The 144,179-nt window shown below is 45.6% G+C and overlaps 1 protein-coding gene and 1 long non-coding RNA gene across 5 annotated transcripts; both read left to right on the top strand.

The window, feature by feature from the left end:
• Window positions 1–38,225: 38,225 nt before the first annotated feature.
• Window positions 38,226–140,168, top strand: LOC147116998 (protein canopy homolog 1-like). 4 transcript variants are annotated; one of them, XM_085987524.1, is made up of 6 exons: window positions 38,226–38,443; window positions 108,319–108,434; window positions 119,092–119,217; window positions 136,128–136,334; window positions 136,699–136,795; window positions 139,150–140,168. In XM_085987524.1, exons 1-6 carry the CDS (start codon window positions 38,347–38,349, stop codon window positions 139,191–139,193), a joined length of 687 nt encoding a protein of 228 aa, XP_085843650.1. In that variant the 5' UTR covers window positions 38,226–38,346; the 3' UTR covers window positions 139,194–140,168. The 4 variants fall into 4 exon arrangements, with proteins under 4 accessions (XP_085843650.1, XP_085843652.1, XP_085843649.1 ...); XM_085987526.1 differs by lacking the exon at window positions 119,092–119,217; XM_085987523.1 differs by lacking the exon at window positions 136,699–136,795.
• LOC147116999 (uncharacterized) lies at window positions 136,802–139,131 on the top strand. Its single transcript, XR_015078343.1, has 2 exons — window positions 136,802–138,475; window positions 138,514–139,131. It is a non-coding gene; the product is annotated as an uncharacterized LOC147116999 (long non-coding RNA).
• Window positions 140,169–144,179: the final 4,011 nt, after the last annotated feature.

The raw sequence follows: 144,179 nt of genomic DNA, 5'->3' as shown, positions 1-144,179 counted from the left end.
CGCTACAGAAACTGAGGGATTACGGACTCAGAGTTCGCAGGGATAAATGCGATTTTTTTCAGGCATCAGTTGAGTACCTCGGTCATGTGATCGATGCCACAGGCCTTCACAAGGCACCGTCCAAGACCAAGGCAATCGTGGATGCCCCAGCACCTGAAACTGTCAGCCAGCTGCATTCTTTTCTAGGGTTACTGAACTACTATGGACGGTTCATACCGAACCTAGCCTCGATGCTGAGGCCGCTGCATTGGTTGCTATGTAAAGACAAGAAGTGGGAATGGACTAACAAGTGCCAGGAGGCGTTCATGACAGCAAAGGACACGCTCCTGAAGTCAGAGGCTTTGACGCATTTTAACCCTTCATTACCAATACAGTTAGCTTGTGATGCATCGTCATATGGTGTGGGGGCGGTCGTTTCTCATATCATGCCAAACGGAGAAGAGAAGCCGATAGCATTCGCATCTAGGACTTTGAACAGAGCTGAAACTAACTACGCCCAAATAGAACGAGAAGCACTGAGCATCGTTTTTGGCGTTCGCAAGTTTCTCCAATATTTGTACGGGAGACAGTTCACCCTACTAACAGATCACCGCCCTCTCACGACCATCTTCGGGCCACATACAGTGATTCCGTCACTTGCTGCGAGCAGAATGCAAAGGTGGGCACTGCTGTTGTCTGCACACACATTTGACATTAGATATCGCAAGTCTGACCTGCACGGCAACGCCGATGGTCTTTCCAGGTTGCCGCTGCCTGTCACCAAGCCTATAACGCGTAGCATGGGCATCTGCTATTTTAGGCAGGTGGAGAATGCACCTGTTACTTCGACACAGGTCCAACGAAATGCCAGAAACGACCCAGTGTTGTCTGCAGTGCTGGACATTATCGTCAGGGGCAAGCTTGACAGCGATGACCCAAACCTGAAACCATGGCCTAGAAATTCAGTATAGCCACTTTTGGGGCGCTAAAGTCGGGCGGCCGCTAAAGTTTGCGACTGGCGCAAAGTCGCGCCCCCTTCGCCGATATTCAGTCGCATCGCCCCAAGAGGTTGCTGCTGCGCTAAAACAGGCGATGCACGACTATCTTTAGGCGCTAAGCCGGCGGTGCTGAGCGATACCCCCGAGGCCGGGCGCAGCGCAGGTGCGGCGAGTTCTTGATTGACGGCAGACACTCTGGCGCCGGTCAGCTCTTAAAGGGGGAGGGTCGATTTGTTTGCCTGCCACGCCCTGCACACTGCAGCCCTCAACCTAGGCCTGACCACTTCAGCTTCACCTGCACAACACCCAGGGCAATGGAGAAGGCCAGGGAGAGAGCGCAGCGCTTCAGCGACGGTGACCTGAGGCTGCTGGTTGGCGGAGTGGAGCGCAGGCGCCATGTTCTGTTCCCAGAAGGTGGCAAGAGGCCGCTGCCCAGTGCCTACCGGAAAGCCTGGAGGGAGGTCTCCAACAGGGTGTCTTCCAACAGCGTGGTTGCCAGGACTCCTGTGCAATGCCGGAAGAAGTTCAACGACCTCACTCGGGTTGTCAGGGTGAGTACCCTTTCCAGTGTCCTCCTCATCCCTGCATGTGCACCTCACTTTATGGGCAAAGGGACCTGAAAGCCCTAATGGCCAGCCCTCATCCAGCAGCTATGGGACTGGCATGCAAATCACTTGCACATTCAGCACTTTACACACTGTACAAGCTATTCGACCATGGGAGGCATTGCAGACAAGATCAGGGCTACACACTGTCAGGGCCAGTCCACCATGGGAGGCATTGCAGACAAGATCAGGGCTACACACTACAAGCTATTCGACCATGGGAGGCAGTGCAGACAAGATCAGGGCTTCACACTGTACTTAGAGGCCGTCCTTTCTCTTGCAGGCCAAGGTGGCGCACAATCGGCGCAACCGAACTGAGACCGGGGGAGGCCGTCCTGACCTCAAAGAGCTCTCCGACCTCGACCAGCATGTGGAGCGCATTATGGCAGGCCGGCTGATTGGCCCCGTCGCCAGTGGAGATGCCGACCCTGTTCTGGGCACCAATGGTAAGGGCATCACCTTTTTGACCTCTCTCGTTCCACTTGCGCCTCAGATCAGCATCCTTTGCCACCGTCCGACCAATGCAGTGAATGGCAGCACTCATGCCTCCCTCGCTGCTGCCCTGTCCTCACTCTAAAGCTACTCTTGTGCCTTCCTGCTTTCAGATGGTGAATCGCCAGGTGAGGAGGCGGGCCCTCAAGCTGCCACTGTCAGCCCTTCGGAAGACGAGGAGGAGGAAGAGGAAGCCGGCCCATCAGTGCCAGCCTCAGCCGCGCCAGCCCATGGCGATGTAGGGGACACGTCTTCCCTGGAGGGGAGCCGGGGGGAAAGGGTCGGAGGAGAGTGAAGCTCCGGGGCCCAGCGGCCTGCAGCAACGCGGGAGGGGTGGGGAAGCTCGGCGGACTTCTCCCCAGAGGGTGAGTGCTGCCTCCAGTCCTGCGACGGTCAGCGCAGAGGAGGTGCGCCTCCTAGAGGAAATGGCCGTCCAGGCTGAACGCAGGCACACTGAGCTCATGGCTGCAGTGGCAAGGATGCCTGACTCCATAGAGTGTCTGTCAAGGAGTGTGCAGCAATTCGGAGCAGCACAGGCCAGGAGTCTGCAACAATTCAGTGCAGCACAGGCCAGGAGTCTGGAACTATTCAGTGCAGCACAGGCCAGGAGTCTGGAACTATTCAGTGCAGCACAGGCCAGGAGTCTGCAGGACTTCGCGGCAGCACAGTTGGCTTCTAGCCAAGTGCTCAGTCGTGCCGTCCATTCACTGGCTGGTGTCATGCGGACACAGACCAGGGCCACACGGGCACTAACTGCTGCCACCCTCGCTGGATCAGCCAGGCATCGCCAGGGCACTCGCCGCGCAGCAGCAACTCAGCAGTCTGTTCTTCAGCTGTTTGCTGCGCATGCTGCAGTGCTGGCCCGTGCGAGTGCCAATGTCTCAGGCGACCAGCGAGCACCTGCGATCTGCAAGGTTGCCACCATTCCTGCAGCCGACACTGCCACTCCGCCATTGCAGCTGCCACGAGCTGCTGGACAGACTGCTGCCGCCCAGCCAGAGTTGGAGCAGTCAGCAGCCGGCCACTCCAAGGCCAGAGCTGGTGCAGGCCGACCCCCAAGGGCATCTGCCGTCTCGCCATCTGCCCCTCAGCAGCCTTCCCCCAGCCTTGCTGCAGCCACTGGGCTCCCATTGAGGAGGAGCAGCAGGGCGGGCAGGGGCCAGGCAAGGATACGCAAGGCATCGCCCTCGCAGGGCAAAAAGTAGAGGTATGCACAAATGCCTGGTGCTTGTTGTAAGGCCGAGACTGGTGCAGTTGTTTTTGTGTAAGGCCGAGACTGGTGTCTTTCTTTCTTTTTGTAAGGCTGAGACTGGTGTCTTTCTTTCTTTTTGTAAGGCCGAGACTGGTAGTTTTGTGTTTTTGGAGGGGGCTTCTCCACATGAGCATGTAATGTGGGAAGGGCAGAGGTTTACAATAAATTATTGTTGTTAAATTGCAGTGTGCATGGTTTTTTGGTTAAGTCCTGGTTGCCCTGCTCGGCTGAGGGCTTGTGGAGCGGCTACATTCATCTGCTGACATTGGCACAAGCCATTCCCTGAGAGGGGACCTAGAACCGACGTTCAATAAGCCGGCGACGGGCGGCCCTTGCACTTTGTGCCTCCCTCCTGTGCTGGTCCTCCTCCTCCTCCTCCTGCTCCTCTTCCTGAGGTGGTCCTCCAATCTCTGGTGGCAGTGCCTGAGTCCTGCGGATAGCCAGGTTGTGCAGCATGCAGCAAACGACCACGAAATGGGAGACTCGCTCCGGCGAATACTGTAGGGCTCCACCGGAATGATCCAGACAGCGGAACCGTTGCTTCAGGACACCGATTGTTTGTTCGATGATGTTCCTGGTCGCTTGATGGCTCTCGTTGTATCCCTCTTCAGCAGGGGTGCTGGGCGCACGGAGCGGGGTCATCAGCCAGGTACACAAAGGATAGCCTTTGTCCCCGATAAGCCATCCTCGTGGCTGAGGCTGTGCCTGGAACGAGGCTGTGCCTGGAACATGTCTGCCACAGAAGTCTGTCGCAGGATGAAGGCATCGTGGCTGCTGCCTGGAAAGCGGGCATTGACAGCTAGGATGAGCTGCCTGTGGTCACACACCAGCTGGACGTTGAGCGAATGGTAGCCCTTCCGGTTGCGGTAATCCTCGGCATTCTCCAGAGGTGCCCGCAAAGCCACATGCGTGCAGTCAATGGCGCCCTGCACCATGGGGAAGCCTGCGAATGCTGCAAAGCCCATTGCACGCTGTTGCTGCTTGGCAAGGGCCATGGAGAAGGAGATGAACTGACGTCTCCTTTTGAAAAGGGCATTGGTCACCTGGCGGATGCAGCAATGCACGGCGAACTGGGAGATGTTGGCAATGTCCCCAGTAGCGGATTGGAAGGAGCCGGTGGCATAGAAGTTGAGAGCCACCGTCACCTTCACTTCCACCGACAGAGACGTCCTGCTCCTCAGCTGTGGCTGCAGATCACCGCCAAGCAGCTGGCAGATCTCTGTGACCACGTCCCTTCTGAATTGCAGCCTCCGAACACACTGCTCATCAGACATGTTGAGATAGGAGAACTGCTGGCGGTATACCCTGGGTGGGTAAGGCCTCCTTTCCCGACGCCTGTTGCCCCCTCTCCGTCTAGCCAGGGCTGCCACTCTCTCACGGCGTCTGTGAGCCCTTTGGATGTAATTGAGAAAGCCAGCGTTGACACCCATTGCAGCCCCCATAATATGCTGGCAAACAATGAGATGTCAATGAAGGCAAAGACTAGTGGAAAGCTGTGGCCTGAAGCCACAAGTACCTGTCCGAGTGTTGGGCCAAAGCAGAAAGCTCTCTACCTTGGTCTCTCTCCAAAGATCCGTTTCACAAGAAGGAGTGCTGCGAAATGGCAGCCTTTTATAGTGCAGGAGGAGTGCCCTTTAATTTGCGCCCCTCGCGCCCCGCATCGGCTGAGCACCGTTCCACTCTAACAGTCGCTAGGGGCGCCAGGCGCACAATGGGGCGGCGCGACTGAAGTTCCGGTTGGGGGCGCACAAAGGGCGTTGCATGAGGAAATGACGTCATGATCTGTGCGCGCAGCTGAGCGCGCACAAAGACTTTGCGCCGCCGCTAAATCTCTAGTGAAGTTGGGGCGAGGCGCAGATCGCGCTGCGCCCGGGCGCTAGCCGCCTAGCGCCCGACATCTACTCCTCCTAAGGCGCTAACGGCTGGCGCAACCAACTGAATTTCTAGGCCCATATCTCTTAAGGAGAAACAAACTGTCGGTGCAGTCTGGATGTTTGCTGTGGGGGAGGAGAGTGGTTATTCCACCATCGCTACGGAAACCAGTGTTACAGCAACTACACTCCAGACACTGCGGAATGGTTCGTAAGAAAGAAATAGCGAGGAGCTACTTCTGGTGGCCGGGTGTGGATGGACAGATTGAGGACAAAGCTAAAACCTGTTCCTCATGTCAGAGAGTTCGTAATGTGCCACAGCTTGCACCTCTTCACCCCTGGGACTTTCCGGAGGGAGCATGGCACCGCATTCATGTAGACTTTGCAGGTCCATTCGAGGAGAGAATGTTCCTGGTGGCTGTTGACGCGCACAGTAAGTGGCCAGAGGTTGTTATAATGAGGCCCACCACCGCTGAGAAGACCATCGAGAAGTTAGGTGAGGTGTTCAGCTGATTTGGATCTCCGATGCAACTTGTCTCAGACAACGGTCCACAGTGGGTGTCACAAGAAATGGCTATATTCCTGCAGGTGAATGGCGTACAACATATCAGGGCTGCAGCATACCACCCTGCGACCAATGGTCTAGCTGAGAGGTTTGTTCAGACCATGAAACACTCTCTAAAGGCATCGCAAGGCCAGGGAACGCTTCATCAGCGCCTGAATGGTTTCCTGTTGAGTTACAGGAACACACCACATGCGACCACAAAAGCATCACCTGCCACTCTACTGTTCAAAAGAGAGCTACGAACCAACTTCGACCTGCTGAAACTGCCAAAGGTGAAAGACGTGGTACAGTATCAGCAAGACAAGCAGATCAAGCGACGTGAACAACGCTCCAAAGACAGAGTCTTCAGTCCAGGTGAACATGTGTTGGCACAGAACTACAGTGGTGGACCTAAGTGGGTTCCTGCTACTGTCATTGCACAGACTGGTCCAGTATCCTACACTGTACAGAAACCCGAGGACATTGTCTGGAAGAGACACACCGATCAGCTTCTACGAAGTGCAGCAACACCCACTGAATCACCAACAGCAGTTTATCTGCCATTGGGTGACGCTGTGGGTCATCCGCCTTCTACACCGAGAGGCTCACCTTCTGAGGAAGCAGCCGCTTCAGCCCCTATCTCATCAGCAAGGGAGACCTGTATACAGGCACCTCAGCCGCCTACACCTGTGTTGACGTCACCTGTGAGAGACAATGAACTGGAGAGCCAGGTTGACCGGCGGTATCCTACCAGAGAGCGGCGGGCCCCTATACGTTTGAACTTATAGTTCAGAGGCTTACCCTTTATCTGGGGCAGAATAATCCCCATGGGTATAGCCATGGTTGGAGGAAGTCTACCCTCACTTCCAGGTTATTGTGTTTTAAAAATTTTGTGGTTTTATTGGGACATCTAATGTAAGAGGGGAGGAGATGTTGTGTATTTTGAATGTTGTATTTGAATTGTCCCACATAGCTTACCGTAGTTGTGATGTGCAATGCACTATGGGAAATAGAGTGCATTTAGTTGAGAAGATTCTGGAAAGTGATGGCTGTGAACTGAACTCTGTCTCCTGCGTACTCTTTTAATTGTTATACAAGCAAGGTTATTAAACTCTTGAGATTTAACAGTTCTGCTGCTGCCGTGGCTGGTCTTCATCTGAATCTGATGTCCAGGAGGAAAGGAATTAAATGGTTGCCATGCTTCTGGTATATGCCTCAGTTGAGGAAGTGCTTAGTCAAGGTCGGGAGAGGGGTTTCCAAGGAGGTCACACTGGAGATGGGTGTCAGGCTCCAAACTTCCACAACAATGAGTATGCCTGCTAAAAGTTCCCCCAGACCTGAAACAACAAAGTTCTGCCACCTGCAAATGATCATCGGTGAAAACTCCTTTGTAATGGTGGAGCTGCAGCTGTTCGTAAGCAATCCACTAGTGAGGCCACCAGGATTACCTGGCGTGTTCCAGAGGAGGCGTGTAGGATGGGGGAAATGTGTTAAAATCGGAAAGGCCTCTCAAAATGGGATTATAGAGGCAATTAAGTGGCTGTTAAGGGCCTTAAGGGCCTATCCCGCCTCTTGGAGGCAGGATGGAAAGCGGGTCAGAAAACACGCACTTGGGAAAATTGCTCGGAGGCGGGATGGAGGCGGAAATGGGCTCGCCCGCCAGTTTTGACGATTTTAACAACTCGCACGCCTCCAAACCCGCCTCCTCAGGCCTGCCAAATCGAGCCCTATGCATGCATGCTAAAGTGAGTACACTTACCTTGGCATCTCTGAAGCCACAGAACTATTTTCCGATGAACCTAGGAGATAGAATTCATTCACATGTTAATCAGTGGGCATCATTGTACCTGTCCATTCATGGTGAGGGGGGCGTTCTAATTGGCATCATGAGCCAGAGCTGCAGAGGGTAGTCCTGTTCTTCCAAAAGCCAACCATTCATCCTGTGATGCCCCTACTGCTGCAGAATAAAATAGTCTTGGCTTCTCCCTAGGGAGAATATGCAGAATTATATTTATGTGGACGTGAATCACCATATCATTTATAGAACTCTTCCTGTTCATGTAAACAATGGGGTTCTCATGCAGAGCCCTGATAGCTATGAGGTTTCCACATGATGCACTTGTGAAAACCGTAGCAGTGTGGCGGAACCACCAGAGGATTACGGACAATTGTATATAATTCCTTTTACAGCAACGTAGTACAGCTGGGGGCTGCACCTTTAATGTATCTGTTAACTGTACTAGGGCTTCTTTCCTGTACTCCGCGTGATGACGTCATGCCGTCCGTCACGTGATCTCTCAACGGCGGGAAGAATGTGATGATGTCATGACGTCAGAGCTCGGAACCTTCTAGCTGTAGAGCTCGGAACCTTCTAGCAGTTGAGCTCGGAACCTGCTAGCAGTTGAGCTCGGAACCTGCTAGCAGTTGAGCTCGGAACCTTCTAGCAGTTTCCAGAGAGGCTTTCAAGCAGACCAGACCTATTTGCATTGTATCCTACAGTTTCCTGTACAGCTTCGTTTGTTCATTAAATTTTATTGTTTTTGATTTTCTGATTCGATCTCAATTCTTCAGCTAGGAACCCCAGTTCCTACATTGGTGACCCCAATTTCTTCGAACAATTTTCGTTGAAGTTACATCATGGACATGAGCACCGTCACCCTCAAACTACCGCAATTTTGGGAGCAACAACTGGCCGCGTGGTTTTTCCAGGCGGAAGCCCAATTTGTAATCCGGGGAGTAGCAGCGGATTTGACCCGTTATTATTACGTGGTCTCCGCCCTCGACAGTGCCACGGCCTCGCGGGTCATCAGCCTCCTCGAGAGTCCACCGAACGATGGCAAGTACGGAGCTTTAAAAGCACGTTTACTGCAGATTTTCGGTCTGTCCAAGTCGGAGCGCGCTCGTAGACTTATCTCCATGCCCGGCCTCGGGGACTCAAAACCCTCAGAGCTCATGAGCCAAATGCTCACGCTTTTGGGCTCGGAATCGCAATGTTTTCTGTTCCACGAGCTGTTTCTCTGTCAACTACCAGAGCCAGTACAGACGGCCTTGGCCAATTTCGCGATCACGGATTGTGCTGAACTCGCCGCGGAAGCGGATAAAATATTCACCGTCTCACAACAATCTTGTGCAGCCACGAGGCACCCATCCCCCACAAGAGTGAATCCGACGACTCCTCCTGCAGGCTGGTGTGCATACCACGCTCGTTTCAGTGCGAAGGCCAGAAATTGCCGTTCGTCCTGCAATTTCTCACCAAAAAAAAAACCTACCTCAAACCAGCGGTTTATGAGAAGATCAATAAGGCCTAAGGGACGCGCCGGAGTTGCGATGACCGTTGGGTCCACAGGGAAACTCCTATACATTACAGACGCCCTGTCAGGGCAATGTTTTCTCTGTGATACTGGCTCCCAGTGCAGTATCCTACCAGCGTCGAAGCTAGGTCTTCAATCCGGCGGTCAAGGTACGTCCCTCGAGGTAGCCAATGATGTGGCCATTCGCACGTTCGGAAAGCGTAGGGTCCAGTTGAATTTTGGCGGCCAACGTTTTGTTTGGGAGTTCATCACGGCGAAAGTCTCACAGGCCATCCTGGGGGCAGATTTCTTCTGCGCAAACGGGTTTCTCGTCGACGTCCGACACTGCCGGCTAATCAGTGCCTCCACTTTTCACTCGGTCCCCTGCTACCGAAGCACCACGAGATCTTGGTCAGTTGCCTGTGCAGTCCCATCTCCAAATGAGTTATCTCGTCTTCTCAGTGAGTTCCCTGAGCTCACCAGGCCCACATTTTCTTCTTCAGTCGCGAGGCGTGGTGTGGCGCACCACATTACCACGACAGGATCCCCCGTTTGTGCGAGAGCTCGAAGGCTGGAACCCGGTAAACTCGCGGCCGCCAAGGCGGAGTTCCATACAATGGAACGCCTGGGTATTATTCGACGTTCAAATAGTCCTTGGTCCTCGCCATTACACATTGTTCCTAAGCCGGGCGGCGGATGGCGACCATGCAGCGACTACAGACGCCTGAATGAGGCTACCACACCGGATCGGTACCCAATTCCTCACATTCAGGATTTTTTGGCCCATCTTGCAGGGAATTCCTTCTTTTCCAAAGTAGACCTCGTCCGAGGTTATCATCAAGTGCCCGTGCATCCTCAGGACGTCCCCAAAACTGCCGTCATCACACCTTTCGGGCTCTTTGAGTTCCTTCGTATGCCATTTGGGCTGAAGAATGCAGCACAAGCCTTCCAACGTCGCATGGATTCCGTGTTGCGCAATCTGCCGTTCATCTTCGTCTACCTAGACGACATCCTTATTGCCAGTAACAGCACGAAAGAACACATTACGCACTTGCATACCCTTTTTTCTCGTCTCAGCCAACATGGCCTTATTATCAACCCGGCCAAGTGCCAGTTTGGGTTGCACAGCATTGATTTTCTGGGACACAGAATCACCTCAGAAGGCGCCGTCCCGCTGGCCACGAAGGTGGAAGCAGTCACCTCGTTCCCTCTTCCTCAGGCCGTCAGGGCCCTCCAGGAATTTCTGGGAATGGTCAATTTTTATCATCGGTTCGTCCCCAAGGCGGCATTGTTGATGCAACCTTTGTACGAGGCCCTCAGAGGTAAATCGGGCAAAGACCCGATCGATTGGACATCCCAGATGGACCAGGCTTTCCTCGACACTAAGAACGCTTTGGCTGCTGCGACTATGTTGGCACATCCCCTTCCGGGCACAACCATTGCCCTTACCACCGATGCATCTGATTATGCCATCGGGGCAGTACAGGAGCAGTGGGTCGACGGCACATGGCAACCGCTGGCTTTCTTCAGCCGCCAATTGCGGAAGAACGAACGCAAGTATAGTACTTTTGATAGGGAGTAGTTGGCATTGTTTCTGGCCATCCGCCATTTTTGCTTCCTACTGGAAGGACGCCCATTCACGGCTTTTGTAGACCACAAGCCACTTACTTTTGCAATTGCCAAGACAGCGGAACCATGGTCAGCACGGCATCTTACGTACATATCTGAATTTACAACCGACATACAACATGTCTCGGGCAAAGACAACCTGGTGGCGGATTGCCTCTCCCGCGCCCAGTTCCATGCAGTACACCTGGGAGTCGACCATGTTGGTTTGGCAAAAGAACAGAAGGCAGACCCTGAAGTGCAGGCATACCGGACCACACCTTCCAGCTTACAAGTGGCTGATGTCAGTTTCCAGGCCGCAGGGACCACACTCCTGTGTGACATCTCGATGGGCGTCCCACGTCCAATCGTTCCAGTCGAATGGCGCAGGAGAATTTTCGACACTATCCACGGGTTATCACACCCTGGCATGAGAGCGTCACAACGACTCATGGCAAAGAAATTTGTCTGGAAGGGCATGCATCTCGACGTCCATGACTGGACCAATACCTGCGTGAGTTGCCAGAAGTCCAAGATACAACGCCATGTTAAGGCCCCAGTCGCCACTTTTCCGGTTCCGGAGCGTCGATTCGACCATGTGCACATGGACCTGGTTGGTCCTCTCCCTTCCTCTCGCGGGTACACTCACCTCCTCACCGTGGTAGACCGCACCACCAGGTGGCCAGAGGCAATTCCTTTGGTTGCCACCACAGCGACAGACGTCTCCAGAGCCTTCATCTCGTCGTGGGTAGCTTGGTTCGGGGTACCGGCTGACATCTCCTCCGACCAGGGGCCTCAATTTACCTCTGAGCTTTGGAACGCCGTAGCTCAAGGTTTGGGCACCAAGCTTCATCGTACCACCGCCTACCATCCACAGGCGAACGGTCTGTGTGAAAGATTCCACAGGTCCCTTAAAGCCGCACTGCGTGCTAGTCTCTGTGGGCCTAGTTGGGTGGACAGGCTCCCTTGGGTGCTGCTAGGTCTTCGCACGGCGCCTAAGGACGACCTGCATTCTTCTTCAGCAGAGCTGGTTTACGGCCAACCACTCAGAGTGCCTGGCGATTTTCTTCCTCCTCACACGGAACCCTGGTCCCCAGCTCAGCAGCTCGTCAGCCACCAGGAAGCGGCTAGGAATTTCATCCCAGTGCCTATGTCGCATCATGACCTGCAGCGCTCCCATGTCCTGGTGGATCTTAAGAGCGCAGAATACGTGTTCATTCGGCAGGATGCTCGGAAAAACCCGCTCAAACCGCCTTACACAGGTCCGTTACGTGTCATCTCGTCAGGTGACAAGTCCTTCACAGTCAATGTCGGCGGTAAGCCTGACCACATCTCCATCGACCGGTTGAAACCGGCGCATCTGGATCTGAGCGAACCAGTCATCACCGCTCAGCCGCCTCGTCGTGGTCGTCCACCGTCGACTGCCGGTCCAGTACAGCCACAGTCATCCGCCGAGTCGCCAGTGCCCGCCTCACCGGGTCGACCACAGCCGGCCTCTTCTTCTCCTCCGCCTGCGGCGTCATCCCAACCACAGCCAACGGCCAGTTCATCTTCTAGCACTCCGTTCCAGCTGCCAGGGTATCGCAGTCGGTCGGACAGACTTGTCAGACCCTTCTCGCCTTACCTGCTCTGTTAAAAGCAATTCTGGGGGGGGCGCATGTGGCAGAACCACCAGAGGATTACGGACAATTGTATATAATTCCTTTTACAGCAATGTAGTACAGCTGGGGGCTGCACCTTTAATGTATCTGTTAACTGTACTAGGGCTTCTTTCCTGTACTCCGCGTGATGACGTCATGCCATCTATCACATGATCTCTCAACGGCGGGAAGAACGTAATGACGTCATGACGTCAGAGCTTGGAACCTTCTAGCAGTAGAGCTTGGAACCTTCTAGCAGTTGAGCTCGGAACCTTCTAGCAGTTTCCAGAGAGGCTTTCAAGCAGACCAGAACTATTTGCATTGTATCCTACAGTTTCCTGTACAGCTTCGTTTGTTCATTAAATTTTATTGTTTTTGATTTTCTGAGTCGATCTCAATTCTTCGGCTAGGAACCCCAGTTCCTACAGCAATATGAAACAATTCTGTGTCCTGTTAAACTGCTGGATGCTTTACACTTGGGAAGTGATGAAAGTGCTGTCCCTGGCAAACATGGTGCCTGTCACGTGTTTTATGCATCTTTAGCCAACTGGCTAATTTGGCTGATGTCTGCTGCAGTGACCCAGAAGAATGCTGTGGCATAAAAAAGTATGGCCTATGTCACCCCCTCACTCCCATTGTATCTCCTACCCCTTCAACCTCAGCTTCCGACTCAGTCCTCTCCTTCCTTCCAACCCTTAACACACATCACTATATTTACCTCTTCCCCTCTGAACTAGCCTCTCATCTGTCATAATCTTCCCCCTGCCACTGTCATTCACCTCAGCATCCACTGCCAGCCCATTCGTGTTACCCCCCCCGCCCAACCCAGCCCTCCCTGAAGCCCAAGGCTCCAGGCCCCCTCACCCTTAACCTGCTTCCCTCCTCTCTGATTCTATTTCGCTCAAAATGGCTTTGTTTATTTTCAAAATTCAACTTATTTGTGTTATTTAAAAAAAATCAAATTAGAATGTGAAATGGCACTATGTCTGAATCTTTATCTGTATCTTGCTTTCAATCTCTGTGTCTGCCTATCTCCCTATGTCTCATAGGTGATAGCATTGGATTCGCTGTAAGTAATTAGAGAGCAAAACAAAGATGAGACAATTAGCTGGCTTCAAAATTCAACTGGTATTCTTTTTGAAAACTGAAATTGGTTTCTTTTAATGTTTTTAAATTTTGTTTAAACTTTTATTTTGGACATGAGAAATTTCACTTCCGTAGAAACAAAATTCTGAAAGCATTTTGAAGAGGTTGGAGGGAAAAATATAATACAGTGCCACCCGGTGGGGGAGGGTGTATTTACTGCACCATGAGTTTACATAGGCAGTTCCCATTATAAATATGGACATAAGATTTTCTAATGGCAAAAATTGACATACAAGTGTGCTGAAATGAGTAACAAAAGTAACTAACATTTGTAGATAGGAAATGTGTGCAGATGTAACATTTCTAGTAAGAGATACAGGTAGATAGATAGATAGATAGATACATACATACTGCGAGCAATACCATGGTAAATATGCTTATGTAAGTCACATGATACACTTGTGTTATAAGTACAGGAGTTTTATACCCTGTAATGCACAATGCATTATTCTGCTGAGGTATAGTTCTATCCCCTTAAGGCAATAAAGTCTAATTGCTGTTAAGTAAAACACACTTAAGTCACACAAAGTTTAATTAGTGTTCGATCGGGAGTTTAAATTGGAAAATACTTGTCAGCTTTGTTTCCAGTTCAGAAGCATCCAGCATTAAATAACTGTCTTTTCCCCCTTTTTTTAAAGATTGCCTCTGTAACAAAGGGCATTGAGATGAACTACTGGGCCCTCACTGCCAGCACAGTTGAGATCTAACTCTATATATAACAGGAATGGAATGTGGGACATTCTGGTTTGCATGACTCAGTTACAAACTGCTTTTACCAGCTGAAGTGTTGGGGGAGCTGCACCCTGTACCCTTAAGGTGTTCATACTTAATATACACATTGAAGTGTTTGGGTTTTTGAGACATTGATACATGTTTAATTTGAAGATTATAGGCGATGAATGTTGGGAAATCTGGGAAGGAGGCTTTGCGCCTAGTCTCTGCTGGGATTGAGCTGCCTGTTCTTTTCTGGACAGGGTAGACTGGTTTCTCAGGAGCCTCGTACTACTGGCATTAATGGGCCTCCTTAAGAGTATAAATACCATGAAATTTCTCCTGTTTTAAACAAGTACATTTGCAAACTAAACCTTTCCGCCTCTCGACCTCTCCTCCTTTAAGATGCTCCTTAAAGCCTACCTCTTTGACCAAACTTTTGGTCATCTGTCCTAATATCTCCTGATGTGGCTCGGTGTCAAATTTTGTTTGATAACGCTCCTGTGAAGCACCTTTGGACAATTTACTACATTAAAGCTGCTATATAAATGCAAGTTGTTGTTGTTGACTCTTTTCCACAGTTTTCCAGTAGGCACAACTTAAAACAAACTGCAGTGAGTTTAGGATTACAGCACAGTGAATCCAAGACTCAGAGGCATTGGAACCCAGATTTCTATCAGTTGGTACATTCTTGAGAAAACCCACAGCTGCACTTAGGATCTTCATTAAAGTGGCTCTGTTACGTGTGGCTCTGGAGGTGCCACATGGGCAGTGTGGACGGCAGTTATGTGAAGCAGTCAAAAAACCCTGTACAGGTACAGCTACTGAACGCCTATACACTAGTTAAGGCACTTTGCAGGGTACTTTGCACACTTTCAATAGACTCCGTTAATTTTTTTATATACAAAGCCACTGGATGGCACCAATCCTGAAACTCTACAGCACAGGATGGCCTTGAGTTAGGCCTCAAGCCAACTCCTTTCTGCTCCTATTTGTACCTGACCTTCCGCACCTTTGTGCAGTGCTCCTTGCTCTAAGTCTAAATCAGAATTCACCCCAGAGCTGGCACTTGCTACAGGTGGAGTGAATGCCACTGTGAGGTGACAGGTTCAGCATCCTCTGAGCCTGCAGTTTTCTATTTATCTGTGAAATTGATGGAAACACAAGATATCAATATCAACACACTCCTGGTGACAGATGTGATGTGGTGTTATGATGTTGTCCATGACATGCTAAATCCGTGATTAACAGAATATGTGAAAAGGTAGGGGAAGGAATAATATGCAGCATTGATGGGTACTAGAATTATAGAATGATACAGCACAGAAGGAGGCTATTTGGCTCATTGTGCCTGTGCCAGCACTTTGGTAAAGCTATCCAATGAATCCCACTCCCATGCTCTTTCCCCATAGCCCCATGAATTTTTTTTCCCTTCAAGTATTTATCCAATTCTCTTTTGAATGTTATTATTGAATCTGCTTCCACCACCCGTTCAGGCAGTGCATTCCAGATCACAGCAACTCGCTGTATAAAAAATGTTTCCTCACGTCACCTTTGGTTCTTTTGCCATTCACCTTAAATCTGTGTCCTCTGGTTACCAACCCTTCTGCCACTGGAAACAGTTTCTCTTTATTTAATCTGTCAAAACCATTCATAATTTTGGACACCTGAATCAAATCTCCTCTTAACCTTCTCTGCTCTAAGGACAAGAATGCCAGCTTCTCCAGTCGATCCATACAACTGAAGTCTCTCATCCCTGGTTCCATTCTAGTAAATCTCTTCAAATCAAATCAAATCAAATCAACTTTTATTGTCATTGTTAGTGCACAAGTGCAGTACAACAAAATGTAGGCTTGCGGCTCCCGAGAGTGTACATTTAGATTAAGACATTTAAACATTCAACATACATTTGGCTTGTAATACATTAACATAAACATAACCATAATAAAGTGCATTGGCAGATGTGCAGGCTTTAGAGTTTATTTGTGGAGTTCAGTAGGATGACAGCCCTGGGAAAGAAGCTGTTCCTAAATCTGGTCGTACGGGTGCAAATGCATCTGTAGCGTCTCCCAGATGGCAGGAGGGTGAACAGACTGTGGCTGGGGTGGGTAGGGTCTTTGATGATGGACCGTGACCTCCGTAAACAGCGTTTCTGGTATATGTGCTCTATGGTCGGTAGCCGGGTGCCGGTAATGCGTTGGACAGTTTTGACTACCCGCTGCAGGGTTTTCCGGTCATAGTAGCTACAGCTGCCATACCGTTCTGCACCCTCTCCAAGGCCTTCACCTTCTTCCTAAAGTGTGGTGCCCAGAATTGAACACAACACTCTAGCTGATACAAAAGCAAAATACTGCGGATGCTGGAAATCTGAAATACAAACAGAAAATGCTGGAAATACCCAGCAGGTCAGGCAGCATCTGTGGAGAGAGAAACAGAGTTAATGGCCCAGAAATTCGGGTCCCCACGCGTGAGTACGCACTGGGTACTCATACGTAGGCCCAACGAAAGTGCCAGTTTCGTGCATGCACTGCCCATGCACGGGAAACCGGAACTTCCGTTCCCTTGAAAGAAGGGGTTGACAGGAGGAACGCGTGCGCATCGAACTTACGTTTTTTGCAGGTTTCTCCGGGAGGGTAAGTCTCCAGCAGTTACACTTTTAAAAAGCAGGCGCAAGGCCTGCTTTTAACAAGGTAAGTGGTGAATTAATTAAAATTAAAACATTTTTTCCACAGGTTTATTATTTTTAAATACTTTAAAGAAAGGTAAGTTTATTTTTAGCCCCGTTAGAAAATGTAATTAATTTTTTCAAAAATTTAAATTATTGTTTAAAATAGTTATTTCATGTAATTTATAGTTATTTTAAAAATGTGATTTAGAAAAAAAATGTATTTGAAGTTTTAGTTATGTTTTGGGTCTTATAGTATTTATAGCTTTGACAGCTCTTCCTGTCAAATTTATGAATGAAGCATTCCCTGCTACCATTGGCTCTCCATGGCTCACGTGATCCCAGGGGATGCTTTGAACTAACTGCGCCCCTGGGATACGCAAGCACTGCGCGCCGGCAGTTGGCGGAGGCCCAGGATCGGAATACCACGCGGGCCCACAGCACAACGGCTGGCGCGCAAGGTAAGTGCAGGTCGGAGGCTTGCACCCGCGGGAAGTCTCTGACCCAAATTTCTGAGCCAACGTTTCAGGTCGATGACCTTTTGTCAGAACTGGAAAAAGTTAGAGATGTAACAGATTTTTAAGCAAGTGAAGTGGCAGGGAAAGGGGGGAGGAGAGGAAAGAACAAAGGGGAAGGTTTGTGATAGGATGGAAGGCAGGAGAGATTAAAAGACAAAAGGGATGATGGTGCAAGGCAAAAGGAGATGGTAATGGGACAAGTAGCTACGGGAGTCAGTAGGCTTATAGTGAATGTTTGTCAATAGCCTATCCCCAGAAATGGAGACAGAGAAGTCGAGGAAGGGAAGGGAAGAGTCAGAGATGGACCATGTGAAGGTGAGGGAAGGCTGGAAATTGGAAGCAAAGTGAATGAAATTTTCTAGTTCAGGGCAAGAGCAGGAAACGGCACCGATATAGTAATCAATGTACTGGTGAGGAGGGGACCTGAGTAGGACTGGAACAAAGAATGTTCCGCATATCCCGTGAAAAGGCAGGCATAGCTAGGACCCATGCAGGTTCCCAGAGCAACACCTTTCATTTGGAGGAAGTGAGTGGAGTCAAAGGAGGAGTTGTTCAATGTGAGAACAAGTTCAGCCAGGCGGAGGAGGGTGGTGGTGGATGGGGACTGGTTGGGCCTCTGTTCAAGGAAGAAGCGGAGCACCCTCAGGCCATCCTGGTGGGGGATGGAGGTGTAGAGGGATTGGCCTAACCAGTGCTTTATAAAGGTTTAGCATAACTTCCTTGCTTTTGGATTCTATTCCTCTATTAATAAACCCAAGAATCCCATATGCTTTTTAACAGCCTTCTCAACTTGTCCTGCCACCTTCAAAGTTTTGTATACATACACCCCCAGGTCTCTGTTCCTGCACCCCCTTTAAAATGGTACCATTTAGTTCATATTGCCTCTCCTCATTCTTCCTTCCAAAATGTATCACTTCACACTTCTCTGCGTTAAACTTTATCTGCCATGTGTCTGCCCATTTTACCAGTCTATGTCCTCCTGAAGTCTGTAACTATCCTCATCATGAGGTTGGAGTACAAGAGTAAGGAAGTATTACTACAATTGTACACGGCTTTGGTGAGAGCACACCGGGAGTGCTGTACACAGTTTTGGTCTCCTTATCTGAGGAGGCATATACTTGCCTTGGAGGCGGTGCAACGAAGGTTCACTAGTTTGATCCCTGGGATGAGAGGGTTGTCCTATGAGGAGAGATTGAGTATATTGGGCCTGTACTCTCTGAAGTTTAGAAGGATGAGAGGTGATCTCATTGAAACATATAAGATTCTGAGGGGGATTGACAGGGTAGATGCTGAGAGGTTGTTTCCCCTGGCTGAAGTGTCTAGAACTCCTCCGGGTGCTCCGGTTTCCTCCCACAGTCCAAAGATGTGCGGGTTAGGTTGATTTGGTTATGATAAATTGACCCTTAGTGTTAGGGGATTAAATACGTGGGGTTACGGGGATAGGGTGAGATATGTGTCGGTGCAGGCTCGATGGGCCGAAATGGCCTCTATCTGCACTGTGGGGATTCTGTGATTCTATGATTCTGTGAACTCGGGGGCATAGTCTCAGGATAAGGGGTTGGCCATTTAAGACCAAGATGAGGAGGAATTTCTTCACTCAGAGGGTTGTGAATCTTTGGAATTCTCTACCCCAAAGGGCTGCGGATGCTGAATCGTTGAGTGTATTCAAGGCTGAGATAGATAGATTTCTGGACTCTAGGGGAATCGAGGGATATGGGGAATCGGGCGGGAAAGTGGAGTTGAGGTCGAAGATCAGCCATGATCTTATTAAATGTCGGAGCAGGCTCGAGGGGTCTTGAGTATGACCTACTCCTGCTCCTAATTCTTATGTTCTTATATTATTATGTTCCAATGTTTATTGTTTACATTTCTGATTTTCATCTCATCTACAAACTTTGAAATTATGCCCTGTATACCCAAGTCGAGGTCATTTATATACATCAAAAAGAGCAGTGGTCCTAATACCGACCCCAGCGGAACACCACTGTATACATCCCTGCAGTCTGAAAAACAACCATTCACCACGACTCTCTGATTTCTGTCCCTTATCCAATTTTGTATCAATGCTGCCACAGTCCCATTAATCCCATGGGCTTTAATTATGCTAACGATGTGGTACTTTCTCAAACGCCTTGTCTGGAAAAGTGGGCTGCCCTCCTGCATGACCCACTCCACTGGATCCCACTGATTCTGGGCCAATAATGTACAGGGTCATTTCCTCAAGGCACATTAAGGGATTCAGATTAGGGCACCCTAACAGTTGCTCAGCTCTCTCTTCTGTTACGGGGTTATTTTTCCTGCAAGCATAAACAGACTGGTGGAGTGCTGCAAGTTTGAAGAGCCCTGACATAACAATGCAAATGGCTACCTTAGCTGCCAGAACAAGTCAATGAGTGTACAGCATGTAAATGGTAGTCTGGCTAAATTTTCTGATAAGTGAGCCACGCCAGTGGAAGGTTTCCTTGAAGCTGGAAGGTATGCCATGTATGATGCATTTTTAAATAGAGTACAAAAGTAAAGAAGTCATGATAGATTTCTACATCAGTCAGGCCACAGTATTTTGTTTCTGGTGCCTCATTATAGAAAGGATATAAAGCCATAAAGCATACGCAGCGTAGGTTCACCAGGATGATGCAGCTGATAGGAAACTATAGTTAATAGAAGAGACTTTAAATACTAGGACAAATTTCACTGGAGCACAGAGGCTGAGGAAATGTAATAGAGGTGTATAAAATTATAATGGGTTTGATAGAGTGAATGGGGAGAACTAATTGATCTGGTTGGGGAGTCAATAACGAGGGGTCATCAATTTAACATTTTTACCAAGAGAGTGAGGTTAGGAGAAATTTCTTTCCTCAGAGGATTGTTGGAGTATGGAATACTTTGTCACAGAGAGTTTGAGACAGGGAACACTGCATCTTTTAAAGGAAAATTGAATAAATATTTATAACAGTGGAAGATGCAGGGCTATGAGGAGAGAGTGAAGCATTGGGATTAATTTTGGATTGCTGCAGAAAAAACCCAGGACAGACACAATATTGGGCTGAATCTTCTTCTGTGCTGTAAAAAAAAAATAACAAGAAAGACTTGCATTTATATAGCGCTTTTCATGACCTCAGGATGTCCCAAAGCACTTCACAGCCAACACTTTGAAGTACTTTTGAAGTGTTGTCACTGGTGAAATGTAGGAAACAGCAAATTGGGCAGCCAATTTGTGCACAGTAAAGTTCCACACACAGCAATGTGATAATGACCAGATAATCTGTGTTGGTTGAGGGAAATATTGGCCAGGACAGGGGAGAACTCCCCTGCTCTTCTTCGAAATAGTGCCATGGGATCTTTTACGTCCACCTGAGAGAGTAGACGGGGCCTTGGTTTAATCTCTCATCTGAAAGACGGCACCTCCCTCAGAACTGCACTGGAGTGTCAGCCTAGATTTTGTGTTCAAGTCTCTGCAGTGGGTCTTGAACCCACAACCTTCTGAGAGGCGAGAATGCTACCCACTGAGCCACAGCTACCACATCTATGGTTCTATTTATGTGAGCCCAGAGAGGGTGGGTAGCTTCCAGGGGACTCACACCTACGAGGGCAGTAGCAGGTTTGATTGGCAGCTTAACATTTCCCACATTACAACAGTGACTACATTTCAAAAGTACTGCATTGGCTATAAAGCGCATTGGGATGTCTGAGGTCATGAAAGGCGCTATAGAAATATAAGTCTTTTTAACTGGTTAAGCCCCTACAGAGAGAACTCTGGAAGAGTCAGAAGTCAATTCTTTGGCTTCCTGGCAAGCTGAAATCAACTAAGATTGCAAAAGATTAATGTGGTAAACAGTTAGAGAGGGAGAAAGCTCTCTTCCTTAGGTTAAAGTCAGATAGTTTAAGTGATTTACTAGTCTGTAAAGTGAATTTAGCCTGTTAATAGGGGTAAAGTGTGTTTTGTTATTTTCTAGGTTATGAAGAACATTATGAAATAGATTGAAATTCATTGGAAATTGTATTCTGTTCATTCATATATTACTTGTAAAATAAACTAGCTTGTTGGTTTGTAATCTGCCTTGTCACTAGTGTTTATCAGTCCATCTTCTAATCTAGAAGATAGGAGAAACACATGGGAGATTACAGTATCCAGTACACCCAACAAAAGGTTTCAAGTTACGGCTCGCAGGTCAAACTATCATATAATCACATAATATTGGGCAATACAGGTAAACACCCATTCATGGGAGACATGGGATTGGCTTACAGGAGAGACCATTGTCACTGAACCCAAGAGAATATCCACTACAGACCCAAAATGTGTATCACCTCCTGCTCGGTTGCCTCTTCACAGACAACATACTTCCGCCTCTCAGACCCAGAAATACCAATCCTCTTTTGCTGCACCTGCATCAAGATCACCTCGAAGTTTCTTTCTGTAAAGGGGAAAGTCCTGCCCAGACCCTGCTACTACCCTCAGCCACCTCTTTCAATTCAGTGAATTTAAATTCTGGTTGCTGTTAACTTGCTGTTACAAATTTCGCGTCCACTTTAGATATTCTCTCGGCTACATCAGTGCTGATCACTCCCAGTTCAGATACGAAAAACTGCTTCTTTTAAAAATATGAGGTCGCAAGTCAAGAATCAAATATAGGAATTTAATTTTAATAAAATTTTACTGTGATACTGGGCACTGACGGGAAAGTTACAAATTTCCAATAGCCTAATATGTGCTTCACCGCTAACTTGCAATGTTCCAGTTACACATTGCTGAACTAATATTCATGATTTAATTAACTTTGATGTTTGCTCAGAAAAGTTCATGAACGGCCCTTAATAGTTCATCAACTATCCATGTTGTGTGTTTGCACAGCTGAACTGTTTATGGATGATGTCTACAGAAATGTCATGAATTTTCATGGGTGACTGGACACAAGCAGGAATAATAATCCACTTAGCAGTTTATGGTTCTTTATAAATATTTATGAGTGTCAAATGGTATTTTTTTCAGTTCACGCACATTCATAATCTAGCGTGCAACTTATTAAATTTCACATCACCAGAGCCAAAAACAAATGAACTTCCATGTATTTTTCGATGAAATACTGAAAACAGCAATGAACTATTGTGATTTGGAGTGTGTTAATAAATCTATTTAGAAGGCTCCCTTGATGGGGATAAATGCACCGTGAACTGCGGTACTGAGTCATATAGATCAATAGGACCCAGGATATTTGCTGATTTAGCTCATCTCAGATGGGGCAACTGTTGGAGATGAGGATTGGTCTAAGTGTCTAAGGTTGAAGAGAGCTAAATCAGTGACGCTGCAAAAATGTATGAACATGGACTCCTGTTATGAGGGCCTGGCTGCAGCGTCCCTGGAGGTGGCCATGGTAGACTGCAGAGTGGTGATGCCATGTGAGATGACACTACACAGCTTAAAGTGGACTCCTCCACACGCTCAGGCATAGTGCTGAAACTCCATGGCAAGGCTTCCAATACCTCATATAACTGGTTGTGTGAGGTCAGCGGTCATTGCTGGTCCCATGACGTCCTCATCAACAGATCTAGGACGGGGGGGTGCGCTCTCTCCTGGGCTATCCCTGCCACCAGTAACTGTTGCTGGCACTGATGCTGGGTGTTTCACCACATGCAGACCCCTCTAGCCCACTATCTACCCCATGCAAAGCTTCAATGTCTGAGTTGGTGCCTAGGATGGATGGAGCGTGTGAAGCTTCATCCTCAGGGAGGATTGTTCTCCTCTGAGGTGCCTTCTGCTGCAGAAGCTTTTTGCTGTTGAGAATGACCTATATGAAAGAGAAAAGTGAGAAGAGTTAGGATGTGAGATACAAGCTGGATATTAGCAGGTGACAGTCTTGAGAATGCATCTTGAGGTTGCTGAGCTTGCTGCATATCTGCTGAGATGAATGAAGGGATACAAGTAACATGCAGACACCCTGCTTAGGTACACTGCCAACCTCTCCTTCCCCGATACTCATGACTTTGCCTGGCCAGTGATCTCCAGGGCTTCTTGTTCTGCTGTGTGAAGGTGATAATGCTGGGGACTTCTCCACCTGTCTTGGTGTTTTCCCTGGCATTATGCATGGGCTCTGTCCTGCAGAAAGAGAGAGTGAGAGTTAGTGACTGGCTGTTGAGAAGATAAGTGGAGATTTGTAGGGGTTGTGCATATAGTGGATATGCTCAGAGGTAGAGAAGAAGCAAGTTGCAATGAGGATGGGGAGATGAAGATAAAGGGAACTGTGTGTAATGTGAGGTGAGGAAGGAGTGATGGAGATAGTTGATGGTTGTAAAAATGGTAGTACGTGAGAAGAGAATGGTGCTAGTGTGTGGTGTAGAGAGAGGAAAGGAAGAGGTGAGTGCGTCTAGAATGAGAAAGCGAAGTGTTTTATTTTGCTTTTGTGATTGTATGGTGAAGGATATGGTGGAGGACAGGGAATTGTTGAGAGTGATGGAGACAGGAGGGTTGTGTTGTGAGGTGCGGTTGATAAGAGGCGTGGGGAGCTGAAGAGCTGTACTCACCCTTACTGCTCTTGTGAGGTTACTGAACCTCTTCCTGCATTGAATCCACGTTCTGGCAGTGATGTTGGTGACACCAGCCTTGTCAGCCTGTGTCCAGGCCTGCTTCATCTTCGCTTTGGGGACTCCCTTGCATATTTTTGAGAAAGAGCTGCTCCCTCCTGGTCCTTAGTTCCTTGACTCGGACCTCCAGGGAGGTATCAGAAAAGCAGGAGGTAGCTCTGTGACTTATTAGTCTTGCTATAAACTCCTGACAAATTGTTGAATGAAAAACCTCACTCTACGAGCTGCATCACAACTTTAAGTATAACTAAAGAAAGAGTAGGCCTATTAGAGACCAAAAAGGTTACCTGTGTGTTGAAGCGGAAGATGTGGGTATGGTTTTTAATGAATACTTTGCGTCTGTCTTCACAAAAGAGAGGGACATGCAGACATTGTAGTTAAGGAGGAGGAGTGTGAAATATTAGATGAGATAAACATAGTGAAAGAGAAAATATTAAGGGGTTTAACATCTTTAAAAGTAGATAAATCGCCAGGCCCAGATTAAATGTATCCCAGGCTGTTAAGAGAAGCAAGAGAGGAAATTGTGGAGGCTCTGACCATCATTTTCCAATCCTCTCTGGCTACAAGTGTGGTGCCAGAGGACTGCTAACATTGTACCGTTGTTTAAAAAGGGAGAAATGGTTTGAAAGGGATAGGCCAGTCAGCCAAACGTTGGTGGTGGGCAAATTATTGGAAAAAATTCTGAGGGACAGTATTAATCATCATTTAGAAAGGCACAGATTAATCAAGGACAGTCAGCATAGATTTGTTAAGGGAAGGTCATGCCTGAGCATCTTGATTGAGGAGGTAATAAGGAGGATTGATGAGGGTAGCTCGTTTAATATGGTCTACATGGATTTTAGCAAGGCTTTTGACAAGATCCCATAAGGCAGACTGGTCAGAAAAGTAAAAGCCCATGGATCCAATGGAAAATGGCAGGTTGGATCCAAAATTGGCTCAGTGGCAGGAAGCAAAGGGTAATGGTCGACGGGTGCTTTTGTGACCGGAAGGCTGTTTCCAGTGGGGTTCCACAGGGCTCAGTACTAGGTCCCTTGCTTTTTGTGGTATATATCGATGATTTGGACTTCAATTTAGGGGGCATGATTAAGAAGTTTGCAGATGATAGAAAAATTGGCTGTGTGGTTGATAGTGAGGAAGAAAGCTGTAGACTGCAGGAAGATATTAATGGACTGGTCCGGTGGGCAGAAATCCAGAGAAGTGTGAGGTAATGCATTTGGGGAGGGCTAACAAGGTAAAGAAATATACAATAAATGGTCGGATACTGAGAAGTGTAGAGGAACAGCATGTCCACAGATCTTGAAGGTAGCAGGACAGGTAGGTAGGATGGTTAAGAAGGCATTCTGGGATACTTTCCTTTATTAGCCAAGGCATAGCATACAAGAGCAGGGAGGTTATGCTTGAACTGTATAAAACACTAGTTAGGCCACAGCTAAAGTACTGCGTGCAGTTCTGATCACCATATTACAGGAAGGATGTGATTGCACTAGAGAAGGTACAAAGGAAATTTACGAGGATGTTGCCAGGACTGGAGAATTTTAGCTATGAGGGAAGATTGGATAGGCTGGGGTTGTTTTCTTTGGAACAGAGGAGGCTGAGGGGAGATTTAATTGACGTGTATAAAATCATGAGGGGCCTAGATAGAGTAGATTGGAAGGACATATTTCCCTTAACAAAGAGGTCAATAACCAAGGGGCATAGATTTAAAGTAATTGGTAGAAGGATTAGAGGGGATTTGAGGAGAACTTTTTTCACCCAGAGGGTGGTGGGGGTCTGGAACTTACTGTCTGAAAGGGTGGTAGAGAAAGAAACCCTCATCGCATTTAAAAAGTACTTGGATATGCACTTGAAGTGCTGTAACCTACAAGGCTACGGACAAAGAGATGGAAAGCGGGATTAGAAAGAAAGAAAGACTTGCATTTATATAGTGCCTTTCACAACCACCGGATGTCTCAAAGCGCTTTACAGCCAATGAAGTACTTTTGAAGTGGAGCCACTGTTGTAATGTGGGAAACGCGGCAGCCAATTTGCGCACAGCAAGGTCCCACAAACAGCAATGTGATAATGACCAGATAATCTGTTTTAGTGATGTTGATTGAGGGATGAATATTGGCCAGGACACCGGGGATAACTCCCGGTGTCCTGGCCAATGGTGGGTGGATGGCTCTTTTTCGGCCGGCACAGACACAATGGGCCAAATGGCCTCCTTCTCTGTTGTAAGTTTCTATGATTCTCTGAAGTAGGCCTCAGGAGTCATGCCAGAAATCGTGTGCGTCATGTGGGTAGGCTGCCGGATTCTGCGTGTCATCAAGAGGGCAAGACGGCCATCAAATTTAAATAAGGCCCGGATGTTAAAATTGCATGTGTCACTTACCAGAAATGTCACAGACGCTTGCTGCCGCCCTACCACCACCAACCATCACCCACCACCCACCTCCTGCATGTCCCCTTCCGTTCTGGGTTAAAATCGGGACGTTTACCTCTTTCCTGTCCTGATCTGCATTAGCCAGACTGGATCATTACTTTAATTGAACCTGGTTCTCCACCCGACTCCCACAAAAGAAAAGCTGTTGAAGGTAGGCCAATTGAAAATACCAAAACAGATTGCGATATTTTTGTTCGGCAAGGGTATTAAGGGTTTCAAATCTGGTTTTAAAGCTAAATGTACTGTACCAAAAAAGAAGGGAAATACAATATACCATAGAGAAAACTGCTTCATTGTCATGGGAACATAGGAACAGGAGTAGGGCATTCAGCCTCTCGAATCTGTTCCACCATTCAGTTAGATCATGGCTGATCTGTATATTTACTCCATCTATGCCTTTGGCTCCGTTGGGGGGGGAGGGGGGTGGGCGGTGCGGGAAAAGAGTTCCAGATTTCCACTACCCTGTGTGTGAAGAAGTGCTTCCTGACATCACCCCTGAACGGCCTAGCTCTAATTTTAAGGTTATGGACCTTGTTCTGGACTCCCCCCACCAGAGGAAATAGTTTCTCTCTATCGACCCTATTGTTGTGTATGTAATATGTGTGCTACTTTGAACCTATGGACAGGACTGCACTACTTGTTGGGCGTAGTGATACGCAGTACCACTCCTGGCCATAGGGGTATAAATAGTACTGTGGGTACTGATCTCCCCTCAGTTCCCGCCTGTGGGCATGAAGTAAAGACCTATGTATAGTCCCTACCTCTAACCAGTAAAGACCTGTTTTATTGTTACTGATTAAGTCTGAGTATTAATTACTTGAACAACTCACAGATTTAACACTGGCGACGAGTCTGATTCGGACCCTGCGGCAGTCACTCCACGGCAGCTTCGTCCACAGCCAGGACGTTGCAGAGAGGTTTCCACCCTCTCCACCCCACTGGAAGACACGCTGACCTCGGAGCCTCCATCGGCGACCGTCAGCTTCTTCTCCAGCTTGGTGGTGGGTAAGCCGTTGTCTGAGCCGGGCAGCGACGCGACAGGCAGTCGACCGCGTTGGCCGCACGAACGGGGCTGGGGGAGCTGGAGGAATAGGGCGCGAGAGCCGCTTCGAGCGGGAGGCGTTTCAACAGAGCGATCGCATTTCCTGATAAGAGCCGAGAGCCGCTTCGCGATCCAGCGATCGCATCCGCTGATAAGGGCCGCACTCGGGCGATCGCGGCGAAGATAAGGGCCGCACTCGGGGGCTGAAGGGAGACGGCGTTGGGGGACGGGTGAAGACCGCCAAGCGCGGGAAAACCGCCATTTTGTGGGCGGAGGACGACGGCAAGAGCGGGAAGCCGCCATCTTGGATAGCAGTAAAAAAAAAAAAAATCTGAGAAATTGCAAATCTGATAAAGTACTACAATGCCTAAACACGGGAATATTAGCAACTTTGATAGTGACATCGAAGATTGGGCCATATATGTTGAACGAGTTAAAAATTATTGTAAGGCCAATAAAATTCATGAGGCTGATAAAGCACTAACATTATTAAATTTAATGGGTGCGAAGACATACGGGCAATTGAAACACCTGTTATCACCAGATGAACCGGCGGATAAGACGTTCGATGAGATTGTTACTGTCCTGAAAGATCATCTAAACCCCACGCCGCTGATGCTAGCGGAACGATTTAAATTTTACGACAGAAGGCAGCTACAGCATGAAAGCAATGCTGATTATTTGCTGGAATTGCGTAAATTAGCGAAATATTGCCAGTTTGGAACGGGACTGACAGAGGCACTTCGAGACAAATTTGTGTGTGGTTTATTTAAACAGGATACACAAAAGCGACTGCTCGAGGAGAATGAGCTGACGCTTGAGAAGGCGGTCACTATGGCAGCAGCACACGAAGCCGCAGCGAGAGGCACGGCAGTAATGCAGCTACGGTCACCGGAGCTCAGTGCACACAAATTGGGTGCGAGTTCTGGCAAATGTTATCGTTGTGGAAAGACAACGCATGATGAGAACCAGTGTTGGTTTAAAAACCAAGAATGTAGAACTTGTGGTAGGCTTGGACATATAGCTAGAGTATGCAGGTCAGCGAAGAAGACCAGCAACAAGAAGTCACCGCAAGGAAAATACGCAAAGGTACACAAGGTGACCGAACAGGAGTCCGATTCAGACGCTAGCAGTAATGAACTGGCTAGCTTAAGAGTACTCAACGCTGGTAAGGGTGCAGACCTCCAGACAATTTGGGTCACTCTTCAGATAGAAGGAGTCCAAGTAAAACTGGAATTGGACACTGGATCGGCATTGACGGTCATAAATAAGAAAGATTACGGAAAGTTATTCCAACATATTCCCCTACAGGATACGGGGATTATATTGGAAACATACACGGGGCAAAGAGTGTACCCCATTGGGAAAATAGAGGTTGCAGTGGTCCACAAGGGCGAAGACAGTCAAATAATGGACTTATATGTGATATCTGAAGGAGGTCCTCCACTACTAGGACGGGAGTGGATTAGGAAAATGAATATGGACTGGCATTTCCTACAAACAATAACGAGTGAGAACTCGGTGAAGATAGTCGGCCCAGACTCTGGAACGGATGATGGTAAGCCCAACTCAGGTGCAAAAGACAAAGTTTCAGCACAGAATTCCACTGAGCAACAACAACATAGTTTAACTGTGGATTCTGAGTCTGGCAAGTCGACTGATGTGCCCATTTCTGAGGGACACCGGGCTCGAACTCAACTCCATTTCAAACTACAACAGCAATTAGAACAAATGCTTCGCCGTTGTGAGCAAGAGTTGAATGCAACGAAAGAGTTCTTTGATATAGAGTTGGAGAATCTGGAAAGACAACAGAAGCAGCTGATGGAGAAAATGGAGCAGGAGCACACAAAACGTCTGACGTCAGAGGAGTTAACGGTCAGCCAACTCCTGCATATGCTGAAGGACAGGACTCTGAAATGGGAAAAACTTGAACACGAACTTCAATATTCAAACGAAAGGGGTTCGGAGCTCTCAAAGGTTATTGGAAGAGCTGAGGTGGCAACACAGACTGAGATGACTGCAACAGAGCAGCCCTTGGATGCCAAAAGTACGCTGACTCACGTCAACGTAGAACAACAGACCGCTGAAACAGCTGCTCCAGTAGAGGGATTGAATAGTCCGATCAATCAATCTCCAAAAGAAGTTGAAGCAGTAAAATCTCAAATGAGGTCATTAGTAAACGACTTGCTGAAAGCCCAGAAAAAGCTGGATGAAGAGGTACGCATGAAGAAGTCTCTTCAGGAAAGATGTCTGGACTTGGAACAAAAGCTGGCTAACGCCCAGCTGGGTATGGAGGAAATGGAAGACCCTCTCGCTGGCCTAGATCAGGACGACACCGAATATTACGATGTCCTGTCCTGCCCAACTTGTAACTTCGACTCCCACCATACAGAAATCATGGAGGAGCACCGAAAGTCTACGGAACATCGGGAGAAGGTGGCTCTACTACGGAAAAAGGAGGGAGAGAAGGAGGAACTGCGCATGCAGCTGGCAGCTGACAGTGGAGCCCAGAGAGTCTCCAAGAAGCAGAAAAGGAAAAGTCGAAACAGAAGATGACCCATCTGAACCATTATTACCTCTACCAGATCACACACGTGGTCCCTCCGAACGGAGCCAATTCAGTTCGGAAGTTCAAACTGTTAAATCCATGGAAGGACTATTGAATGAGTCACTCCAGCAACGTGAACCGACTCCACCACAGAGATTGAATCTGTGAACTGTTTTCCGCAGAGACTGAATCTGTGATCTGTTTTGACATGAAGTTATCTATGTATCTATGTTATTCTGTTATGTAAACCTGAAGTTATATATGTATATATGTTATTACGTTATGTTAAATGGGGAGATGACTGTAAAGCTAGGAAGGGAGGAATGTTGTGTATGTAATATGTGTGCTACTTTGAACCTATGGACAGGACTGCACTACTTGTTGGGCGTAGTGATACGCAGTACCACTCCTGGCCATAGGGGTATAAATAGTACTGTGGGTACTGATCTCCCCTCAGTTCCCGCCTGTGGGCATGAAGTAAACACCTATGTATAGTCCCTACCTCTAACCAGTAAAGACCTGTTTTATTGTTACTGATTAAGTCTGAGTATTAATTACTTGAACAACTCACAGATTTAACACCTATGAAATCCTTTAATCATCTTAAACGCCTCAATTATATCACTCCTTAATCTTCTATACTCAAGAGAATACAAGCCTAGTCTATGCTACCTGTCCTCATAATTTAAGCCTTTTAGCCCTGGTCTCATTCTTCTGAATCTGTGCTGTACCTGCTCCAAGGCCAAATCACAGCCTCACTGACAAAAAAAAAGTGAATCACAAATTCACAAATCACAATTGGTTAAACAAACCATGCTGACTGACTTAAATTTCCACTTGACTGACCAGATGCCACTATCTATTAAAACAATTTTACTGCATTATCTGATAAACATGTTATTGACTACAGAGCTATCAATGAACAACTCGCAGCCGCCACAAAATCAACCAACCACATCATTAGTTTCAAACTCCTTTGACCAGTGGCTCTTGGTTCCCCAGCCATTCCATTACGTAGACAACAATTAAAATTTTAACGTGTGAAACAATTACAAAATTTACCAATAAATTCACCCATTCCATCTCCAATATCTCTGCCAATTTTCCCCACAAGGAATCCGGTCCCATTCTCAGGTGCCTCAGGCTTTCCTTCTGATCCATTCCTGAAACTTGCTTTCTTCATCTCGGGCTTGGATCCTAATTTTAGGACATCTGCAATGGATTATGTCAGCTTTAAACTAATCTGGTTTAATGAACACAAAAAACACAATAGCACTTCAGAGAAAAGAAAATGAAGTTGCAAATTATATTAAGAATAAAATGAATCACAAGTTACCAGTGCATGAAATGCAGTAGTAGCACCTGGTGATCCTCCACTAACTGAAGCCCTGATCTCAGACACAGGCTGCTGATATGTCCTAGTGGCTGGCTTCAGAGCAATATTGGAAGATCCGTGTCCACCGTCTCAGCTGAAGATGGTGTGTATGGCTGGGGAAACCCAACTGGGAATTAAGAGGAGAAAGGTAAATTAAAGAAGAAGGAATTCTTACTCTATCCTTTAAAAACAGGAATTTATGTGGGGGTGCTCCCGCTCGTCCGCTGTAACTTTGCCAGAAGATCCATGCAAACACCAGAAAAATGGTGCAAACACTGTGAATCCTGAATTGCACCATTTTTCTGGGGCTGCCGTGACTCTTCTGCTAAAGTTATGGCAGATAAGTGGGACAACACCCCACGGAGATTCACACCCAATATGTAGAGAGAGATTCAGACCAGGAATGTCAAATTCTAACAGGCATTCTCTTCAAAGATTCCTTTGTTCAATTTTACTTCTGTTTCACTGCAATGTTCCTCTGTGCTGTAAGAGGACACTGCAACTGCAGATTCATAATAACTTAAGAAATAGGAGCAGGAGTCGGCCATTCGGCCCTTTGAGTCTGCTCCACCATTCAATAAGATCATGGCTGATCTTCTACCTCATCTCCACTTTCCTGCACTATCTCCATATCCCTTGATTCCCTTAATATCCAAAAATCTATCGATCTCTGTCTTGAATATATTCAAAGATGGAGCCTCTACAGCCCTCTGGGGTAGAGAATTCCAAAGATTCACCACCCTCTGAGTGAAGAAATTTCTCCTCATCTCAGTCCTAAATGGCCGACCTCTTATTCTGAGACTGCGATCCCTTGTTCTAGACTCCCCAGCCAGGGGAAACATCCTCCCTGCATCTACCCTGTCAAGCAATGTAAGAATTTTGTATGTTTCAATGAAATCACCTCTCGTTCTTCTAAACTCTAGAGAATATAGGCCTAGTCTACTCAATCTCTCTTCATAGGACAATCCCCCCCATCCCAGGAATCAGTCTGGTGAACCTTCATTGCATTCCCTCTATGGCAAGTATATCCTTCCTTAGGTAAGGAGACCAAAACTGTACACAAAACTCCAGGTGTGGTCTCACCAGGGCCCTATATAATTGCATTAAGACGTCTTTACTCTTATACTCAAATCCTCTTGTAATAAAGGCCAACATACCATTTGCTTTCCTAATTGCTTATTGTACCTGCATGTTAATTTTCAGTGATTTTTGTACAAGGACAACCAGGTCCCTCTGAGCACCAATATTTCCCAATCTCTCACAATTTAAAAAATACTCTGCTTTTCTATTTTTCCTACCAAAGTGGATAACTTCACATTTCTCCACATTATATTCCATTTGCCATATTCTTGCCCACTCACTTAGCCTGTCTATATCCCCTTGAAGCCTCCTTGCATCCTCCTCACAACTTACATTCCCACCCATCTTTGTATCATCAGCAAACTTGGATATATTACAAAATAACAACAGAAAACGCTGGAAAAACTCAGGAGGCCAGGCAACATCCGTGGAGAGAGAAACAGAGTCAATGTTTCGGGTCGAAACCCTTCTACAGAACTGAGAAAAAAAGGCAGGAAATGAAACAGATTAAAAGGCAGTTTGGGGGCTGGGAAATGGGGGAGGGGATGAAAGAGGAGACATTAAAAGATATTCAAGGTGAGACGAGATGGTAATAGGTCAGGTAAAGACACAAACAATGGCTCTAGATGAAGTGTAAAATGCGCTGGCAGAGTGAGAGACAGCTGCCGTGTGGGAGAGAGAGAAAAACAAGGAAAAGGCACAAACCAAAAGTGTGGATAAAAATATAAAAATATAATAGGGGCCGGGGTGATGATCTGAAGTTGTTGAACTCGATATTGAGTCCAGAAGGCTGTAAAGTGCCTAATCGGAAGATGAGGTGCTGTTCCTCGAGTTTACGCTAAGCTTCCGTGAAACAATGCAAGAGGCCGCAGACGGTGAGGTCTGAGTGGGAATGGAACGGTGAATTGAAATGACAGGCGACTGGAAGCTCGGGGTCACCCTTACGGACTGAACGGTGGTTTTCTGCAAAGCGGTCACCCAATCGGCGTTTGGTCTCCCCAGTGTAGAGGAGACCACATCGTGAGCAGCGAATACAGTATACTAGATTGCAAGAAGTACAAGTAAATTGCTGTTTCACCTGGAAGGGGTGTTTGGGGCCCTGGACAGTGGGAAGGGGGGAGGTATAGGGGCAGGTGTTGCATCTCCTGCGCTTGCACGGGAAGGGGTGCTGGGGGTGATAGAGGAGTGGACTAGGGTGTCTCGGAGGGAGCGGTCCCTACGGAATGCTGAAAGGGGAGGGGAAGATGCGTTTGGTGGGATCACATTGGAGGTGGCGGAAATGGCGGAGGATGATCCGTTGAATGTGGAGGCTGGTGGGGTGAAAGGCGAGGACAAGGGGAACCCTATCGTGGTTCCGTGAGGGAGGGGCAGGGGTGAGGGCAGAAGTGCGGGAGATAGAACGGATGCAGTCGAGGGCCGTGTCAACCACGGTAGAGGGGGATCCTCTGTTGAGGAAAAAGGAAGACATGTCGGAAGCACTGGTGTGGAAGGTGGCATTGTCGGAGCAGATGCGGCGGAGACGGACAAACTAGGAGAATGGAATAGAGTCCTTACAGGAGGCGGGGTGGGAGGAAGTGTAGTCCAGGTAGCTGTGGGAGTCAGTGGGCTTGTAGTGAATGTTGGTCAATAACCTAGCCCCAGAGATGGAGACGGAGAAGTCGAGGAAGGGAAGGGAAGAGTCGGAGATGGACCATGAATGTAGATTATGAATAGCTGAGGCCCAAGCACTGATCATTGCGGTACCCCACTAGTTACAGCCCGCCAACGTGCAAATGACCCGTTTATTCCTACTCTCTGTTTTCTGTCCGTTAACCAATCCTCAATCCATGCTAGTATATTACCCCCAATCCCATGAGCCCTAATTTTGTTTAATAACCTCTTGTGTGGCACCTTATCGAATGCTTTGTAAAAATCCAAATACACCCCATCCACTGGTTCCTCCTTATCTATTCTGCTAGTTACAACCTCAAAAAACTCTATCAGATTCATCAAACATGATGTCCCTTTCATAAATCTGTGTTGACTCTGCCCAATCCTATTATTATTTTCTAAGTGTCCTGTTACCACATCCTTAAAAATAGATTTTAGCATTCTCCCTACTACTGATGTCAGGCTAACTGGTCAGTAGTTCCCCGATTCTTCTCTTCTTAGGCAGTCCCTCAGAACCGAGGATGACTTGCTTCCACGCTAAAAATTAGTTCTCAGGTGACTGATGAGTCCAATGAGGGACCTACAGTCTCTGTCGCAGGTGGGGCAGATGGTGGTAGCAGTATGGTGTTCCGGTCTGTCGCTGTTGGGGTTGTCCATGAGGGTCCTGCCGTTCCAGGTCCTGAACTTCATTTTTAAGGGTGGAAGATGCCTGTGCGTGAATTCTTTTAACATGGAGTGGCCATTGCACACCAGCTACCACACGGGCTTGACAAAGCAAGGTCTTGGTCCAATGGCAAGGGGATCGAAGGCGATTGGAGACCAGGCTCTGCTACCTTGGCCTAGCACACTCACACAAACATACTCCTCCTGTCTTCCTCCCTCCTTCCCACAGGTCCTCTCTGCCTGGGTTTCATAGGCTGCACTGTGGTCCTCCCGACCCCGCTGCTGGTCCATGCTGCGCCACTCCTGGGCCTCGACCTCGCTCTTGGGCCCCGTCCGACTCCTCGCTCCTGGATCCTGAAATCGCTCCTGGGCCTTGTCCTCGCTCCTGGGCCTTGTCCTCGCTCCTGGGCCTTGACCTCGTTCCTGGATCCTGACCTTGCTCCTGGGTCCCGACCTCGCTCCTGGGCCTCAACCTCGCTCCTGGGTCCTGTCCTCGCTCCTGGGCCTCGTCCTCGCAGTGTCTCCTTCTAGTGAGTATGTCCTGCAGTGTCGCGGTTCCCCAATGACAATGCATCCACTATCTCTATAGCCACCTCTTTTAAAACCCTAGGATCTAGGCTATTAGATCCCGGGGATTTATCAGCTTTCAGTCCCATTAATTTCTCCAGTACTTTTTTTTACTAATACTAATTTTATTCAGTTCCTCATTCTCGTTAGACCCTTGGTTCTCCACTATTTCCGGGAGGTTTTTTGTGTCTTCTTCTGTGAAGAGAGTCACAAAGTATCTGTTTAATTTCTCTGCCATTTCCTTATTCCCAATTATAATTTCTATTGTCTCAGCCTGTAAGGGACCCATGTTTACTTTCGCTAATCTTTTCCTTTTTACATACCTATGGAAGCTTTTACAGTCTGTTTTTATGTTTCATGAAATATTGGGCCAAATTTTGCTGTAGCATGGCATCTACCAGCATCTGTCGTTAGGTTGCAAGTTTAGGTTTATAACTGTTTTGTGTGGCAAGCTGCTGGAAGTGCGAGCTGAAAATGTCACAATGAGGGAAATCGGGCATCTGTGACCTGAGCGAACAGGGCAAGCAAATGTATATCTCCTTAACCAATAAGATTGAAGGATTGTGAAATTAACAGCGCAAGGACTGAGAAGGAAGTGTAGAGTGGGTGAATTCAATACCAAATCAAGCACAGAAAGAAAAATAGAGAGGGAAAGAAAGATTGGATTGAGAGAGGAGACAGAGCGTAAAAGTAAAGAAAATTTAAATGTTTTCACATTTTAAAAATCTCCAACAACTAATTCCTGAAACAATGAGACTCCACACTTTTAATAGTTAATTTTCAGTGCCAGAGAGGGTGATTGGCAGTAATTCACACTTGTCACATCATTAAATGGGTACTTAGACTGGAATGGAAAAGACTTAACTTTCTGTAACGAGTTTAGTTCATATCTACTGCACCAAGAGCCGCGCAACTTGGACAGCAACCTCTGGATATTTAAGTTTAACTGTGCATCTGCTCCTCACCTGAAGTTGCTGTACCATTTGTGCATAAATAACAGCAACGTCATTAGCCTCACCGTTACTTTGTCTGCAAAACATAGAATGATACAGCACAGGAGGTGGCCATTCAGCCCACCGTGCCTGTGCCAACTCTTAGGTAGAGCTATCTAATTAGTCCCACTCCCCTGCTCTTCCCCGTACCACTGTAAAAAAAACTCCTAAAATTATTTATTTAATTCTCTTTTGAATACTGCTATTGAACCTGCTTCCACCACCCAATGCAGTGTATTCCAGATCACAACAACTCGTTGTGTAAAAAAATGTTTTCCTCAAGTCGTCTCTGGTTCTTTTGCCAATAACCTTAAATCTTACTTGTGCTTCTTGCAATTTAGTATACTGTATTCGCTGCTCACGATGCGGTCTCCTCTACATTGGGGAGACCAAACGCAGATTGGGCGACCGCTTTACGGAACACCTCCGTTCAGTCCGTAAGGGTGACCCTGAGCTTCCGGTCACCTGTCACTTTAATTCACCGCTCCACTCCCACTCTGATGTCTGTCCTCGGCCTCTTACATTGTTCCAATGAAGTTCAACGTAAGCTTGAGGAACAGCACCTCATCTTTCGATTAGGCACTTTACAGCCTTCTGGACTCAACATTGAGTTCAACAATTTCAAACTATAACCCTTGCCCCCATTTTTCATGCTGTATGATTTTGCCATTCCCATTTGCAACATTTTATCTTTCCTGCCTCTTACATAAGCACAGTATGTTCCTTCAATTCCTTCCTCCCCTCCCACCACCCTGTCTCTGCACCTGCTTAACATCTGTTACATCTCCAGCTTTTTCCAGTTCTGATGAAGGGTCCCAGACCTGAAATGTTAACTCTGTTTCTCTCTCCACGGATGCTGCCTGGCCTGCTGAGTGTTTCCAGCGTTTTCTGTTGTTATTTCATAATAACCTTAAATCTGTGTCCTCTGGTTACTGACCCTTCTACCACTGGAAACAGTTTCTCCTTATTTACTCTTTCAAAACCCTTCATGATCAATTCGCCTCTTAACCTTCCCTGCTCTAAAGGAGAACAACCCCTTGCTGAGCCAATTATTTGCAATAAGCAAGACTGTGAAAACAACCTAAACATAATCCACAGAGTAAAATGAGTCCCCCAAAATCAAATGCAACAAATTTCAATGTTTAAAAATTTTTTGAATCCAAATACAGTGGAGTGAAAAAAAGTACTGCAACGAAAACAATGTGACAGTTCCCTCATTTGCAGAGAGAGCATTACTCCACAACAACATGTCGACACCCGGTGCAGGGGGTTGGGGGAGCGGGCAAGTCGGAGGACCTCCTCGTAGGACTGCTCCTGGGCCTGGCCAAAATTAATAGGTCCAGACAGCGAGCGGTCGAGGGGTTCGTTCTGCCCGATTGCCTGCCTCTCTTCCACTGCTATGTTCGCGCCCAGGTGGCCCTGAAGATGGAGCACGCGGTGTCCGCCGACGCGCTTGAGGCCTTCCGCGACAGGTGGGCGCCGCGGGGACTGGAGTGTCTCATCACCCCGGCCAATACAATTTAAATTTAAATTTGTGAAGTTTTATTTAAAGTTTTATTAATTTACAGTCGATTGGTTTAATCAAAAGAGCAACATGTGGCAACTTTACTCCCATGCTCTGGGCTGTCGCCCTGCCCCACCTCATTCCTGCTTCTCATTGGTTACCTGTCAGTCAGCCGTCTGCTGCGCGGGTATGTGGCGATTGGCCACTGGCTGAGAGAGCGAATGTCGTGACGTGTGTGTGTATGTCTGACGTGTGGCTTCCCTGTGTTCGACGTGGCAACGCTCGCAAGCGGCACGTGAAGGATAAAGGGGGCGTGCCGGGGATAAGGGGGCGGGGCGCTCGGTCAAGAGCCGGCCTCTCGGTACTTTACCCTCCTCGGACCTGTGTGCGTGTTAGTGGATGTAAAGTACATCGATACGGCCATTTAAATATTAATATCGGATTCCAAATCAGATTAGTTCAAGCGGCCTGGACTTCGCTTTACGCAACTTTTAACTGGCGAGAAACTTTCCCCTCCCGCACTCTACTGGTGTCGGCGAGCCGGTCGGCGGTTACTCAGGGCTCCGGACACGTCAATCCCCCGCCTTCTCGTGTGAAGACGGTCGGCCATGGGCTCGCGGCGGTGTTGGGGCGTGGCGCTGGCGGCGCTGCTGGCGCTGGGTGCCCAGGTGCGAGGGAAGAAGGAGCCGCACTTGTACTGTGGAGGTGAGTGAGGGGGCTGCAGGTGTCGCTGCACCGGGACTGGCCGCAACCACTTGCTTTTCGAGAGAGAGCGCTATTGCTGTGGTAAAGAAACGTCCCCAGGCGCTTCACGGCATCAGTACAAAACATAGGAGCGGGGGAGTAGGCCATTCAGCCCCTCCAGCCTGTTCTGCCATTCAATGCGATCATGGCTGACTCCATATACCCGCCTTTAGCCCATATCCCTTAATACCTTTGGTTAACAAAAAGCTATCAATCTCCGATTTAAAATTAACCATTGATCTAGCATCAGTTGTCGCTTGCAGAAGAGAGTTCCAAACTTACATAGAAGATAGGAGCAGGGGTCAGCCATTTGGCCCCTCAAGCCTGCTCCGCCATTCAATGAGATCATGGCTGATCATCCAAATTCAGTACCCTGTCCCTGCCTTCTCGCCATATCCCTTGATCCCTTTAGGCTTAAGAAATATATCCAACTCCTTGAATATATTTAATGAATTGGCCTCCACTGCCTTCTGTGGTAGAGAATTCCACAGGTTCACCACTCTCTGGGTGAAGAAATTCCTCCTCGTCTCTGTCTTAAATGGCTTACCCCTTATCATTAGACTGTGACCCCTGGTTCCGGACTCCCCGGCCATCGGGAACATCCTTCCTGCATCCAGTCTGTCCAGTCCTGTTAGAATTTTATAAGTTTCAAATGAGATCCCCTCTCATTCTTCTAAACTCCAGTGAGTATAAGCCCAGTCTCTCCTCATATGTCATTTCTGCCATGCCAGGTATCAGTGTGGTGAATCTTCGCTGCACTCCCTCCATGGCAAGAACATCCTTCCTCAGATAAGGCGACCAAAACTGCACACAATATTCAAGGTGTGGTCTCACCAAGGCCCTGTACAACTGCAGCAAGACATCCTTGTTTCTGTACGCGAACCCTCTCGCTACGAAGGCCAACATACCATTTGCCTTCTTAACCACCTGCTGCACCTGCATGCTTACCTTCAGCGACTGGTGCACAAAGACACCCAGGTTTCGTTGCACTTCCCCTTCTCCCAATCTATTGCCATTCAGATAATAATCTGCCTTCCTGTTTTTGCCACCAAAGTGGATAACCTCACTTTGTGTGTAGAAGTGTTTCCTAATTTCACTCCTGAACGGTCTGGCTCTAATTTTTAGACTATGTCCCCTAGTCCTAGAATCCCCAACCAGTGGAAACAGTTTCTCACTATCTACTCTCCCTGTTCCCCTTTTAATATCCTGAAAACTTTGATCAGATCACCCTATAACCTTCTAAACTCTAGGGAATACAACCCTAGTTTGTGTAATCTTTCCTTGTAATTTAACCCTTGGAGTCCAGATATCATTCTGGTATACCAATGTTGCACTCCCTCCAAGGCCAATATATCCTTCCTGAGGTGTTGGTGCCCAGTAAAAATCAGCCCAAAAAATTGACCTTGAGCCAAAAGATTAGGACAGGCGACCAAAGAGATAGAAATTGCATTTATATAGTGCCCTTCCCCACCTCCAAAAGCGCTTTGCAGCCAATTAAGTACCTAAAAAAAAAAAAGTAATTGCTGTTGCGATGTACGAGACGCGGCAAGCTTCCAAAAACAGCAGTGTGATGAACATTTTAGTGTTGTTGATTTGAGGGATAAATATTGGCCAGGACGCCGGGGAGAAGTCCCCTGCTCTTCTTCGAAATAGTGTTGTGGGATCTTTTACGTCCACTTGAGAAGGCAGAGGGGAGCTCTGTTTAACGTCTCATCCAAAAGGCGGCACCTCTGACAGTGCAACACTCCCTCAGTAGGCACTGGAGTGCCAGCCTAGATTTTTGTGCGCAAGTCTGGGGTGGGACTTGAACCTGCAACACTATGACTCTGAGGTGAGAGTGCTACCACTGAGCCATGGCTGGCACTAGAGGTAGGTTTTAACTAATGATCTTCATTGGAATCCAGTGATACTAGTACTCTAGCTGAGGCCTAACTAGTGTTTTATACAGTTGAAGCATGCCGCCCGCCCTTTCTCCTGCCGCCGCCCGCTCACTTGCTCTGCTGTTTGCTCTCTCTCTCTGGCTCGCTCTCTTTTTTCTCTCTCTCTCTTTCTCTCCACCCCCCCCCCCCCCCCCCCTCCAATATGTTTGGTAAAAGGTACCCGCCAACATCTCAGCACAACCCCAGCCCGGCATGAGGTTGAAAAAGCCATCCGACAACTGAAGAACAACAAGGCCTCAGGAGCAGATGGAATCCCTGCCGAGGCACTAAAGCATGGAGGAGAAGCACTACTGGTGCGAATTCATGAACTCATTTCTCTTATCTGGAAGGAGGAGAGCATGCCAGGGGATCTCAGAGATGCAGTAATTGTGACCATCTTCAAGAAAGGTGACAAGTCCGATTGCGGTAATTACAGAGCAGTTTCCCTGCTGTCTGCCACGGAATGTCATCGCAAGAATCCTCCTCAGTTGCCTTCTCCCAGTGGCCAAAGAGCTCCTCCCAGAGTTGCAATGCGGATTCCGCCCACTAAGGGGCACAATGGACATGATCTTCACCGCAGGTCAATTACAAGAGAAATGCAGGGAACAGCACCAACCGCTGTACATGGCCTTCTTTGATCTCACAAAGGCCTTTGACACTGTCAACCGTGAGGGATTATGGAGTGTCCTCCTCAAATTCGGCTGCCCTCAAAAGTTTGTCACCATCCTCCGCCTGCTTCACGATGACATGCAAGCCGTGATCCTGACCAACGGTTCCACCACAGACCCAATTCACGTACGAGCCGGGGTCAAGCAAGGCTGTGTCATCGCACCAACGCTCTTCTCGATCTTGCTATAATGCTCCATCTCGCCCTCAGCAAGCTCCCCACTGGAATGGAGCTAATTTACAGAACAAACAGGAAACTGTTCAACCTCCGTTGCCTCCAGTCCAGGTCCAAGGTCATTCCATCCTCTGTCGTCGAATTACATTATGCAGATGACGCTTGAGTCTGCGCTCACTCGGAGGTCGAACTCCAAACCATCGTCAACACCTTCACCGAAGCGTACGAGAGCATAGGCCTTACACTAAACATCCGTAAGACAAAGGTCCTCTACCAACCTGCCCCCGCCATATAGTACTGCCCCCCGATTATCAAAATCTACGACAAGGCCTTGGACAACGTGGACCACTTTCCATACCTCGGGAGCCTACTGTCAACAAGGGCAGGCGTCGATGACTAAGTCCAACACCGCCTTCAGTGTGCCAGTGCAGCCTTCGGTTGCCTGAGGAAGAGAGTGTTTGAAGACCAGGACCTCAAACCCGGCACTAAGCTCATGGTCTACAGAGCAGCAGTGATACCCGCCCTGCTGTATGCCTCAGAGATATGGACCATGTACAGCAGGCACCTCAAAGCACTGGAGAGGTACCACCAACGCTGCCTCCGCAAGATCCTGCAAATCCATTGGCAGGATAGGCGCACCGACGTCAGTGTTCTCGCTCAGGCCAACATCCCCAGCATCGAAGCTTTGACCACGCTCAGTCGGCTCCGATGGACAGGTCACATTGTCCACATGCCCGATACGAGACTCCCAAAACAAGTGCTCTACTTGGAGCTCCGGCACGGCAAGAGAGCCCCAGGTGGGCAGAGGAAATGCTTCAAGGACACCCTCAAAGCCTCCTTGAAAAAGTGGAACATCCCCACCGACACCTGGGAATCCCTGACCCAAGACCGCACAAAGTGGAGGAGAAGCATCCGGGAAGGCGCCGAACACCTCGAGTCTCTTCGCCGGGAGCAAGCGGAAGCCAAGCACAAGGAGCGCACGTCAACCCAAGCACCCCACCCACCCGCCCCTTCAACCACCATCTGCCCCACCTGTGATAGAGACTGTAGGTCCCGCATTGGACTCATCAGTCACCTGCAGACTCATATATATTTTAATGTGGAAGCAAGTCATCCTCGGTTCCGAGGGACTGCCTAAGAAGAGAAGAAGAAAAGGTACAGGGATCTTGGGCTTCATAAATAGAGGTATTGAGTACAAAAGTAGAGAAGTTATGCTGTACCTTTACAAAACGCTGGTTAGGCCACAACTGGAGTATTGTGTCCAGTTCTGGTCACCACACTTTAGGAAGGATGTGAAGGTCCTTGAGAGGGTGCAGAGGAGATTTACCAGAATGGTTCCGGGAATGGGGGATCTTAGCTACAAGGACAGGTTGGAGAAGCTGGATTTGTTTTCGTTAGAGCAAAGGAGGTTGAGGGGTGATTTGATAGAGTTGTACAAGATTATGACGGGTTTGGATAGGCTAGACAAAGAAAGGCTGTTCCCACTAGTTGATGGTACAAGGACTAGGGGGACACAGATTTAAGGTTTTGGGCAAGAGATAAGGGGGGATGTGAGGAAAAACTTTTTTACACAGCGAGTGGTGAGGACCTGGAACTCGTTGCCGATGGAAGCGGAGACACTCAATGTTTTCAAGGGGAGACTGGATAGGCACTTGAGGGAAATAAACTTGCAGGGCTACGGGGATAGAGCGGGGGAATGGGACTGACTGGATTGCTCTACAGAGAGCCGGCACGGACTCGATGGGCTGAATGACCTCCTTTTGTGCTGTATTACTCATGAGTTCACATCCCACCGAGACAAGTTGTGAAATTGAATTCAACAAATCTGGTAATTTAAGGACTGGCACTGGAAGAAATGGCCATGAAGGTTGCTCGGTTGTAAAAACCCAAATGATTCACTAATGTTTTTCAGGGACGTGAACTTCCTACTGTTCTGGCCTACATGCAACTCCATTTGGTGGCCTAGCAAAATCAATCATTACGCAAGAAGGCGGGTCACCACCACCTTGGGCCAACTAGGGATGTGCAATAAATGTTGACTTGCCAGAATTGCCCACACCCTGAAAAAAAACCTTTAAAAAATGTTGTGAAAGATGCGCTGATCCAATATTAAATCATCGCCGATTGCAATGCACCGAAGTAGGTTAATGGATCATGAGCATTTCAACAAAGAGACCTATGTCAATAACTGTCACAAAACTAAGTAGACATTGTACTTATTATAGGAAAGGGAATCTCGCTGAATTTAAAGAAGTGAATTTAAAGAGCTAATTAAATAACTCATGAAACTATTTGATAAAATATATCTATGGCTAGCCTACTTATGGGGTGGGTGACAAAGATAGAAAATGTTTGTAATTTGTGACAGTTGAAGTAACTCATCTGTGAATGTAAATGAGCTGTGGAACAACTCTTTGTTTTCTGATGCCTCCTTTCTAATTGTTTGTGCTGCGAAAGTACTGATATTTTGGCAACAAATTTTAGAAAAGTTACTACTTCTCTACATTTTTTTCTCTGCAACTTGATAACTCTGCCTCTTCCCCTCCCCCATTTGTCATTTTATAGTGCCCCCTTTTCCTCCAGCATGCTGGAAGAGGGAAATTGCTGTGCGTTCTATGTCCATCTATCTTTCTACGGATACTAACGTGCAATGACAACTTTGCTAGAATTTTGGTGTAAAATTTTCATACTGTGTCCATTTATACTATGAAAAATATTCAGCACTACAGTAATTGATATGCCCTTACGTACTTGAATTTTCTGGAAAGACCAGTTTAAACTGTAACTGTTGTGTATGTACCTTTTTAAGAGAAGAACTGATTTTATACTGCAGTACTGGCAGTGACCACACCTGTATATAAAGCCATAGCAGGCTTCTGTACTTCAGTCTTAAGTTACCCTCTGTTCAGTAAATACCTGTTATTATTGTTCTCCTGCAGTCCGTGTATTATTGATACTCGGACACTACACTGGCGACGAACAGGTTCGAACTCTCCTGCAGTACTGCATCACCTCACGGGGATCTTTCCCTGAGAAGAAGCTTCTTGGAGGTCGAAGTCAGAGCAACGGACGTTGACCGCGGGCAACCGCCCAAGGATCCATCGGAGTTCGGAGAATTGCAGGGGAGGCTGTGGAGAGCTGGGCTTGGCTCCCCAGTCAAGGTGTTCCAGCAAATCGTGCTGGTAGCAGGTAGTGTGCTGACCCTTCCGGACTGCGGCGGGCTCGAGCTCGATCGAGCGGCTCTGCAAAGGGGCCGTGCAGCGTCGTCTGGAGGAAAAGAGAGAGAGAGGGTGGAGCGCATGGCGCGGTTGGTGCTCAAGAACCGGGCAGCGTAGAGAAAATAAAACGAGGGGAAGGAAAAGTGAGACGCGCCGAAGCCGCGGGTCGCCGCCATTACCCTGTAGAACGCTAGGAGCAGTGTGGCACAAGTGGAAGAAGGAAAAGTGCGGGAGGCGCCATTTTATTCCATTGGGGAAGAAGGAAAAGCGCGGGAGGTGCCATTTTAATCCATTGGGGAAGAAGAAAAAGCGCGGGAGGTGCCATTTTAAATCACCCAAAATGCCGAAGAGTGGCAGTATCACTGCTTTCGACAACGAGGTAGAAGACTGGACCACGTATGTGGAAAGAATTGAAGTGTACTGCAAGGCAAATGAGGTGGCCGATGGAAAGAAGGCGTCGGTATTATTAAATTTGATGGGCGCGAGAACGTACGGCCTATTGCGGAATTTAATTACTCCAGCTAAACCAATGGAGAAAAGTTTTGAAGAGATTGTTAATATCTTACAGGAACACCTAAACCCTACACCGCTGCTGATAGCAGAAAGATTCAAGTTCCATTAAAGAAACCAGCACAAAGATGAGAGCAATGCTGACTATCTTGCGGAACTACGCAAGTTATCGAAGCACTGCCAGTTCAGAGCAGGATTGGCAGACACCTTACGGGATAAGTTTGTCTGCGGGCTCCAGAGTGAAGGAACCCAGAAACGACTACTTTCGGAAAAGGACCTGACGCTAGAACAGGCTTTCAGCGTGGCAGTATCCTACGAAGCAGCAGCACGGGGAGCTGCGGAAATACAACAGAAACCACAAGAATACAGCGCTAACGAAATGGCGTATGGAGCAGAAAATTGCTATCGCTGCGGCAGAACAACCAATGATCAGAAGGACTGCTGGTTTAAGGACAAATTATGCAGGCAATGTGGGAAAATGGGACACATAGCAAGAGTCTGCAGGTCGGGAAAGAAAACCAACACTACAAGAACTACTAAGGAAAAGTACAAGAAAGTAAAGAAATTGACAGACAGTAGTTCGGAAGATCAGGAGAGTGATAACGACTCCGGGAGCAGGAGACTAAGTTGTCTAAAGTTACACAAAGTGATCGCAAAGGAGGATCACCGAACCATTTGGGTCACCCTCATGATAGCAGGGTCCCCAGTAAAGATGGAATTGGACACAGGATCAGCCCAAGCTGTCATGAATCGACGAGACTATGAGCGGCTATTCTCTCACATACCCTTGAAGGACACATCCATTGTATTGAAGACATACACGGGGCAAAAAGTCTACCCCAGAGGAAAATAAGGGTGCCAGTTAAATACAACGGCAAGGAAACACAGAAACTGTATCTATATATACTACCAGATGGAGGACCACCATTATTGGGACGTGAATGGATCCGAAAAGTACAATTGGATTGGCATTCCATTCAGGCGCTAACTGTGACTGACAAAAAGGATGATGATGTCACAGCTGGACGACTGTCAAAAATTCTAACTGACGCGAAAGAGGTGTTCCAACAAGGACTTGGGACTCTGAAAGGAGTAACAGGAACGATAAAAATCGAAGATAACGCAAACCCAAAATTTTTTAAAGCCAGACCGGTACCGTACGCGATCCGCCCAGCCGTTGAAGCAGAGCTGGAGAGTCTGGAGCGTTCGGGTGTGCTGTCCAAGGTGGACTGGAGCGAGTGGGCCACACCCATCGTTCCTGTAATGAAGAAATCATTGAGCAACACGCCTGGGGAGCCGAAGAAGGTTCGCATCTGTGGGGACTTCAAGGTAACTGTGAACCCAGTCCTGCACACAGTACAATATCCACTTCCACGGATAGAAGATATTTTCACCTCACTATCTGGAGGGAAATGCTTTACGAAGATTGATCTGGCCCAAGCGTATCTACAGATGGAGGTGGAAGAAGCATCTAGGAAATACCTCGCGATAAACACTCACAAAGGCCTTTACCAGTACAATCGACTGGTATTCGGGGTAGCATCAGTCCCGGCTATTTGGCAGAGGGCGCTGGAACAAGTCCTGCAAGGGATCCCGGGGACCCAGTGTTATTTGGACGACATCCTGGTTACGGGCAAAAATGACAGTGAACACTTTGCCAACCTGGAGCAGGTGCTCACTAGATTGCAGGAATGTGGGCTACGAGCCAACCGCCCTAAATGCGAGTTCTTCAGGAGACAAATCTCGTATTGTGGTCACATGATTGATGAGGAAGGGTTGCATAAGTTGCCAGACAAGATTGAGGCTGTAGTCAAGGCTCCAGCACCGGAAAATGTGTCGCAACTGAGGTCGTTTCTCGGGTTGGTGAACTACTACCACAAGTTCTTGCCGAATTTATCTACAATTCTGCACCCACTGAACGCCCTGCTGCAAACTGGAGTAACATGGAAATGGAGTGTAAGCGTGCCTTTCAGAAACGTAAATGCCTAATCACTTCAGAAGAAGTATTGGCCCACTACAATCCAACACTACCGATTTGGTTGGCATGTGATGCGTCTCCCTACGGCATCGGAGCGGTGCTGTCACACAAATTCCTTGATGGTTCAGCGAGGCCAATAGCCTTTGCGTCGCGCTCGTTAACCTCAGCCGAGCGTAACTATGCCCAGATTGACGGAGGCCCTCAGCCTGGTGTTGGGGGTGAAGAAGTTCAATCACTATCTGCACGGGCAGAAATTCACCCTACTGACTGATCATCAGCCTCTGGTCTCCATTTTTAACCCAAAGAAGGGCGTTCCGGTGATGACGGCACAACGGCTGCAAAGATGGTCACACTTTCTAGGGGCACATCAGTACGAAATAGAGTACAAGGGTACGAAACAGTATGGAAACGCTGATGGGCTGTCGCGCCTACCATTGCCTACGGTAGAGGAAGCACCTGCAGTGGACCCTGTTGAGAGATTCCATGCGACCACAGTCGAATGTCTACCTGTTACAAACCAAGTATAGAGAAGGAAACCCGAAATGACCTGACACACACTCGGGTCTATGATTTGACGGTGAAGGGATGGCCAGCACATGGTGACTCACTGTTGCCAGCATTCTCGCCAAGGAGAGAACAGCTGTCAGTGTGCCGGGGGACCTTGATGTGTGGATCCCGAGTGGTAATTCCACCCAAGTTGAGAGATAGAGTGCTCAATGAGCTTCATGAGGGTCATCTGGGAGGGGTAAAAATGAAGAGCCTAGCCAGGGCGTTTGTGTGGTGGCCGGGAATCGATCAAGAAATCAAGGATATGACCAAGAGATGCACAGGATGCCAGAAGGTCCAAAACGCTCCACCACAGGCTCCGCTACATCCATGGGAGTGGCCCTCATCTCCATGGCAACGGGTACACATTGATTTTGCTGGTCCATTTATGGACTCAATGTTCCTAATCGCCGTGGACGCCCATTCGAAATGGTCAGAGTTCATCAAAATGTCCTCCACCACCACGGAGAAAACTATTGCAGTCCTACGGACCATCTTCGCCAGGAATGGCTTGCCAGAACAGATTTGCTCCGACAATGGGCCACAGTTTGTGTCCGAGGATTTCCGGAGGTTTCTGAGGAATAATGGAGTGAAACATTACACATCTGCCCCATATCATCCAGCCACAAATGGATTGGCTGAGAGGTTTGTTCAGACCTTTTAAAAAGGCAATAAAGGCGATGTATAACGACGACATACCACTACAACACAAGGTGGATAATTTCTTGTTTGCTTACCGGAATGCGACACATGCAGTCACCAACCAAGCTCCAGCCATAATGTTCTTCAACCGAACGCTAAGATGTCGCCTGGATTTGCTCAAACCAAACATAAGACGAGATGTTGAGGATAAGCAATTCCAGCACATCAATGAGAAGCCAACCAGGAGCTTCAAGATAGGGCAACCAGTCTTGGCCCGCGACTACCAAACAGAAAAATGGCAGCCAGGAACGATATGCACACAGCAGGGACCACTAATGTACACAGTGGACGTTGGAGAGAGCATCGTGAGACGCCATGCTGACCAGATTCTAGAGTCACAGGAACAAGCCAAAACCATACCACGAGCATGTGCACCTGGTAATAAACCCGAAGTACAGATTGCGTCTACCTCCGAAGCAGTGGTATTGGAAGCTGACGAACCAACCAATGACAATGAGCCAGAATCGACTCCGCCGCAAGAACAGGATACTCGAGAAAGGCGCTATCCAGTCAGGATCAGGAAGCCTCCTCAAAGACTGAATTTATAAAGGATTATTTCAGTTGATGTATATAGTACAGAGAAAATTGTAATTGTAATTAGTTATTTTTAGTTGTTAAATGAATGTTATGTACTGTTTATCTAAAAGGGGGGGAATTGTTGTGTATGTGCCTTTTAAGAGAAGAACTGATTTTATACTGCAGTACCGGCAGTGACCACACCTGTATATAAAGCCATAGCAGGCTTCTGTACTTCAGTCTTAAGTTACCCTCTGTTCAGTAAATACCTCTTACTATTGTTCTCCTGCAGTCCGTGTATTATTGATACTTGGACACTACAGTAACTATGGTCAATGTGTGGTTGCAGGCCAGTCATTTGTTGTGATGCTACTGATGGGAACCACTTGAGATGATAAACTCTGGCTTAATTAAGCTTTGTAAAAGACTCTTCTCTGGTAGGGTTTCTAGATATAAACAATGCACCATAGAAAAACATAGAAACATAGAAAAACATAGAAACATAGAAGATAGGAGCAGGAGTAGGCCATTCGGCCCCTCGAGCCTGCTCTGCCATTCAATGAGATCATGGCTGATCATCCAAATTCAGTACCCTTTCCCTGCCTTCTCCCTTGATCCCTTTAGCCTTAAGAAATATATCCAACTCCTTCTTGAATATATTTAATGAATTGGCCTCAACTGCCTTCTGTGGTAGAGAATTCCACAGGTTCACCACTCTCTGGGTGAAGAAATTCCTCCTCATCTCTGTCCTAAATGGCTTACCGCTTATCATTAGACTATGACCCCTGGTTCTGGACTCCCTGGCCATCGGGAACATCCTTCCTGCATCAAGTCTGTCTAGTCCTGTTAGAATTTTATAAGTTTCAATGAGATCCCCTCTGATTCTTCTAAACTCCAGCGAGTATAAGCCCAATCGACCCAATCTCTCCTCATACTTCATTCCTGCCATCCCAGGTATCAGTCTGGTGAATCTTCGCTGCACTCCCTCCATGGCAAGAACATCCTTCCTCAGATAAGGCGACCAAAACTGCACACAATACTCAAGGTGTGGTCTCACCAAGGCCCTGTACAATTGCAGCAAGACATCCTTGTTCCTGTACTTGAACCCTCTCGCTACGAAGGCCAACATACCATTTGCTGCCTTAACCGCCTGCTGCACCTGCATGCTTACCTTCAGCGACTGGTGCACAAAGACACCCAGGTCTTGTTGCACTTCCCCTTCTCCCAATCTATTGCCGTTCAGATAATAATCTGCCTTCCTGTTTTTGACACCAAAGTGGATAACCGCGCATTTATCCACGTTGGGCAGATGCAGTATAATCACCCAACCTGTCCCAATCATACTGGAGTTTCTCGGCATCCTCCTCACAGCACAGGCACCCACCCAGCTTTGTGTCGTCTGCAAACTTGGAGATATTACATCTAGTTCCCTCGTCTAGATCATTAATATATATTGTGAATAGCTGGGGTCCTAGGACCGATCCGTGCGGTACCCCACTAGTCACTGCCCGCCACTCGGAAAAAGACCTGTTTATTCCAACTCTTTGCTTCCTGTCTGCTAACCAGTTCTCTATCCAAGTCAGTACCTTACCCCCAATCCCATGTGCCTTAACTTTACACGCTAATCTCTTATGCGGGACCTTATCGAAAGCCTTCTGAAAGTTCAAATACACCACATTCACTGGTTCTCCCTTATCCTACCAGTTACATCCTCAAAAAATTCCAGTAGATTAGTTAAGCACGATTTACCCTTTTTAAATCCATGTTGCCTTTGTCCGATCCTGTCACTGTTTTCCAAGTGCTCTGCTATACATCTTTTATAATGGACTCTGGCATTTTCCTGCTTACCGGTCTATAATTCCCCATTTTCTCTCTACCACCTCTTTTGAATAGTGGAGTAACATTAGCTATCCTCCAATCCATGGGAACTGTCCGAGTGTACAGATCTGTTTTTAAACACTAATCTCAGCAAATTTGAACGATGAATATTTTAACTGAAAGTAGCTCCTCTCCTCGTGCTTTCCTCCCTTGGTTAATTTGAAACACTCCTGGTGGGACATATTTTGTCTGGGGTTGGAAAGGCTTGGCTTGCATAGATTTTTACAACACAAAAACAGGCCATTCGGCCCAACAGAGCTTCTTCCCACCTTACTTCATCTCACCCTATCAACATATCCTTCTATTCCTTTCTCCTTCATGTACTTGTCTAGCTTCCCTTTGAATGCATCTATGGTATTCGCCTCAACCTCCATGTGATGATGAGTTCCACGTTCTCACCGCTCTCGCAGTAGAGTAGTTTCTTCTGAATTCCTTATTGGCTTTATTAGTGACTGCCCCTAATTTTGGACTCCCCACAAGGGGAAACATCTGCTCTATAATGCCTATCCTATCGAACTTTTTCATAATTGTAAAGACCTTTATTGGCCTTGGCCTTCCCTCTTCTAGAGAAAAGAGCCCCAGCCTGTTCATCTACACAGTACATTATTATTGAAAGCTGAAAATGCTTGAGATTTGATTAAAATGGACCAATTGAAAATAGCATTGTGTATTGTGCCAAATTACAATAAATATCTTTTTTCCAACTTTTCCACCTCTTTGCTGAGATGGATCCAGTTTCCATCTGACTTTCACATACCACTGTTTTATAAAACATCACTAAATTGGGGGTAATATTCTGGCATGGGTGGAGGATTGGTTATCTAACAGAAAGCAGGGAGTTGGGGTAAATGGTTCATTCTCAGACTGGCAATCAGTAACTAGTGGTGTTCCGCAGGGGTCAGTGCTGGGTCCCCAACTCTTTACAATCTATATTAACGATTTGGAGGAGGGGACCGAGTGTAACATATCAAAGTTTGCAGATGATACAAAGATGGGAGGGAAAGTAGTGAGTGAGGAGGACATAAAAAGCCTGCAAAGGGACATAGACAGGCTAAGTAAGTGGGCAGAGATTTGGCAGATGGAATACAATACTGGAAAGTGTGAGGTTATGCACTTTGGCAGGAAAAATCATAGAGCAAGTTATTATCTTAATGGCAAGAAACTGGAAAGTACGGCAGTACAAAGGGATTTGGGGGTCCTGGTGCACGAAACTCAAAAAGTTAGTATGCAGGTGCAGCAAGTGATTAAGAAGGCCAATGGAATGTTGGCTTTTATTGCTAGGAGGATGGAATATAAAAACAGGGAGGTATTGCTGCAGTTGTACAAGGTATTGGTGAGACCGCACCTGGAATACTGCATACAGTTTTGGTGTCCATACTTTAGAAAAGACATACTTGCTCTCGAGGCAGTACAAAGAAGGTTCACTCGGTTAATCCCGGGGATGAGGGGGTGGTCATATGAGGAGAGGTTGAGTAGATTGGGACTCTACTCATTGGAGTTCAGAAGAATGAGAGGCGATCTTATTGAAACATATAAGATTGTGAAGGGGCTTGATCGGGTGGATGCGGTGAGGATGTTCCCAATGATGGGTGAAACTAGAACTAGGGGGCATAATCTTAGAATAAGGGGCTGCTCTTTCAAAACTGAGATGAGGAGAAACTTCTTCACTCAAAGGGTAGTAGGTTTGTGGAATTTGTTGCCCCAGAAAGCTGTGGAAGCTACATCATTAAATACATTTAAAACAGAAATAGTTTTACAAGTAAAGGGAATTGGGGGTTACGGGGAGCGGCCAGGAAATTGGACGAGTCTAGGTTCGGATCGGTCATGGCCCTGTGGGTGGTGGAGCGGGCCCAGGGGCCGTGTAGCCTGGTCCTGCTCCTACTTCTTGTGTTCTAATTCTGTTAGATTTCAGGAGATGGTTCTATTCACAGGGATTAGTGGAGACCTCTGGAACAGGCTGCCAGCTAGGAGTCCTTCAAGAGTAAATTGGGCCTGTTCCTGGCTGGGGTAGAGATCACCTTTTACAGAAGGTAAGTACTGCAGGAAATACAGGGCAGAGTGATTTCCTGGACGAGTTTCGATCGCCTAGATGGGTCGGAGAGGAATTTCCCAGATTTTTTCTCCCAAATTGGCCATTGGGTTTTTTATCTGGTTTTTCGCCTCTCCCGGGAGATCACATGGGTTCGGGTGGGATGGAGAGTGGAAGTAGATTTGAGATTAGGATCAGATCAGCCATGATCTTATTGAATGGCGGAGCAGGCTCGAGGGGCCGATTGGCCTACTCCTGCTCCTATTTCTTATGTTCTTAAATAGCACCCAGCAACAGGAAACCTGACTGACTCTCTCTGGACTGGGGTGTGTGAAACAATGGCCAGGGAGAGGGATGGAATTGGTGGCCGAGGGTATGGAGTGTGTGACGGGGGCTGAAGATGATTGATTCAGCCTTTCCAATGCTGAACTGGAGGAAATTGCAAACTTCATCAAAAACTGGATATCTGACAAGTAGCCTAACAACATAGAGGCAGTGAAGGGGTGTAATGGGCAGCTGGGACAACACTCGGTGATATGTGTGAGTGCAGACCGGACACTTATACATTGTAGTCTTACCTACTGTACGACACTGGCTTTATTGCTAAAACCAGTGAGACATAGATCTGTTAATACATTAAAAATATTGAGTCTGCACTCCCTGTCGACATTTTCTATTATAAATTCCTATGTCCATATTAATAATGGAAACTGCCTACTGCCTGTGTAAACTTGTCGAGATGTAACAACACCTTCCCTCCAGTGGCAATACTGCAGTGCCACACTAATGGTGTATAATTACAATGCGACAAGTTTGCAAAGGCAATTTGCATTATAAATGTGGATAAAACACAATATATGACTTTAAAATGAAGACTAAATTATGTCTATGTGCCCTGGTCCAATTATCTCCTGACCCTCTAACCCCACTTCACATGCGGAGTACAATTGTCTTGACTCGCTATGTGCAATGCCATGGGAGATCAAGTGGTATCTTGTTAAAAAATCTTTAGTTTGTGCATGCTTAGCTTTAAGCCTTACTACTTATTGTCATGCTTTTGTCGCACACATTTCAACTTTTTCCTTTGTAAGTTCCTTTGTCCATTATTTCCAATTCAATTTTTCTGTATTAATTGTCACTAATTACAGGCTCTGGCTACTGGGTGGAGCTGTATCCTCTCGCCCCTCCCCGCGCGCCCCCAGCCCACATAAATCACCCTAGAATCTTACAGCACAGAAGGAGGCCGTTTAGCCCATCGCACCTATGCTGGCTTTCCAGTTAGTCCTACTCTCCCGCTCTTTCCCCATAGTCCTCCCAATTTTTCCTTTTCAAGTTTATATCCAATATTCTTTTGAAAGTTACTATTGAATCTGCTTCCACCACCCTTTCAGGCAGTACATTCCAGATCATCATAACTTGTTTTGTGAAAACATTATTTTCATAACCACCCCCCCCCCCCCCCCCTTGTGTTTTTTTTGCCAATTATCTTAAATCTTTGTCCTCTGGTTACTTGCTCACCTGCCAGTAGAAACAGTTTTGCCTTGATGCTTTCTGACAAAAATTCCATCTGCCATTACTTAATTGGAAAAAAAACTTAGTTCTCAATAACATCGACCCGGATTTTGTGATCAGTGGCGAAGGAACGGCGCTGGCTGTTCATTACACTTATAGGTGCCCACAGACTTTCTATGGGCTTTTGCACTGGAAGTTGCGGTGATTAGAGAGCCAAAACAGCCATTAGAGCACCCTCTACTGGGGATCTGTGACCGATGAACAAACAATTGTGTATCTCATTAACCAATCAGATTGAGGAATCCTTACTGAGGTGTGCAGAACCAGGAAGTGCAAGTTAGAATAGTTAATGCCAAATCATGTACAGAAACTGAAAGAAAGGGTGTATGGGAGTACCCCTGTGCTCGCTGACCTACATCAGCTCCTGCTCTGGCAATGCCTAGATTTTAAAATTCTTATCCTTGTTTTCAAATCCCTCTGGCCTCGCCCTATCTTTGTAATCTCCTCCAACCCCGTAACGCTCGCCGATTTCTCCGCTCCTCCAATTCTGGCATCTTGCGTATCCCCAATTTTTAATGTTGCACCATTGGCAGCCGTGCCTTCAGCTGCTTAGGCCCTAAGCTCTGGAATTCCCTCCCTAAACCTCTCCACTTCTCTACCCATCCCCGTTAAAGATACTACTTAAAACCTACCCTTTTGATCACCTGTCCCAATATCTCCTTTTGTGGCCTGACGTCAAATATTGCTCGATAACCCTCCTGTGAAGCGCCTTGGGATGTTTTACTACATTAAAGGTGTTCTATAAATACAAGTGGTTCTGTAGTTTGGAAATAGAAAAAAAATCTGTGTTTAATATTTTTATGGGGAACATCTAGGCAATAGTGACCATGATATAATACGGTTTAGGATAATAATTGAGAAGGACACATGCATGACAAAGACCACAGTAACAGATTGGAGAAAAGCTGATTTTTGAAGGGCTGAGAATAGAACTTAAGAAAAGAAAATGGACAACAATATTGGAAAACAATGATGTAGAATAGCAGTGGGGAACATTAAAAATGGTGTTCAACAGAGCCCAGGAAAAATATTTTCCGGCAAAAACGAACAAACTAAACACTAAAGACATAAGGGAAAAATTGAGGGTGGAAAGCGGCATACGTTAAGTACATGGACAGTCGAGGAGAGCAAGACAAGGGAGAATATGGAGAGATTAGGAGAGAAGTCAAAAGAACAATTAAGAAGGCAAAGGGGAGTTATGAAATTAAATTATCAAGGAACAAAAAACAAAACCAGTAAAATATTCTACAGGCACATAAATTTTTTTAAAAAAAAGGAAAGTCGGGATGGGAATAGGGCCATTAAGGGACAGTCAGAATAAAATCACAGGCAGCGATAATGAAATGGCGCAAATACTAAATTATTTTGCCTCGGTATTTACCAGGGAGACGGATCAAGTGGACATGACATCGGAAGATGAGATTGAAAATGATATAACCGCATTTAAAATAAAAAAAGAAATATTAAATAAACGAATCAAATTCAAAGAGGTTGAAATTGCATCTACACATTCTAAAGGAATCTAGGGAAGAGATAGCAGTGGCACTATTACACATTTAATAATTCATTAGAAAAAGGTGTAGTGCCAGAGGACTGGCAGATAACTAACATTATACTTGTATTTAAGAAAGGAGATAGAACATGTCCAGGGAACTATAGACCAGTCCACTTAACAGCGGTAGGAAAAATAATGGAATCTCTAGAATCATAGAATGGTTACAGCACAGAAGGAGGCCTGTCGAGCCTGTGCTGGCGAAAAGGAGAAAACAGAAAAACATCTGGAAACCAAAAGTAATGAATAGGCAGCATGGTTTTCAAAAAGGAAACTCTTGCTTGACCGACCTCATTGAATTCTTTGAAGAGGTAACAGGGAGAGTAGACAATGGTAATGCAGTAGATGTAATTTATCTAGATTTCCAAAAGGCCTTCACTAAGTTACCACATAATAGATTAATGAATAAGGTCAGAGCATATGGAGTCAGGAGACAACTAGAAGAATGGATAAATGGTTGGCTGAAAGATACAAAGCAGAGAGGAGAAGAGTAGGGTAGTTATTCAGAGTGGCAGAAGGTGGGATGTGAGGTCCTACAAGAATCAGTGCTGGGACCACTGTTGTCGGGAAATTGCTAAAGTCTATAATTAAGGATAGGGTGACTGAACACGCAAATTTTCAGTTGATCAGAGAGAGCCAGCCTGGATTTGAGTGAGGTAGGTCATGCCTGACAAACCTGATTGAATTTTTTGAGGAGGTGACTAAAGTAGTGGACAAGGGAATGTCTATGGATGGTATTGATATGGACTTCCAGAAGGTATTTGATAAAGTCCCACATAAGAGAATGTTAACTAAGGTGGGAGCCCATGGAATTGAGGGCAAATTATTGACCTAGTTAGGAAATTAGCTGAGCGGCAGGCGACAGCGGGTAGGGATAATGGGTAGGTACTCAAATTGGCAGGATATGACTAGTGGTGTCCTGCAGGAATCTGTGTTGGGGCCTCAACTATTTACAGTATTTATTAACGACTTAAATGATGACATAGAAAGTCATGTATCCAAATTTGCCGTGGACACAAAGATAGGTGGCATTGTAGGTAGTGTAGATGGAAGCATAAAATTACAAAGGGATATCGACAGATTAAGTGAATGGGTAAAACTGTGGCAAATGGATTTCAGTGTAGGCAAGTGTGAGGTCATCCACTTTGGACCTAAAAAGGATAGAACAGGGTAATTCGTGAATGGTTTAAAAGTGGAGGTCCAAAGAGACTTTGGGGGGTGGGGGTTGGTCCAAGTACGTAGATCATTAAAATGTCATGAGCAGGTACAGAAAATAATCACAAAGGCTAATGGGATGCTGGCCTTTATATCTAGAGGACTAGAATGCAAGGGGTTAGAAGTTATGCTGCAGCTATACAAAACCCTGGTTAGACCACACCTGGAGTACTGTGAGCAGTTCTGGGCACCACACCTTAGGAAGGATATATTGGCCTTGGAGGGAGTGCAGTGTAGATTTACCAGAATGATACCTGGACTTCAAGGATTAAGTTATGAGGAGAGATTACACAAATTAGGGTTGTATTCCCTAGGATTTAGAAGGTTGGGGGGGATGGCTTATCAGAGGAAGGCAGCAGCAGCCAACTTCCTGGCACCAGGGGTGGCTCTGCTGCACAGAATGGGAGGAAAAAGAGGGGTAGAGCTATAGTAATAGGGGATTCTATTGTAAGGGGAATAGATAGGCGTTTCTGCGGCCGCAAATGAGACTCCAGGATGGTGTGTTGCCTCCCTGGTGCAAGGGTCAAGGATGTCTCCGAGCGGCTGCAGAACATCTTGGAAGGAGAGGGTGAACAGCCAGTTGTCGTGGTGCATATAGGAACCAACGATATAGGTAAAAAGCGGGATGAGGTCCTAAAAGCGGAATATAGGGAGTTAGGAGATAAATTTAAAAACAGGACCTCAAAGGTAGTAATCTCAGGATTGCTACCAGTGCCATGTGCTAGTCAGAGTAGAAATAGAAGGATACTTCAGATGAATACGTGGCTAGAGGAATGGTGCCAGGGGGAGGGATTCAAGTTCCTGGGACATTGGAACCGGTTCTGGGGGAGGTGGGACTAGTTCAAATCGGACGGTCTGCATCTGGGCAGGGCTGGAACCGATGTCCTAGGGGGAGTGTTTGCTAGTGCTGTGGGGGAGGGTTTAAACTAAAATGGCAGGGGGTTGGGAACCTGATCAGGGAGACAGAGGAAAGGGAAACGAGGATAAAAGCAAAAGATAGGAAGGAGAAAAACAAAAGTGGCAGTCAGAGAAATCAACGGTTTAAATCAAACGTGGCCACAGTAAATAATAATTCTAATAGGTTTAAGAGCATTAAAAAAACAAGCCTGAAGGCTTTGTGTCTTAATGCGAGGAGCATTTGCAATAAGGTGGATGAATTGGCTGCGCAAATAGAGGTAAACGAATATGATTTGGTTGGGATTACAGAAACGTGGCTCAAGGATGGCCAAGACTGGGAACTCAACATCCAGGGGTATTCGATATTCAGGAAAGATGGGCAAAAAGGAAAAGGAGGTGGGGTAGCATTACTGGTTAAAGAAGGGATTAACACAATTGTAATGAAGGATATTCGCTCTGATGATGTGGAATCTGTATGGGTAGAATTGAGAAATATTAAGGGGAAAAAAACGTTAAGTGGGAGTGGTATATAGACCTCCAAACAGTAAGGCGGAGGTTGGGGATGGCATGAAAAGGGAAATTAAAGAAGCGTGCACTGATGCGCTATCAATTACTCATAAAAGACTGAGAGTTAAGAGAGTAACTAAAGGCTTTTATTAACAAAAGAATGAAGGTCTGCCTCGAGTGGTCGACCGGTCCAGAATACAAAGGGCTGGGGAGCAGTCACCTTTTATACTAGGACTTGTGGGAGGAGTCAGCCGAGGCATGTCCAGGTATGTACACAGTGGAATACAAACAGTGGTTTACCACATTCACCCCTTGTTTAAAATTGAGTCCGGCGGGATGAAGTGTATTAAAAGTTAGTGTATTGGAGTCTCTCCGGAGGTCTTGTCTGCCGCTGTGATCGGCGTGGCGACGGCAGGGGTAGTGGAGCTTCCGGCGTCGAGTCCTGCGTAGGCTGTGGCACAGGCGTGTCGTCCTCGTAGATGTCGAGCGGGTCGCGGGGCCCAGGCCTGCCGTCTGCTGGGGCTGGATAACGGATCGTGGGGGGGTGGCGGTAGTGAGTAGTGGGTTACTGCGGCCCCCGAGGGTGCAAGGTCTCTTATGGAGACTGTGTGCTCCCGCCCGTCCGGGTATGCAATGTAAGCATACTGGGGGTTGGCGTGGAGGAGGTCGACCCTCTCGACCAGGGGGTCCGTTTTATGGGTCCTCACGTGTCTTCTCAGTAGGACCGGCCCTGGGGACGTCAGCCATGGCGGTAGCGATGTCCCCGATGTGGACTTCCTTGGGAAGACAAACATTTTCTCATGAGGGGTGGCGTCAGTGGCAGTGCAGAGCAGTGACCGAATAGAGTGGAGCGCATCGGGGAGCACATCCTGCCAGCGGGAGGTTGGAAGGCCCCTAGACTTTAAGGCTAGCAGGGCGGCCTTCCAAACTGTCGCATTTTCTCTTTCCACCTGTCCGTTCCCCCGGGATTGTAACTGGTGGTCCTGCTTGTGGCAATACCCCTAGTTAGCAGGTACTGACGGAGTTCGTCGCTCATAAACGATGAGCCCCGGTCGCTATGGATGTAGCTGGGGAAACTGAACAGGGTGAAGAGGTCGTTCAGACATTTAATGACCGTGGCACTGGTCATGTCCGGGCAGGGGATGGCGAACGGGAAACGGGAGTACTCATCAATAATATTGAGGAAGTACACATTGCGGTCGGAGGAGGGGAGAGGCCCTTTAAAATCAACGCGAAGGGGCGAGTGGCTTTTATCAGGTGGGCCCTGTCTGGTCTATAAAAGTGCGGTTTGCACTCAGCGCAGACTTGGCAGTTCCTGGTCATGGTCCTGACCTCAATAGAGTAAGGCAGGTTGCGGGCCTTGATGAAGTGGAAGAACCTGGTGACCCCCGGGTGGCAGAGGTCATTGTGGAGGGCCCGCAGTCTATCGATCTGCGCGCTGGCGCAGGTGCCACGCGATAGCGCATCCGGGGGTTCATTGAGCTTCCCAGGCCGGTACAAGATCTCGTAATTGTAGGTGGAAAGTTCGATTCTCCACCTCAAGATCTTGTCATTTTTGATTTTGCCCCTCTGCTTGTTGTTAAACATGAAAGCAACTGAACGCTGGTCAGTGAGCAGGGTAAATCGTTTTCCGGCCAGGTAGTGCCTCCAATGACGCACAGCCTCCACAATCGCCTGGGCCTCCTTCTCAACAGCGGAGTGTCTGGTTTCCGGGCCTTGGAGGGTTCGTGAAAAGAAGGCCACGGGTCTCCCCGCCTGATTGAGGGTAGCGGCCAGGGCAAAGTCGGACGCGTCGCTTTCCACCTGGAAGGGGATGGATTCGTCCACTGCGTGCATGGTGGCTTTGGCAATGTCCTCCTTGATACGGTGGAAGGCTAAGCGGGCCTCTGCCGTCAAGGGAAAAGAGGTGGACTTGATCAGCGGACGGGCCTTGTCCGCATAGTAGGGGACCCACTGGGCGTAATAGGAGAAAAACCCTAGGCACCTCTTCAGGGCCTTGAGGCAGTGGGGCAGTGGGAGTTCCATAAGGGGACGCATCCGGTCGGGGTCGGGGCCGATGACTCCGTGTTCCACAACACAGCCAAGGATGGCGAGGCGGTTTGTGCGGAATATGCACTTCTTGTTATATGTCAGGTTCAGGAGTTGGGCGGTGCGGAGGAATTTTTCGAGGTTTGCGTCATGGTCCTGCAAGTCACGGCCGCAGATGGTCACATTGTCCAGATATGGGAAAGTGGCCTGCAAAGCATTTTGATCTACCATCCGGTCCATCTCCCTTTGGAAGACGGAGACCCCGTTGGTGACGCCAAAGGGAACCCTAAGGAAGTGATAGAGGCGGCCGTTTGCCTCAAAGGCAGTATACTGGCGGTCCTCGGGGCGGATAGGGAGCTGGTGGTACGCTGATTTCAGGTCAATGGTCGAGAAGACGCGGTACTGCGCGATCTGGTTGACCATATCAGCTATGCGGGGGAGTGGGTAGGCGTCCAGCAGGGTGTAGCGATTTATTGTCTGGCTGTAGTCGATGACCAGGCGCTGCTTCTCGCCGGTCTTAACGACCACAACCTGGGCTCGCCAGGGGCTGGTGCTGCCCTCAATAATCCCTTCCTTCAGGAGCCGCTCCACTTCGGTTTTAATGAAAACCCTGTCCCCGGCACTGTATCGCCTGCTCTTTGTGGCGATGGGCTTACAGTCGGGGGTGAGGTTAGCAAACAGTGGGGGGGGGGGGGGTGACTGAGTGTGGAGAGGTTGCACCTGGTGCGCGGCGGGCAATTTGGAAGCTGCTGGCTGCGGACTGTGAGTGGGGGTAGGGGTCCACCGTACGCCATCGTAACACTTTTAAGGTGGCACTGAAAATCTAACCCCAGCAGGACGGCAGCGCAGAGGTCGGGCAGGACCAGAAGTTTAAAATGATCGTACACGGTCCCGTCTACTACGAGTGTCACCACGCAGTAGCCACCGATGTCCGCCGACTGGGACTCGGAGGCCATAGAAATCCGCTGGTGCGCAGGCAGGACTGGGAGAGAGCAACGCCGCACCGTGTCTGGGTGGATGAAGCTCTCCGTGCTCCCAGAGTCAAAAAGGCAGATTGTATCGTGACCATTTACCTTAATGTCCATTGTGGAACTGGCCAGCTGGTGCGGTCTCGCTTGGTCCAGTGTAACGGATGCCAGCGTAGGGGTCGGTGTGTCGCTGCGGGTATCAGATGAGGCGGTGTTGGGGGCCTGCTGCGTTCCGGCTGTCGTCCAAGATGGCGGCGTCCATGATCCCCATGTGGCTGGAGGCGTCCAAAATGGCTGCTGTACCGGTGGTTCGCACATGGCCGGGGAGGCCCAAGATGGCGGCCCGCATGGCCCACACGCGGCGCTGCTGGGGTTCGGTGTGGCTTTGGCCCTGCAGACGCTAGCGTAGTGTCCCTTCTTCCCGCAGCCCGAGCAGATTGCGTTTTTCGCCGGGCAGCGCGCTCTGGGGTGTTTTGCCTGGCCACAGAAGTAGCATTTCTGGCCTTGGGGCACTGCTGTCTGGCCTTGGGACACTGCTGCGGTAGTTGGGCCGTGGCTGGGGTGGCACGGCGCTATGAGGCGGTCCTACCGTGTCCCAGGCTGTCATTCCCCGCGGCGTCCACGTTGCAGAGGAGTAGGCATCCATGCCCCGGTAGGCTGCATCCAATGATAGTGCGAGTTCAGAGGCCTTGTTGAGGTCGAGGTCACTCTGCTCCAACAGTCGCTGTCGGGTGTAATTGGATCTGTGGCCCGCTACAAAAGCGTCCCGGATAAGTTCCTCTGTGTACACGGCGGCCTTTACATCCTTACAACCACAGGCCCGGCCAAGCACAGACAGTGCCTGAAGGTATTCCACGGTCGATTCCCCAGGTTGTTGTTTACGACTCCCCAGAAGGTGCCTGGCGTACACTTCGTTCACTGGGCGCGTGTACTGGTCCTTGAGGAGCTTGATAGCGTCCGCGTACGAGGTCGCGTCTTGGATGACCGAGTACACTCGGTGGTTCACTTTGGAGGTCAGGACATCCAGTTTGTCCTCGTCCGATTTGATTGCTGCGGAGGCGGTCAGGAATTTCTCGAAACACTTAAGCCAGTGAGTAAACTTGGTGGATGAGTCCGCCTCCCGATGATCTAAGTCCAGGCATGCTGGTGTGAGGATCTTCTCCATTATAAAAATTTTGTTAATAAAACTGATGCGCTATCAATTACTCATAAAAGACTGAGAGTTAAGAGAGTAACTAAAGGCTTTTATTAACAAAAGAATGAAGGTCTGCCTCGAGTGGTCGACCGGTCCAGAATACAAAGGGCTGGGGAGCAGTCACCTTTTATACTAGGACTTGTGGGAGGAGTCAGCCGAGGCATGTCCAGGCATGTACACAGTGGAATACAAACAGTGGTTTACCACATGCACTAAGGGCACAGCAGTCATCATGGGTGACTTTAATCTACATATAGATTGGGCCAACCAAATTAGTAACAATACTGTGGAGGAGGAATTCCTGGAGTGTTTACGAGATGGTTTCCTGGACCAATATGTCGAGGAACCAACCAGAGATCAGGTCATCTTAGACTGGGTATTATGTAACGAGAAAGGATTAATTAGCAATCCTGTTGTACGAGGCCCCTTGGGTCGGAGCGATCATAATACAATCGAATTCTTCATTAAGATGGAGAATGAAGTAGTTGACTCGGAGACTAGGGTCCTCAATTTAAATAAAGGAAACTACGATGGTCTGAGGAGTGAGTTGGGTAGGATTGATTGGGGAATGTCACTCAAAGGGTTGACGGTGGATGGGCAATGGCAAACATTCAAAGACCGAATGGATGAGCTACAGAATTTGTTCATCCCAGTTTGGCATAAAAATAAAACAAAAAAGGTGACTCAACCATGGCTAACAAAGGAAATTAGGGATAGCATAAGATCCAAGGAGAGGACATATAAATTGGCCAGAAAAAGCAATAATCCTGAGGATTGGGAGCAGTTTAGGATTCAACAAAGGAGGTGTGGTAAACCACTTTTATCGTTCACTATCGTTACACTATAGTTATCACTGTTATATCGTTACTCTATGGTTATCACTGTTCACACTGTTGTATCACTATACAAGGTCGCCTCTTGTCACGCTGTTATACCTGGGCTGACCACTGCTGACTCCGCCCATGGCTCCACCTACCTGCCCAGGTATAAAGGTGGTCGACTGGCTGGCATTCCTCCTTGTTGGATCCGATCACCCACGAGGGTGGGCTCTGTTATTTAGCCAATAAAAACCTATAGTTACTTTCTTAACTCGTCGCTTTTCATTGGATGAATTGATAGGTATATCAGGAGGACAAAGGGATTAATTAAGAAAGGGAAAATAGAATATGAGAGTAAGCTTTCAGGGAACATAAAAACTGACTGTTAAAGCTTTTATAGATATGTGAAGAGAAAAAGATTGGTGAAGTCAAGCGTAGGTCCCTTGCAGTCAGAATCAGGGGAATTTATAATGGGGAACAAAGAAATGGCAGACCAATTAAATACATACTTTGGTTCTGTCTTCACAAAGGAGGACACAAATAACCTCCCAGAGATGCCGGGGAACATAGGGTCTGATGAAAGGGTGGAACTGAAAGAAATCAGTATTTGTAGGGAAATGGTGTTAGGAAAATTGATGGGACTGAAGGCCGATAAATCCCCAGGGCCTGATGGTCTACATCCCAGGGTACTTAAGGAAGTGGTTCTAGAGATAGTAGATGCATTGCTGGTCATCTTCCAGAACTCGATAGACTCTGGAACAGTACCCATGGATTGGAGGGTAGCTAATGTTACCCCACTATTCAAAAAGGGTGGTAGAAAAAAAGCGGGGAATTATAGACCGCGTTGTAAGCCTGACATCAGTAGTGGGGAAAATGCTAGAGTCCATTTTATAAAAGATGTAATAGCAGAGCACTTGGAAAGCGGTGACAGGATCGGACAAAGTCAAGATGGATTTACAAAAGGTAAATCATGCTTGACTAATCTACTGGAATTTTTTGAGGATGTAACTGGTAAAATAGATAAGGAGAACCAGTGGATGTGGTGTATTTGGACTTTCAGAAGGCTTTTGATAAGGTCCCGCATAAGAGATTAACGTGCAAAATTAAGGCACATGGGATTGGGGGCAAGGTATTGACTTGGATAGAGAACTGGTTGGCGGACAGAAAGCAAAGAGTTGGAATAAACGGGTCGTTTTCCGGGTGGCAGGCGGTGACTAGTGGGGTACCGCAGGGATCGGTCCTAGGACCCCAGCTGGTAACAATATATATTAATGATCTGGACGAGGGAATTGGATGTAATATCTCCAAATTTGCAGACGACACAAAGCTGGGTGGGTGGGTATGCTGTGAGGAGGATGTCGTGAAACTCCTGTACGATTTGGATAGGTTGGGTGATTGGGCAGAAACATGGCAAATGCACTATAATGTGGATAAATGTGAGGTTATCCACTTTGGTGGCAAAAACAGGAAGGCAGATTATTATTTGAATGGCAATAGATTGGGAGAAAGGGAAGTGCAAAGAGACCTGGGTGTTCTTGTGCACCAGTCGCTGAAGGTAAGCATGCAGATGCAGCAGGCGGTTAAGAAGGCAAATGGGGTACGTTGGCCTTCGTAGCAAGAGGGTTCGAGTACAGGAACAAGGATGTCTTGCTACAGTTGTACAGGGCCTTGGTGAGACCGCACCTTGAATATTGTGTGCAGTTTTGGTCGCCTTACCTGAGGAAGGACGTTCTTGCCATGGAAGGAGTGCAGCGAAGATTCACCAGGCTGATACCTGGGATGGCAGGAATGACATATGAGGAGAGATTGTGTCGATTGGGCTTATACTCCCTGGAGTTTAGAAGATTGAGAGGGGATCTCATCGAAACCTATAAAATTCTGTCAGGCCTGGACAGACTAGATGCAGGAAGGATGTTTCTGATGGCCGGGGAGTCCAGACCCAGGGGTCATAGTCTAAGGATAAGGGGTAAGCCATTTAGGACTGAAATGAGGAGGAATTTCTTCATCCAGAGAGTGGTGAAGCTGTGGAATTCTCTGCCACAGAGGGCGGTGGAGGCCAGTTCATTAAATATGTTCAAGAAAGAGTTGGTTATATTTCTTAAGGCTCAAGGGATATGGGGAGAAGGCAGGGACAGGGTACTGAATTTGGATGATCAGCCATGATCTCATTAAATGGTGCAGCAGGCACGAAGGGCCGAATGGCCTACTCCTGCTCCTATCTTCTATGTTTCTATGTTAAGGTGTGATCTGATTGAAGTTTTCAAGATATTAAGGGGAACAGATAGGATAGATAGAGAAACTATTTACACTGGTTGGGGATTCTAGGACCAGGGGGGCACAGTCTAAAAATTAGAGCCAGACCTTTGAGGACTGAAATTAGGAAACACTTCTACACACAAAGGGTGGTAGAAATTTGAAACACTCATCCGCAAAAGGCAATTGATGCTAGATCAATTGCTTAATTTTAAATCTGAGATTGATCGTTTTCTGTTAACCAAAGCTGTTAAGGGAGATGGACCAAAAGCAGGTATATGGAGTTAGGTTGCAGATCAGCCATGATCTCATTGAATGGCGGAACAGCTTCGAGGGGCTAAATGGTCTACTCATGTTCCTATGTTCGTAAGTTTTATTAACGATTTAGACATTGGAATCAAACACGGGCCTGATTTTCCAACCCCCCACGGATGTGTACGAGGTGTGTACGCAACCATACGGGCCTCGCAAGTGCCAGTTTCAGGCATGTGCTAAAACCCGGCACTTGCGATCTGTCAAGAATCCTCTTGACCGAGCATCCACCTGCCCGGGCAAAGTGCCCCCGCGGGCAGGGAGTTGCACTTTCTGCACAACTTCCGCCCGCTGAAAACCTTTAAATATCTTATGCCTGGTAAAAGCAGGTGTAAGGTCTGCTTTTACCAGCATAAGAGTTTAAAAAAATAAAAAATAAAAAATTTATAATTAAAAATTAAAATACTTTTAAAAAAGGTAAGTTTATTTTTAGCCCTGTAATAAAAAAAAACTTTAATTTTTTCAAAAAATTACATTTTTGTTTAATATTTAATTAAATGTAATTTTAACTAATTTTAAATGTGATATTTTAATTTACTTCATGTTTAACTCTTTTAAGTGAGCCTCGTTCATACTTTTGACAGATCTGTGTATGGAGACCTGTCACAAATGTAAAGGGGGATTCCCTTCTTTGCTTGCGCCCCTGGAATAGCTGGTCCCCTGCGCATTTCGTAGAGCAGAGGCCTAGGATCGGAAGTCTCGGGACCTACGGAGCCAGCAGGTAAGTGCGTAGATTTTTTCCAATCGGAGGTATCCGTATGCAGGAAGCCTCCGATCGGAAATTCAGGGCCATTATTTCTAAATTTGCAGACGATACCAAATTGGGAGAGATAGTTAACACTGAGGAAATACTGAAGTACCCTCCTTGGATATTTTGCTTTTAATATGTGCTAGCAGATACTTCCTGATGTTGCTTATGCTGAGTCAAGAGTATGGGAACATGTCACACTTGCAGGAAGTATATCCTGTACACAAGACTTTTTAGTTGACTAATGGAGTTCCCATGGTGTTGCACATGGGGGTCAAGACCAAGTGCATTATTCAGGTCAACCAGGGTTAGAAGGTTGGGATGTGGAATGATCGAACTGGATGGAAGGCAGATATGATGGGGCAATGGAAGAAGATGGGATGTAGAAGGAAAGAGGAGGGAAGGAGCAAACAGAGGGAAAGAGGAGAGTAGAAAATAGGGCGAGAAGGAGAGAGGATGGAGAACAAAGGCAGGGAAATTTCCTCAGCAGGGAGGGGCAGCCCAAATTTTGATCCGGGGTGTGGGGACTACCCTCTCTCCAGGACTAGAAATTCTACTTGGGTGGCACTTGAGGTGGCGGGTTTATGGATTGATGTCCGAGCCTACACTCCATTTAGGACCAGAGGGTTGTCTGCATGGTTTTGGGTGGGCAGGAGCGAGCGGGTGGTTGTTAGGGGAGAAGAGATGGTCTTGCCAGCATGACCCACATTTCTGGTTGCAGGGAACTTCCACTTTCCTCATGACAATAGGTACTTGTGATGTAGGGAGGGTCTGTCAGTGGGAAAGGAAATGGCTGACTTTGGTTTGGAGACCTTCATTAGAACACTGCGCTTGTGGAGGCCTGAACCCATGGTTGAACATGTTTTTCCCCCCCCCCCCCCCCCCGCCCCACACACACACACACACACAATTGATGGATTTACCATGCTTCCCTTGAATTTTCTGTTTTAGTTACATTTTTGCAGTATCTGCAGCTTTTTTCTCTTTAATGTTCCTTTTATATCTATGTCTTTTCTCTCTCCTTGCTATTTGTACATTCTTTCTATATGTATGCTTTTAGCTCACTGATCTTTAATATCAGCTGTTTTCTAATTAGCAGTTTGGAGGCAATTTAACACATTAATTTAAGGTCTCTGATTTGTATCTAAAGAAAAAACCTTAGTTATATAGTGCCTTTCACAACCTCAGGACATCCTAAAGCACTTTACAATGAAGTACCTTTTGAAGTGGTGTCACTATTGTAATGCAGGTAACGTGGTATCAATTTGCACACAGCAAGGTGCCACAAACAGCAATGAGATAATGACCAGATAATTTTTTTTAAAGAAGTGAGTGAGGGATAAATATTGACCAGGACACTTTGAGAACTCCCCCCGCCCTTCTTTGAACTAGTGCCATGAGATCTTTATGCCGACCTGAGAGGGAAGGTGGGGCCTTGGTATAACATCTGAAAGATGGCACCTCCGAAAGGGTAGCAGTCTCTTGAGTGGTACTTGAACCCAGAGCCCCATGACTCAGGCGAGAGTGTTACCACTGAGCGAGCAATCTGTTGGTTCTCTTTCACCCCCACCCCGCGCCTCCAACTTTACTAAAATGTTTGCTTATCTCTTGGCTTTCAACCTGATGCTGACTGACCTGCTGTGTATTTCCCAGGCTTTGTTTTTCTTTCCAGTTTCCAGTATTTGCAATTTTTCCTTTTACATTTTGCTGATAACCTTTGTGGCCTTCTCACATAAATCTAGTCTCCATTCCATTTATAATAGTTATAAATAGGGCAAGTGATTGATTACTCAGATATGCTGAGAAAATAGCATCCTCATTACCTCCATTATTGGAGAAATATGATAGTACTTGGACTTGAAAATCATACTAAAAGGTGCAAGTAAATTGCCAAAGGACATACACAGACTAAGTGAGTGGGCCAAACTGTAAAAGATGAATTTTAATGTGGGTAAGAGTGAAGTCATTCTCTTTAGATCCGTGAAAGACAAATCTGAATGTTTTTTAATGCGCGAGACTAGGAGCTGTGGAGATGCAAAGGGATTGAGGTGCCCATGTGCACAAATCATTAAAAGCTAGTGCACAGGTACAAAATGTAATTGGAGCCTAATGGAATATTGACCTTTATCTCAAGGCGATTGGAATTCAAAAGTGATGCAGTGATACTTCAGTTCTACAGAGCCTTGGTCAGATCCCATCTGGAACACTAGATTGAGTTTTGGGCATTGCACCTCAAGAAAGATATATTGACCTTGGTGTGCAGGTTTACTGGAATTATACCAGAGCTTAAAGGGTTAAAATGAGGACAGGTTCAATAAACTTGGTTCGTATTCCCTTAGAGGGTTGAGGGGTGACATAATTGAGGTGTTTTAAATGATAGCTTCAATAGGGGAGATACAAAGAAACTATTTCCTCTGGTGGGGGAATCCAAAACAAGGTTAGAGTTAGGCTCTTTAAGAGTGAAATCAGGAAGCATTCTTTCTCACAAAGGGTAATGGAAATCTAGAACTTGCTCCCCAAGCGGCTGTGGATGTTTGGTCAATAGAAATTTTCAAGACTGAGATCCATAGATTTTTGTTACGTAAGGGTATCGAGGAATATTGAGCAAAGGCAGGTAAATTGAATTGATGTACAGATCTAATAGAATGGTGGAACAAACTCAAGTCGCTGAAGGGCCTACTCCTGTTCCTATGTTCACAAGAATCCCTGCAGGTCTGGACTTGTCCAACAGGTATACAGTTCTTGATTCCTATAATGAGGACATTGACAGAGGTACAGACAAATATAAAAAAGCGCAACACCATGGTACTGTGGAGCAAGGTGTTACTCATTGGATGGAGAATAGAGATGCATCTAAGGAGAATAGGAGATTGGTAGTTGTGGGAGATTCTATAATTAGGGAAAAAGATAGCCTATTTTGTAGCCATGACTGGGAGTTGTGAATGGTGTTGCCTCCCATTTGCTAGGCTGTGGCATATAATGCATTGGTTGTGAAGAACTTCTTAAAAGGGAGAGTGTGACCAGCCTGTAGTTGGTGTTCACATAGGAACCAATGACCTACAAAAGAGCAGAATGGAGGTCTTGTATATAGTGTGAGTAGCTATGTCCTGGACTAAAGTGCAAAGCCTCAAGAGTAGTAATCTCCGGATTGCTTCCAGTATCACACATTGGGTAAATGAGGGAGGAAAGCAGAGGTATCTGCATGTGGCTGGAAAGATAGTGCACCCTGAAGAGTTTCAGATTCCAATTCACTTGAGTTGTGGGGGGGATCTCCAAAAATCACCTAAATTAAACCAATACCATTTTCCTTGTAGAAAGGATAATGCAGTTGGGGAGTATTTAAACTACAAAGGTGGAGGGAGAGGCAAATGGAGCAGATGGGGAAAGATGAAAAAGAAAGGGCTGGTAGAAAAGATTAAAAGCTACTCTGAGAATAGTAGAGGAGTGATTGGACGAAGAATTAAATAATGGGAATATGTAGTTGGAGTTGTTTAGAATGGCTTCCATTTACCAGAGGTAGATGGGGAAATCTATAGAGGATGTAAGAGGGTTGAAAATGTGATCCTGAGCACAATCCTGAAATGCTATGGGAAACTATTGGTCATGGAGCTCGCACAAGTAAGGGCAATGTTAGGCCTGATCTAATGTAAAAGTCAGGAAATGATAGAGCAGGCGGGAATTGAAGGGGACTTTGGTGACCACGCTGTGTTTGAGTTTTACGATTCGGCTTATGATGTTTGAGTGAATGAGTATCATAGACAGCATTTATGGAGACCATTTGGCCTATTGTGCCTGTGCTGATTCTCTCCGAGCTATCCACTTAATTCCATTCCTTTACACTTTCCACAGACAAAAGAATATGCACTCTCAGACCATTGTGAAGGCTATAAACCAAATAGCTAATGGTGCGATTTTGAACATTGTAGATGAGCAGAAACACCTTGGGTGTCCATATATACAAATCCTTAAAGGTGGCCGGGCAAGTTGATGAGGTGGTTAAAAAGCATATGGGTTACTTGGGTTTACAAATAGAGATTATGCAAGAACTTTTATGAATCACTGATTAGGCTTCAGCTGGAGTATTGTGGACAATTCTGAGGACCACACTTCAGGAAAGATGTAAAGACCTCAGAAATAGTAAAGGAGGTTTATCAGGATGTTGCCAGGAATGAGGGACTTCAGTTATGAGGAGAGGTTGGAAAAGTTGGGACTATTCTCCTTGGGACAGAGCAGGTTAGGAGGTGCCCTAATGGAGGTTGTCAAGATGATGAGAGGTTTTGATAGAGTAAATAGAGAAAAACTCTTCCCCCTAGCGAGTGGGTCAGTAACCAGAGGTCATAGATTTAAAATCATTGGAACAAGATCTAGAGGGGAGAATTTTTTTGAGTTGGGTTCTGGAAAGCTCTACCTGAAAAGCTGGTGGGAGCTGATTCCATAAACAATTTTAAAAGGGAGTTGGACGGATGCTTGAGGATGAGGAACTCACAGGGTTACGGATCAAAAGCAGGGGTGTGGGACTAAGCACCACTGCTCTTTCAAAGAGCCGGCACAGGCACGATTGGCCAAATGACTACCTCCTGTGCTGTAAGTTTCTGTGATTTAACGTGAAATAGATAAATAGACAGTACTTGGTACAAGCGGTATATTTACAGTAATTGCCCAGCTTTACTATTCCAGTATAAACAGAAAATGCTGGAAATACTCGGCAGGTCAGGCAGCATCTGTAGAGAGAGGAACAGAGTTTATCCAGCCCATTCCTACTCTTGCATGGTTTAAACGACCTGGTTCAGCCTCGGACAGTGGCCAGAGTTGGAGTTGATGGCTAGGGAACAGAGTTTGTGGTGGGGACCGAAGGCAATGGCATTGGTTTCCCAATATTGAGAACGTTCTACACCTCCAATTCTGGATGTCTGACAAGCAGCATGACAAATCGGAGGCAGCGGAGGGGTCGAGAGAGGTGCTAATATATAGAATTATATTTCATCACTTCCAAAAAAAAAAAAATTCAACATTTTTTCATTTCTTTCATACTTCATTTAATTGTTTCTGACATTTCCATCTGTCAAATGGAGCAAAATATTGTTTTACACCATTAAAGAATTGTATGGCTGTTCAACACGAGTTTAATGGAGAATAATTCTCCAATTTCTACAGTTCTTGTTTTGCTGTTTTATTTTATACATTAAAGCTTCAAAATTTGAGGAGACTTCTCAGTTGGCAGTGATAAAATCTAGGACATTCCTGATCTGCATGCCTGAGTGCCACACTACGTGGTGTGTTTACCCCTTGAGCTATCGGATAGTTCTTAACTGGCTTTCAGTTACCAGATGGTGTTAGGAGGCTACCTGCTGTAAGCCATAAATGCACAAAAGCTCCACTCATTTATGTATTTAACTTTTCAAATTTGTTTTTTCGCCCTCTCTATACAATGTAATACTAAAAACTATTTAAGCACTGGCAAAATCAAATTAATTTAAAAAAAAAGTTTTAGCCAATAGTAGATTTCCTCTATTTTAGCTAACTGATGACATGACCTTATCTGATGACATTCGGTTCTTGTAGTGGCCATTAGCGGTTTTGAAGGGAATCTGTTGAGTAGGAAAATTAGTTTTTAAAATGTGCAGTATAAGAACTAGATATTGAGGAATGCTCCTTTTATAGATAACATTCCAGCCTGAAATGTTTCTTTCATGCAGATAGCTATATTTCATTAAATTCTCCACAACTCCCTTGGAAGTTTTAGCTAACCACAGATGGTAGCCAAGTAAAAGGTACCAAATAGTGCTCAAGGCAGGATTTGGATTTTTTTTTGGTGAATTTTCTGACTTCCTCCATTCTGTTGTATCTGTTATTCTGAGCTGGCTGTTGAGATACTGCAACCCAAGGGCGGTTTCATGGACAGTGGATTGCCACTCCTTGGTTAACTTGCCAGGAATCTGTGTGAAAAAGGAGCCTGTGCCCAATCAAAGCCTTGTTTCTATTTCCTGTCTTTTTTTTATAATTTCAGTATTTCTTTTGTCAGTTGTGTCTTTTTTCCTCTGAGGACCCAACCACCTGCATAGATTTAATTCTCTGAAATCCTTTCTCATTTTAGGGAGTGGCAGAATGGTGCAGTCTGTTTATGTTGGTGCTGATCTTGGTTAGCTCAGCATAAGTTGTGCTTGAGTAGTGTAGGGAAGGACTCCACCCCAACCCATTTTTCTTCATTCCATTCTTTAGGGCATTCTGGTTTTGTTCTGGGAATCAATTTAATGACGGTTGAAACTAACTTCCATCTATAAGAAGATCCATAATTGTGGTTGAGTGGCTCTTATTGCCCTGGCGGGATCATATTGCACGGGCCCATCTCGGCCTCTGTCCTACTCATTAGCCACCTTCTCTGTTGAGCTGCTTGTGCTCTTCTAGCAAACAAACTTACTAAATATTATGCATGCCAAGAATGCCCGCTTGGCTCTGGGGATTCATTAAATGTTTCAGTTAGAGATATTACTTTTGAATACTTTTACATTAATTTTGTACTTCATCTTTCTAAAAAATCTTATGAATAAAAACATTTATTGTGATATCAGCATTTACATTCAATGGATTACCTTCGAAATGTGGTCATTGCTTTGTAGGCAACAGTGACAGGCAATTTACACACTGCAAAATCCCAAAGTTTTTATAGTTAAAAACCTGTTGCACTTCCTGTGGGACCTGTTTCTATGGTGGATCTTCAAGAAAGGAGGGTAGAAGCTAAGAATGGGTGAGCATTACACCCTTGGGATTAGGACATGAAACCTTTCGCGGCACTGTTCTGCAGTCCTAGGGGTTGAGGCAGTTGGCAGTCAATGCCAGTACCACCTCCCTTCGGTTGGCACTCATAATTCTGGGTGACTTGGTGGCATCCATAGCCAGGAGTCTGTTCTTCCTGCCTTCAATGTGCCCTAGGCAGGCTAAATAAGTGAAGCTGTGCACTGTTCTCCTCTAGCTTGGTGCCTCGCCATGCTGCCCTCTCGTCACAAATGGTTCTACAGTGTTTAATTCTGTCCAAGTCTAATATAAAAAAATATTGCTGAGACATGTTGTGAAGTATTTTCTGACAAATGAAAGAGTCGAGCAGTGTTCCTCTCTTACCTGCTTGTCACTTATATGCTGCTAAACACTGCATTGAAAAGTCTGAGCCGAAGTTTCCTGCTGGTTCAGCTGCTTTGACTGGTTTACACCAACAGCTGCAACAATGGGTATGCAAATGAGATGACCCAGGAAACTTGGGCGTATCTCCATCTTGAGGCCATTGGCAGATGCAACACCATTGTAGGTGCAAAAGTTGTGTAAATCATGTAGAGGAAATTCTAGTTCTATGATTTTATTTGTAATCTGCAACAGACATATTCTAGTAAGTCAACAAATACAGATCAGATGACTTTGTGTACCTCCTGGAGTCTAGAGCCCATATTGGCCCATAATTTACGGTCAGCAGCACAGCAAAGGCATTCACCGCTGGCCCCGAAGTAAGCTTCCTACAAAGATCTCGTGATCTCTGTGGCGAAGTTCAGCTTTTCCGATGTTCATTGAGATCAGTGTAAGATAATGGCGAATTTCTAGTGTGAGCTGCTGTGACATCAATAAGTTGTCTAAGCAGCCAATCGCAATGCAGAATTCTCACAGACCGGGAACCAGGAAGTGAATAAGTTCTTTAAAAATGTTAGAGAGCAAAACAAAGATTGGCTTTCGCATGGGGAAAAGTTAAATCTGAAACAAAGATAAACAAACTTTAAAACTCTTTTTTAAGTTTCTTAAAAATTGTAATTTTTATTAATGGGTAAATTTGACACTCCACAAATTTAAAATGAGTTTTTCAGGGCCATAACGTTTGTTTTGCTGTCATTACGGTGATAAAACCACAGTTACACCTAATCCAAAAGGGTCTAACCTTGAACGGGGTACTTAACCGCGATATTACTGCGGAAAAGTCCAGGTTTTCGTCAGTTTCACTGTTTTCACAGATTACACTGATTGCTGGCTATGGCGGGGTGGCAGAGGGCACAGCGCAGCCAGTGTCCGAGCAGTGAATGACTGACCGCAACTTCAGGATTTCCGCGTTAGGATGCGCATACGCTAAATCCTGAAGTTGCGGTCAGTTTCAAAGGGTATTACCCACCACAAGTTCTGGGCCATAATATAGGCCATATTTCACCTCCGTTTAATTGCATGAAAGAATCTTTAAGAATGTAAGTTTGCTTTAATCTTTATGTAGTTCCTGATTCAGAGATAAAATGAGTTTGCATCAGGAAAAACAGGCACAGACTTGTCTGTATAAAAACAGAGACTTGGAACAGGAAACATTATTATTTAAATATTTATTTAATATAAGGTGTAGCAAAACCAGTTCTGATGAATGTAAGAAGTCACACAACACCAGGTTATAGTCCAACAGCTTTATTTGAAATCACAAGCTTTCGGAGCGCTGCTCCTTCGTCGCCTGATGAAGGAGCAGCGCTCCGAAAGCTTGTGATTTCAAATAAAGCTGTTGGACTATAACCTGGTGTTGTGTGACTTCCTACATTTGTCCACCCCAGTCCAACACCGGCATCTCCACATCAGTTCTGATGAAGACATTAGAAGTGGACAACAGTACAGGGAGCAATGAGAAAAATCAAACATTTTCTCTTAATAGTAATCCATAGAGTTAACTTGTTGCCTCCCATCTAGAAACCAATACCTGAGTGATGACTCCTTTTTTAAGCTCTCTGTGGCAAATAATAGGCCAGAATAGGTTTCAAATGATTAATGGAAGCAAATAAGGTTATACTGCACCACCACTAGATGATTAAATAAATGAATGTAAATGTGCAGTTTCTTGATGTTCCTTCAGAAAATTTTCAAGTAAAGTATGTCAATTGTTCTGCAAACATGCATTTTATAATGAACATTTTGTTTGTATTTCTAATATTGGATCTGAAGTACACATCTCAGAAAAAAATCCAAGATTTGGCCATGTATTCCCATAGCTTCCCACTTCATGATGGTTGCATGAGATACTAGGTCAAAAGCTTCACAAAAATCACTGAAACAAATTTAAATTGGTTTCCCTTGAGCCTTGTGACATTCCGCAATCTCTTTTAAAGCCACAAACTGCCTTACACATTCCTCTGGAGAGTATAATCCAGCCATTTTTCTTTTCATTAACCTGTCTGCCTCCAAATTGTGCGACTTGTACGTGCTGTGAAGAGCTAAAGAATCGCTTGCATCAGCAAGAGTCTCTCTGGTAGTTTTATTTCTTTTTCTCTGCCCTTATTTTAAAAACGTATTTTTGCACTTTATCTGCCTGCACACTCTCTTTCCATGTTCTATAGTGCATCAACTGTGGCATTCTTAAAAAAAAAGTGTAAGTAGGACGAAAGAGTGGAAAAAGGAGGATTAACATGACAAAATCCACCCAGCCCAAGGAAAATAGAACTTCTGTTAACCATTTTTTCCTCCATTGTCAATCTCTTGGTTAAATTTTAATTTGGCCATTTCCCTCCTGGCTTCCAGTGTCCATTTGAAATTGGAGCAATTTAAGACTGGTCATAGAATAGAATTGTAGAATAGTACCGCACAGAAGGAGGCCATTTGGCCCATCGAGTCTGTGTGGCTCTTTTGAAGATCTTTGACTGAAAAGCAGTTTTTAAACCATCATGGTTATGCTGTCACAAAAGCAAAGTACTGCGGATGCTGGAAATCTGAAATAAAAACAGAGAATGCTGGAAATACTCAGCAGGTCAGGCAGCATCTGTGGAGAGAGGAACAGAGTTAACGTTTCAGGTCGATGACTTTCCGTTATGTTGTTGATGTGACCAAATCAATGTGTTTATAAAAAAAAAAAAAAACACCACAGCAAGAGCTGCCTAAAGGATGAGTAAACATGTCAGGCGTCAAAACAGCCCACTAGCGCCTACAGGAACAAATGACACCACGTTACAACCGATGGACCAGCAACCATTGCCTCAGCAGTAGACTTTGGGCCCATTTTTCAATGTTCTTCAATGTTTTTAATAACATTCACACACACCACAAAGATGTGTTGCCAGTTGACTACATAACTGACTTCATAAAACCTATATCCCTACATGATCTGCTGCATAACTACAAAATGCATCAATTTGGTTTCTAAAGAAAATATTAAATTGAAGCCCATGGGATTAAAGGGGCAGTGGCAACGTGGATATGAAATTGGTGGAGAGTGGTGGTGAACGGTTGTTTTTCAGACTGGATGGAAGTGTAGGTGGAGTCCCCCAGAGGTCTGTATAAGGACCACTGCTCTTTTTGATCTATATATATATTAATGACCTGTGGACTTGGGTGGGGCATAATTTCAAAGTTTGCAGGTGATACAAAGTTTGGAAATGTAGTAATCAGTGAGGAGGATAGTAGTAGACGTCAGGAGGGCATAGACTGGTGAAATGGGCAAAGACATGGCAGATGCAGAGATGTGTAAAGTGCTGCATTTTGGAAGGAAAATATAAATGGAGAGGCAATATAAACTAAATTATTTGCAATATAAAGGTGGTGCAAGAACAGGGAGACCTGGGGGTGTACGTACCCACATCTTTGAAGGTGGCAGGACAAGTTGAGAAGGCTGATAAAAAAGCATCCAGGATCCTTCGTTTTATAAACAGGCAAGTACGAAAGTAAGGAAGTTATTGTAAACCTTTATAAATCATTGCTAGAGTATTGTCAAATTCTGGGTACCACACCTTGTGAAAGGGTGCAGAGGAGATTTACCAGAATGGTACCAGGGATGAAGGACTTCAGTTATGTGGAGACTAGAGAAGCTGGGATTGTTCTCCTAAGAGGAGTTTTAATAGAGGTGCTCAAAATTGAGGGGTTTTGATATGAAGAAACTGTTTCCACTGGCAGGAGGGTTGGTAACCAGAAGACATAGATTTAAGATAATCGGCAAAAAACACAGGGGTGGGGAGATGAGGGGGGAAAAATACGCAGCGAGTTATGATTTGGAATGCATTGCCTAAAAGGTTGGTGGAAGCAGATTCAGTAGTAACTTTGAAAAGAGAATTGGATATATATTTAAAAAGGAAAAATCTGCAAGGCAATGGGGATAGAGCAGGGGAGTGGGGCTATTTGGATAGTTTTTTCAAAGAGCAGGCATGATGGGCTGAATGGCCTCCTGTGTTGTACGATTCTATGAACTCATCCCATAGCCATTTTACAAACAAAACGCCACACAAGTACTGATATATATTTACATAGCTTGCGGACCCAACTGTGTAGGGTTTGACATGCAAATTTGATTTACAGTTTGACCCATCATTAAAATCATGATCTTCCACCATGGACTGTGCCTGCTTATGCCCCTAGCACACTTTCTCTGCTAATAAAACCTCATCTACACCACCTTCACCTTGACTATTGATTTTTTTTTCCAAAATGCTCTTCTCACCAGCCTCCACTTCGTAAAATTTAGCTAATCCAGAACACAGCAGCCATTTAGTCCTGTCCAGCATCACTAGCTTCCTGTGCCCAAGCAAATCTCCTATTCAAAAAAAAGAAAATCCTCGCTGTTTTCAAATTTGCCTACAGCCTTTCCCCAGTATTGTTTAGGTAATCCTTTTTGGAATTGTTCTCTACTCATTAAGCCCTTACCCTTTAGAACTCTTTAATTTGCCAAACGTATTTTGCTTTTGTATCCCAGCCTGCTGTCAAAAACCTACCTCTTCGGTCATTTTCTCCTCCCTCCCCACCTCCAATTTTATCTTGTTCCACCTTCACCCGCCCCCCCTGGCCTTCCCCAACCCCCGCCCTCCCTTGCCTGTAAGGTAAGACACTATTACAGCATTAGTAAGGAGTATATAGGTAAGGGAAAGTAATCAGCAGAGACTCTATGGTTAGAATTGAGGAATAAGAGTGGACCTAAAACTGTAATGGGAGTTGTCTATAGGCCTCCTGGTAGCAGCAATGAAGTGGTAGAATGTATTAATTCAGAGCTTAGAAAGCAAAGCAAAGTTGTTTTAATCATGGAATTGTACAACACTGAGGAAGGCCATTCAGCCCATCAGGTCTGCGCCAGCTCTCTTGAAGAGCAATCCAGTTAGTCCCACTCGCCTGCTCTGTTCTCCTATCCCTGCTGTTTTTCTTCCTTCAAGTATTTATCCAATTCTCTTTTGAAGGCTACTGTTGAATCTGTATCCACCACCCTATCAGGCAGTGCGTTCCAAATCCTAACCACTCGTTGCATAAGAGTTTTTTCCTCATGTCGCTTCTGGTTCTTTTGCCAATGACCTTAAATCTGTGCTCTCTGGTTATTGACCTTTCAGCCATTGGAAACCATTTTGTTTTATTTACTCTATCTAAATCCTTCATGATTTTAAACACCTCTACCAAATCTCCCCTCGTCTTCTCTGCTCCAAGGAGAACAACCCCAGCTTCTCCCTCTATCCACATAACTGTATTCCCTCATCCTTGGAACCATTCTCGTAAATCTCTTCTGTACCCTCTCCAAAGCCTTCACGTCCTTCCTAAAGTGTGGTGCCCAGAATTGGACACAATGGGCTGGATTTTGCCAGCCCGTGGTGCCCAGAATTGGACACAATGGGCTGGATTTTGCCAGCCCTGGGGAGGTGGGATTGCCAGGAAAATGGCAGAATCGGGGGCGGGTACCCATCCCGCCCCCAACCCGCCGCCCTGCCGTCTTCCCAGGAGGCGGGTAGCCGACCCGCGTCGGGTCCCGTCTCTTGGAGGCGGGAAGGGAATTACAGCCACTTAACTGCCTGTTAACAGGTAGTTAACAGGCAGTTAAGAGGATTATCCCCATTTTTCCACCAGAGGCGTGGGCTTCCCAACGTCGGGGAAACCCCGCTAGGGTCACTGAGGCGAGCAGTGGGTCTGTGGGGGTCGGAGGGGTGCAAAAATGTACTGTGGCGGTAAGTGATTGGTGCAAGTGTGGAAAGGTAAGTATGTGAGGTGAGTGGAAAGTGATAAATGTTTACTTACCTTTGTTTCTTCCTGCAGGCTTCAATGGTTGGGGATACGGAGACTCGCATCTCACTGGCAGAGATGACTGATGGCTGCTGCATTTTTCCGATGCAACAACCATCTAATTTCTGCTCACAAGAGGTTTGATGAGTCTTGAATACAAGAATTCATCAAGCAACAGAGAATGTCAGTGTTTGACAGCTTCACAGAGCCGTCAAACGATGACCATTCATCTGTCATTGACAGATGAAACGTCATACGCTGACGTTCTCTGTAACCGGCTTCCACTTAATTGGCCTGCTAAGCCCGCCCAAGGTCAATCAAGGGAAAATAGCATGGGTTGGCCACAAGTTGATGGAGGCGGGACTAAAACCCGACAAGCAGCAGTCCCGCCTCCAACGCGCCCCCATTGGCAAAATCATCCCCAAAGGTCCAGCTGGGGCCAAACTAGTGTGTTGTTTTGGTTTAGCATAACTTCCTGGATTTTGTACTCTACGCCTCTATTTATAAAGCCCAGGATCCCATATGCTTTATTAACTGCTTTGTTAACCTGTCCTGCCATCTTCAAAGATTTGTGCTCAAACATCCCTGGGTTTCTCTGTTCTTGCACCCCCTTTAAAATTTTAATCGTTTAGCTTGTATTGTCTCATTTATTATTCTGACCAAAATGTATCACCTCATTCTTCTGTGTTGAATTTCATCTGCCATGTGACTGCCCATTCCACCAGTCTATGTCCTCTTGAAGTCTATTACTATCTTCCTCACTGTTTACTACACTTCCAAGTTTGATGTCATCTGCAAATTTCAAAACTGTGCCCTTTAGTTCCAAGTCATTAATGTATATCAAACAGCAGTGGCCCTAGTACTGAACGCTGAGGAACACCACCCTCTAGTCTGAAAAACAGCCATTCACAGCAACACTCTGTTTCCTATCCCTTAGCCAATTTTGTATCCATGCTGCTACTGCCCCTTTTATCCCATGGGCTTCAATTTCACTAATGAGCCTAATATGTGGTACTTTATCAAATGCCTTTTGACAGTCCATATACACATCAACTGCACTGCCCTCATCCACTCTGTTACCTCATCAAAAAGCTCAAGCAAGTTAGTGAAACACAATTTGCCCATAACAATTTTGAAGCTGACCAGGGTAATAGATTGGAGAAAAGCTGATTTTTGAGGGGCCAAGATTAGAACTTGGGAAAACAAAATGGACAACAATATTGGCAAACAGTGACGTAGAACAGCAACGGGAAACATTTAAAACAGAGTCCAGGAAAATATATTCTGCTAAAAAAAACAAGTTAACACCATGGAAGCCGTAAGGGAAAAATTGAGGGTAAGGAAAGAGGCATACATTAAGTACATGGACATCTTGGGAGAGCATGATAAGGGAAATATGAAGGCAGAGAGGAACTATGAAGTTAAATTATCAAGGAACATAAAACAAAATAGTAAAACATTTTACAGGCACATCAATTAAAAAAAAAAGGAACGTTGGGATGGGAATAGGGCCACTGAGGGATGGAAAGGATAATAACACAGGCAGTGATAGAGAAATGGCAGAAATATTAAATAATTATTTTGCTTCAGTATTTACCAGAACAGGTTCGATACAAGCTTAGCATAACTTCATTACTTTTCAATTCTATCCCTCTAGAAATAAACCCCAATGCCTGGTTTGCTTTTTTTATGGCCTTGTTAACCTGTGTCGCTACTTTTAGTGATTTGTGTATTTGTACTCTGAGATCCCTTTGCTCCTCCTAACCCACCAAGACTCGCACCCTCCAGTAATAAGTGACCTCCCTATTCTTCCTACCAAAATGTAATATCTCACATTTATCTGTGTTGAATCCAGCTGGGTGGGACTGCACTCGCCTCTATCTCATCGTTGCCAGAGAATCACCTACAACGGCTTCTCTTCCCGCGCCCGCATCGTTACCTCTGGTGACCCCCAAGGATCTATCCTTGGTCCCCTCCTAGTTCTCATCTGCATGCTGCCCCTTGGCGACATCATCCGAAAATACAGCGTCAGTTTCCACATGTACGCTGACGACACCCAGCTCTACCTCACCACCACTTCTCTCGACCCCTCCACGGTCTCTAAACTGTCAGACTGCTTGTCCGACATTCAGTTCTGGATGAGCAGAAATTTTCTCCAATTAAATATTGGGAAGACCGAAGCCATTGTTTTCGGTCCCCCCCACAAACTCTGTTCCCTAGTCACTGACTCCATCCCTCTCCCAAACATCTGTCTGAGGCTGAACCACAGTGTTCGCAACTTTGGTGTCATATTTGACCCTGAAATGAGCTACCGACTGCATATCCACAGCATAACTAAGACCGCCTATTTCCACCTCTAACATCGTCCGTCTCCACCCATGCCTCAACTCATCTGACCATCATTTTTCAATCCTCTCCGGCTTCAGGTGTGGTACTGGAGGACTGCTAATGTGGTACGATAGCAAAATACTGCAGATGCTGGAAATCCGAAATAACAACAGAAAATGCTGGAAAAACTCAGCAGGCCAGGCAACATCTGTGGAGAGAAAATAGAGTCAAAGTTTCGGGTGAAAACCCTTTGTGCTAATGTGGTACCCTTGTTTAAAAAGGGAGAAAAGGATAGACCGAGTTATTACAGGCCAGTCAGCCTTATTATTGGAAAGAATTCTGAAGGACAGGATAAATCTTCATTTAGAAAGACACGGATTAATCAAGGCTAGTCAGCACGGATTTGTTAAGGGAAGGTCGTGTCTGACAAACTTGATTGAATTTTTTGAGGAGGTATCAAGGAGGGTAGATGAGGGTAATGGTTGATGGGTGTTTTTGTGACTGGAAGTCTGTTTCCACTGGGTCCCTTGCTTTTTGTGGTATATATCAACAATCTTGACTTGAATATAGGGGGTATGATTAAGAAGTTTGCAGATGATACTAAAATTGGCTGTGTGGTTGATACTGAAAAAGGAAGCTGTAGACTGCAGGAAGATATCAATAAATTAGTCAGGTGGGCAGAACAGTGGCAAATGGAATTCAATCCAGAGAAGTGTGAGGTAATGCATTTGGGAAGGGCTAACAAGGAAAGGGAATACACATTAAATGGTAGGACACTGAGTAGTGTAGAGGAACAAAGGGACCTTGGACTGCATGTCCACAGATCCCTGAAGGTGGCAGGCCAAGTAGATAAGGTGGTTAAGAAGGCATACGGAATGCTTGCCTTTATTAGCTGTGGCATAGAATACAAGAGCAGGGGGGTTATGATTCAATTGTATAAAACACTAGTTGGGCCTCAGCTGGAGTACTGCGTGCAGTTCTGGTCATCACATTACAGGAAAGATGTGATTGCACTAGAGAGGGTACAGAGGAGTTTTACAAGGATGTTGCCGGGAGTAGAGAATCTTAGCTATGAGGAAAGACTGGATAGGCTGGGTCTGTTTTCCTTTGAACAGAGGAGGTTGAGGGGAGACCTTATTGAGGTGTATAAAATTATGAGGGGCCTAGATAAAGTGGATAGAAATGACCTATTTTCCTTAGCAGAGGGGTCAAAAGCCAGGGGGCACAGATTTAAAGTAATTGGTGGAAGGTTTAGAGAGGACTTGAGGGGAAATTTCTTCACCCAGAGGGTTGTGGGGGTCTGAAACTCACTGCCTGAAAAGGTGGTAGAGGCAGGAACCCTAACCACATTTAATAGTACTTGGATGTGCATTTTGGATGCTGTAACCTGCAGGGCTACGGACCAAGAGCTGGGAAGTGGGATTAGGCTGGATAGCTCTTTGTTGGCCGGTGCAGACACGATGGGCCAAAATGGCGTCCTTCCGTGCTGTAACTTTCTAAGATCTGCTGCTGAAACTCTCATCCATGCCTTTGTTACCTCTAGACTTGACTATTACAATGCACTCCTGGCTGGCCTCCCACATTCTAACTTACGTAAACTTGAGGTTATCCAAAACTCGGCTGCCCGTGTCCTAATTCACACCAAATCCCGTTCACCCAACGCCCCTGTACTTGCTGGCCTACATTGGCTCCTGGTTAAGCAAGGCCTCGATTTCAAAATTCTCATCCTTGTTTGCAAATCCCTCCATGGCCTCACCCCTCCCTATCTCTGTGATCTTCTCCAGCCCCACAACCCCCTGAGATATCTGCGCTCCTCTGATTCTGCCCTCGAGCATCCCTGATATAATTGCTCAGCCATTGGTGGCTATGCCTTCTGTCGCCTAGGCCCAAAGCTCTGGAATACCCTGCCTAAACCTCTCCGCCTCATTACCTCTCTTTCCTCCTTAAAACCTACCTCTGACCAAGTTTTTGGTCACCTGCCCTAATTTCTCCTTCTGTGGCTTGGTGTCAAATTTTGGGATGTTTTACTACGTTAAAGGCGCCATTTAAATACAATTTATTGTTGAATTTAATTTGCCAATTATATGCCCATTCTGCAAGTTTATTAATGTCTTCCTGTAATTTGTTGCAGTCCTCCTCCGTATTAACTAATCAACCTCACCGCTCCTCTGGCAACCCTTTTTACTATTAATAGGCCTATAGATGACCTTTAGATTCCCCTTTGTCAGCTGACAATCTATTCTTGTACTGTCTCTTTGCCTCTCATTTCCTTTTTCACTACTCCTGTGTATGTTTTATTTTCAGCCTGATTCTCCCTTGTACAGTATTATCAATCTGTCATGCACCCCCTTTTTCTGCTTCGTTCTACTCTCTAACTCCTTCGTCATCCAGAGAACTCTGGCTTTGGTAGCCCTCCCTTTCCCCCTTGTGGGAATGTACCAAGACTGTACCTGAACCATCTCTTTAAAGGTCGCCCATTGCTCCATTACATTTCTGGCTGTCGGTCTTTGACTCCAATTTACCTGGGCCAGATCCCTCCTCAATTTGCTGAAATTAGCCCTCCTCCAGTTAATTATTTTTATTCTAGATTGCTCCTTGTCCTTCTCCATAACTAATCTAAACCTTATGATACTATGTTCACTATTCCTGAGATGCTACCCCACTGTGACATCCTCCACTTGACCCACTTCATTCCCTAGGACTAGATCCCACAATGGGAGACTTTAATTTTCATTTAGATTGGGAAGAGCAGAATAGCTCAAGTCCGAAAGGTAGTGAATTTCCTGAGTGCATTCAAGTTGGTTTTCTGGAGCAATATGTTCTCGAACCAACACGAGGGAAGGCCATACTAGATTTGGTAATGAGTAATAAGCCAGACTTGGATAAATGTTCTCCTACTGTTAGTTAATCTAACAGTGATCATAATATGATTGAATTCAAAGTTAGGTTTGAAAAGGTGAAACTTAACCCAGTTAGGCCACAAATTAATGTAAAAATAGTGGTGAGGCTAACCGTGCTCAACGTTATTTATGTACAAATTGGAGAGCAACTTCAGGTGAGCGCAGATATGCAGTTAAATGCAAAAATTTGGAAGTTGCTGTCTGAGATGCCACGCTCCTCCGTGAGATGCACAAAAATGGCGCCTCGCTGTCTGGATCCCCATTCAAATGTATTGAACGGTGTGAAGTTCCTGTACTTGCATAGTAGATGCGGACTAAACTCGCCACAAAGTTGAGGCTTGTCCATTTCAGTCTAAGTACCCGTTTTAACAGTGTGGTAAGTCTTAATTACTGCCAAACAACCTCTCTGGCACTGAAAATTAACTTTTACAAGTGTGGAGCCTATACCTGATTTGACACTGAATTCACTATTCTAACTTCTAGTTCAGACTTTGCGCTGTTAATTAACAATACTTCAATCTGATTGGTTCAGGGGACACAGTTGCTTGCCCTATTCACACAGGTCCCAGATGCCCTGTAGAGGGCGCCACGCTGTTTGGATCTCTAACTTTACAGCAACATCCAGTGCAAAATGGGCAAGGTCATGTCTTGAGTTCGTTCACCAGCTACAGTAGATTCTGGCCCATAGTCTTTTAAAAATGCATTTTTGAAAAGAAGAAAAGCTATCAATGTTTACAATTTTTGAAATGTTGTAAGTTAATGATTCAAATACAACAGCAAAGAAATACTTACAGCCCTGTTTGCAGAAAGATGTTTGACTTTTAAACACATTGCAAGTCTTGTCACAAGTTGATGTGGTGCATAGTTCAGTTCCATTTAAAACCCGTTATAGATTGTGCTATGGCTTCTTGCATTTTAAAGTTCTACAAATGTTTGCTCCTTCATTGGCTGAAAATACTCTACTCTGTTGCTCTTGACCATTCATCTGTTATGTTGAAAAATAACTCCTAATATTTTGCCTACTGTCCATTAGTGACCTTTCATGATGCATTGCTGCAAACTAATAGAAAAGCAAAGCTGTAGTTTATTAAGTTAAATTCATACTTTTATTGTATTCCATAAACTAAGATTGTCCTTTTTTAAAAAGTTATATTTTCCTGAAGGGAATACGGTGTTTCAAGGATGTAGTCATTGTTGATGTTTTGATTACTGTCCAAGTTTAGCATGCCAGCTCGTCTTGCCCAGCAGTCGCAGCAGACTCTTGAATGACATGAAAAATAACTAACACTGTAGTCACATAAATCCCAATATTACAAAGGTACGAATCCTTTTTTAACCTTCAAGATAGGCGAATATAGAAAAATTAGATTGGGTTGGGGATTTGTTGGCTGCATGCTTCAATGAGGCAGTCCAGGATGAATGTGACATGGAACTAGAGATAACATAAGCGAGCTGTCATAGCCTCAACCAATACAATATTTTAAGATTAGATGTTATTTCTGGTACAAAAAGGAACATTTTCTTGGATTTTTCAAATTCAGTGAATTACACATTTATTTTAGTACCCTTTTTCTCATTCCAAAATCTGTAAGGACTGCTAGGGAAGAGTAGATGAAATTGTTTTGCATATAAATCAAAACCTCATCAAACTTTGAAACACAATTCTTTTTTCAGGATAATATTTAGTTCAGAAGAAATTGAGATGCAAATGAAGCTAGGAGAGGAATGAGGTGCTGTGGCTTTAAACATTCTCATATACCCATTGGGTTTTCATTTCACTATCCGCACACTGGTCAGATCTGTTCAGAAGTGTTAAACTTTCCAAATAACCATAATTAACAAGTTGTAGCATGATTGATCAACCTTACATGAACTCAATAACATTGATCTCTTTGCCTTAAGTACTCAAGCAACACTGAACCAGTTTATTAAATTAGCTGTGTTATGTTTAATAAAACGTCTGCACAGAGCAGGAATAAACGGAGTGGACTTGAACTTGGAAATGGAAAGAGTGCGAATTTCTGGTGAGTATAGGGTAAGTCGAAGCTGTAAAAAGTGAAATTTCGTTTAAGATTTTGATTTTTACCTAGAACTCTAAAAACTGTAGTTAACAGAAGCTGACTGCCAGTGGCAGTTAACTGTCCGTCAGCTGTAAGTGTTTGTCTTGAATAGGCGCTAATCACCAGGAGCAGGGGGGGGGGTGAGTCTTCACTTGTAAATTGGGTGAGGCTCCAAGTGTATAAAAGTAAACATTTCGGCAGAGCACAGAGCGGAATTAAATGGATTGGACTTGAACAGAGTGTTTTATTTGGGAAGGAGGGTGGGAGGAGTAGCTGCTTTTTGCCTACACTACTTGTAGTGCTTTGTGTTATAGTTAGATATTTAATTTCAGTACCCTTAACTTAGTCTACATCAAGTAATATATTCAAGAAGGAGTTGGATATATTTCTTAAGGCTAAAGGGATCAAGGGGTATGGGGAGAAAGCAGGGACCAGGTACTGAATTTGGACGATCAGCCGTAATCGCATTGAATAGTGGAGCAGGCTCAAGGGGCCAAATGGCCTACTCCTGCTCCTATCTTCTATGTTTCTATGTAAGTAGTCAAGAAACTACACTGTAGACTAAGTTACCTAATTACAAATTTAATTTAACTTAATTAAATAAAACAAGGTCATATAGGCAGTGCAGGTGGTGTGCCGCAACTGGAATTTGTGGAGAGCATTGTGATCCCGGACAACCACGTTTGCAGTAAGTGCCTGCATCTTGAGGAACTTCAGCTCATTTTGAGCAAGAGTCTGAGGTGCAGACATTTGCGGGTCATCAGGGATGCGGAGAGTTACCTCGACACTTTGATCCAGGAGGCAGTCACACCCCTTAGGTTAGGTAGTGGTACAGGTCTGGTTAGTGGTCAGGGACAGGAGGGTGTGACTGCAACTCGGGCAAGTAATGGGAGCCCAGGTGCAGTGCTGGAGGAGCCTCGGCCTTTACCCATGTCCAACAGGTATGAGGTTCTTGCTGCCTGTGTGGATGAGGGAAAAGCCTGCAGGATGGATGAGCAAGCTGACCATGGCACCATGGTGCAGGAGGCCAATCAAGTGCGGGAAGTGAAAGGGAATGTAGTTGTGGTAGGGGACAGTATAGTCCAGGGGATAGATACTGCTCCCTGCAGCCGTGAGTTCCGAAGATTGTGTTGCCTGCCCAGTGCCAGGGTTAAAGACATCTCCTCGCGGCTGGAGAAGAACTTGGAGGGGGAGGATCCAGTTGTTGTTGTCCACGTAGGAGCCAACGACATAGGTAGAACTCGGAATGAGGTTGAGGAGCTAGGATCCAAATTAAAAAGCAGAACCTCAAAGGTGGTAATCTCTGGATTGTTACATGAGCCACGCACAAATTGGCATAGGGACAAACAGATTAGCGATTTAAATGTATGGCTCAAAGAGTTGTGTGGGAGGAAGGGGTTTCAGTTCATGGGGCACTGGCACCAGTACTGGGGAAAGAGGGAGCAAGTCCGTTCCGTTGGGACGGGCTCCACTTAAACTGGGCTGGGCCCAGTGTCCTGGTGAACTGAATAACTAGGGCGGTAGACAGGGCTTTAAACTAATGAAAGGGGATGGGAGGATTCAGGAAAGAGTAAATTTAAAAGCAGCAAGAAAATGTCAAGGCTCTAGAGCAGAGTAGCGTGTTGGGTAAAAATAAGCAGAGTGAGTCAGGAAGGGACAGAGAGTAACAAAGGTAATAAGGCATCAGTGACTGAGGTGACATTGGGGGAAAAAAAGAAATGTTAAAGCTAAAGGCACTACCTCTGCGCGAAGCATTTGCAACATAATAGATGAATTAATAGCGCAGATAGAAATTAACAGGTTTGATCTAATAGCCATAATATGGAATTGGGGGTAATATACTAGCATGAATTGAGAATTGGTGAACAGACAGAAAACAGAGTAGGGATAAATGGGTCTTTTTCAGGATGGCAGGCTGTGACTAGTGGGGTACCGCAAGGATTGGTGCTTGGGCCCCAGCTATTCACAATCTATATCAATGATTTGGATGAGGGGACTAAATGTAACATTTCCAAATTTGCTGATGATACAAAGCTAGATGGCAGTGTCAGTTGTGAAGAGGCTTCAAGGGGATCTCGACAGGCTCGGTGAGTGGGCGAGAACATGGCAAATGGAATATAATGTGGATAAATGTGAAGTTATCCACTTTGGTAGAAAAAACAGAAAGGCAGAGTATTTCCTAAATGGTGAAAGATTGGGGAATGCAGATGCTCAAAGGGACCTGGGTGTCCTTGTACATGAGTCACAAAGTGAATGTGCAGGTGCAGCAAGCCATTAGGAAGGCTAATGGTATGCTGGCCTTCATTACAAGAGGATTTGAGTACAGGGGTAAAGTAGTCTTACTCCAATTATACAGGGCCTTGGTGAGAGCACACTTGGGGTACTGTGTACAATTTTGGTCTCGCCTAAGGAAGGATAAACTTGCCATAGAGGGAGTGCAACGAAGGTTCACGAGATTGATTCCTGGGATGGCGGGACTGTCGTATGAGAAGAGATTGAGTAAACTAGGCCTGTATTCTCTTGAATTCAGAAGAATGAGAGGGGATCTCATTGAAGCATACAAAATTATTACAGGGCTTGATAGGATGGATGCTGGGAGAATGTTTTCCTTGGCTGGGCAGTCTAGAACGAGGGGCCACAGCCTCAGGATAAAGGGTAGGCCATTCAGGACTGAGATGAGAAGAAATTTCTTCACACAGAGAGTGGTGAATCTTTGAAATTCTGTACCCCAGAGGGCTGTGGAGGCTGAGTTATTGGGTATATTCAAAACGGAAGTTGATAGATTTCTGATGAGTAAAGGCATCAAGGGATATGGCGATGGGGCCGGTGAATGGAGTTGAAGCAGAAGATCTGCCATGATCTCATTGAATGGTGCAGCAGGCTCGAAGGGCCTACTCCTGCTCCTATTTCTTATGTTCTTATAACGGAGACATGGTTGCAAACTAAATATTCCAGGATATTTAACTTTTAGAAGGGATAGGCAAAATGGAAAAGGAGAGGGGGTAGTCCTGATAATAAAGGATGGGATAAAGACAGTAGAGAAAAAGGATCTTGGCTCCGAAAATCAAGAAGTAGAATCAGTTTGGGTGGAGCTAAGAAACAGCAAGGGGCAGAAAACATTGGTGGGAGTTGTTTATAGGCCCCAAACAGTAGTTGTAATGTAGGGCAGAGTATAAATCAGGAAATTAGAGGCGCATGTAACAAGGGTAATACAGTAATCATGGGGGACTTTAATCTACCTATAGACTGAGCAAACCAAATTTGCAATAAGTGTGGAGGATAAATTCGTGGAATATATGCAAGATAGTTTTCTAGATCAGCATGTTGAGGAACCAACTAGGGAACAGGCTATTTAGATCTAGTATTGTGCAATGAGAAAGGGTTAATTAATAACCTTGTAGTAAAGAGGTCTTTAGGGAAGAGTAACCATAATATGATAGAATTTTAAATTGAGTTTAAAGTGATTTGGTTAAATCCAAAACTAGGGTCTTCAATCTAAACAAAGCAAACTCCGTAGGTATGAGGGGTGAGTTGGCCAAGGTAGATTGGGAAACTACATTAAAAAGTATGATGGTAGACGAACAATGGCTAGCATTTAAAGAATTAATACATAATTTACAATAAAAACATTCCTTTAAGACACAAAGACCCCACAGGAAAAGTGGTTCAATCGTGGCTAACAAGAGAAGTTAAAGATAGTATTAGATCAAAGGAAGAGGCTTATAATGTTGCCAAAAAGAGTAGTAAGCCTGAGGATTGGGAGGATTTTAGAATTAAGCAAAGGAGGACCAAGAAATTGATAAAGGGAAAATAGAATGAGGAAACTAGTGAGAGACATAAAAACAGACTGTAAAAGCCTCTATACGTATGTAAAAAGGAAAAGATTAGCGAGTAAATGTGGGTCCCTTACAGGCTGAGACAGGAGAAATTATAATGGGGAATAAGGAAATGGCAGAGAAATTAAACAAATACTTTGGGCTCGATTTTAATAGCCCTGAGGAGGCAGGTTTGGAGGTGGGTCTGTAGCGAAAATTGGAAAAAATGGCTTCAGACACCCAATCCGCCTCCATCCTGCCCCCACCCGATTTTCATGAGTGTCTGTTTCGCCGCTCCCAAACTGACCTGACTGGAACCGGTGGGACAGGTAGTTAAGGCAGTTAACAGCCTGTTAACTGCCTTGCTAATCCTATTTTTATAGTTTCCCATTTTCATGCTTCTGGCTCCTGTTTTCCGACTTGTCAAACAGGCCAGGTTCAAGGAGCAGAGTTGCTGGAGGACATAGCAAAATACTGCAGATGTTGGAAATCCGAAATAACAACAGAAAATGCTGGAAAAACTCAGCAGGTCAGGCATCATCCGTGGAGAGAAATTTGAGTTGACGTTTCGGGTCGAACCCTTCTTCAAAACTGGAAAGAAAAGAAAATAGATCGAAGGCAGGGCTGCGATCGGACAAAAGAATAAAAGAAACAAAAGAAGTAAAAGGGACAATAAAAGGTATTAGAAGCTAGACGAGATGGTAATAGGCTGAGATTAGGTGTAAAGTGTACTGGCAGGGCAAGAGATAGCTGCCAGGTGTGAGAGAGAAACAAAAGGAAAGGGGGGGGGGGGGGGGGAAAGGAGTGGAAAAATTACAAGAAAAAATGAAATAGGAGCCGAGGTTATGATCTGAAATTGTTGAACTCGATATTGAGTCCGGAAGGCTGCAGAGTGCCTTAGGCACTCAATATCGAGTTCAACAATTTCAGATCATAACCTCGGCTCCTATTTCATTTTTTCTTGTAATTTTTCCACTCCTTTCCCCCCCCCCCCTTTCCTTTTGTTTCTTTCACACCTGGCAGCTATCTCTTGCCCTGCCAGTACACTTTACACCTAATCTCAGCCTATTACCATCTCGTCTAGCTTCTAATACCTTTTATTGTCTCTTTTACTTCTTTTGTTTCTTTTATTCTTTTGTCCGATCGCAGCCCTGCCTTCGATCTATTTTCTTTTCTTTCCAGTTTTGAAGAAGGGTTTGACCCGAAACGTCAACTCAAATTTCTCTCCACGGATGTTGCCTGACCACCTGAGTTTTTCCAGCATTTTCTGTTGTTGTTGCTGGAGGACATGGTTTGTATGCATTGGTGGAGCGCTTTAAAAGCGCCCCTGAAACATGGCTGACATTCAAATGCAACAACTTTGCTGTTGTAGGTATGGGATAAGATTTTGCACATCTACTGACCTTGTGACTTCAAGCTGACACCCATCTGCAGTGCAACCTGAATGGAATAATTTCAGGCCACGTCGACTGTGCGCTTGCAAGCTTATTGCCTCAAATGAAATCTATAGCAAGGGGATGGGAAAAATTTATGCCCTCTCATCCTGGTCCTCATAATCGGATGAGCAGCAGCCGCGTGGCTCAGCGCAGATCTTACTGGGAAGAGGAGGAGGACGAGGGGCGCCTTGCATGCCCTGTTGTGACCAATACAGCATCTCTCCAGTTTGCTGCTGCCTGTCAAGCAAGGTATGCACATTGCCATGCCACATTAGCATAAGCTTACTCTTCAACCATAGGTGGCTACCATATGGCTCTGTAATTGCAGGTGACATTTGTCCAACATCATACATCATCTTTGCTATACCCTGTTATTTCCCATCACTTTCACCATAAGCATTACAAAAGCAATTCGCCCTGAGCCCTCAATGTGCTTTTGCCATTTCCCAGAACACACAGGCCACACAATCAACTGTGTGCCATAATTTTTCTTTTACACATGACAAAAGGATAATAAAGCAACAAGTCAGGGGGAAAAATAGACAATGCACCCAAGTGAGTCCCCTTGTGACTATAGGTGCTTAATCTTTCTCTTGCGCGTGCTTCTACATGGTGCTTCCCCTGTGGCTTCAGCAGATGTAGAGGCACCTTGCTGACTAGGATGCTGTACCTGCTTAGATGTTTTTGGCAGGCGACCGCCGGGTTTGGGAGCCTGGGAGAGCTCCTCAACAGTCTGCTCTTCCTGTGGCTGTGCAGGGGCTGAACTAGCCATCTCAGTTGTCTCCACAAAGTGGGTCTCTGACCGAGGACTCCGCAGTGGCATGGTTGTGTGAGTGCTTTGAGAGGAGCCCACACTTGTGTCCTGCCAACAACATCCCTCTCATGGGTCAGCTGCACCTCAGTGCTGGCAAGTGGCTGGAGAGCACCTTGCTGCACATCAGGGTGACCATGAGGACCAGTATCTGCACTGACAGTCCTTATTACAAGGACGTCCATGAAGCTCTGGTCTCTGCTCAATAGCTGCCCATCGCTCGTTCAGAGATGACATTGTATTTTGAACAGTCACCATGTTTTCCTCACTCTGGCGACTTATTTCCTCCATGACGGTAGCCATCCTATCCATGGAGGTTGCCATCCTATCTATGGTGGTGTGCTCATGTGCCATTGCCTCCACCACGGCAGTGCTGATGTTAGAGATGGACTCCTCCATTCTATCCACACTCGCACTAACCCTGGAAGCGAACCCTTCCAGAGACACCCGCACTTGTTCCTGTATTTCCCAAAACGCTCTTTCTGGATGGTCCCAGAGGCACAGCGTCTGTATGCAGCTCAGCAGAGCTAAGAGAGTCCTGCGACCTCTGCCGAGGACTCTCCACTGCTGTTGCTGTCTCCACCATCTGCTGATGCTCACTTGTGCGCTGTGATAGACCAGGTTGCAACACTATAATTCGTGAGGGCCCCACCGAGGTGTATTGCTGCGCTGGTGCTGGGTGTGCTGAGTCCTGGTGACGCTGCTCCCTCAGGCTTCAGGTTCCTTAGGAGTTGTCCGGCTCTTCATCCTGGATCGTGGGGAGGGGGGGGGGGCGCTCGATGGTCCTGTGGGAGAGTAAAGGCATGATTTAGACATGAGATTGATGTCGCAAACACATCCTTTTGAGCAGATGGTACAATGTGATTCCCTATGAACATCATATGCCATTGCAATCTGAGAGGGATGAAACTCTATTATGTCACCAGCTTCCTCTAGTGTGCTCGTCTCTCCATCGCCCACTTCCAGGCCCTCGCCACCTCCAACAATCTCGTATGCAGCCTCCTCAGCACTGGTCAATGTTACTAGGGTAGGTGTTCCTCCTCCAGTCAGTGCTCTCTCCTTATTGTGGGCTATCTTTTCCTGCAAGGAGGGACACAAGTGGTGTTTCAGCCACAGTGATGAAGGGAGTGTGAATAATCCCTACCATAGAAGCTTTGAGGGAAACTAAGATGGGGTACGGTGCCAAGAGGAAGCTAGCTCCCTATGCATTGTTAGTTGTCACTGCATGACTGAGAGCGAGTTTAAGGGGTGCATAGGCAGGATGCTGAAGTGATTCAGTGCAGAGACAGAGATGAATAGGTAAGGGTGCAAGGAAAGTAAGGGTAAGTTGGTATGTGGAGGAGCAGGCTTACAATGCAGAGTGCTGGTGATGAGAAGGGAAGCAGATTGAAGGCAAGTGTGATGGGATACTCACTTTTGATGTTCGCACAAGATCATTAAACCTTTTTTGGCACTGGATCCATGAGCGTGAACATATGGACCTTGCACTGACCTCCTCAGTAATGTGCAATAACAACAGAAAATGCTGGAAATACTCAGCAGGCCAGGCAGCATCCGTGGAGAGAGAAACAGAGTTAACGTTTCAGGTCTGGGACCCTTCATCAGTAATGTGCAGCCAGGCTGCCTTGGTCTCCTGAGGAGGCTTCCTCCGGCCATCAGGAGGGAAGAGAATCTCCCTGCGCCCTCTGACAAGAGCATGGAGGGAGTCATCATTTAAATCGAGGCGCTGCCTTCCCTCTGGAAGAAGTCATTGTGTATAGATCAATAAGTCCAGGAAACCACAAGAGAGAGGCTTAGGTTGAATGGCAGCTGCTATGATGTCATCAGAGGCAGCCAGCCAACCCGATCGCACTCATTAGACTGGCCAGCGCGCCTCATTGACATCAACAAGCTCATTGAATCAAAATCGGACATCAGCAGCTGATCCCACCAGAAGCGGCTCCGGAACCCGCCCACCACTAGGGTTGCAAAATTCTGGGAATTTTTAAGAGGAAACGTTCCATGGGAATTTTTGGGAATTTATGGAAATTTTGAGTTTTTTTGCACACTGATGGTTTTTGTCTCTGACCCTTATATTATCTTTGTCATCAAAATAGACATACTGTTCCATACAAATAAAAACAGGCTTTCAAAACTTTATTTAGGTTATAATTTTGAACTTTATTGAAACCCCACAAAAAGGACCCATCTAAAATAAAATAAAAAGAGCGTCAGCTTATTTAGCCTGTAATTTGTCCTTATTTTGTCCCTTTGAGTCTTCTACTCATGAGTCTTCTGAGTTTTCTACTCATCATTGCTCCTCCTGATACTCTGGCTCTGACGTGTCCATTTCCTCCTCTGTGTCACTGTCTAGCTGTGTGGTGGACACTTCTGTATCTGGCTCAATAAGTTGTAGGTTCGCCCGGATAGCCACCAGTTTCTCCACTCTCTTGTTAGTCAGCCTGTTGCGCACCTTTTGTATGTGTATTCCCAAAAACTGACCAGTTTCGTTCAGAGGCCGCTGATGAAGGTGGGATCTGGAGCATCACCGATGCAATGGGTGACAGGGCCTCAGATGCACAAAGTCCCTTCCACCAGGTATGTGCACTGATATGCTTGCATGATTCCCATATCCCGTCCCCATTCCAAAGACCTTGCTTGATAGAAAACTTTGCCAGACTTCCCAGAACTTTGCCCATGTCCAGATTGAGGTGGCGTGAGAGGGTAGAAATCACACTAAGCGCTGTTGATCTGTTCTCCAGAAAGTATTGGTCTCCCAACATGCTTTGGGTCCAGCATGTATGCTGCAGCATGAATCGGCTCAACACAAAATTCTTGACGCGTCTGTATGAATTGAACAATTGCCTTCTCCTCTGCTTTGAGCAGCAGGGATGTGGGTAGGGTGATGCTGATTTGTTCTTTTAAATTAGCAAAAAGCCTGAGAACATCTGACAAGACAGCATCATCTTCAATCTGAGCAATTGCAGGTGCTACTGGGGAGAGTAGTTTAAGGCTGCTAACCACTCTCTCCTAAAACACATCATCCAGCAGTATTTTCTTGATGGTGGTTTCCATATCCCCAGACTGGGATATTGCCATTTCTTGAGGCGACTCCTTACCCTCCAGAAGGCTGCTGTACATTATGACAACGCCACCCCATCTAGTGTTGCTGGGCAGCTTCAGTGTGGTGTTCTTGTTCTTTGTCGTTTGCTTGGAGTTGTAGGTTGCTGCAACTACCTGTTTTCCCCTGACATACTTAACAACTTGCTTGGCTCTCTTGTACAGTGTTTCCATGGTTCTCAAACCCATGATGTCCTTGAGGAGCAGGTTGAGCCCATGAGCTGCGCACCCAATAGACGTAATATGAGGGTAGGCCTCCTCCACTTGAGCCCAAGCAGCCTTCATATTCGCAGCATTGTCAGTAACTACTGCAAAGACCTTTTGTGATCCAAAATCATTGATGACTGCTTTCAGCTCATCAGCAATGTATGTGCCTGTGTGTCTGTTGTCCTTCGTGTCTGTGCTCTTGAACACTGGGAGAGGAGTGGAGTCGATGTTGTTTGATACCCTCCCCTCGTACATTTGACCACCCATCTGAGATATCTGCAACACAGTCTGCCATCTCTATCGTTTCTTTGAGCTTTCCTTGGACTCTGTTATACTCAGTCTCCAGCAAATAAGTAGATAAAGCGGCCTAGAAATTCAGTTGCGTTCGCCAGCCGTTAACGCCATAAGAGGGGTATATTTCCAGCGCTAGGCACTTAGCGCCCGGGCGCAGGCCGATCTGCGCCTGCGCCCAAATTCAGTAGACATTTAGCGCCGGCGCAAAGTGTTTGCGCCCGCTCAGCTGCGCGCGCAGCTTATGACGTCATTTCGTCGTGCAACGCTGTTTGTGCGCCCCAAACCGGAAATTCAGTGGTGCCCGCCCAATGTGGGCGTGGCGCTGTTAAGAACTGTGAAGTGGAACGCAACAGAGGCCCTGTGGGCCTCGGGGAGCGCTAATTAAAGGGCACTTACACTGACCTATAAAGCCCAGCCATTTTGCTGCAATGACTTTACTGCTTTGGATTTCTGGACAGAGACCAAGGAACAGAGCTTACTGATTTGGGACAACATAGAGGTATTTTTGGCTTCTGGCCAGAGCTTTGACATTTGAATCATTGTGATTTCACTGTTTGCAAGTTTATTATGGGGGCTGTATGGGGTTCCAACCCTCAGTTGCAGCATTATGTGCGAAGGGCTCGCAGACGCTGTGTGAGAGGGCCAGCCATGCCTAGACGCAGAGGGGCCATCAGGCGTCGGCAACGTAGGCCTTACCCACTCAGGCAATACCGGCAGCAGGTGTCCTATCTCACCATGACTGCGGCGCATTGTGTTAAGAGGCTGCGCTTCAGAAGGGAGGTGGTTGCAGAGATCTGCCAGCTGCTTCACAGAGATCTGCGTCCACAGCTGATGTGCAGGACGTCTCTCTCGGTGGAGGTGAAGGTCACGGTGGCTCTGAACTTTTATGCAAGCGGTTCCTTCCAAGCCGCTGCTGGGGACATAGCGAACATCTCCCAGTTCGCCGCGCATCGCTGCATCCGGCAGGTCACCGATGCACTTTTCGCGAGGAGACACCAATTCATCTCCTTCCCCATGACCCTAGAGAGGCAGGAGCAGCATGCAGTCGGATTTGCCAGGATCGCGGACTTCCCCATGGTGCAGGGCGCCATTGACTGCACGCATGTGGCTATGCGGGCACCTATCGACAATGCCGAGGATTACCGCAACCGGAAGGGCTACCATTCCCTCAATGTACAGCTGGTGTGTGACCACAGGCAGCGCATCCTAGCTGTCAATGCCCGCTTTCCAGGAAGCAGCCACGATGCATTTATCCTGCGCCAGACTACTGTGGCTGACATGTTCGAGGCACAGCCTCCACCAAGGGGATGGCTTATTGGGGACAAGGGCTACCCTTTGTGTACATGGCTCATGACCCCGCTCCGCGCGCCCAGGACCCCAGCGGAGGAGGCATACAACGAAAGCCATCAAGCCACAAGGAACATCATAGAGCAAACGATTGGCGTCCTCAAGCAACGGTTCCGCTGCCTGGATCGTTCAGGCGGATCTCTGCAGTATTCGCCGGATCGAGGCTCCCAGTTCGTCGTCGTGTGCTGCATGCTGCACAACCTGGCTATCCGCAGGACTCAGGCACTGCCACCTGACGTTGCACCACCACCTCAGGAGGACGAGCAGGAGGACCATGAGGAGGAGGAGGAGGAGGAGGAGGAGTACCAGCCCAGGAGGGAGCCACAAGGTCCAAGGGCCGTCCGCCGGCGGCTTATTGAACGACACTTCTAGGCCCCCTGTCAGGGAATGGCCTGTGGCAATGAACGCACCTGAATGCAGCCGCTCCGCAAGCCCTCAGCCGGTTAACGCAACAACCACTTGAAACATGACACCTGGACATGCTGAATAAATAAAAAGCTTTATTTTACAAACTCAGGGCCCTTCCCACATGAAACAGAAAAACAGACGAGACCCCCAAAAAACAGTCAAAAACATCTGTCACTCCCACAACCTGGGGAGGAATAACAAAACTTGCCCATCCAATTGGCCTTCATCATCGGCCTTACAAAAATAAGCCCCCCCCTCCACAACACAAACACCCCCATAAAAACAAAAAATGCCTTCATCTTTGGCCTTACCAAAATAAGCCCCCCCCCCCCCCAGAACACAAACACCCCCATATCAAAAAAACCACTATCACCACACTCTACTGGGTGTGCCGAGAGGGCGAGTCCTTATGCAGGCTTCTCCGGCCCCTGCCCGACCTGCTGCTCCGCCTCAACCTGGGCCCTGTGGGTGTGGCAAGGCTGGGGGAAGGCTCATGAGGGCCACAATGCGTGACGGCAGATGCCCTTGGGGGTCGGCCTAGACGAGGCCCGGCCCGGGAGGGGCCGGCTGCTGACTGCTGCAGCTGTGGCTGGCCAGCATCAGTCTCAGCAGCAGCTCGTCACACCTTGGCTGGGGGAGTGGCAGTGTCGGCTGCACCAATGGGGGCAAGCTGGCTGATGCCAGGCGCGCGCTGTTTGCCAGAGACACTGGCACTCGGCCGGGCTGGCAGTGCAGCAAGCGCAGCAATCTGCTGGAGGCCAGACCGCTGTGCTGCAGCAGGGCGGCGGGTGCCCTGGCGATGCCTCCGCGCCACAGCGAGTGTGGCAGAAGTGAGTGCCTGAACTGCCCTGGTATGTGCCCGCATCAGATCTGCCAGTGTCTGGACGGCACCACTCATGGACTCGCGTCCTGCGCTGCCGCGAGTTGCTGGACACCCCTGTCCTGCGGTGCCGCGAGTTGCTGGACACCCCTGTCCTGCGCTGCCGCGAGTTGCTGGACACCCCTGTCGTGTGCTGCCACGAGTTGCTCGACCCCCCTGGCCTGTGATTCCCCGAAAGCGACCACACTATGAGCCAGAGACTCAATGGCCTGAGGCAACTGTCCCACAACCCCCATGAACTCCTTGTGGCGCCGCTCCGACGCAGCGGACATCTCATCAAGGAGGCGCACCTCCTGGGCGAGGACCGTCTCCGGACTGGAGGGCGGACTCTCCCTCTGGGGAGAAGGCCGTCGAGGTGCCCGACCCTTCCCGCGTGCCTCGACCCCACTGGGCCCAGGAACTGCCCTCCCCTGCAACACTTCCCCCCTCTGGGGAGAAGGCCGCCGAGCTGCCCGACCCTTCCCGCGTGCCTCGACCCCACTGGGCCCAGGAACTGCCCTCCCCTGCAACACTTCCCCCCTCTGGGGAGAAGGCCGCCGTGCTGCCCGACCCTTCCCGCGTGCCTCGACCCCACTGGGCCCAGGAGCTACACCCCCCTGCAACACTTCCCCCTGCCTCTCCTCCAGGCCAGACGTCTCCCCTCCATTGCCATCCCCTGGCGCGGATGAGGGTGCCCCCGATGTGCCGCCTTCCTCCTGGTCCTCGTCGTCCTCCTCCTCCAAGGGCCTGGCACTCTGAGCTTCAGGGACCACCTCCTCCTCACCAGCTGAAAGCAGGAAGGCACAAGAGTAGCTTTAGAGTGAGGACAGGGCGTCAGCGAGGGAGGCATGAGTGGTGGCATTATGCGCATTGGTCGGACAGTGGGAAAGGATGTAGATCTGAAGCGCAAGGGCAACGAGAGAGGTCCAACCGGTCATGTCCTTACCAGTGGGTCCCAGTACAGGGTCCGCATCTCCAATGGCAACAGGGCCAGTCACCCGGCCACGCATGAGTCGAGCCACGCTCTCCTCCAGCTCACTGAGCGCCTGGTACTGGGGACGGCCTCCCCCGGTGGCATTCTGGAGGGGGAGGGTGAACAGCCAGAGGTCGTGGTCCACATTGGTACCAACGACATAGGTAAAAAGAGGGATGAGGTCCTGCAGCAAGAATTTAGGGAGCTAGGTGAAGGATTAAAGAGCAGGACCTCAAAGGTTGTAATCTCTGGATTACTCCCGGTGCCACGTGCTAGTGAGTATAGAAATAGGAAGATAGAACAGATGAATGCGTGGCTAAAGGGATGGTGCAGGAGGGAGGGCTTTAGTTTCCTGGATCACTGGGTCTGCTTCTGGGAAAGGTGGGACTTGTACAAGTCGGACGGTTTACACCTGAACCAGAGGGGAACCAATATCCTTGCGGGGAGGTTTGCTAGCACTGCTGGGGGGGGTTTAAACTAACTTGGCAGGGGGATGGGGTACAGAGTGGAGCTATAGTAGGGGGTGATTTACAGCCAAATACAGAGGAAAAAACAAGTCAGCTGGGAAGGCAGAGCAAATATGTGAAGGCAAAAGGGAATATGGCAGGGCTGGAAGGCATTTATTTTAATGCAAGGAGTCTTGCAAATAAGGTGGATGAACTGAAGTTGTTGTTGAACACATGGGAGTACGATATTGTTGCCATCACGGAGACATGGTTGAGGGAGGGTCAGGACTGGCAGCTCAATATTCCGGGGTATAGAATCTTCAGGCGAGACAGAGGGGGGTGTAAAAGGGGAGGGGGTGTTGCAATATTAATTAAGGAGTCAATTACTGCTGTAAGGAGGGATGATATATTAGCGGGTTCCTCAAATGAGGCCATATGGGTAGAACTTAAAAACAAAAAGGGGGCAAGCACTTTGCTGGGAGTGTACTATAGGCCCCCAAACAGTCAGGGGGAGATAGAGGAACAGATATGTAGGCAAATCTCAGAGAAGTGTGAAAATAATAGGGTAATAATAGTGGGGGATTTCAACTTCCCCAATATAAATTGGGATAGTCAGAGTGTGAAAGGCTTAGAGGGTGCAGAATTCTTAAAGTGCATCCAGGAGAGCTTTTTGAGCCAACATGTAGAAAGTCCTACAAGAGAGGGGGCGGTACTGGACCTAATTCTGGGGAATGTAGCCGGGCAAGTGGTGGAAGTATCAGTAGGAGAGCATTTTGGCGACAGTGACCATAATTCGGTGAAATTTAAGGTGGTCATGGAAAAAGACAAAGACGGCCCGGAAATAAGGGTTCTAAATTGGGGGAAGGCCGATTTTAATATGATAAGGCAGGATCTGGCCAAAGTGGACTGGGAGCAGCTACTTATAGGAAAATCCACATCAAAACAGTGGGAGACTTTCAGAAGGGAAATAGAGAGAGTACAGCGCCAACATGTTCCTGTAAAGGTCAAGGGTGGGACCAACAAGCAAAGGGAACCTTGGATGACAAGGGAGATACAAAAATGCATTAGAAATAAAAGGGGGGCTTTTGGCAGTTACAAAAGACTAAAGACGGAAGAAGCCCTAGAGGAGTATAAAAAGTGCAGGGGCATACTTAAAAAAGAAATTAGGAGGGCGAGGAGGGGCCATGAAATAACACTGGCGAGCAAAATAAAGGAAAATCCTAAGATGTTTTATAAGTATATTAAGGGCAAGAGGATAACCAGGGAAAGGGTAGGGCCCATTAGGGACCAAAGTGGCAATCTGTGTGTAGAACCAGATGATGTAGGCGGGGTTTTAAATGAATTTTTTGCATCTGTGTTCACTATGGAGAAAGACGATGCAGACATAGAAATCGGGCAAGGGGATTGTGACATACTTGAACATATTAGCATCGAGAGGGAGGAGGTGCTAGCGGTTTTAGCAGGCCAAAAAGTCGATAAATCCCCAGGCCCGGACGAGATGTATCCCAGGTTGCTGTGGGAGACAAAGGAGGAGATTGCAGGGGCTCTGACACAAATTTTCAGAACCTCTCTGGCCACAGGGGATGTACCAGAGGACTGGAGAACAGCTAATGTAGTACCATTATACAAGAAGGGTAGCAGGGATAAACCAGGGAATTACAGGCCAGTGAGCCTAACATCTGTGGTAGGGAAATTATTGGAAAAAATTCTGAGGGACAAAATTAGTCTCCACTTGGAGAGGCAAGGATTAATCGGGGATAGTCAGCATGGCTTTGTCAAGGGTAAATCATGTCTGACAAATCTGATTGAATTTTTCGAGGGGGTGACTAGGGAGGTGGATGAGGGAAATGCTGTGGATGTGGTTTACATGGACTTCAGTAAAGCTTTTGACAAAGTCCCGCATAGGAGACTGGTCAAGAAGGTAAGAGCCCATGGGATCCAGGGTGCCTTGGCGCGTTGGATCCTAAACTGGCTGAGTGGCAGGAGGCAGAGGGTGATGGTCGAAGGTTGCTTTTGTGACTGGAAGCCTGTGTCCAGTGGGGTACCTCAGGGATCGGTGCTGGGTCCCTTGTTGTTTGTGATCTACATAAATGATTTGGATGAGAATGTAAAAGGGATGATCAGTAAGTTTGCAGATGACACGAAAATTGGTGGAGTGGTAAATTGCAAGGGGGAAAGCCTCAGGCTACAGGACGATATAGACGGGTTGGTCAGATGGGCGGAAAAGTGGCAAATGGAATTTAACCCTGAAAAGTGCGAGGTGATGCATTTTGGACGGACAAATAAGGCAAGGGAATACACAATGAGTGGTAGGACCCTAGGAAGTACAGAGGGTCAGAGGGACCTCGGTGTACATGTACATAGATCTCTGAAGGCAGCGGAACAAGTAGATAAGGTGGTTAAAAAGGCATATGGGATACTTGCCTTCATTAGCCGAGGCATAGAATATAAGAGCAGGGCGGTTATGATGGAGCTGTACAAAACGCTGGTGAGGCCACAGCTGGAGTACTGTGTGCAGTTCTGGTCGCCTCACTATAGGAAGGATGTGATTGCTTTGGAGAGGGTGCAGAGAAGATTCACCAGGATGTTACCTGGGATGGAGCGCCTCAGCTATGAAGAAAGACTAAACAGGCTGGGGTTGTTTTCCTTGGAGCAAAGAAGGCTGAGGGGGGACCTGATTGAGGTGTACAAAATGATGAGGGGCATAGATAGGGTAGACAAAGAGGAACTTTTCCCCTTAGTAGGGGGGTCAATAACAAGGGGGCATAGATTCAGGGTAAGGGGCAGGAGATTTAGAGGGGATTTGAGGAGGAACTTTTTCACCCAGAGGGTGGTTGGAATGTGGAACTCAATGCCTAAAAGGGTGGTAGAGGCAGGAACCCTCACAACATTCAAGAAGCATTTGGATGAGCACTTGAAATGCCATTGCATACAAGGCTATGGACCAAATGCTGGAAAATGGGATTAGACTGGACAGGGATGGATGGGCGGCGCAGACACAATGGGCCGAAGGGCCTCTTTCTGTGCTGTAAAACTCTATGACTCTATGACTGGCTCCTCAAATTCCGCGCCAGCTTGGCCTGCAAGAGAAAGGACGGCCTCTAAGTACAGTGTGGTGCCCTGTTGCTGTGTGCACTGCCTCCCATGGTCGAGTAGCTTGGCCAGTGTGGTGCCCTGTTGCTGTGTGCACTGCCTCCCATGGTCGAATAGCTTGGCCAGTGTGGTGCCCTGTTGCTGTGTGCACTGCCTCCCATGGTCGAATAGCTTGGCCAGTGTGGTGCCCTGTTGCTGTGTGCACTGCCTCCCATGGTCGAATAGCTTGGCCTATGTGGTGCCCTGTTGCTGTGTGCACTGCCTCCCATGGTCGAATAGCTTGGCCAGTGTGTTAAGTGCAGAAAGTGCTATTGATGATCATGCCAGTGCCATAGCTGCGGGAGGAGGGCTGGCCATTAGGCCTTTGAGGTCCCTTTGCCCATAATGTGAGGTGCACATGCAAGGATGAGGAGGACACTGGAAAGGGTACTCACCTTCACCATCCGAGTGAGGTCGTTGTACTTCTTGCGGCATTGGTCCGCACTCCTGGGGACATCGCTGGTGGATGACACCCTGTGGGCGATTTTCTTCCAGGCTCTCCTGTACTGCCTCCTGGGAGCCTTCTTGCCACTGTCCGGGCACAAGATCTCTCTTTTCCACACCATTAACCAGCACCCTCAAAGCATGCTGGGAGAAGTGCTGCGCTCGTTCACGGGCCTTCTCCATGGCTTCAGGCGCTATTTGGGTCCACCAGCAGTGTTGAGGCCTAGCTGCAGGGCTCCACTATGCAGGGCGTGGCAGCAGTCAAAGTCGACCCTTCCCCCTTTAAGAGCTGGCCGGCGTCAGGGTGTCTGCTGTCAATCAAAACATGACCGCACCTGCGCTGCGCCCGGCCTCGGCGTTATCAGTCCGCATCGCTGGCTTAGCGCCTGAAGATAGCAGTGCAACGCCAGTTTCAGCGCTCGCCCAAACTCTTGGCCAAATCTACTGAATTTCGGTGAAGTGGCCTACACTTTCCGGCGGGCGCTAACTTTAGCGACCGCCCGACTTTACCGCCCCAAAAGTGGCCAGACTGAATTTCTAGGCCAGCATGTCTGGTGGGAGGACAGTATGGAGGGCGAATAACATTGAAAAATCTCTTCCGGTACACACTGGCTGTGAGCATGAGGGGTGAGCCTGTCGCATATACAGCTCGAGCAAGGCACTCATCTGCATTCTTCTGGCTATGGTTATCCATTGTATCAAAGAACCTTCCCAGTGGGCCAGGAGTTGCTGATGATCAGGAGCCTGATGCTGAATGTGAACCATCATCTTCTTGAATGGAAGCAGAGGAACTCTGGGCTGAATGCTGTGAGCTTTGAGTGAAGTTGTTGCATTTGGATAAATGCTGCTGCATCTTTGTGGCATTCTTTACATATGGCTTTGTATAGTATTTGCACATGTACACGGTCTTTCCATCTTTAATGCCTGGGGTAAAATGCTTCCACACATCCGACGGTAAACGTGGCATTGTTCTATGCAGAGAAATAAAGGGCATTCGTCTGTGTTAAACTGCAGTCGATCAGCACAATTGCAACAGGGTGAGTAAATTTTTCCTGATGCTCCATGTGATGGAAGCATGACCTGTGCACGCATGACGCTACATCACCAATAGAGGGAGCTAGTCACTCATCCACTCATCCAACCAATCAGGACACAGTCAGACACAAATTGTAATCATTAAAACAAGCCAAGTAAGATGATAAATATGTATTGATTAAGAAATTCCTTAATAATTAAGATTCCATCTCTGTTCTAATTTTATAAGAGGACCTGTGGGGAAAAAAAAATGAAAAATACAAAAAACAATATTATGCTAGCATGTGCTTTTTTGGGCAAAATTCCCAAGCTAAACTTCCTGTGGAGAATTTCTGGAAATTTACCGGAAACTTTCCACCCCTTCGCAACCCTACCCACCGCGCAACCTGACTCCAACCCGCCTCGGGAATTAAAATCAAGCCCTTTGTGTCTGTCTTCGAAAGACAATGCAAAAAACTTCCCAGAAATAGTAGAGAGTCAAGGCTCTAGCGAGAATGAGGAACTGAAAGAAATTAGTATTTAGTAAAAAAAAATAGTACTGGAGAAATTAATGGGATTGAAAGCCAATAAATCCCCTGGACCTGATGTCCTACATCCTAGGATTTTGAAACGGGTGCCTATAGAGATAGTGGATGCATTGGTTGTCAGTTTCCAAAATTCCATAGATTCTAGAACGGTTCCTGTGGATTGGAAGGTAGCAAATGTAACCCCATTATTTAAGAAAGGAGGGAGAGAGAAAACGGGGAACTATAGACCAGTTAGCCTGACATCAGTAGTAGGGAAAATGCTAGAATCTTATTATTAAGGACGTGGTAACAGGGAACTTAGAAAATAATAGGATTGGGCAGAGTCAACACGGATTTATGAAAGGGAAATAGTGTTTGACAAATCTGTTTGAGTTTTTTGAGGTTGGAACTAGCAGAATAGATAAGGGGGAACCAGTGGATGTGGTGTATTTGCATTTTAAGAAGGCATTTGATAAGGTGCCACACAAGATGTTATTAAACAAAATTAGGGCTCATGGAATTGGGGGTAATATACTAGCATGGATTGAGGATTGGTTAACGGACAGAAAACAGAGTAGGAATAAACAGGTCATTTTTGGGTTGGCAGGCTGTAACTAGTGGGGTACCGCAAGGATCAGTGCTTGGGCCTCAGCTATTCATAATCTATATCAATGATTTTGATGAGGGGACTTAACGTAATATATCCATGTTTGTTGATGATACAAAGATAGGTGGGAATGTAAGTTGTGAGGAGGATGCAAAGAGGCTTCAAGGGGATATAGACAGGCTAAGTGAGTGGCCAAGAACATGACACATGGAATATAATGTGGAGAAATGTGAAGTTTCTACTTTGGTAGGAAAAATAGAAAAGCAGAGTATTTTTTAAATGGTGAGAGATTGGGAAATATTGGTGTTCAGAGGGACCTGGGTGTCCTTATACATGAATCACAAAGTTAACATACAGCACAGCAAGCAATGAGGAAAGCAAATAGTATGTTGACTTTATTACAAGAGGATTTGAGTATAAGAGTAAAGATGTCTGTCTTCAATTATATAGGGCCCTGGTGTGGTCTCACCAGGAGTATTGTGTACAGTTTTGGGCTCCTTACCCAAGGAAGGATAAAGTTGCCATAGAGGGAGTGCAACAAACGTTCACCAGACTGATTCCTGGGATGGGGGGATTGTCCTATGAGGATCAATTGAGTAGACGAGGCCTATATTCTAGACAGGGCTTAACAGGATAGATGCAGGGAGGATGTTTCCCCTGGCTGGCGAGCCTAGAACCAGGGGGGTCACAGTCTTCGAATAAGGGGTAGGCCATTTAGGACTGAAATGAGAAGTTTCTTCACTCAGAGGGTGATGAATGTTTAGAATTCTCTACCCCAGAGGGCTGTGGAGGCTCAGTTGTTGAGTATATTCAAGACAGAGATTGATAGATTTTTGGATATTAAGGGAATTAAGGGATATGGAGATAGTGGAGATGAGGTAGAAGATCAGTCATGATCTTATTGAATGGCAGAGCAGGCTCGTAGGGCCAAATGGCCAACTCCTGCTCCTATTTCTTATGTTTTTATTACCATCGCTGAAACCCCCACCATCAACATCCTGGGGGTCACCATTGACCAGAAACTTAACTGGACCAGCCACATAAATACTGCGGCAACAAGAGCAGGTCAGAGGCTAGGTATTCTGCGGCGAGTGTCTCACCTCCTGACTCCCCAAAGCCTTTCCACCATCTACAAGGCACAGTCAGGAGTGTGATGGAATACTCTCCACTTGCCTGGATGAGTGCAGCTCCAACAACACTCAAGAAGCTTGACACCATCCAAGACACAGCAGCCCGTTTGATTGGTACCCCATCCACCACCTTAAACATTCACTCCCTCCACCACCGGCGTACCGCGGCTACAGTGTGTACCATCTACAAGATGCACTGCAGCAACTCGCCAAGGCTTCTTCGGCAGCACTTCTCAAACCCGCGACCTTTTCCACCTAGAAAGACAAGGGCAGCAGGCGCATGGGAACACCACCACCTCCAAGTTCCCCTCCAAGTCACACACCATCCTGACTTGGAAGTATATCTCCGTTCCTTCATCGTCGCTGGGTCAAAATCCTGGAACTCTCTCCCTAACAGCACTGTGGGCGTACCTTCACCACAAGGACTGCAGCGGTTCAAGAAGGCGGCTCATCACCACCTTCTCAAGGGCAACTAGGGATGGGCAATAAATGCTGGCCTTGCCAGCATTGCCCACATCCCGTGAAGGAATAAAAAAAAAAAAAATAATGTGCAATGTCTCAGTCGGTAATCATGCCAGGGAAGTCTTAGTCACATTTTTGTATTCTAAGTTTAGCTGGGTTTTTTTTGTTTGTAATTTGGGGGTTTCACTTTCAAAACTTTTTTTCATATGCCTATATTCATACTCTTGTATATGGCAATCCTTGGTAGGAAGATCACCAAATTGATGAGGCAGCTGAATGTTTTAGATTCTGTGAAAATATCTGTTCTGCCAATACTTAAGTTTTCAAAAACTTTCTTTTTGCATTATGTTTTGACTTGACTTTGTTTTATTTAAGTTTGCAGGGCACTAGCAGATGAAATAGACTGGGCAGTTAAGAAAGTGGATCCAAAAAGAACTATTCAAGTGGGATCTTTCCGAATTAGTGCTGATGGCTCTCAAAAACCAAATGAGGTATGTATACTATTTAATATGCACAATTTACAACCACTTATCCAAACAGCAGTGGTCCACAAATTCAGTAACCTTAATCATATGGGGTAATAGAATATAAATTGAGTCTACCCTTGGGAAATGGAAATAATTTTATTTGTACTATCTTGGATGGACTTTAATATATAAAGTAATTAAAGCATTCTAAGAATCTTCATGAAATACAGTAAGGAGAAATTCCAAATTTACCCTTCCAATATGCTGTTTGTAGCTTTTAATGGTAGTTGTGAGTTTAATGGATATAATTGGTGAAGCAAGATGACTTGGTCTCAAAAAAGAATCTGGAATGTTTATTGTAGTGTACTGATATTTTTATATATTTATTTAATAGAATTTGTATTCAAAGTAAAAGCTAGCTCATTAAATTAAAGAGATTAATTCTGAGTTTAGTTTAAGTCAATTTCTCCCTGCAAAACTAAATAATTGCCTCTCTTTGATGAAATATATATATCGCTGATGTATGTAAAGATTGGAGTTTGGGGAAATGTTCAAAGGAAGGACATGTATTTGCAATCCTACTCAATATTTTTCTGGTAATAACTCTGTTCTGTATAAAGGGGAAAATTAGTTTAAATTAATCTAAAATTCTGGTCATAGTATTGAAGTGCTGCACTCCTCACATGATCAGTATATTACTCTTAAATTTTAGAATGCACTATTACTTTGGGAGGCCTTCAAACAAGAGGTGGTTTGGGTAAAGAGTAGACGCATTCCTATGAGGGGGAAAGGAAGGGCATTTAAGGCTAGAGCTCCTTGGATGTCTAAAGATATAGGGGGGAAAATTCGGTTGCTTTGTGCCTCCCGTTAGCGTGCTAACGGGGCGCAAAGCAATTAGCGCCCGGGCGCGGCGATGTTCGCGCCGCTCGCGAAATTGACCAGACATTTTGCGGCGGTGCTAAACACTACTGCCATGATCTCCTGCGCCCGCAGATCGTGACGTCAGTCGAGCGTTCAACGCCCCGGTAGCGCCCAGGACTGGATATTGAGTGGCGCCCCCTGCCTTGGCGCCTGCCGCTAGCAAAGACAGGTTATGGGGAATGTTTTGCAGTCGGGAAGGGACTGGGGGAGTGCTATTTAAAGGCGGCCACTTCCTGCCTCTCTTTGTCGGCGACATTTTCGCACCACACATTCAGAAAGAGAGAGACACTTCTGGAGAGATTCAACACTGTGAAGTAGTTCTGGGTACCGAGCAGCACTTTGCAGGTTCATTTTGATTTGACCTTCCTTGCATCGATTTAGAAGAGACTATGGGGGCTGCACTCTGAGCTCTTTCCCTGGGCCTCACCATTGTTCTTTCCAGCAGAATTGATGTACAGGTCTCTCCAGGCCGAGATTCAAGGCTGCAATGAGCAGGGTGTGGATGGAGAGCAAGATCGACCCTCCCCTTTAAGAACTGGCCGGCGCCAGTGTGTCTGTGTTCCATTGCTGACTGACATCAGATGAGCTTCGCCAGCGCTCTGAGGTAGCGCCATGCTCCTCGGCATAGCGCCTTGAGAGATGTGTAGCGCCTGATTTAGCGCTCCAATCACCTCCAGGGTTGATAGAAGCCAAGTTTGCAGTCTGAGGCAATAATCAGCGCCAGGCGCTAAACTTTGCGCCCGGCCGATAATTGCACCCCAAACGGGGAGATACTGAATTTCTCCCCCATAGAGGTTAAAATGAGAATGAAAAAGGAGGCTTCTGACGATTGTAATGTTAATACAGTAGAGAACCACGGTGAATATAGAAAGTACAGAGCAGATCCGGAATAGGAGAGGCAAAGATAAGTATGAAAATAGATTAACGGCTAACATAAAAGGGAACCCAAAAGTCTTTTATAAACACATAAATAGTGAAAGGGTCATCAAAGGAAGGGTGGGCCCGAATAGGGACCAAAAAGGAGATCATCTTGTGGAGGCAGAGGGCATGGCTGAAGTACTAAATGAGTACTTTGCCTCTGTCTTCACTAGAGAAGAGGATGCTGCTAATGTAGCAGAATTGGATGAATACTTGAAGGGCAAAAAAGTATGGGGCTATGGGGAAGGAGCAGGGGAGTGGGATTAATTGGCTAGCTTTACCAAAGAGTCGGCACAGGCATGATGGGCTGAATGGCCTCTTTCGGTGCTGTTTCATTCTTTGAGTATATGATACTTCATGTGTAAACAATTGCTTTAAAATGGAGTAGAATTGCACATATGATGCACTTTTGTTTGTTAGCTTTGCCAGCTAGGCTTGGGGTTAGGCATTTTCATATCTGGGTCAATGTTTGTAGGTTTGAGACTCACTCAGGACTTGGCGCATAACCTAGGCTGACCGTTCACTTCAGTAATGAGGGAGTACTATATTGTCAGAAATGCTGTCCTTTGGATTCGATGTTACATTGGTGTTCTGTCTCCTTCTCCTGGTGCCTTGGCCAATACTCTCCCCTCAGTCAAAACCAACTTTAAAAAAATGGATTCACTGGTCATTAATTTTAATAACTTGTGTTGTTTACCAGCATAATTGACTGTGAACATTAAGCTTGTTTTATTCTTTCTTGGGATGTGGGCGTTGCTGACATTCATTGCCCATCCCATGTTACTTGGAGAAAGTGGTGGTGATGGGCTGCCTTCTAGAACTGCTGTAATGGCTTGATTCATCTGAGTGGCTTGTTAGCCCACTTTGGAGGGTAGTTAAGAGTCAACCACGTTGGCATAGGCCAGGCCAGGTAAGGACGGCAAGTTTCCATTCCTAAAGCACACTAGTGAACCAGTTGTGTTTTTATGATGATCTGACAGCCTCATGGTCACTTCTACTGATACCACGGCAGTTTGAGAATTTGAATTCAGTTATGGTAAGATTTCAGCTTACGTTCTGAGTTATCAGTCCAGGCCTCTGGATTACTAGTCCAATAACCTTACCACTACATGACCGTACCCTAATGCTACTGCATTACTTGTATCAAGTCATTTGTGTTGAGCAATATAAAACATTAATCATTATGTTAATTGTTAGCAGCAGGAGGTGTCTTAAAATCATATCACAGCTAATGTGAATTTAGGATTGGAATTAGTGATCAGTAGGTAAAAGTATTTGTGTCCTGGAAATGCGCAGTGACTTCCAAACCCCCTACTGTTCTGAAAAATTATGGGGTCCTGTGGAGTCTAATCAACTTTGTATTTGACTTTGCACGGTAAAAATTGGTGTTGGTCTATGTAGACAGCAATTTTTTAAACCATTTTTCTGGCTTTTCACCCAGTTGAAATAAAAACATGGCTAACTGCAACATAATAAGCCAGAATTTACTGTAAAAAATTAATGGCGAGGCTAACGGCGCTCATTATATATGTGCAAATCGGACAGCAGCTTCAGGTGAGCGCAGTTGCGCAGTTAAATGTGAAAATCTGGAAATTGCTCTCCACAGCTTATTGCTCCACTGTAAGCTGCGCGAAAATGGCATCTCGCATCTAGCTCCCCATTCAAATGTATTGAACACTGTGAAGTTCCTGTACTTCCGTCATAGATGTGGACTAAACTCGCCACAAAGTTGGGGCTTATCCATTTTAGTCTAAGTACCCTTTTTAACGGCATGATAAGTCTTAATTACTGCCAAACAACCTGTCTGGCACTGGAAATTAACTTTTACAACTGTGGAGTCTCATCCCTTCAGCTTTTAATTGTTGGAGATTTTTTTTAAATCTAATTAATTTTTTTAAAACTTTTTCTTTGTCTCATTTGTTCTCTGTCTTAATCCAATCTTTCTTTCCCCCACTTTCGCTTTCTGCACCTGATTTGACATTGAATTCACTATTCTAACATACACTTTCTGGTACGATAGCAAAATACTGCAGATGTTGGAAATCCGAAATAACAACAGAAAATGCTGGAAAAACTCAGCAGGTCAGGCAACATCCGTGGAGAGAAATTTTGAAGAAGGGTTCGACCCGAAACGTCAACTCAAATTTCTCTCCACGGATGTTGCCTGACCTGCTGAGTTTTTCCAGCATTTTCTGTTGTTATTTTTATACACTTTCTGGTTCTGTGCAGTTCAATAACAATTCTTCAATCTGATTGGTTAAGGAGATACATAATTGTCTGTCCTGTGGTCACAGGTCCCATTTCAGAAAATGAAGTTGTTGCATAGTTGGAAGAATAGCCGTGCAATTGGATTACATTCAAAGGAGTCTTATTTTTAGTGCTCATGTGCAGCACGACTGAAAGTATTTTTTAATCAAACTTTGGAGGTGCTAATTTGTTGTAGACTAAAATTACAGTTAATGAGCCCTGATGGCAAATGCACAAATATGGATATCGGGTAAAAGAAGGTTCCGGCTTGTTTCCGGTGTATCCTACAACAGCCGGTTGGCATTCACTGAAGCTTGTGAAGAATGCCAGTGCAGCACTACACTAGGATGAGTAGCACCTTGGCAATAGGTGCGTTAAAAGCAGGGGAGGTAAACAAATTGTAGCTCAAAATCAGTTGTTCATGCCTGATTTTGTTTCTTTAAAGTTGGCTGTAGTTTTTATTCATTTGTTCTCAGGATATGGGCACTGCTGGCAAGACTGTAATTATTGCCCATACCTGACTGTCCTGAGAAGATGGTAGCTTTCTCCCTGAACCATTGCAGTGCTTGTGATGATACTCCTACAAATGGTGTTAGGTAGAGAATTCCAGAATATTAACCCAGCAACAATGAAGGAATGGCGTATATGTCCAAGTCAGGATAATGTGTGTGACTTGGAGGTGATGGTGTTCTAACGACTGCTGCTCTTGTCCTTGGTGGTAGAGGTTGCCGAGGTGGGAGATGCTGTTGAAGTAACCTTGGTGAGTTGCAGCAGTGCATCATACCTAGAAAAAGCATAGCTGCTGTTGCTAAGCATAATAGTTTTTTTTATATATAATAAAAATCTTTTAATTAATCGCAATATGGCAGTCAAGAAAGAGCTGAAAACTATAAAAGATGCAAATGAGCTTGAAACTGAGGATGAACACCAATTAGTAAATGTTCTAATGTGCACAAAGAAAGCCATGAGCAACATGCCCTCTCCAAACAAATCTTCAAGTAAAATCAATGACTACCTTGTAAATGAGATGGAAGACGTTGACAGGCTAAATGGCCTCAAAGCAAATAAAAATCCCTGGGATAGATGTTAATTTTCCCTGAGTGCTGAAAGAGACTCTGGAGCCAATCTGGTCCACACTGACTCTCATTGTAAAGGAGCCAATGTACACTTGGGAGGCACCAGTAGATTTGAAATGGGTACTGTGCACGTAGTCAAAAAGTGACAAAACAGACACTAGCAACTACAGATGTACTCATCTTGGTTTCATTCAATGTAATATAATGAAATCGATTATCAGGAGTAAACAAGGCTCATTTGTACAACAATAATCGCGTTAACAGCAGTCAGCATTGAGTCAGAAGGGAAAGATCCTGCCTGACCAACAACCGTGACTTCTTTGAGGAATTGACAAACCAAGTGGATCGTGGTAAGCTCTATAATGTGGTATGTGACCTCCAAAAGGCTTTTGATAAAGTTCTACATGAAAGGCTATTAATTAATGACGTGTACTCTTACAAATGGTGTTGAGATAGCTAAGGATGAAGTTGAAAGAGACCTAGGAGTCTTAGTAGACTTGAAACCTAACAAATCCAGCCAATGCAGAGCAGAAATAAATAAAGTGAATCAGATGTTGAACTACAGGACCAAAATAGCAGAATGTAGTCAGTGGAGGTAGTGATCAAACCTTACTACGCTCTAGTCAGGGTGCACTTTGAATACTGTGTCCGGTTCTGGTTGCAAAGAGACGAGAGAGACATTCAGGAGCTGGCAGTAGTGCAGAAAGGAGCTGAGGCTGATCCCCAATGCCAGTGAGTTATGAGGAAAGACTGTAGAAACTTGGGCTTTTTAGCCTGGAAAGGAGACATCCGAGACATGACCTTGTAGAGGTATACAAGGTTGTTAAGGGCATAGAAAACATACATAAGAACATAAGAAACATAGAAGATAGGAGTAGGCCATTCGGCCCCTCGAGCCTGCGCCGCCATTCAATGAGATCATGGCTGATCATCCAAATTCAGTACCTTGTTCCTGCCTTCTCTCCATATCCCTTGATCCCTTTAGCCTTAAGAAATATATCCAACTCCTTCTTGAATGTATTTAATGAATTGGCCTCTACTGCCTTCTTTGGTAGAGAATTCCACAGGTTCACCACTCTCAGGGTGAAGAAATTCCTCCTCATCTCTGTCCTAAATGGCTTACCCCTTATATAGGAGCAGGAGTAGGCCATGCGGCCCTTCGAGCCTGCTCCGCCATTCAATGAGATCATGGCTGGTCTTTTGCCTCAACTCCATTCACCGGCCTTATTGCCATATCTCTTGATGCCTTTACTAGTCAGAAATCTATCGACTTCTGTTTTGAATATACCCAATGACTGAGCCTCCACAGCCCTCTGGGGTAGAGAATTCCAAAGATTCACCACCCTCTGTGTGAAGAAATTTCTTCTCATCTCAGTCCTGAATGGCCTTGAGTCTTGAGGCCGTGGCCCCTGGTTCTAGACTCCCCAGCCAAGGGAACCATTCTCCCAGCATCCATCCTATCAAGCCCTGTAATAATTTTGTATGCTTCAATGAGATCCCCTCCCATTCTTCTGAATTCAAGAGAATACAGGCCTAGTTTACTCAATCTCTTCTCATATGACAGTCCCGCCATCCCAGGAATCAATCTCATGAACCTTCGTTGCACTCCCTCTATGGAAAGTATATCCTTCCTTAGGTAAGGAGATCAAAATTGTACACAGTACTCTAGGTGTGGTCTCACCAAGGCCCTATATAATTGGAAGTAAGACTTCTTTACTCCTGTACTCAAATCCTCTTGTAATGAAGGCCAGCATACCATAATCTGGAATAATACTTCAATTTAAACTGGGGGAGTAGAACTAGGCTCATCTGTAAACAAGGTCAAACCAGTAAAAGTTAATTTTAAATATAAAAACAGAAAATGCTGGAAATACTCAGCAGGTCAGGCAGCATCTGTGGAGAGAGAAACAAAGTTAACGTTTCAGGTCGATGACCCTTCGTCAGAACTTCGTCATCGACCTGAAACGTTAACTCTGTTTCTCTCTGCACAGATGCTGCCTGACCTGCTGAGTATTTCCAGCATTTTCTGTTTTTATTTCAGATTTCCAGCATCCGCAGTGTTTTGCTTTTATATTAAAGTTAATTTTAGGACCGATATCAGGAAATTCTTCAGTGTCACAGAGTGATCAATATATGGAATAAACTTCCAGTTGGAGTATGGAGGCAAAAATCCTGGAATCATTTGAGGAATGGTTCATTGCTACATCGAGGAATGTTAAGATCTCTTTGGATGGATAAATTAAGATGTGCTGAATGGCCTTCCTCTTCCTCAACTTGTGATTCTGTCGCTCATCCATACTGCATTCACAATGCACCAATGGTGGAGAGGATGGATATTGAGTCCAGTGGCAGAGTGCGAAGTGCTCCATTCCAGATGGTATTGAGGATGAGTGTTACTGTGGTTGCACCAACCAAAGCGAGTGCTGAGTATTCTATCACATTCCTGACTTGAACCTTATAAATGATGGTGAGGATTTAAGGGATCAGTGGGTGAGCCACTCATCAGAACACCCAGTCTTTGGGTTTTTGTGGCTGGCCCAGTTAAGCCTCTGGTCAGTAGTGACCAACAAGATGTTGATGGTGGGAGATTGGGCAATGATGGTGCTTTGAAAGTCATGGGGATATGGCAGGGCTTTCTCTTGTTTGCAATGATCATTACCTGGTGCGAGTGTGACCTGCTGCTTGTCAACTGGATGTTATACAGACCCTGCTTCAGACTGGCATGGGCTGGAGGAGGTGGACATGGGGTTGAACGCCACATCATCAGAGAATAACCCTAATTATGACCACCTGGTGGAGGCAGATCACTGATGAAACAAGTGAAGAAACCTAGGCTAAGGACTGTTTGAATGGAGCTAGGAAACCGATGGTGAATAATGTAAAATGTTACTGTACTGTGTGTAAACTTAAGATTTGTGATTTTCCTAAAAAAAAATGTCCAGATACAGTAAATGGCCCAGAAATTCAGGTCTCCATGGGTGAGTACGCACTGGGTACTCACCCGCAGGCCAGATGGACGTGCCGGTTTTCTGCATGCGCGGGAAACTGGCACTTCTGTTCCTCTGAACAAAGAGGTTCAGAGGTCGAACGCGTGCGTGGGGGAGGATGCGCGTGCGCATCAAACTTAGTTTTTTTTACAGGTTTTCACGCGAGGGTAAGCCTGCAGGATTTAGAAATGTAAAAACCAGGCGTAAGGTCTGGTTTTTACAAGGTAAGTGGTGAATTAATTAAAATTAAAACATTTTTTCCACAGGTTTATTATTTTTAAATACTTTAAAACAAGGTAAGTTTATTTTTAGCCCTGTTAGAATATAAAATTATTTTTTTCAAAAATTTAAATTATTGTTTAAAATAGTTATTTCATGTAATTTATAGTTTATTATTTAAAAAATGTTTTAAAAAATTTATTTGAATGTTTAGTGCTATTTTGGGGCCGTAGTATTTATAAGTCTTGACAGCACTTCCTGTCAAGCCTTATGAATGGGCTTTTCCCTGCTCCGATTGGCTGCCCATGTGATCCCAGGGGACGCATCGAACTAACTACGCCCCTGGGATACGCAAGCACAGCACGCCGGCAGCTGGACCACGCCCCGGATCGGAATTCCACAGGGCCCTACAGCTCAACAGCTGGCGCGCAAGGTAAGTGCAGGTCGGGGGCTTGCACCCGCGGGAAGCCCCCGACCCGAATTTCTGGGCCATTTTTTTTTTTTTTAAAAGAATAACTATGGTAGGGAGCTATTCAAATTTAAATAGATTTTTTTTAAGTTACAATTGAAATTTAATGATTTAATTTACATAGAGTTACATAGAATATACAGCACAGAAACCCAGGCCATTTGGCCCAACCAGTCCATGCCGGCATTTATGCTCCACTCGAGCCTCCTCTTGTCTTTCCTTATCTAACTCTATCAGCATAACCCTCTATTCCCTACTCCCTGACATGCTTATCTAGCCTCCCCTTAAATGCATCTATACTACTTGCCTCGACCACTCCCTGTTGTAGCGAGTTCCACATTCTCACCACTCTCTGGGTAAAGAAGTTTCTTCTGAATTCCCTATTTGATTTCTTGGTCACTATCCTATATTGATGGCCTCTAGTTTTTCTCTTCCCCACAAATGGAAACACTCTCTGTCTACTCTATCAAAACCTTTCATAATTTTAAAGACCTCTATTACTATCATCACATGAGAAACCAGATACTGATAATTGTGCAGTTTTTTAAAATTGAAAATTAGAAGATGCCTCTATCGCAGAAGTAAAGTATTGCTGCATGTTGCTTATTGTAGAACAGGCCCAACTGAATACAATTTTATAAATAGTGCGCTACGTGTCGCATCAGAAACAGGAAATACCGGCTGGAATTTTCCTTCCCTAGTTGGTTCGGGTGCGTGTGAGCCACGTGGTGGGTTGGAACCGTGTTGTTCTGATCCCGCTCCTCGGAGTGACTTTGTTAATGGCACTTATTAAGGCAGACATGCGCGTTTCCCAGCCCTATTAAAGGTGTGGGTCTACTGACGTCATCGATAACTTATTTCCAGCGGGATATTTCAAGCAGCCTTGGCCACATTGCATTTAAAGCTTCATCTGAGAGTGTGCAGGGAGGATATTGCAGGATCTTCTTGCTCAGACTTCAAAACATGACTTTGCAAAGAGAGAGGGCTGCACCCAGGTTTTCAGATGACTCTACATATTCTTGTGGGAGGGAGTCAGAGCACACAGGGAGGTCCTTTTTCCCGCTGATGGACGGAAGAGACCTCCCCAAGGCTCCAAATAGCTGAGGAGGTAAACAGCAGGGATGTGGTGAGGCGGACCTGGGTGCAGTGCTGGAAGCACTTCAATGATCTCATGAGATCAGGAAAGGTGAGTGCAAAGCCACACTCCCCTTCATCCTGCTGTGCCTGTAACCACATTGCCATCACTCTGCCTTCCCAAGCCTGCTCCTGTACATCATTACTCACGTCAACATACCTTGCACGTTCACCCATCCTGCTCTCTCTATGTACATACTCACACCCCCCTCTGATTAACCACCCCTCACACTCTCCCTCATCCTAATGCAATCATACCAAGTAACACCACACAAGGATGCCATTTGGCTTTGGCATTGGCACCACACTCCCTCATAGTCACCCTCTACAGATGTAACCCACGAATTACTTATACTCATGTCATCACTCTTGCTCAAACTTCTCCTCTTTCCCTTCTTGCAGGAGAAATGAGTGCATAACAGTAGAGAGAGGGAGAGAACCGGAGGTGGCCCTCCATCCTTCACGACTTTAACTCCAGAGGAGGTCACCCTGGAGGTGTCCAGTTGCGGAGCTGCTGGCGGTGGGAGACGGAGAGGGGGACCTCACTGCAACCTGGTGGCAAAATTACATCTCGTACAGCTACATGACATACAGCAGTCACTCATATGTTGACTGATGTCAGCAGCCAGTGAATGTTCATCATGTGCCTAATGGCATCGTAACCCATTCTTAATATAACATTTCTAAATCATTTCTTTACTCTCCCACAGGTCCATCAAGAGCCCTCCCCCACTGTCCAGCCGGAGGAGGAAGACGATGACTCGGGAGCCTCCAGTCTCGGTGCACCATCACCAGACCTAAGCGCACCCAGCACCAACACAGATACGCACACCTCGGTGGGTCCTATGTGAGATAGAGTACTGTTGTCACCTGGTGTGTCTCAAGTGAGCAAGAGCAGATGGTGGAGGAAGGACAGCAGTGGAGACTCCTCGCCGCAGGGCGCAGGACGCTCCCAGCTCTGCTCAGCTGCATGCCGACGCTGAGCCTCGGGGGCCAATGAGGAAGCGGGTGATTATGGAGGTACAGGAGGCTCTCAGGTTTTGCGGCCGCGATGTCTGCAAATGTGCAGAGAATGACGGAGTCCATCTCCAACATGAGCACCACCGTGTCACAGGCGATGGAGACGGTATGCTCTTCCACGGAAAGGATGGCCGCCTGCATGGAGCAGCTAATGCGCCCCTCACATGAGCACATGCTATCTATGAACAACAGATGGCAGAGGCTCATAGACCTCTTCTCAAGGAGGGATGTAAACATAGACTTGTTTCTCCTGGCCCCACTGCTGTGCAGCAAGGTGCTCTCCAGCTCCTTGCTAGCACGGAAGTACGGGTGGCCCATGAGAGGAATGATGCTGAGAGGGGACATGGAAATGGGTGCTCACACTTCTCCACCGTTGCCCCCCGCCCCACCCTTCAGTCAGAGCCCCAGATGCCACCTCTGATTGCGATGGCCGAGTCTGCCCCTGCAAAGTCGCAGGAGCAGCAGACTTTGGTGGGACCATCAGAGGCTCCAGAACCCAGAAGACTTCCACCAAAAGTGTCTGCACAATCGCAGCAGGGAAGTGAGCAGGCTGCCTCTACCTCTGCTGAAGCCACAGGGGTTGCACCTCGTACAAGTACATGTAAACGAAAAATGACACAGAAGTAGATGCACAAGGGTAAGCACATCGGTGTTTAAAGAAGTGTTATTGGCAAGGTTCCGTTTCTGTTATGACACATCTAAAACTATTTATTTTCACCACTTTCCGTAAATGGCCATTTTTGTCTGCTACTTTGGAAGTGGCTTAGTGAGTTGGAGTGAAAGGTGAGACATAACGTTCCCTCCAGCAATGGGGGTCAGTGTGAAAGGAATGATTTGGTCATTGTAGGGATGCTTTATGGTGTGGGTGGGAGGAACCTGGCACAACATGCGGCAGCCATATGGGTGTAATGCAGGAAGTTAAGTAAATCTGGCCATGATGAGGCCATCCCTGACCTCCCAGGCAGCAATGTGCTCTGGTGCTCTTGGCACCTGGACCTCTGGTTCCTCCTGCTCCTCCTCCTCGTCTTCCAGCTGATGCTCCTCCTCCTCCTCCTCTAAAGAGGCTGTGCGCTCTGCGCCTTGCTCCTCATGCAGCTGTAATCCTCGTTGCTGTGCTATGTTGTGCAGCGCACAGCAGACAACGATGATTCTGGAGACCCTGGCTGGTGCGTACTGAAGGGCTCCTTCAGATCGGTCAAGGCATCTGAAGCGCATTTTCAGCATGCCTATTGTTTGCTCTGACATATCTGGTGGACATGTGACTTTCATTATAGCGCTCCTGAGTCTCATTGCTTGGCCTCCTCAAGTCATGAGCCACGTCTTCAGTGGGTAGCGCTTGTCCCCAAGCAGCCAGCCGGTAAGTGTGTTTGGCGGTGCGAAGAGTTGAGGGAGGATGGACTGGCACAAGACTAAAGAGTCATGACAGCTGCCAGGGAATTTGGCACACACATGCATGATGATCTTCCTATGGGTGCAGCACATTGAGGGAGTGGAAGCCCTTGTGGTTCACAAACACTCGGGTGATGGGGTGCCCTGATGGCCACATGTGTGCAGTCGATGATGCCCTGTACCCGTGGGAAGCCAGCTAGAGTGGCAAAACCGAGTGCCCACTCAAAATAACGCTGGCTTCATCAGTGGCAGTGTTGACAAAATTGGCTGACTTGACAAACATGGCATCAGTGACTTGTGTGATGCATCTGTGGGCAGCCGACTGCGAGATGCCACAAATGTCTGCTGCAGATCTCTGGAAGGAGCCTGAGGCGAAGAAGTTGACGGCGCTAGGCACTTTCACATCCACTAGTAAGGCATGTCCACCAGTTTGTCTGGCCTGCAGCTCTAGCTCCAGCAAGCTGCAAATGTCGGCGACATCCCCCTTTGCCTGAGCCTCCTTTGGCACTGCTGCTCAGTTATGTTGAAAAAGCTCATCCTCTGCCTGTATCGCCTACGGCGCGGTGCAGCCTTGCGCTAATGCCCTCTGTCTTGCGGAGCATCGGGTCGCTGAGGAGAAGGTTAGTGGTGGTAGTGCTGCTGCTGTTGGGGCTCATCATAGTCCGATTCTGAGGACCAAGGTGAGACCTTATAAACGGCACCCATGCCGATATAATAGATGGCAGGTCAAGTAGAGATCAGAGGAACAATCTGTCAATGTTGTGATAGTTATAGCAGCGTGGTGAGAGTGGCTTCCGAGGTTGCAGAAAAGACTTGCAAACTCTAGACACCTAAATCTGTGCTCAAAATGGGGTCAGCAAGAGCGTTTCCCTTAGGCAAGTAATGAGGTGTCATGTGGGAGTATTTATTGTGCTTTCCATGCTCTCCATTAATGAAGTTGCAGAATGACCACTGAGCTTCCGCCTCAGGTTGACAGACGTGGTTTCCGAGCTGCATGATTCCCATGGTCATTCAGTGAAATTCAAAGGTCTGGTTAAAAACCCTGTTAAGGGTCTCACAAGAAGGTTTGAATGAGATTAATTAGGTCACCCGCCTCTGCTGTTCAGGTCAGTGGTGTGCTGGCAAACGTGCCCAAGTTAGGGATGACGGCGCGTTCCCATCCCGTTCCCATTTTCTGCGAGTTTCACTACCGACCCACCTGCAATACCGCACGCACGGCAGTGAGAAAATTCCGGCCACCATGACTGTTTGCCATCAATTTGATGTCAATGATCTGCTCTACCATTCTACCTGAAAATCCAGGAATATTAGATTATTTTTCCAATTTTTCTCCCATCCACTCCAGAAGGCAATGATCCATGCTGTGGTATAAATTCACAGGTATCAGCAATGCTCTGGTGTTTCTTTTGTCACCTTTACTAGACTCCAGTACTTGAAGCTTCAGTGTGATTCTGGCAACATCTACTTTTCTTCCATTTCAGTATTTGTTAGTAGCCTTTACAGTGTAGTTCAAATGCTTGTACCCTGTACATGCAATTACAGTTTCTGTATTTATTTTGGACACAAATGTTCCCAGTATTAGGTACATTTAAAAAAAAATGAACTGTTCCTAAGAAATTTCTTCCTGAGACTTTCATAGAATCTTACAGCACAGAAGGGGGCCATTCGGCCCATCGTGCCTGTGCCGACGTGACTTTCATCGAATCTTATAGCACAGAAGGAGGCCTTTCGGCCCGTTGTGCCTGTGCCGGCTGTTTCGTCCTGAGCCCCAGCCTTTTCCCCATAACCCTGCAAATGCGTCCTCTTCAAGAACTTTGTTCTTACTGGTGATGTAAGTTGCTGCCAGGGTGAATTGAAAGTTCAGATTCACATGACTGATCTCTTCCTACTGAATGCTGGCACGAAATAATTTTTTAAAATCAGTCTTTTTACATTATAAGCCCTTTGCAGTTGTGTCACTATAGTATGACATCTTATTTGTGCATTTTGAAGGGGGCTGTTTATTTGTGGAATACTAATTCTACCACTTTACATACACCAGATATATATTTCATAACCTGCAGTTACTGTATTTGATAACCTCAGCACTATATAGGAAAAGGGATTTTGTCGAAGGACTGTTTCTGGAATATGTCTTGCTTGTGGTAAATTACATATATGCAGAGAGCTTGAGATGGTTCTGCCTCCTGGTAGTGCTCCCTGATGGTGTCGTGTTGCAACATGTTGTCAGTAGGGACAAATAACATGGCATTGGTCAGGGTGATTAAATGGTGTGGAGATGCCGGAGTTGGACTGGGGTGGACAAATGTAAGAAGTCACACAACACCAGGTTATAGTCCAACAGCTTTATTTGAAATCACAAGCTTTCAGAGCGCTGCTCCTTCTTCAGGTGAAGTGGAGAAATGCATAAAGACACAGCTTATATAGTCAGAGAATCATGTCAGATGTTTACAGGTAACCTTTCCAACTGCCATTTATCACACCTCGGTAGAGAGATAATCACAGCAGTCAAATGTGTGAATGGTGTCCAAACAGGTCAGTCAGGGAAACATTACATCAAAGAACAATGAGGTGGGGTCACAAGGGGTCAAATATTGCAGATGCTGGGGTCTGTATGAAAAACAAAAAAAGACAAAAAACATTTTTTTTGGCTGGAAATCACAGCAGGTCCGGCCGCATCTGTGTAGAGAGAACAAGGCATGGAACTAGAGGGAAAAAGGCATGGAACTAGAGGGAAAAGTCATCCTGAAAATACCACGGCTCTTTTTTTCAAATAATATTGCAGGCTTCAAACACTGATGTGTTACAGCACAGTTCCCAATGTCAGAATGCCATGTTTAAACAGCTACATTGAATTACCAAAGTTAATAGACAATGGTTCCCACTCGTTGATATCAGACAAGATGGACAATTCAGTGTCAAGCTGGTGTTGTTGAATTTAGCTGTTGGTGTCTTGAGTTGGATATTTGGGGGGGAAAATTGAGTTGCGCCCCCTTTGGGGCGCTAACTTCGAAGTAGCACCCCAAACAAATTCGCGCCCCTGCGGCCGAAATTCATCAATAGTGTCCCAAGAGGGAAGTGGGGCTCTACTGAAAGCGCCCTGCCTCCCTCTTGGGGCGCTGCGAGGGACTATCGCGGCGCTAAGTGCAGCAGCGCCACGGTACTGCAGGCCTTCCTCCCCTTCTTAAAGGGGCGGGGCCTTGCGCAGCGCAACCCGGGGTTCAGCTGGGCCGCCAGGGATTGGAGTGCCGGCAAAAGAACCCGGCACTCAAGAAAGGTGCCGGGCTCATGGCGCGCAGCCGACACCCCGCGCGGGGGCTAGTCAGGAGGCCGGGGATGGCATCGGGGGCAGGTGCTGGCAGGCGGCCAGCAACAAAAATGGCGGCCCGGCACCTCTCCTTTAATTAACGCTGCCCCGGCCGCAGGTAGGCCCCTCTGACCCTGTCGGACGCTATGTAAGTCGGGGAGCGCTACCGAAGATCACGAGCGGGGCGATGCGCACGGCGATGACATCATCGCCGCCGGCGCAGCATCATGGGGTGCTAACGGTTACCGCCGACGACAAATTTCGCAGGAGGCATTGGCGGCGCCGTGCCCAGGCGCTAGGTGCTTTGCGCCCCGCGCTAACGGGAGGTGCAAAGCAACCGAATGTTTCCTCCTTGGTGTTTAGTCCTTTTTAGCAAGTGATCAGGATTACAACTGCAAATTTTGTTCATGACATTTAATGCATTCCCCCTCTCGATTTTAAATTTGCCATGCAGCTCCCCAAGACCATGGGTACATTTTGCCAGTCTCAAATGGCTGGCAGAAGATGCACGTGAGCAGCTTTGGTGACTTACCCTCAGATTTTTGTTCTCCCTTCCATGAGCTAACTTGGTTCCTCCCAATGGCTCAGTAGGTGGAGAACTCCAGCTGCAAATCCATATTTTGTGGCAAACTGCTTTGGGGCTCCTTTTTGAAAATGAGCATAGTTCATTTTGTTATGAACAGACAGATGTTCACTACACCTTAAGACAGCATTCAGTACTAGTGTTACTCAAACCACTATGCCAGCTGTAAAGTATGTAGGTAGTGAACATTTCTTTGGCTTGACACGAAGATTGCACAGATATCATTAATCACTCGTTTTAACACCTATTCTCAAATCAGCAACTTTCAACTATCAAATACCATACTTTAAAACAAAATACTGTAGGGCTGTCCTTGCGGCTTAGCAGTAAATCCATCACATGGTGTAGTACTGAACCACAGAGCAGGAAGGTTTAATCCTGGTATGTACTGAGTTTGCTGATCTCAGCTGACTTGGAAAGACTTGATTGACATTGTTGAGTATAACTGTCCTGTGGAGATTTATATTTTTCCCCATTATAGCTCCATCTGCTGGTGCAATGTGCTGGTCATTGTTCACCATTTTTATTTTGGTATTTGTAGAGAGCTTTGCTTTGTCATGGGGTGGGGGGGGGGGGGTAACTCCATTTAAAAATGTTACCTCAATGTAATTTAAGTTGGTTAAATTATCCCAAATAGTAGACCATTCTACATAATTTGTTATTTTCCTGTATTTCTGTAGTGTCAGTTGGTAACGCCCTTGCTTATGAGTCAGAAGGTTGTGGGTTCAAGTCCCACTCCAGAGCCTTGAGCACAAAAATCTAGGCTGACACTCCAGTGCAGTACTGAGGGAGTGCTACACTGTCGGAGGTGCCGTCTTTCGGATGAGAAGTTAAACAGAGGTCCCGTCTGCACTCTCGGGTGGGCGTAAAAGATCCCATGGCACTATTTAGAAGAGGAGCAGGGGCATTATCCCCGGTCAATCAACATAACAAAAACAGGTTACCTGAGCATGAACACATTGCTGTTTGTGGGAGCTTGCAATGTGCAAATTGGCTGCCGCATTTCCTATGTTACAACAGTGACTGCACTTCAAAACAAAAAGTACTTCATTTTCTGTAAAGCGCTTTGGGACGGCCGGTGGTTGTGAAAGGCGCCATATAAATGCAAGTCTTTCTTTACAAAATATAGTGTGTTCTATTCACAACAACGACTTTCATTTTCATAGCCCATTTAACGTAGTAAAACATCCCATGCCGCTTCACAGGAGTGAAATCGGACAAAAGCTGACACTGAGCCAAAGGAGAAGACATTAGGACAGGTGACCAAAAGCTTGGTCAAAGAGGTAGGTTTTAAGGAGTGTTTAAAAGGAAGAGCAAGAGACAGGGGTTTAGGGAAGGAATTCCAGGTCTTGGGACCTAGACAGCTGAAGGCACGGCTCCCTCTGGTTATGCGAGTTAGCTATTTGAGGCACACAATCCTTATGAGTGAAGGCAGGGTGAGCAATTTGAACTTCTCAATTTTTTTCTGCTAAGCCCCACTTCGGAGATTCATGCCCCATTCATGCCTCCCTTTTACAGTATTTTGTTGTCCCAAAGAAGATGGCAGGGTTCAATGTTACTGGTTTCAAAAACTGAGGAGGCAGGTGTGAAATTGAGAAGTTCAAATTACTCACCCTGCCTTCACTCGTGTAGTGATTGTGTTCCTCAAATAGCCAACTGCTTCAAGGATCTCTACTTCCATGCAGTAATCAGAAGATGCCACAGAAATTTCTTTCATTTTAACTAGGCACAACCATCTTCAGCTGCTTCATCAATGACCTTCCCTCCATCATAAGGTCAGAAGTGGGAATGTTCCCTGAAGACTGCAGTGTTCAGTGCCATTCACAACTCCTCAGATAATGAAGCAGCCCATGCCCATATGCAGCAAGGTCTGGACAACATTCAGGCTTGGGCTGATAAGTGGCAAGTAACATTCGTGCCAGGCAATGACTATCTCCAAAAAGCGAGCGTCTAACCACCGCCCATTGACATTCAACGGCATTGTCATCACCGAATCTCCCATCAATATCCTGGGGGTCACCATTGACCAGAAACTTAACTGGACCAGCCACATAAATACTGTGGCAACAAGAGCAGGTCAGAGGCTTGGTATTCTGCGGTGTGTCTCACCTCCTGACTCCCTAAAGCCTTTCCACCATCTACAAGGCACAAGCCAGGAGTGTGATGAAATACTCTCCACTTGCCTGGATGAGTGCAGCTTCAACAACACTCAAAGCTCGACACCATCCAAGACAAAGCAGCCCGTTTGATTGGTACCCCATCCACCACCTTAAACATTCACTCCCTCCACCACCGGTGCACCGTGGCTGAAGTGTGTACCATCTACAAGATGCACTGCGGCACCTCCCAAACCCGTGATCTCTACCACCTGGAAGGACAAGGGCAGCAGGTGCATGGGAATACCACTACCTCCAAGTTACTCACCTTGGCAGTATATCGCCGATCCTTCATTGTCGCTGGGTCAAAATCCTGGAACTCCCTAACAGGATCTCTACTTCCATGCAGTAATCAGAAGATGCCACAAAAATGTCTTTCTTTTTAACTGATGCAGCTTTGCATAACCAGAGTAGATGAATTATAGGGCGATCTCAGCACATCAGGGGATGTTTGAATCCCTGTCTTTTTTTTTAAGAAGTGGACAGTAATCCGTTACTATGCACCAAAAGCAGCTATGATAGGTCCAGTAGAGGTGCTTCTGGTGCATAGGAACCAATTATGTTCGCTACCTCAGTCATCCCTGTGGCACGGTGGCATAGTGGTTAGCACTGTTGCCTCACAGCGCCAGAGACCCGGGTTCGAATCCGGCCTCGGGCGACTGTCTGTGTGGAGTTTGCACATTCTCCCCGTGTTTGCGTGGGTTTTCTCCGGGTGCTCCGGTTTCCTCCCACAGTCCAAAGATGTGCGGGTTAGGTTGATTGGCTGTGATAAATTGACCCTTAGTGTTAGGGGGATTAAATACGTGGGGTTACAGGGATAGGGTGGGATATGTGTTGGTGTAGGGGTTACGGGGATCGGGTGGGATATGTGTCGGTGCAGGCTCGATGGGCCGAAATGGCCTCTATCTGCACTGTGGGGTTTCTGTGAAAGCATTTCATGCTACAACAATTCTCTGTATAAAGGAATTTCTCCTAGCCCCTCCTGACAATTTTAAATTGATTACCCCTTATCACTGACTTCCCAACCAAAGGAAATAGTCTTTCCCTGTTTACTTTATCAAACCCTTCATAATTTTAAAAACCTCCATTAAATCTCCTCTTGTCCTTCTGTACGACTTGGTCTCTCAAGCATGGAAGAATAATGAGATCCTTGTGATCAAATTCCAGTTTTCAGAAGAACTGAAGAATTCGTTTTAATATTTGTATTTTTAACTCATGTCAAAACCAACACACTAACTCCATTGTGTAGATATGAACATGTAGCTCGTTTGTCAAACATACAGATCTTCATAACGGAACAAACCATTTCTTGCAAAGGAGTAGGGCTGCAAATTTAAATCAAGGAAATGAGCCAAATAGTTCTTTTGATCTAAGACACATTTCTAAAAAATTCAAATGAAATGACCAATTTAAACTTGCTACATTACTCTTCAACCCTTCCACTGAGGACTTTCTTGCAGGGGATGCTCATGAATAGATCCTTGTCATGGAAAACTATTTTCTGATGGTTAATGAGATATCCTATGCCTGTATATCTTTAGCAGCGTTGCATTTTATTATGACTTGAATTTAGCCTCACTAGAAGACTGTGGTCTGAATGTAGACTGTAATGCCCGCACAGCACAGACATGTTCTATCTTGATTTCTGAGTATTCCACTTCTTGAAGTGAAGTATTGTTATAATGTAGGAAATGTGGCAGCCAAACTGTGAACAGCAAGGCCCCACAAACCGCAATGTGATGATGACCTGATCTGTTTGTGGCGTTGCTTGAGGGATAAATATTGGCCAGAATACCCTGCTTTTCTTAAGTAGTGCCATGGGATCTTTTATGGATGGGTCCTCCCTCGGTTTAACATCTCATCTGAAAGGCGGCACCTGGCGTGTCAGTCAGGTCTCAGGTCTCTGGAATGGGACTTTGAACCCACGACCTTCTGACTCGAAGGCAAGAATGCTACCCACTGAGTCATGGCTGATGCCTACAAAATTTCTTCTGCAAATCTGGCTTGTGAAAACATCACAAACTGGGTAGTGGCAGGTTTGCCTGCTTTGACATGAGTGCTACTGCCTCTGTTGGTTTAACTTGACCTTTTAGCAGTCCAGTCCATGAGCAGTATTTTCCACTAGTGCGTCATTCTTTTGTCAGCCTGATGCTCGAGTAATGCCACTTATCCTTTGACCAACTCTCTTCTGTCTCCAGCTTGCACATTTCCAATTGATGCTGATGCTCCTCTTACTCCAGTTCACTATCACAAGATAAATACAAATGAAGACAACCATTTGGCACATCTTGCCTCATCTGTGCAGACAAAAGCTATATTCCACAATATGTCATCTAACTGACTCTGGGATGAGTCCAAAAATGTTACCACCACTCATCAACCAGGAAGACCATTCTGACTGTTGATTACTCTTTGCATGAAGAAGTTTGTCCTTGTATCTGTACAAAACATTTGGTAGTTTTAACTTATTTGTTGTTGTATTCTGGCATACCTTGAAGTACTGCTGCAAATGAACTTAATCTGTCATTTAGTGTCTTGTATACTTCTATAAAGTCCCTTGTCAGTTGTCTCCTTTCCAAGTTAAAGGGCTCCAGTCTTTTCTCCTAACTCAATTCTTGATTGATTGGAGGGATCACTTCATGGCCTGAATGTTTTCCTTGTCTATGTTAACCAAAACTGAACACAGTGCTCGAGGTATGATCTGACCAATGCATTATACAATTTCAGCATGAGACCTTCCAATTTATATTCAATGTAACTGTAATATAACTTCACATTCTATTCACTTTATTTTACTGCTATCTTCACGCTGCGTACACCCTCCGTCGTGTCATGTGGTACTACCACTGTGCCAAGCGGGAGTGATTAAGAACAGATATAGTAACTCAAAACTGGGCATCCATCAGGTGCAGTGAGCTATCAGAAGGTGCAGAATTGTATACCACCATAAAGTGTAATCTCTAGTGCCGGCATATTCTTCACTCCTCCGTCACCATCAAATCAGATGACCAACACTGGTTCAATGAGTGTGTAGAAGAGCATTCCGGGAGCAGCACCAGGTGTACCTGAAAATGAGGTGTCAACTTGGTGAAGCTACAACGCAGGACTATGTGCTTGCTAAACAGCTGAAGCAGCATTCTATAGACAGAGCTCAGCAATCCCACATCCAACGGATCAGGTCAAAGCTCTGCAGTCCTGCCACATCCAGTCACGAATGGTGGTGGACAATAAATCAACTACTGGGAGAAGGTGGCTCCATTAACATCCCCATTCACAATGATGGCGAAGCCCAGCTTGAGTACAACCATCTCTAGCCAGAAGTGCTGATTGGATGATCCTTCTCGGCCTCTTCCTGATGTCCCCATCATCACAGATGTCAGTCTTGACCAATTTGATTCACTCCACGTGATATTAGGAAATGGCTGAGTGCACTGGACACAGCAAAAGCTACGTGCTCCGACATCATCCTGGCTGTAGTGCTGAAGACCTGTATTCCAGAACTAGCCTTGCCTCTAGCCAAGCTGTTCCAGTACAGCTACAACACTGGCATCTACCTGACAATGTGGAAAATTGCCCAATCTACAAAAAGCAGGACAAATCCACCCCGGCCAATTATTGTCAGCTGTGGCTCACTTGGTAGCCTCTGAGTCTGAAGGTTGTGGGTTCAAGTCCCACTCCAGAGACTTCAGCACAAAAGTCTAGGCTGACACTCCAGTGCAGTACTGAGGGAGTGCTGCACTGTCTGAGGTGCTGTGTTTCAGATGAAACGTTCCGTCTGCTATCAGGTTGGCGTAAAAGATCCCATGGCACTATTTTGAAGAAGAGCAGGGGCGTTACCCCCGTGTCCTGGCCAATCAACATGTAAAAAAAAGTTATCTGGTCATTATCACGTTGCTGTTTGTAGGAGCTTGCCGTGCACAAATTGGCTGCTGTGTTTCCTATATTACAACAGTGACTACACTTCAAAAAAAAAACTTCATTGGCTGTAAAGCGCTTTGGGATGTCCGGTGGTCGTGAAAGGCGCTATATAATTGCAAGGGGGAATGGGACTGACTAGATTGCTCTACAGAGAGCCTGCATGGACTCGATGGGCCGAATGGCCGCCTCCTGTGCTGTTATGATTCAAGTCTGTCTTTTTCTTTATCGGCTACTCAATCATCAGCAAAATAATGGAAGGTGGTGTCATTAGTGCTATCGAGCGACACTTGCTCACCAATAACCAGCTCAGCGATGCTGAGTTTGGGTTCTGCCAGGATCACTCGACTCGTGACCTCCACTACAGCTTTGATCCAAACATGGACAATTCCAGAGGTGAGGCGAAAGAGACTGCCGTTGACATCAAGGCAGCATTCGATCAAGTGTGGCACCAAAAGAGCCCTGGTCAAACTGAAATCAATGCGGATTAGGGGGAAAACTCTCCAGTGACTGGAGTCATACCTGGCACAAAGGAAGATGTTTGTTGTTGGAAGCCAATTATCTCAGCCCCAGGGCTACTCATTTCTCGAATATAAAAGCAATGTTCTCTTTGACTCAAAGGTCAGTTACAATCATAGTCCTGAATTTTAATCGGGAGGCTGGCTGCGGGTGGGTAGGCCTGTGGCACTAGGCCGCAGAGAGGTGGGAGGAAGGGATCGCCAGGGGGTGGGAGGAACATGGGGATGCGGGTGATCATTAGGGGGTCGGGGGGGATTAAGAGATCATTGGAGGAGCAGGAGGGGGAGGGACGAGAGATTATCAGGCCGGGTCTGGAACACATTGGGGGGTCCAGGAATGGCACATTGGGGGGCCGGAGGAGTAGGGAAGAGGAACAAGAAATCATCGGAGGGCCGGGAGCAGAACACATCGGGAGGGGGGCCGTGGGGTTCCGGAACGCACTGAAGGGCTGGGAGTGGCATATTGGGGGGTGGGTCCAGAACACATGGTGCCAGGGGCAGCACGGGGGGCTGGAAGCATAGGGGGGGCGGGTGGGTGGAAGGCAGGCCGGGGTCAAGGGTGTGGGATCAGAGACATGGTCAGAGTGGGGAGGCCTTGTGGCCTGGGGAGTGGGGGATCAGAGGCCTCTTTGGGTCTCCGATTGCGGGGGGTGAGTTAGGTAGGGACACTGGATCCAGGAAGTAAGTGTAAAGGCCTCCTGGATCCAGCAGTCCTCGCCTTTAGCTGGTGGGTTTCACAAGGACTGCAAAACCCAACCAGCTACCATTAAATTTAAAAGGGTGGTTAAATCTGAAGCACGCCAGCCTCATTATAATATTTAAATGGGAGACCCGCCTCCTGGGAGCAGGTTTGTCGAGTCTCCCATTTAAATTATTTTCTGGGGGTTAAGTTTTTAAATTATCACATCACTTTTGCTCCAAATACTAACAACTACCATTCATCAGCCAGGGAGCTCTTATAAAGTATTTTCTGTAGCTGGATATACAGCAGCAACTTGCACTCCTCATGCTAGACATATATATTTGAGAGAATATTAGCAATGTCATGGATATTATTGAACTCGAACAAAGGTTAATGTTTAGTCATTGCATATCTGATGTCTGAAGGTGGTAAGTTGTAGATTTCAAATTGCTTGTATAAGTAAGGCACTCGGCAGAAGAGAAGACTCTCCAAATTGCTGTGGGGAGGGGCGGCTAAGAGAAAAGGGAGAGTGGGGGAAGAAATTAGAAGACAGGCCAATCTGGTGTGCTCTTGGAACCCTTCTTGTTAATTCAAAAGCTGCATAGAATCTGGTCACTTGCTTCCCCTCTGGCAAGAATTAATGTGTATATAAAATTTTTGTAAACAAAACTGAAGTTATTCCTAATTGTCCAGACCTGCTGTTGCAAGGCTGTGGTTGCAAATGGTTTTGACTGAACACATTTGTCAGTGTCTTAATAAACTAGCTGACTTATTTCACTGTCGCTAATGAATTCTACTATACTGCAGTGCAGATTTCATGAGTGTAGCAGGTTTGGAAAACTGCACAGAATGGTTGTTCTTGAACTAGCGTAAACCTCAGAGACCACTTTTATGCACTGTCACTTTTTTAAAATCTCCATTTGCCTCCTTTTGTGCTAATGGCAGAGAAAAAAATTGCTGCTAAAGATCTTAGTCCTATGATGGGTCAGTTCAGTGGAGTTTGATATAATCCATTTTACTTCATTTATAATGGATTGTTCATTGTCTGAATATTTAGCCTCTTTATCCACCCAAAACTGTTAAATCCACAGTTTCAAGATAAAGTATGACCTTTGTAAATGTTCTTTAAGTTGAGGTGGTGGTCTAATTTTGCTTCTGTGTAGGCACACTTGATGATTAATTTGTTTCATTAGTGCTGCTATTTCCTGCAGGGACATTATGAAATCTTTGACAAGAAACTGTGTGTGTGTTAAATACTCACTTTATCAAACTTAATTTATTTCTTATTTTAAGTTTTAGAATGGATTTTCATGTAACTTACATATTACTACTTTCTTAGATTGGCACAGCAGTGGTCCTGACTTGACTAAGTTATGGGGGCCATGTTCCCATGATCCTCTGTGACCAATATTAAAGCTTACTCACTGAATAATTGTCAAGTATACTCTGTGGAATTTTATTGTTCACCTTCAGTTTAAAAAAAATGACTTAAGGGGTTTCATTAAAAGGTGGCTCGAGGCTGAAGACTGACATCTGACAGTTACTTTGTAAACCATGGGCAATATGTTTTTGATTTGTTTGGACCTCACTGGGCTCATATTTCAAAGCATTGATAAGATTTGTTTGATGCTGTAAACAGCTTTAATTCCTCTTCCATCCAATTTTCACACTTTGGCATTTCAATTATGCTTAGCACAGTAATACTCTAATTTCTGAAAACTTTAAATACATATGAATGTCCTATGTTGCATCTCGACGAAAGTGTGCTTAAATATACTAAATTAAATGCAATCTTAAATTTATAGAATACTTACTCAGCCTAGCTATATTTCCTTTGGTCAGAAAATTTGAATCAAAAGCTTTTAGCTTTTTTAAAAAGCAACAATTTTAGAACAAATGTGTAGGAAACCCAACAGTACAAGCCTGTGTTTAATATATGGGCTTCTTATCGGTTTGTAATTAACTGTTAAAAAAAATCTTTTAATTTTGAGCCAATTGTTACAGATAAAGCTGCAGTGATATGTCTGTTTTGTCTAAGGGTCATATTTAGATTGAAACTAATGCTAAAATCTTACAAATAACAATACATCTTTGTATGCTATCTCAAATTGATTCTTTGAATTCTACTAATGAAACAAACTGTAGTCGTGCATTTGTAATGCTAACTTTTAATGTAATTTATTTCTGTAAATGCAGCAAAACAAATTACCTTTTTTGATCTATAATTTAAAAAACTTTTTAGTATGAAACATCTGAGGTTTATGTAATTCATAACCCAACCATGGGTGCTAGGTACCAATCATTAAAATAAAACTGCAATTTAAAAGAACTGCTAAATGCTGGTTTCAAAATCCAAATGGGCAAGATTTTAGTGATCGGTGTCAGTTTTGTAAACCGGAAATATTTAGTTATTTTTCCTTCCAAATTGTAGTTTTCTGGTATGCTCTAGGCAGTCATTGTTGTCTTTTGATCATATTTATGGGGTAATTTTTTTCCATAAACTTGTGTAGATATGCATTTTCACTAGCAGATTGGTTATCTTTATTTAAAATATATATTATACTTTTTGTTATCCTGAAGGTGGTAATCCACTCTGTGTGTCTCAACACTGGAAAATCCAAAGCACTTCACCTTTATCGCCTCTTTGCAGAGCATCAGTCTTATTTTATAGTAAGATAAGAAACTTTTGTCCAAAGCAGACAGGCAAAATTGATTGTGACTCTCTTCCATCACATTTTAATAATGGCAGTCTCTTCATTCTTGTTTCAATGGCAGCCGCAAATTACAGGGCAGTATCTCAGAGACATCTTTTCTACTGGCAGAGGGCAATGTATGTGTTTTTCTTCTCTCCCCCCCCACCCCCCCCAAAAAAAACCCTGTTCACACCAAGAACTGCTTTTATGAGCACGATGCATTTAAACTCCTGTGACTGTGTTGAGGAAAGGTTTTTTTTTCCCCCTCGCTATTTGGTGTTCAGTTACAGAGATTTGTTATAAAGCCCCTAGATAATTTGGTGTTGTCCACAGTGACGGTCACAATGTTGTGGGGTTTTATGCAGATTTAGCATAAAATGTCTAAATGTGCATATAATTTTCCATACACTTTTACCAAAAACCTATAAAGCTACAATAGATCTTGCAAAGAAAGTTCAATAAAGATTAAGTTGCTTCATTCTGCTAAAATAATCATATCAACTGAGTATAATGGGAAAAACATCTGAGCTAGTAATGTAGTAAGTAAAACACTTTTATTTTAATGTTTAGGCACTGATGTATTTGCTTTGTGATCAGATGGCAGTGAAGCAAGGAGAAACCTTTTGTGTGAATGAACTGCTTATGTGAAAATGCATCCATAATGTAATCACTGGGACCGGAAGGGGCCATACTGTGTCTGAAAGGAGACAATGGAATCTGGCCATATCTACATTGCTGAAATCGAGTTCATCAGCGATTCAGCCCTTTGACTGCGGTTGTCATGCAAACTTCCTACTTTGATCAGTAGAGGGTGGAGGGAGGGACTCGCATAGGCCTGCGGATGTATCTCTGCTGTTTACCCTGTACTTGGCTTCAATTGAAACTCTTCCGGAGAAAGCAACGGGGCGCATTTTGCACCTTGACCTGTCTAGACGGTTAAAACTTTTTGTCCAGTTACCAAGGGGAAGGGCTATTTTGACCTCTTGTGCACTCTTTGTGGTGATTCACTCTAGGAGTATAGGTGTTGTCTGGGGTTTTTCTTGAATTTGGTGAAGGGGGAGGAGATGAGAGACAATCCAGCAGCTTTTATTCTAGGAAATGAAAACTGAGACTGTAGACCCGAGTGATAACTTTGTGGGCCTTGCTTTCCCCTCTGAATCCTGAGCCAGGATTAAGCAGCTGCTGGCAGGCAAATGAACAACGTCTTGACTGACCAGTCATGTGAGCAAACTGGATATGGTGGTCCACTAACTTAATTTGCTAAAGTGAGGTTTTTTTTCTTCTGTTTTTTTGGCAAATTTGTTGGTGTTTTTGATAAGACAGAAAATGTATTTGAAATGAACAGAAGTGACAAGCAAATACTAGTACATTTTCACACTCAAGAATTACATTCAGTTTTGAGACTTCTTAAATTGGTGTTTTTTTTAAAAGAATGCATAATGTAATGTTGCAGCATTGTTCATGTTGCTCTGTTTTTCTGCAGATTCCATATGCTAGGTCAGAGATCCATCTACTTGAGCTCTTTGAAAATATATGTTCAAATATGGATGATTATGCATTATATGTGGATCCAGAGACCCAGAAGAAGACTTATATGAGATTTGCTCCGAGGGATTCTGAAAAAATGAGTTCATTAGATTTCAAGAATTTCAAGTTTGATCCTGAAAATTCAAAATCGCTAAAGTTTGTGGTAAGGTTTTCTTTTTAATGTGTTCAGACAGCTTTTACAGCAGAGGGCACTAGAACTTAAGCTCATGAAATCTTGATTAAAAATTATGCTACTAAGCTTTTAGAATTCATCAAAAATAAACAGAAAAGTCCCCTTTAATAGAATGTTGATTAGCTGGTGATCACATTTTTGTAGCTTCATGGTTCAGTTGTTTTAATATGGAAATACTACAAAATGGTTTTGCCATGTTGGTGAGAAATAGGAAATAGAAAATGGCAGCAGGTAACAAAGAAACACCTAGAGTTGTGTGTGCTTCATAGCAATGACGGTAACTCATTTTGACTGTTTTGCACTTTAATGTGCTCCAATTTTATTCTGATCTCAGTGTGAGAGTATAGTGGAAGAATACGAAGATGAAATAATTTCTCTCTTCGCCCATGAGGCAGACCATGTGGCTGACAAGCTATGCATCGAGAAATCAGGTACTGCGTCTGATGTAACGGTATGGTTCCTTTTTGAGCTGCTTGTTGCCATGCTGCATTGATGCTCTTGGGGGTGGGGGGGTTGGAATCTTCAATCTGATGGAAATGGCTTAGGTCGTTACTTGCATATGTAAGTTTCTTCTGTTAAGGTACCATTAGGCAAATGGAAGTTTTGCCTAATTATTGATATTTGTGTCAGTTCAAATTTGCCAACCATGCTTTTCGATAAGCAGCTTAAAACTTGATATGTTTACAATATTTCCTTATAAATGGCATCAAAATGTAGTTCGCTAGTACAAGTATATACTGTGTGTTTAGCTAAGTGTATCCCACTGTTTGTGACTCGTTGCCATTAGTATTCAGAAACGCTGCCTGCTGAAAATCCCCTTCGCTGAAATGAGATTCTTTAGGGAATAAGTGGCTAAAATCTCAATTTTCTTTTGATTAGAGTCCATCTTTAATAACTAATAATTTTTTCCATCCATGGTGCTGGTAATGAAAAGGTGATGTATCATCATGTTAATTTCAAAATAGTTAAAAGCTGCAAACCTTTAATTTCAAGTGTTTTACTTGATGTGTGATCTGTGACCTAAAGATTGCTTGTTTTTGCTGGTTCTTGAAGATATTTCACAAATGTCTCACTAGTGCTACTGTTTTATTTCAAACTATGGTTGAATCACCTTGGGGATCTAAACCATCTTTAAAATTTAAACTGATTTGCGTATTTTGCAGCATAATTTTGACTATGAAGATCCAGACTAGCTCACTACAATAGACAAAAAAAACTTTGAAGAAATAATACAGCTTGAGAGAATTGAGTTCTCTTACAAAATATCTTTGATTACTAGTGGCTTTTATGTTCGGGTTTCTGATTCTGTTTGCACAAATGAGATGGGGAATTGATGTATATTTTTGACAGACTACAGTGAACTGTGGTCATTAAAAAAACAAGATACAGATGCTATTGAGGATGAAAAACAATTGTTTCATGTAGTTCAGAACCCCAAAAATTGAATTTTCAAGCTATTTATCTCAATTAGATTTATTTTATATTTCTTTAGTAACATAATGGAAACACTTAAATAGGTGTCTATATATCATCTGATAAGAGCTTCAGTAATGGTTATTCAAAATTCACAAAAATCCAGTCTGATACTTCAGGTCAGTCTCTTACCTGTTTCTGTAAATGTTACTATGGTAAACCTTCAGTTTATTTTGTGCCTTATATATTTAATAAGCTGGCAGACAATCATAGCAGACTGTAATGTCCTTTCATAGCCTGCATAGATGGAACTCTACCTTTAAAAAAAAAATATATATATATATTTTGAAGTCATAGCAGGCACACGCCAATGTAATTTTAAACTACCTCCTTAGATTTGGCAATATTTGGTGGTTAAACTTTTTTTTGAATTAAAAGTACAGCCTTGTACAGCCCTAAATAGTCCATATAAAAATAGAAGCTGGCATTAACAGGTTTGCTAATTTTCCAGTAGTCTTTACTTTACTTTAGTTATGACTCTTTACTGCAAGAATTACAGAACATATATTGTAAACAAATATATGAATTTCCAGCTAATTTTGAGATCCTTGGATATGTTGAATCCCCTGTTAAGGTATTGTATAGGTACTGGATATATAGGTCTGTTTGAAGGTATTGTATAGGTACTGGATATATAGGTCTGTTTGAAGGTATTGTATAGGTACTGGATATATAGGTCTGTTTTAATCATTTCATCATACTTTCATCATAGTGATTATTTCTTTAAATGATACTAACAGATGTTGAATTTGGAATGATCATAACAGGTGGTTAAAGTGTTCCACTGTTTTCAGTGGAGCTATTTTGTATAAACTATTTCCTCTGACTATTTCTCAGCTTATCTTGATAAAGCTTCTCCAGGTTCAAACAATAGAAAATGTAATTTTAGACGTTTATGTAATATTTACCTTCAGTATAATGCACACACAAAAGAATGTGCAAAATCTTCAATCACTGCTTATATCCTACAAAGGTGGCTTGTACCAGTGCAGAAAAATAAACAAAAATTTGTGCTTTGGAAAGATTACTTCTTAATGCAAGGCATTTTCAACTTTAATGAAATATTTGCTTTTTTTGCCCAAGTTGAATGAATGAATGTTTTTTTCAAATATTCTTTCTAGTGTTATTTCCAATTATTCTTTCTAGTGTTATTTCCCTTATTGTTCAAATCGCTTATGCTAATAAAATAGATCAGCTGTTAAAAATATCATTAGTTATCAGAATATTCATACTGTTTGGTGAACTACTTCTGTCAAACAAAAACATGGACATTTATTTATTTATTTATTTATTTCCCCCCCCCCCTCACCAGAGATGTGTGATCCATCCGTACAAACTCCCCACTCTGAACTATAATCCTGCAAAGAACTGGTGCGTATCAAGTTGGAATGGGAGAGTTATAAATGACGACATCAACAACTGGCGAATTTACACTGGACCAGATCTGCTGCTCTGAATTTGTTGTCTTCTCATACCCTTCTTCTCCAAGAACCACTGATTCCGATATTTTCATTTATGGCTGTATCTTTTGATAATTCTTGATCTGTTCTCGTGTTTTCAGATTATCCACAATTTATTAGAGATTTTATAACCAAGAGTCATTTGGATTAAATTAATGCCTATCTTCAGAAAATGTTTAGCTTAACACTGGAACCAGAAAATAAGACTTGCTGTGTCTTTCCCTCTTTTTGTTCAAATAAAGTGTGCAGTGATTCTTTCTAGGTTTATTTTCAATTTTATAATCTAGTACTTGCAAATAAAATTACATTTTTATTTAAAATTAGTGGACTTGTTTTAGTTTCATGCTAATTACTGAGATTGTCTTTTTTCTTACAGATCATGGATTCAATAATAAAATTATACTCGGCAGTTAACCTCTTCCCCCCCCCCAAATTTTACTTTCATGTTGTCCTCCGATTGTTCCTAAAACTTTTAGATTTTGTGCTGGTTTGGGGTTCCCTTTCCCACTGCATCTCGTCTATTTGATATTCTTGTTCACGATTCAAGAATCTGTTAAGGCACAATGGATATCACATTACACTGAGTAGAAGTCCTTTTATCTACATGATAAAATATAAATCTTCATTTTTCAAATAAAAATCCTAGATTGTCTTAACTCATGTTTATTTAGAATTTGTACTCATTTATCTGTGTGAACAGTTTTGTGATATCAAACTGAGCCTAATGAAAACTGTCCTTTTTCAAAATCTACAATGTGTTTAGAATCCATGAGCACAAAATCATTTTTAAAGTCAACTTGTCTGCTTAGAACATTTTAATGTTTATTCCAACATGATTTTTTCATGTAAATAAAAATCCACACTCTCTTAATTTCTGGTGTCTTTAAACTTGTTATTTCTTAATCGATATTGAGGCTTTTTGTAATACTGATTTTGAAGCATTACATGCTTTACGAGACAACTTTACCTCAAATTAGGTTCATTTTCAATTATGCACAATTCTTTAGCGGGTGTGTGTGTTTTTTTCTAAATGTACTGTTCAGTGGATTAGAAGAAAAGGAAGACAATGTGCAAGTGTCAGCAAATGTGGTTTTATGTTTAAATCGATGACTTTTTCGCAGCTCTACAAGTAAACTTCATTGTCACTTGGTGAAACCAAAGATCCCTTAAAACCTGGAGCTGCTGTCATTGGCTCAATAATTGTTTCTTTATAATGCTGAAATTGACACATAATCTGTGGTCATGAGGTCAAAGTCTTAGAGAATGTCCAGTATAAAAAGGAACTTTTGAATTTTGAAACCACTGGAGAAGCTGAAAACTGTTTAGCTGGTTACAGCTGACCACCTAAGTAAGTAAATGTTTAGTAGGTGGATACTTTGAAACATTTTTTTCCCTTTTCTGATAATCAGCAGCAAAAAGTATTAACTCTTTGCCTACCTTGTTTACAACTCAAATTGTACACGGTCCCATTAATAGTGTGAAGGTCCTATAGTGTGTTTTCTCTTCTGCAGAGACTTGTAATTCAATGCAAAGTCCTGCTGGGAAGTGTAAACTCGTGGGAATTTTGTTCATGTTCCTTTTTAGACTAGTATTTGACCACTACAGATTTTTCAAATGAACTTTATTATAACTATATAATACAAAGACTATATAAACTTCCGTTTATGGTGATTCAGAATAAAGTACTGAGTATTTTAGTTTAAATGGCCCTTACCAGTGTATTTGAGGGGACTGGTGTCATATTGACCATAGTCGAAGAGCAATTCCATTCTCGAAATATTTGGGCGTTAATGAGGAATTAAATCTGTGTCATGACATTTGCGTTCATGGTGGTAGATTTGTTTTCTTTGGACTTGAGTAACTATACGCTCTGCCTGTTACTTGCCGAAATCTGTTCTATATGTGTCTAATGCCTTTTGATGGATAATCGCTTGCAAGTTTCGAGCAGAGAGTTTTTGTTTTGTGACCGCCAGATAAATAGCTGTCCTACATTTAACAAGGCTGCTGCTACAAATTCTTGAGAAATGTATATCCCGAAAATGCATATTTTACATCATACAAATGGATTTCTGCATTAGAAATAAATTGGTTTGTTAGGTTATGACTTGTATTTTAATCAACATTTGGGCTATTCTTTCCCCCCTCCCCTCCCCCTCAAGACCCTCATTTTTTTCGCTACTTTTCTCCACTTTCTGGATTTTTTGGAATGATGATGCAGATCATATTTCTCTATACGCACTGACTATAGCAACTGCCATATTAAAACAGTCATTACCTATTGTACCAATCACCGGGAGCAGTGGGCTGCAAAGACCCGATGTATAACTGGTGGAATGGACTTAGTTTGCCATCTGCAAACTGGACAGATAAATGCTCATTTCCTCCTGCTCGCATACGCCTTGGCAGGGGAGCTTAGCAAGGTCAGTGACACAGCTGCTAAGGCTTTGGCTGGAAAGGAGGGAGTATCTTTCTTTAGACTAGCCTCGGTCTGTATGAAGGACCATTTTGTAAAATTACCTAAATTCAATATCATTGAACCAGGAGGTCCACCTCAATCAGAACTGCAGCAAAGTGGTTCTCTACAGTCTGACAAAGTTCAGCCTCTGAGCTGCAGCATTAACTTGTATTCTAACAAGATTAAAATATATTTGTCCTGGGGATTAGCATACTTAAATCCCCCTTCCCCTTTTTGGTGGTGGCAGTTCGCTTTGATCTGTGTTGCATGGCAAGAGCCTGGCTTGGTCCTGGCCATCCGAGTGCCAAGTGTGAAATCGGCCTGATGTCATCCCTATTCTTCACTTTTACATCTTTCACCAGTTTAATTATATTTCCGCCACAAAAGGCTGGCGCTTCATTGCATATTCAAGTTGGACAAGGAAGCATTAAAAAGTATGGGTGAAATAACTGTGGGGGGAGGGGATCGCTTTTGTGTTGAAGACAGCTAGTGGAACCCAAAAAACCCAGTATAAAAGTACATTTCTTCTGTTTATTTTCTCTCTTCCCACCCTCTCCCCAAATACGCTCTACCTAATGCTTTAACCTGTAACGCCACCCTCTCGCCTCATAAGTGTAAAGATGTAGTAAACTAAAGAATATTTAAACTGGCCCGTTTTCGTTCTTGCCGAAACATTTTCTACCCACCGCCATTTGCAATACTTGATGTAAAGTCACTGGGGATAATCCTTTTTAGCTCATCGTCGCAAGTTTTGATTGGTTAAAATGGGTTTGATAGGAAAGTGTCAGCTCGACAGTTTGACGAGATGCTCTGAGAGTTTGTGAATTTTATTCCGAGGCGCGGAAGAGTTGGGACAGAGAGGAAACGAACCACCTGCAGTTGTGGCAGAAGCTTTGACCTTCACCCCAGTCTCCTGGCCACAGACTCCATTCACAGTGTCTGAGAGGCACAGTTGCTCCCCACTTGTACAGGACCAGGCTCATCAAGGCAGTGACCATTGGGCGTTACTTCCACATACAAGCTAAGCAAGAATAGAAATGCAGATTACTTCTTTAGCATTTGATACCAGGTCAATGCTGGGAAATGCTCTGCTCTGACAGCTTCTTTTGTCTGAGATTTTCTGTAACGTTTCCCAGTCTCTATATTTAGTAGAGACAGGTAGAAACGAGTGGAACTTAATGACGTTTTGGCGAGGAACCAAAGGTACTCGGATTTTTTTTGAAAGGAAAATGGCACCTCTTATTTTCATGATTGTAGCTACCCAATGGTGTAAATAGAAAATTCATATAAGTAGGACTTCCTTTATTCAGTCCAAACAAAAGCCTAGCGAGGATGCTAAAACTTATTAGCCACAACTTTATTTTAGTAGAAACTGTCATGTTTTCAAGTACGATTTATTACATCAAATATACTTCACAGGCGCGCGGACTCCTGACATTCTTAAATCTAAACTGTTTAATCTAGAAAGTGGTCGCGAATAGTTTAAAAAAAAAGTTTGCAGAGACCAAGGGAAATGTGAAATGAATTCAATTGTATAAATGAATAGTGTAAAATATTAGGTAATGCTTTACAATTCAATTCGGTAATATATGGAGTATTTAAATGTTAATTATAAAGGTGAAGAAGAACAGTGCGGCTTACACTGAAATAATTTTATAGTAACCTCCTCGAAAAAACTTATTTCCCCTTTCTTCCCCACGCCCTTAGCTGAAATTCGCAAACCTTTGGAACTGAACCGCTATCTGGTTTGCTGCGCTATTTTCCACACATAAAGCATCACATTTAGTAAACAAAGAGCACATTCTCTATTTAATCCAGGCCAAAGATTTTTGAATAACTTGATTTGCCAGCATGTTGTTAACGTTACAAAGTTCTCATTAAAAGAAAATACATTACTTGGTCCGTTTCCGGAAGGAATATTTATCGGGCGTTCAAGGTACAATCCATCTGGCATAGCCGGGCACTGATATTTTAAAACCGCCATCAAATTTACAGGTATGAAAGCCGCCTGCTACAGTTCAAACCACACTTGTGTACATTTTACACTGCCTCTTTCAGAACCTAAATATTACCGGTGTTCAGTTTACTGGGGAAGAGTCCTGGATCTGTGCTGTTGAACATATGTACTTTACCTACTTAGTGACTACGTGTTACGATAGTAATCTCCGTTAATGTTCAAACTTTCAGCATGTTCTGTGAATTGTGCATTTGCTGAAGTATTAAGAATTTAACAGCGATAAGAAGTTTGAGCATGAGCTGGAGTACGGAACGATGTTTGTTTTGCTAACAATGACATTCCGTGTATGGGAAACTTTCTTTCATTTTCATTCCTGGAATGTTTTCAAAATCTCCGCAGTACCCAGGAGTACAGAAAGAGCATTTGTACATTCTTGGGCACTTTAGCCGGTATGTTAATTCACACCTTTT

This window comes from Somniosus microcephalus, chromosome 5, assembly GCF_052327205.1.
Source record: "Somniosus microcephalus isolate GS21.2 chromosome 5, FLI_Smic_1.0, whole genome shotgun sequence".
Lineage (NCBI taxonomy): Eukaryota > Metazoa > Chordata > Chondrichthyes > Squaliformes > Somniosidae > Somniosus > Somniosus microcephalus.
The sequence above is the reverse complement of the archived record's forward strand: the minus strand, read 5'-3'. Positions and strand labels throughout refer to the sequence as shown.

What these genes read in the sequence shown, in the direction of transcription:
- LOC147116998 (XM_085987523.1), top strand. Translation starts at nt 38,347, where the DNA reads ATGGGCTCGCGGCGGTGTTGGGGCGTGGCGCTGGCGGCGCTGCTGGCG. An exon ending in GCCGCACTTGTACTGTGGAG is followed by an intron (nt 38,444 to 108,318) that starts GTGAGTGAGGGG and finishes GTTTTATTTAAG; the next exon opens with TTTGCAGGGCACTAGCAGAT. An exon ending in CAAAATCGCTAAAGTTTGTG is followed by an intron (nt 136,335 to 139,149) that starts GTAAGGTTTTCT and finishes CCCCCTCACCAG; the next exon opens with AGATGTGTGATCCATCCGTA.